Genomic DNA, 144179 nt, shown 5'->3' on the forward strand with positions numbered 1-144179 from the left:
CTACAGAGAAGTCAGCGAGGCCAGATATCAGAGTCCCTTGATTAGGGACCAATTTCCTAAAGAAACACCCAGAATGCCAAGAAGTAGAGAAAAAATGGTGAAGGATGAAGAGCCATTTGGAGGAAAATTTAAAGCAAGGGACAGAAGGGCTTCTCCTCCTGCAATTTCCCTAACCCTTGAAAATATAATTTGATGTTTGCGCTTTGCAGGGCTCTAGTGCAGTGATTTTCACACTTGGATGCATCTCTTAGGGTTTCTGATTTAGCGTGCTGGGGAGAGCCGAGAACGTGCATTTCTAACGACTTCCCAGGTGATGCTGACACTGTTATCTGGGGATCTGAGTTTGAGAATCGCATGTTGAAGGTAGTCTTCAAGTATCAAAGGTTAGAGCAGCTGGATTTATCCAGATTTTTCTTGACCAGAATTCAAAAGTTGTAAGTGTAGAATTTAGCTTATGTCAAATTACATACAGATTGATAAGAACATTCCAAAATGACATGTGTGGAGGGGTTTTCATTTTATGCTCATAGAAGTAGAGACCCAGGTAGTGTTTGGTGTAAGGTATGCAAAAGTTGGATTACAATCCTGTTGCTTCCAGGGTATGTGTACTGCAAAATTGTCAGTCAGTCTGTTTATCTGGTCTGTAGGATAGGAATCGGGCACCAATCTTTACCGCATTTTCTTGCGATTAGTCTTACGAGGTTGCCTGGAACTGAGTAGGTCATTGCAACACAGTGGCTGTTTTCATCATTTTACTCCCATCGATTTTACCATAATGTCAGTTTTTTAGGTAATGTTTCATTGAGATCACTTATGTTCCTGACCATTTGATGGTGGTATTTTTAAAGTAAAGAAGGGTTTAGAGGAGGGGAGTTTGGCATCAAAATGTCCAACATCAAAGCATTACTTATCATAAGAAATCTAAGAGTTTCTTTTGGAGAGTAAGACTGGGAAGAATGGGAGAGGTTGCTCTTTTTCTTTTTTTTGCCTTAAGCTTCATACCCTTTTGCACTGGTGCAAAGTTTTAAACAACATGAATGTATTGCTTTCATGATAAAACATTTAAATTCACCTGTGAATTACGTGGCATATCCCCACGTGACAGATGAGGCAGCTAAGATCCAGAGGAGTGATGTGCTCAGGGCCAAACTGCTTAGAAAGGGACAGTAAAAAACAGCCAGTGCAATAACATGGCGCTGTGACGATCAGCAGTGACTGCTTAGAAATAGAATGGAAGGGTTACATTAGGACGTTGGAGATTTGCTGGGTTTTAGACAGACGGATTCCTCCCACTCTCTTCTTCAAAATGTAGCCATTCCAGTTACTTTGCCTTTACATATCAATTTTAGAATAACCTTGTTTATATCTACAAAAACCTTGGTTTTATTGTATAATGGTGTATATTTTAGCTTCTAAATATTACAACTTGCATAATGGTCTAGATGTGTTAGACATTATAAGTATTATAGATGGTTGAACAAAACTGTTTCACATTTAAAATTAGAATTCAGAACTTATAAAAGTTTTTTCATGAAAAATGTCTTTTTAAATGTAATAAAATATATACATTTTTTAAACAGCATACTATAAGAAACTTCTTAAGAAGTTCAAACATTATCAGAAAAAAAAAGGCCCACTCAGTTGCAAACGGCTTAAAAGAAAACTCTAAAATCGCACCCTAAATATGACCACCAGTGTGTACACTATAATGGTGTATTAAAAACTATAAAATGATTTTCTGAAGAATAGCTAGAAAAAATTAAAACAAGAATAGATTTGATAAACCTAGATAGTTGATATTTTTTAAAAAATGTATAAATCTTAAATTACTGGCACCAAAATTTTAAAACGTTAACGATCTGTAACGTGATCATTTTCTCTAGGGCACATTTTCACACCTTTTTACTTGTATAAATACAACATCCTACTTGAGAACACAAATACTGTTTTCTCAGTACAATTTAAATAAAATTCCACAGTTGTTTTTGGTAACTGCTGGGATTCACCTTGAGTCATGAATTGTAGCACATTCTGCAGTCTTGCAAAATGGGTTCTGTTACATTTTCCATAACTATGAAAACCATGGAGAAATCTTTCTTCTAAGAACAGCTGCTATAATAATCTATCTTCAGATATTCCAATGCAGCCAATTTCTGAGAAATTTCTTAAGGTGTCTATATATAGTCAGCCACCACATTCTTTAGGCAGAACAAAGAGGTTATTTCATGACTGGTCAAGGATGACTTCTGCAATGTGTATATCAGTGACAAATGTACATAGTAACTGACCAAGATGCCTTCTTTACAGGATGCAGTTCATGTATAACCTTAATCCATGTGAGGTTTTATGCTTAAGAAATGCTGTGCTTTCCACCTATGACTACTGGCGGTGCATATTCTGCAAAACCGTCTATCAGAACAGGCCATCCATGTTCCTTCTTCATCGAACATAGACATATCATCTGCAGTCTTATTTCTAAGATTTAGCAAAAGGTTCCAAGTGGCCCTTAGAGTTGATCTTGTGGGAGAGTCCAATAAAAATGTCTTCCAAAGATCTAAAAATGTAACCATTCCAAGATAGGATAGAGTTGCAGTATTTCTGAATCTCAACCTTTTTTTGCCCAGGGTTCTTAGCAAAGGTAAAGAAAAATGATAAAGTCTTTGAAGTTTATTGTGCCCTTAAACTCTTGTTCTAATCTTGGCAAAAGAGCTGAACTATGATGCCAGCCCTGTCATAGGCTCTTCCAATTCCAAAACACCACCCTTTTTATTGTTTTGCTAAATTCACATTGAGAAGCTGCCCTGATTTTTCACACTTATGACACACTGTTACTAATAGGGCCTAGCTTTACATCATCACAAAACAGTTGAATTATTTTCACCTGGGGGTTGGGGGGTGTTATTGTGCTTGTTATACAGTCTTCTAGCTTTTTCTCGTCTACTGGGCCTCTTGTGGATTCTTTGTAGAATGAGTATGGGTTTTGGAAGTTGTTGTCTGTTAGTTTTCACTAATTCTCCGTTAAATAGTATCACATGTAGTAGTTATTTCACCAGCCTGAATACATGCCATGACAGGAGGGCCTTGTTTTTCTAAAACTTGAAGCTTATGCTCACTTGGCACTTCTGTGGGTCTGTAGCTGAGGAGTCCTCAGCTGGAGTCCTCCTTGCTGTGGAGTCCTCCTTGCTGTGGCTGGTCTGCAGGTCCAGGCCACTAACTGTTTCATTTTAAATCAATGTCAGAAATCCACTGTCCTAGCTGCCCCTCCACATACAGTAGTTTTCTAACGGTCTCTTAATTTGGGTTATGCAGATAAGCAGTTGTTTTTCTTAATACTTTTCCACCAACAGGTGGCACTAATAATTCCCCTTACTTTAATAGCACCCCAGCAGAAAACCTTACATGGCATTTAGAACGTATCTTTCGTACTTTTTAGTAGAAACATAGCTGATTTTAAGAGGGTCTCAGGCAAAATACATCCAGCATTTCTGATCAAGTCTTTAGCAATTGCCTTTCTCTTGAATTACCAGCTCATAAATCTAGTCTCTTCTTTATTTCTAGTCTAAACATCTTGACTGGTCTTCAACAAAACAAGATGAATAGAAAACATGAAAATACAAAATCCATTTGTTGAGGCCCCTTTCCAAGGGGAAAAGGACAACATAAATGTTGATTGCCTGGGCTGGAGACGAGAACTCAGTTTTGAACAAATGTACTAAATAGTTACTGCAGAGTATTCCATGCCGAGTACTGCTCTATGTATTCCCTGTGAGGCAATGTGCAGAGCTCTGAGACCTAGATCCTATCCTCATAAGCGTATGCTTTCACTCTGAGATAAGACAAGCATACAAAATAAATGTGACATCTGTAATAATTTCCAATGTACAGTAAATGCATAGGATGTTATCAGAGGAGCGAGTCAAATACTATGAAAGTTTGAAGGAGGTAAAGAATCATTCAATCAATCAATCAATATTTATTGAACATCCCCTATGTCAGTGTTCTTGGCACAGAGAATACAATGTTAGTCATGGACATGGAAGATTTCTGTGACAATGAAAGGAGTGGTGATAGTCGCCAGGACTCATTGAGTGTTTACCTTGTGCCAGGCACTGTGATAAGCACTTCACCATGGATCATCTCATTAGTCATCACATCCGCCATTCGAGATGGGTGCAGTTATCCCCATTTTAGAGACAGGAACACACAGGCACAGAAAGCCTAAGCAACTAGTGGTGTTAGTGGTTTGCTGAAGTGTGGCATATTCATTTTCCTGTTCTCAAAAGAAAAAAAACCACCAAACGAGCTAGAACTTGTTTGTCAGAAGCCAGCAAAACAGAACACCAGTGTTTGCCTCCCTGTGAAGAGTGCAGAGAGGCAAAGCTCACTCAGTGTGGGTGACAAGCACCTGGGTGCCCCAGGTCTTCTGGGGTCAGGCCTTCTTTTGTTGCATCATTCAGGCGAGGGTTCTGTGAAAGGAAACCCTTGTTTGCTCCCACAACTCTCTTTGCATCACGTGCTCAGAGGACCTGCACTGCTCACAAGGCAAGCATGAGGCTCCTTGAGACAGGCCGACTTCTACCGAAGTCTGTCTGTCACTGTTGGTTGTTTGGGCACGTGATACTCTGGCCTCAGTTTCTTCATGTGCAAAATGGGGGCGATGGTACGTACCTCATGGGGTCTTGGAAGGATTAAATAAGATGGCGTAAAGTGCTTGGTGGCAACAGCAGTAGGTAGCATTTCCCTGTGCTATCTGCTAGCGAAGTGCCTGGTAAATAAGTTCTTAAGTAGTGGAGCAATTTATGTTTACTGTTACTATTATTATGACTTAGCACATCTAGTCCTTTCTATTGCTTTGTGGTCCCCACGCTGTGGAAATCACCGCTTTCCTTCCCTTTCTCCAGCCAGGCTCAAAGCCCTTCATTTCCAGATGTTTCCCTGTTCTCTCTCTTCTCCTCATGCTGAGCCCTAAATCATCAATTTTACCATCTCCCGACACCAAACCATCATGCCCCTACACTAATTTGCAAATATTTCAAATCCAACTGGTTCTAGGGCAGCGTTCTCTCAAAAAAGAAAAGTTTTCCCGTGCTCAAACTTTTAGCTGTTAGGTAAGAAATAAAAGAAAGTTTATCTAATTTATTCTTACGCCTTGTGCATTTAGAGTGTGATCTTGAATGTTACCAGGTGACCGGGGGGATGAATGCCAAAACTACTGGGTCTTCCAGAGTCAAATGATGGTGTAATTTTGCAAAATGGAGGAAATATGTATTTTTGAATGGGATTTAAAAACCTATTACTCACTTCCCTTTCCTTCCTGCAGAGAGTACTGAGAACATTAAGGAGCAGTTTATGATTGACTCAGCATTGCTCACTGGAATGTTAGTCATTAAGGGTGCTCTAAAAGTGGTGCCTTTGTGGACTGTTTTGATGGCTATGGCCAGCCACTAGCAGCCATGTGCAAGTGAGATCCGGGAAAGCAGACCCGGACACTGACGGGAATGGTGCCACATTCAAAGTGCACAGTTCCTTTGGGACAATCTGATCATTGACATTTGGTGACATTAAGAAATTCATTGTTCATGATTTTAGGTGTGATAATTGTAGCTATAGTTTAAAAAATAATTCTTATCTTTGAAACATATATATTGAAGTTTGAATAAATGAAATGATAACGATGCTTGAGTTTTGCTTCAAAACAATCTATTAATAGTTCAGAATGAGGAGGGTAAGTGAGGGATACAGTAGACTGACCATAATCCAGTAATTGTTAAAGCTGGGGGACAGGTACATGTGGTTCCTTATATTCTTCTCTCTATTTTTGTTTGAAATTTTGCACAATAAAAAAGATGTTTTTGGTTCACGGTCCTGAGTGAGGATCGAGAGGCCCATCCCTGAGTAGGAGTTTTAGTGCACAAACTGGGTATTCGAGTCGTTTAGGTCACGCAGAAATCCTAGGTGGGTGTTCCATGGTGTCCGGGAGTGACTGTGTCACATGTGGGTGAACACGCAGATGAATATTGAATGAGTAAATGAACATGAAAAAGTCCAAATTCCTGATCCTGCTCTTCTTGTCTTTTCAGTGGAGCCCAGGGGGAATATGCTGGGCTGGCCACTATCCGAGCTTACTTAGAAGGGAAAGGAGAGACACACAGAACGGTGAGTATGGACAGGTGGTGCCTACTCACCACCTGGTGGCAGCAGGTCCAGCTCCCAGGGCCACTTTGTTCTGTGGGACACTTCCTCCAAGCTTTCTTGGAAGTAGCTGAAGGAACATATAGCCAAGAAACAAATTTCCGTGAACTGGCCATTGCGATCCTTGCCTCTAAGACACTATTGGACCATTCGTAGGGAAAACATTCAGAGATAAAAGGCTTTTGGTCAAACCCACTCTGTGAAAACCAGCCAGTTGGCTGTGGAACTGCTCACCCAGGCGAGAAGAGGGAGGAAGGGGCAGGCAGGTTGCCAAGCCTCCTCCCTTTGGCTCAGCCCTGGCCCTAAGCCTGGACAACGGGCAGAGACTGAGCTTTAATTCTTCTGTAACTCCTACTGTGCCTGAGCACAGTTCTGGTTATATGTATACTCCAAAAATATTTGTTGAATCAACAAATGCCCTATTAAATGACTGTCAGTACTAAGCAACAAAAGAAGACATGGAACAGAGATCATGTTCTGCTTGATCATGGTTCTGCTTCATTGTTTGCTTTGGGTACGAGAGTCTGGCCTTGGATCCGAACTGCTCTGGGGGCCTGTGGGGACGCGCAGGTGCTAACGGGCTCTACGGGACCCCACTCGGGATTCCCAGAGGCAGTGCCGTTAGCATTTGATCTGACACAGGCTTCAAATTGTGGCTGAAGCTCGTCTGTGTTCTTGGGGCCCTCATGTTGTTGAGGACCAACAGTAAGCTAGAACTTCCGCTGAGCTTGGAGGTGGGGTTCTTGGAGCCGTGGGCAGAGTCAGGAGCAGGACACAAGCAGCTGCCCATCCCAGGAGACTTAGAGAAAAGGATGCTGGGGGGTCTGGCTGCCTGAGTAAGTAGGGTGTGGTAAGTGGCAGCCCGATCTTAGTCCATTCTTGGTTTTATTAAAATTGGGATTGTTTGCTGGAATTTACAATGAGAGAATGTAAAAATTATTTCACTTCCCTTTCAAAAAGGAAGGGGAGGAGTGGTGGGGAGAACATTTTCTCTCACATTCCCTCCCTTATTAATCCTAATTCCACTGATGTGTTTTCCCAGGCTTTTGTCCTGGTTGGGGAAGAGAATTGATTTTCAAAGACCTTTGAAACACAGGACGTTCACTACTTGAAAAAATTATTGGACACTGGCCACATACAAGGCACTGTCTGTGCCAGTGCAGAGAGACAGCCCCTGACATTCTGACTTGGTTATTTTTCACTTCCATTTATTTGTGGATTTGAATTCTTTAGCTTTCTAAGAAAGGATTAGTTTAGAACTATGTAATTGTCTTTTGGACCACAGAGCACTGTCAGCGATTCAGATGGGAAATGGTGACGCTCCAGATGTCCAGTGAAAGGTTAACAGATGACTGATATTAAAAGCTCCCTCCTGTTTTTCCTCCTTGGCCTCCATGTACTGAGGTCGCCCCTGGAACTCCTTATCATCATGCTCTCTAACCACGAGGTGTCTGGGGACCCTGGGAAGGGGTCCTTTCATCCTGTGTGGCCATCTCCACGTTGCTCCCCTCCCCATCTCACTCCCCACCTGCTTTATGGAGAGGCCCCGAGATCCACATTATAGAGCCCGTGGAAGGCCGGTCAGGAGCTAATAACAAAGGGCCAGCCAAAATGCAGGTTCCGTCCACTCTGCAATGCTTCCCACCCTCATTGTTTCTCAGTCCTCCAGTCTGACACCCAGAAGTATCTCAATGTTCAGCAGGTGGGGACCAAACCGGAAAGATGGAGGAGAAAAGAGGCGAGACCTTTTGATTGGGCCTGAGCAGCGTTCCTCTGTGACTCACAGATTCTTTCCAGCTCCTTTTCCTTCTTTGTGTTTTCCAGTCCTGCCTTTTTTCTCCATTCTCCTGTGTGTGACATTTCTTCTGGCACCATTGTCCACACTATTGTCACTGAAGTGTTGTGAGAGGCTGTTCTATTCTGAAGGACAGAGAGAAAGAGGAGCTGGACACTGCATTGTAGGGAGGGGAGAGGGTGGGAGAAGCAGGGAAGGCCCCCCAGTCACTGAGCTGGTAGGAATACAGAAATTGTAAGTTTGGAAATTTTAGTATCCTTCTAGATTAAAGATTTTAATTAAAGCTGATTTTTTTAATTAGAGAAGAAGAAAATGACATATTCAAATAATCAGGGAGGATTTTTCTGTATCAGAGAAGTCTGAGATGGCTGCTCTTGCACAATAGACTCTAATGGAGTCCAGTAAAATGCATCCTTTTTTGAAAACAAGTGTGGGGAAATCATGTGCTTCAGAACCACCTGGGTTCCTGATGGTTCTCTTGTTTCGAGCTGTTTTTGGAAGTTATTTTTACTTTGCTGTTACGTTTAGAGGCTCCTAAAATGCAACGGCCAAATTATTGATTTACTGGTTTAATTTGGAAGAATACAAATTTATTTAACAAATTCTTATGTAACAATTACCATGTGCCAGGCATGGTCCTAAACACTTTATAGTAACTCAGTTTGCTAGTCAAATATTAACTCAGGTTTGCTGCCAGCGACTGAGCTTCCTACACAAAGGGAAAATACTGACCAAAAAACACCTCCAGAAAACCTGTATTTTTTCTCCCGAACTGTCAGAGGCAAAATAATGGCCTTTGGTTGTTTGATTTTTACCAGCAGTAAGAAATCAATTTCTCTTGCAAAGGATTCCTCCTGAATCCTTCGAGGATGAGCAGAGTTAGGTCTATGCCAGGCACACTGGGGAGTTAGAAAAACACAGCTTCCCTAAATGGGCAATATGCGCCAAAGTAGGTTCATTTTGGATAAACTAAAGCATCAAATCTGGGTCCTGTTGTTTCCATATCCCTCACAATACCACAAATCTAAAGCATGGAAAAAGCAAAATTAAAAAAAAATAAAGTTTCTTAAATCTATGTAAAAACCAGAAATGTCTAACAGCAACATACAAACGAATCATTGACAAAACCATGGACTTTTCTTTCCACTATTTCTTATATCAGGATGTATATTAGTTTCCAGTGGCTGCTGTAACTAATTACTACAAACTCAGTGGCTTAAAATAATACATTTATTTTCTTGCTGTTAATGGAGGCCAAAAGTCTCCATTGGTTTCACTTGGCTAAAGTCAAGCTGTTAGCAGGGCTGGTTCATTCTGAAGGATCTACGAGAGAATCTGTTTTTTTGCCTTTCTTTCCCAATTTCTGGAGGCCTCCCACATTACGTGGCTTATGGTCTCTTCCTGCCGTCACTGCAACCTCTGGTTCAGTCATCCATCCACTTCTGTAGTCAGAGCTCCCTGTGCCTCCCTCTGATAAGAACACTTGTGAGTATATTTAGGGTCCAACCTATAATCTAGATTTCAAGATCCCATCTCAAGATCCTTAGCTTAATCACACCAGCAGAGTCCCTTTTCCATAAGGTAACATTCATAGGTTCTGGGGATTCAGATGTGGACATCTGCAGGGGCCCATTCGTCAGTGCATCACAGGATGTTTGACATTTTTAGCTTGAGTCTTTTTGTTTCAGCAGAACTTCCCTGGTTTGAATTCGTAACTCAGGCCTTTAACAAATATTTTATATTCATTTTTTGACATTCGCCTTTTCCTTCTGTCGCATCCAGCACGACAAGAGTTGTGGGAAGCGAGGAGGGCGGCATAAGGTTATAAAAGACAGTAGACGAGAGTAGTGTGCAAGCGGGGCCCCGGGACTGCAGCCTCAAGGACTGAGCCCCAAATCGGGCCAACACCAACGCATGGCTTTTATTAGTTAGGTGTGGAAGTAAAAGAAATAAAGTTTAGTCAATCTCAAGATCTATGAATCCCATACATTACAATAGGAAACTGATTTAAACCAATCACCCTTGCCAGCAGGCAGCTGAACCCTAAGTCTCAGGATAAGTACTTCCCCAAGGGACAAAACCTTTGTGCATATGAATAGATGGAGAGCACATCATTGAGTCACTTCCCTTGCAGGTTGTGGGAAGGAATGTAGCCACAGAGGCAGAAGCTCTCCTTAGCTGGGGAAGGTGGGGGACTGTGCCCACCTTTATTTACCCTGCGAGTTTCCCAGATGGTCCCCACATGGCTGTGTCTGGCTTGGGATGTCCCCCTCCCCCCGTGGGGAGTCGTACCCGTCTTTGACTAGCCAGCCATCTTTCTGGGCCCAAACAGGGAGACATGAGGTGCAAGCACAAAGGTGAAGCAAAGTCCCTGAAAGGATCCGTCTCACAGACTCTCCTTTCTTTAGGGGCAGGTACGAGGAGACAGACGGGTAGGCTGCTGCGTGGCTACGTCCTTCCTTGATCAATGTTCTACCCAGAAGGGATCCTTTTATCCAAAAATCTTTCGGTAGAATAAAAGTACCTTGTGAGAAAGGACAAATGACTCTAGCTTTGGTCCTGATAAATTAAAGAGAAAAAAACTCAATACAAATTGGAGGCATTTAAACAAGAAAAAGGATTTGAGAACAACACAGCATAACCACTGTGAGAGCAATACCATTCAAAAGAGGCACACACTTTGTCAGTGGAAGAGTGACAAAGTAATTTCATGTGTGTTTCTAGTTTACAGTCATGCATTTTTACTAAGTAGTCGACTTTTCTGTTTTTGAGGAAACAGCTGTAAGCTAAGTTTTTGCTTTGTAAGCCCATTTTGTAATGCTCATTCATTTGTCTTCAAGGGGTTGCAATATTGGTTCTGGGATTTAAAAAATAAAACCAAACAAGAGGGTGAGCATGTTTCTCCTTTTTGTTTTCTGTTAAGGAAAACTTTGTGATGTACTTTCCTGTAGTGGGGCATTATCAGATCTACCAGGGCATGTATATTCACTTGTGTTCACATGATTTTTGGGGAGGAAATGAAAATGATTTAAATCTGGGGATTCTAACCATGCACCCAACCATCCACTTTCCATAAGAATTCAATACATCTTTAAGCTCGAGCTTGTGAGACACTTTCTCTTGATCTCTTCAACTTGAAGCAACATGCCTTTATTCCAAGTTCCTACAGCACCTGTGGCTCTAGCCATTCATTTCTACGTATGCCAGTGTTGTGAACAAACGAGTCCTGTGAGCACAGGGCAGGGGTTGACTGGTTTTTATGCTTAGTTGTGGTTGTCATGGGAACTAAGGATTCACTGCACAGAATAAACATCCAATAAATGATGACATAATTGGTGTATTGGCACTGGGAGGCCTTGGAATTATGTTTACCATTATCATCTCTCTCCTGGATCTCCGCAGAGCCAAGCAAAGCACTGGCGCTGTGTTTTGGGCAATTGAGTCCTAGAGTTGAAGTTCCAATCTCATGTTAGTGTAAGATGCTTTCTGCATATTATAATTGAGACAAAGTTAGAATAAGCCCAAGGCTATTTTTGGTGTGCTGGGATAAGGCAGGAGAGTACTAATATTCTGAAAGTCTTTAAGGAACAATATTTGGGGATTCAAATGGAAACTCCTCTTTTGGATTTTGTTTTTGCCATACGGTAATAATGAAAGTATAGCAGATTTGAAGGCATCTTCAGTGGTCAGTTTCAATGAAGGATGTGGTGCCTAGTTTAATATTGGCTCCAAGAATGTTGTAGGTCTTTTCTGCCGTTATGAATAACCTGGTGATTATTTTTTCTCCTTCTTTTCTTCTTTCCTTTCATTCCATTCCTAAGGTTTGCCTCATTCCAAAATCAGCTCATGGAACTAATCCCGCAAGCGCCCACATGGCAGGCATGACGATTCAGCCTGTGGAGGTGGATAAATATGGAAATATTGACACAGTTCACCTCAAGGCCATGGTACCCGTCTTACGCTTAACAGATGGGCGAGGTCTGGGTTGGGAAGAGGTGGTGGGGATCAGCGACTGGATGGTTTAGATCAACATTATGTTCTTTTGCGCTCTAATTAAAAGACTGCAATTCCTCCAATGAATCAGTCTGGGGAAAATGGCATAAAATCAGAAAACCTAACCATCTCTATAAGAACAATGAAAAGCAACAGTCAGTTTTGGTCCAGAATAAAGCTGACCATAGTCTACTTTACCATTTCCTTCACCAACATGGAGAAGGCTCTTTAAATTGAAATCCCGTCCTCTAATTCATGCATGTGTAAGAAACTGAATGAATTATTCATAGTGGTAGTAAGGGTACTCCTTGCAGGACCTGCCTATTCCTTCTGCTCAACCTACCCCTCTTTTCCCCATTAATAATTAAACTGGCAGTCACAGTTTTTCTCAATCTTTGTGTTGGGAATTAAAACATAAATGTAGATTTTGCAAATGTCTGTGGCCATCCCAGCCATTACCTGCTGAATTTCTGTCAGCATTTCACCCCCTTTCCTGAAACACCAACCCCCACTCCCAACCTCCCAACCTCCAGGAAGAGGTTGCCTAGCAACCGTATCTGCTTTCCACTGGTGGACTGGAGGCTGCATCTTAAGAGGGAAGGAAATCAGTTGAATAGCAATGTGATTTTTGTCAGTGTTATTAGGCATGGAGTCTGAGAACTTCAAGTAACTGCTTTCAAAGTGAAGCTGACAATATACAACACCGCTCCTCTCTCCCATCCACCCCCACTCTTCCATCATCCTGCAAAGTTTGTAACAACACATATTTTGGGTCAGTAGTTGTAATTATTAAGTCTGCCTCATATAGAGTATGACCTTAAAATTTTTCTTTTTTTTAAATTTACACACAAGTCTGTTCAGACTTGCTGGCCAAAAAACCAGAAATGTGCCTTTTATATATGCTTGTATTCTGTCAAAAGGAAAAATGAGGGAGATTTTTAAAAACCGGAGCAGGAACACTCCTTGTGGGAATTCTAATTTCACCAGAATGGGAGGGAAAAGGAATAAGAATGGATATGGCTAGATGAGCAGAGAGAGATTAACTGTGAGAATAGAGATGTCTGAAACCAAAAAGATCTAGAATAATTGCTGAGATGACTTTAACCAAAGGAAAACCACGTTAGAGAGCTGAGCCCAAGATGTCCAGTCTTTTTGGTCTTGGCCATGGAGACCTAGCCTGAAGGGATCTTGTTATTTTTGGGGAATGACTAATGAAGGGAATACTGACTATGGATCTTATGTTGTTGTCATCATACTTTGAGACAATTTCAGAAGTGAAAAGACCAAGACTCCATGTTTCTGAAATCTTTACAATAAAAAGCAAGGGTTTGAGACCAAGAAAGAAACATTTCTTCCTTCGTCTCCCTCTGCCCTTTTCTATCCCACAGGTGGATAAACACAAGGAGAACCTGGCAGCAATCATGCTTACGTACCCATCCACCAATGGAGTGTTTGAAGAGAACATCAGCGACGTGTGTGACCTGATCCACCAACATGGAGGCCAGGTCTACCTAGATGGGGCAAATATGAATGCTCAGGTGGGCAACACAAGAGGGGCTCCCTGAGAAAACTGTTAAGTGAAAACAATTTTTTTCCTCTGGCTGCTTGACTGTTGCCTTAAAGCATGACATTGAATTCAGAACTGAGGCTGACTTCCCTTATTGCCAATTTCAAACAAAGTACCCCCATTTCACAGAGATTGCAGATCCTAGACGAGGTGGTGGGATATGCAAAGGAAGAGGCAAAAAGGTTGAAAGGAAGCAGAAAATGAAATGAATGTCTTTAGCTTGTCAGAGGGTATAATCCCTCTGGGGGGTGTTACATGCAAGAAGGTCACCTGACTGCCTTCCGGAGGGAATCCAGACTCAAGGTCTGGCCACTGGTGAATGTTGATCTCCCATGGCCTTGGACAAGCCATTAACCTAGCTCCGGCTTCAGCAGTGTGAAACAGCTGAAGAGCTCTTCCCTGGAGGGCCATCCTGACTTTGGGGTGTGGGGGATCCATGCAATGTGCACCTCTAAGGAAACGGGAAACGGGGGAGAGAGTCATTGGAGTAGAGGAGTGTCATCATCTCTTTCGGTCTTTTTAACGTCTTGGTCATTGTTATTTGTTTGTTTTACTATTTCTGACTCTTTCTGCTTTGCTTTGCTTCTGTCTGATTCCCTTTGTAAGGTAGCCTAGGGATTGTCTGTTGCTTCAATAGCATCAATGCATTCTTTATCTTTGGCCACATTCAAAGTCAGCCCTAAAGCCAGTGTGGCAGGGACGCCTGTTGAATGTTGTGCTTGGCATCAGGATGGTCTCAGGAAAAGTGTCAGCCTCCCTTCCTCTCCCTGGGCCTAGCATCCTCTTGGGCAGCCCGCCAGCCCCTTCTATCAAGTGTCTGGAGTGGCCCTCGGTAAAGTGCACAATACCCAAAGCCAACCGTGCAGGGGGGAGTAGAATTGCTGGGGTGAAAGTTGCCTGTTCCAAAAGCAAGGAGACCATCCTTTCTTGTGCTAGGGGCGCTTCCTCTCCTCCCTCCTGGGGTGGATAATTAGGATTGACTACATATTCCAATCTGTATTTTAGAATCTAAACCAGGCGGAAGGGTCGGTTGTTGTATGCACAGAAACCACAAGCCTTGCTGCCTGTAGAACAGCAGGCTTTGCCCGTGAATGCAGGCGGTGCTGAGGACGTGTCTGTGAACAGTCCGGCTTGCCTTTTTTCTCAGGGCAAAGGCTGCAGCACACAGCATGGCCTCCTCTCCAGGGCACCGTTTCCAGCTCTTGACGTTTGCTTCTTGTTCCTTCCCTGTGTGGCAGGTGGGAATTTGTCGTCCTGGAGACTTCGGGTCTGACGTGTCACACCTAAACCTTCATAAGACCTTCTGCATTCCCCATGGAGGAGGCGGCCCTGGGATGGGACCCATCGGAGTGTGAGTTCTGGGCTGCTGGTTTCAGGATGGCTGTGAAGACTGACAATGACAGAATGGCCCCAAACTCACTGTTCTTCCCATCAAGGTTTTGAAGTGCCAGGGGGTCTTTGGGGCCAGAAAGAGCAGTGAAGGGCTGCTTTTAGGGTATGCACTAGAAGAGGAGTGCTATCAGATCTTACTAAACACACTGAGTGTTCGATTGGCCACACTACGCTCCCATTCATGCACAGACAGGGCAGGTTTATGAACAGTAATGAAGAGTCAGCTTTCCCAGATCAGGATTGGAAGGAACACTAGCACCTGGAAGTGCCTCTCAGACTTGAACTCAGACTTCCAAGAAGCTGTTCCTTTTTTTGCCTTTCCTTTTAAAATCAGCTGACGGTCACATTGAAAGTGAATTATCTAACAACAACAAAAAGAACTCACAGTAGAAAAGTGGCTGCCAGGAGCTGCAGGGTAGGGGGGATAGAAGTTGGTAAAACGGTACAAACTTTCGGCTCTAAGATAAGTAAGGTCTGAGGGCCTAATGTATAACAGGGTGATGACAGTTGATAACACTATTATATAATTGAAATTTGCTAAGAGAGTAGAACTTAAATGTTCTTACACTCTCCCTCCAAATGAATTGGATGTAAGGTGTTGAACACTTTGCAGCCTGAATTCTTATTACATCTGAGGTAACTAAGGAGGAAACTAGAAATAATCGGATGAAGTCAGATTAAGACTAAAGGGATATCTTGTAGCTGTTAACTTTCTATACTGTGAAATTGAATCCTCTTATGAAAATGATGCTGAGCAGCCATTTCCTGAGCTTCAATCTTCCAAAAATGTGCTAAAAGGGCCAATTTTCAGGGTTGCTGAGATTCTGGCCCCCTGGCTTTTTTCCACTTTCCTTTTTGATTATTAGTTTTTGTAAGTGGAGGAGCCCCAGTGCCTCAGCAGAATGGTCTCCACGTGGTGGCCTCTGATGTGTAGCCCACGGGCTTCTTCTTAACAGCACCCTTCTGTATCCCCGAGACACCTGGGAAAGGGCGTGGGACGTGGAGCTGGGAGGTTGGGGTGTGGGGTTGGGATGTCCCCACATCCTGGTGAGCCCATGGTTCTGCATGCTATTCCATGGCTGCCTGCCTCTGCCAAATCCTCCGCCACAGTTCTTGGGTGAGCCAGTGGGGACGTTGATGGCCGGTGAGCCATGCTTCCAGCAAAGGAGGAAGGAAGCAATACTTCCTGAACATCTGCCTCTTAGCAGGTGTCAGGCCCCTTCCACTGTCAGAGTTCCTGTACTAGGAATAGAGCTTCCAGAGAGGGCCCAGCCCTTGCTTCTGTGGTTGGATTGGATCTTTTTTTCATCTTCTGAATTTGTACTTGAAAAAATACAGGAAGAAGCACCTTGCCCCTTTCCTGCCCAACCACCCTATGATTTCAGTAAAGCCAGATGCGGACGCCCGGCCTGTGGGCCCTGTCAGCGCAGCCCCGTGGGGCTCCAGTTCCATCTTGCCCATTTCATGGGCTTATATTAAGGTGAGGACTGTGAATGTGTGTTAGGTAGGTAGGGGATTGATGTCGGTGTGTGTGTGGGTGGTGGTGGTGGTGGTGGTGAGGGGACTGCCGACCTCCTTCTTAACATAAAAATGAAAAACAAAATCCACGATCTGAGATGCAGTGAAGATTGCTCATGACTTGGGTGGAAGAAACTGTCCTACAGAGATCAGCTAAAATTCTTTTCATCTCGTCTTCATGATGTTATTTCCTTTGGGTTCTCATCGTGGGTTTAACATCAGAGAAATGGACATACCAGATATATTTTTCCAGACAAAGTTTAATTCTCTGAGTCATATGGATGTTCTGGCCACATCCTTTGGTTTTCTGTAAGATCCGTATGACCCCTAGCAAGTGAAAAACAGTGCTCGTAATAATTGTTACACTTGGTTGAGATCCTGGGATAAATTTTAGGAAGACATCTCACTTCACTTTATATTTCTTGGGAGCCTGGAGAAGTAGCAGAAATTTGCTTAAGTGATGGTTTCCCAAGGTTCTTTGCCTTTTATGGCCTGTAGAACTGTACTCTCGGAGGTAATTAGACTTTGTCAGGGAACAGACTTCCTTCCTTTGAGTTTCTCCAAAAAACGTTAGGGCCAGAGCTTGTACAGCTCTGTTCAAACTGGCCTGCCAGTCTCCTGGGCTGACAAGACTGCATTGGATAGGAACACTTGTTCAGCCTGTAATTAAAGTAGCCTTCCCAAACTGGCTCCCCTCCTTAAAGGAAGAGGGAAACAAAACCCCAAAACTCAGCTATGCAAATCATTCTGGACAACTCTGGAGCTGGCTGTTATTCTTGAACAGCGTGGCATTTATGATTCTTAAAGAAAACTTTCTGGGAAGCTGGAACAACAATTCTGTACCTCAGAGACTAAAACCTTCTTAAAATGATACTCGAGTTGTTTTGCAAATAGTAACAACAAAAACAATCATAATAAAGGTCTGCTTCTTTGCAAACAGAATCTAATTCCCAGCTTCCTTTCAGTCCCATAAGCCCAGGTTATTTGTTATGGGCATATTTGGGGTGGAGATGATTTCCCATATACAGAAAATAAATGCCCCAAGGCTGGTTTGGGCACATGCCAGGAACACTAGACAGAGCCTTGGTTTTAAAATGAAATAAAGTAGGATTTAAGCTACTCCTTTGACTTTGGGCTCTCTCTTTATTTCAGGCTGTTGTTACCTATCACCTGGACTCTAGAACTACCTCTTCTCTCTGTGCTTCATATTCCATCTTGGACACTTCTTAAGGGCCTGCTAGATTCTCCCAAAGGACCCCCAGTCCTCTCCTTGCTTCCCTTGCTTCTCACTAGCCTACATAGAATCCTTAGGGGATTCTTCCAAAATGCACATGCCTAGGTCCCACCCCAGAGGGAATCAAATTCAGCATATGTGGGATAGGTCTTGGGCCATCAGAGCTGCCCGGTAACTCTGATACACAAATTGGGAGCCAGTGGCTAGCAAAGGTTTGAGGATTGCAAGAGGTCGTGCCAACTCAGCAGGCTCTGCAGTAACCCCCAGACTTCAGCCACGGGCCTTCCCTTCCACAACTTGGTATTCTTCTCACCTGGAGTGCCTTCCCCTTTCTCTTTGTCTATCCAAATTCCATCCATTTTTAAGTTTCCGCTCAGGTTCTCTTATTCTAGGAAGCCTTTTTTGACTTGTCTGTCAGAATGTCCCCTTTACTTTGGACTTTGGTGTCCCTGTTGTTTCATTTCATGCTTTCTCATGTGTATTAGTTATGTATTTAATACATATTAAACCTCCATCACACATGTTGTATTCTGGGAAGGAAATAGACAATACTAATTGGTGCAATCTTGACTTCAAGCTCTTTGCTGGTGATGATGTTCACCCCATATAATCACAGGGATTTACGAACCCCCAGAAAGGGTAAGATTGAATTTGGCAGCTGTTAAACATAAATGACCTTGACTATGGACAGTTGGAAGACAAACCACACAATGATTCTGAGGGGATTTTGGTCAAGATCCCATGGGATTCTTGGCAATTATCAAGATATCTCAAATTCACAGTAAACAAAAACTCCCCCAAATGAGTATAACCTAAAAACAATTTTTTCCTTTTTAGATTACACAATAGCCAACAGTCAGTTTTGCCCTGCTATAAGTTTTGTTAGTAAAATAAGCAATGCAAAATTATTGTTCAAAGGAGAAAACCAAAAATCATTTCAGGTTTAGACAGGACCAACAGATGTCCTTGTTAGGATTTTCCATTCACCTGTAATTTATAGAGTGATGGTAGGCTGACTTCCTTTGTAAGGGGATTTCTCTGGGGGTGTCTTTGGTTAGTGTCCATTGGATTTACCTGTTCCATGGTTGATGGCTCTTTTTCCCTCTGTTGCAGATGATGGGAGGCAAGGGCCTGAAACAGGCCACGGAAATTGCTATACTAAATGCCAACTACATGGCCAAGCGATTAGAAAAACACTACAGAGTCCTTTTCCGGGGTGCAAGAGGCAAGTATTAACTTTAGTCTACCATCACTTTGTGTGTTTTTTTTGGCTAAACCACATTTGACCTAGTATGTGTTGTTTTCTGAAGTGGGTGGGAAACTTGTATTTCTTAGCATGTACCAGAGAAAAGCATAGAGTTATTGGAAATAACTTCAATTTAATGAAAAATTCAGGGGTGTCAGTATTTGCAAGGCTCTCGATGAACTTAGTCTACACAGCCCAGGTCAACAAGGAGCCCACAGCACTGAGAGATGTACACATAAATACCACAAACTCAGTACATCACAAAGTGCTATGGGAATGCCCCCAAAGAGTGGAGTAATTCAAGACTGGGCAGAGGCATGATGGATTATTTGGGAGAGCCTCATGGGAGAAGGCGTTTGAGATGAGCCTGAACGGAAGAGTACCAGAAGCCCAGTAAACAGAGCTACAGAAGGAAGCCAGGGAAAAAGGCGTTGTCTGGGTCACGAGACTGTTGGGTGGATGGAAGGATGGAATAGGAAGAGAGGGAGCAAATGAGGATGAGGTTGGAGAGGTAGCACACGGCCTTGAAGGTCTTGGAAGGCTCTGGACTTTACCCTTGAGCCAGAGGTTTTTGAGCAGAGGAAAGACAGGATTAAGAGAATGTGAAAATCATTAAGACAGTTGCAGGGGGTGAACATGCTAATAAGTAGAATCCATAGGACTTAGTTACCGGCAAGTTGAGTGTGAAGAGAAATTTTAGATAAGCCTCTTCGGCTTATACTAGAGGGAATAATCGATGGAGCAACAAAGTCACCCCAGAAGTGATGGGAGTGGAGGAAGCCAGGTAGCTATGCAGAGATATGCAGAGATAGGCACAGAATCTGAGAGCGGACTCTTGGAAATGGTGAAAACCAAGGAAAGAATCTTGAAAAATCAGAGCAAAACCCCTCAAGCAGATAGCTACATTAAAAGGGCAGCTGGTGAGGGGGACTCCATTCCTGAGGTAGCTTTAGCGCCCCTGCAGCATTGTCACAGCGCCTGTCTCAGAAACCCCCTGCTTGGCCTTCCTGCCTTGCTCGGGCCCGCCTCCTCCCCGAAGCCTTCCGCTCTGGTCCTAGAGGACTGCTTCCTCTTGGCTCCCTCCGCACTGAGGATTTCTCCATCAACTCAGAACTCCTGCAGGGTGGGGCCTGTGCCCACGACAACTCTCTTGCTCCCATACTTGGTTGGCATCATGTCTGGCACAGCATGGGACCAACCAACGGCTGTGCCTGTTGTGCTAAACAGGGAGACAGACCCAAGAGCGCGTGTGATACGAGTCTCAGAAAGCACCTCTGCCTTTTAACAGTTAGGAAGTCACCTTTGAAAGCCGTTAGGGCAAAAACGTGAAGCAGATGCCAGATGAAAACAGGCTGAGAATTGCACTGAGGTTGGGGATGGGAAGGGTGAAGCTTTCACTGTTTGTGGGAGTTTGGTATTGAAGGTGGGGGAGCTGCTTCAAATAAGGTGCAGTTTTGTTTTGTTTTTAAATAAGAAAGTGACATGATTTGAAGCTGCCAGGGAAAAGGCTATGAAGAGGGGAGAGTGAAGTGACTATAATAGACACGGAACAAAGGCACCCTGGAGGTGATGGGAGAGGCTGGCGCTAAGCTCCAAGTAGGTTGCAGTGCTGGGTGTGGGCAGCACTGGGTGTGGGTGCACAATCCCGAGCCCCTGGAGGTGAGAGGCAGCAGTCAGTAAGCAGCGCCCCCAGACCTCGGGCCACAGGAAGCAGGCCCCTCTTCAGCTCTCGGTTTCTCTGGCCCATCATTTACATCTGTGATCTTTCATTTAAAGGCTGGTCTTGCCTTATAAATATGTATCCAAAGCGGGTGGTTCTGGAGTTTGAAAACAGAAAAAACTAAATAACCTGAAGCTCTGGATAGAAATGCTCCCCATAGAGTCGGAAAGAAAGTTGTGGGCAATATGTCTGTAAGCAACACAAGAAAATGCTTCTGACGTGGGTATTAAAGAAGCTACAAGAGCTACTAATTAATTCAAACATTGCTCCTGCGCTATGAAATGGATCCTGCTTATGTACTGGCCTTCAGGATTAGCTTATGTATTTGTTTTGTCGTTATAGAAGTAATGTATAGATGTTCCACAGGGAAATTTTGGAAAATAAAAAATTACGAGGAAGGAAATGTAAATGATCCATGGTTCCTTCAAGCAGACATAACCACTATTAATACTGTGCTGTATTCCTTCTCGTCTTAGATAGTTGAGATCATTTTACACAGTTTGTATCCTGTTTTTTAACTCTATCTTATATTGTGATCATTTCCCCATGTGTCGTTAAATGTCCTTTGAAAGTGGCTACATCAATTCTATTGTATGGATGTACCCTGATTTAAGCAATTCTGTAGGGTTCCCCCCACCCCCAGTTGTTTACATTTGTAACAATGTTGCAACAAATATCCTTTACTTAGATTAAAAACAACAACAACAAATCCCTGGTTAGAGTCCTAGAAGAGAAATTATTACCTTAGAGGAGATGAATTCATTTCAGCTTGTGATACATACGACCTACTAGTTCCCCCAGGGACTTCAGATCGATTTGCTTCCCACTGTTAGCACCTGCCAGTGACCCACACCAGGGCCTAGAGGGCATGAAGAAGCGACACACAAAAAACAAAATATCTTGGCCAATTTGATGAGTGACAAATGATCCTTGTGCTTTAATTTACAAGGTTGATGGTTTTTTCCTAATTTTTAATATTTTTATATTTGAAACCTTCCTTTGGAGTATCTTGATTTCACAACTTCATTGAGATAGAATTCGTATGCCATACAACTTGCCCACTTAAAATGTACAATTCAGTGATTTTCAGTATGTGCACAGAGCTGTGTGATGCAAACGTAAGTTTTTTAAAGCAAGAAAGAACCAGTGTGATCCAGTGTGATACGTGGGGAGGGTGGCGGCCCTCCAGGAGAGAGGAGAGTGAGCGAGACGGTTTCTCAGGTGCCCCCTACATGCTTGGCATTTAAGTGGCTGCTTTTGGGCAGAGTCGTCCCAGCCCGAGGGGATTTGCAGCACAAAAAAATAGATGAAATTTCCATTTGTTTTGACATTTTACCCCAGAATGAAATAATGAATCCTATTCTCATCCCCAGCAGAAATCGATTGGTGATTACCCAATCCCGAAGTTCATGAAACCGAAAATTGTCTTATGTTTGGTCTGGTAAACACACTCATACAATTTCAGGCTTAGTAATTTAGGGCCTAGAAAAGAATTATCACTGTACCTCCCGAGGGCACAACAGAAATGTTTTTAAACACACTGTATTCCAAAATGTCTAATGGCAATATTTGAAGACCGTTATTCATCTTAATCCTATTTACTAGCTCTAAATAAGACTTTGGAATTACTTTGGATGACTATGAGGCAATAATTTTAATGAACTCCAGGCTTCGCTTTATGAACCATTTCTTTGAGAGATTTGAAAATACCAGCTAAACTGTTGAGGCTTACGGTTTTGCTAAGCAAGGAAGGGAAAGGCAAGAATTGAGATGGGGGAGCAGCAGTCAGATTTATTCTGCTAGGATGAGGAAAGAAATGAATTACCTTAGGTAAGATGATATATTTTTAAAAGAGGAATTTAAAAAATTCACAGATGTTTACTCTTATGGGAGGCTAAGCTCACTTTTTGGTCTAAATGAAGTTCCTGTCAGTGGACTAGACAACTTTGTTAGTATCCCAATGTTTTATTTATGTTTGAAATTCTTAAATGCCTATTTCTTTCTGATCTTGGACCAACCGAACTCTGTTTGGAAATTCCTGTGAAGAGGTTTCTCGGTGGCCTTTGTGGGCGGACATGGGCCTCAGGCCGGCCGTCACATCCCCGGCTGGGCAGTGACCCTCGCGGACATGGGCCTCAGGCCGGCCGTCACATCCCCGGCTGGGCAGTGACCCTCCTGAGGCCAGGGGCCTGCCTGCCCTGTTCTCATTCCCAGGAAAACAGGCAGTTTTGATTGTTAGTTGTGGTCCCTGGATTGCAACTGAAAAGCTTGTCTGAGCGTTCATTGCCCATCCAAGCTTTATAGTGTAATTATCCGGTGAGGTCCATTTATTTCTAGGCAGTCATTCTGAGGGTGTGGGATCAGTAAGGCCCAGTCTCAGCTCCCAAGAGGGGTTTAGAGAAGTCTTATTTTTCTCTGGCATGTTCCCATGTCATCTTCAGCCTCGGAAGATCATTAACATTTGGGGTGCTGGGAGGGGGATGTTCTAAGCTTAGAGCCAAGCTTTTCCATGTTCCTACCCCTCCTCTCCTTGCTCCTTTGAGTTGGTATCTTTGCAGGCTCTGTTATAGTCATGGTTAGGCCCAGCGAAAACACCTACTAAGTGAACATTAAAACTTGCGCTGATCAGTGTATACAGTTTCTACTTCAGATTGCCCTGACTCACCAGATGCCATGGAATGTTCATAGATCTTTTCGCCTTAAGAACTGCAAACAAAGATGAACATCTTGGGATCTGGATTTTAAAAACTACCAAGTTTTTTTCACCCCTTTCAGGACTCAAGGGGGGCGGTGGGGAGAGAGAGGCAGAGAGAGAGAGAGGCTGAAATTCTACTCGTTTCCATTTGAAGGCATTAGAATATGGATTTGTAAAATAACATCTGAACCTCATTTTGAAAATGGAGCTCTTCCCAAACCACTTGGCTGCGGTGGGGGCCCCTGAGATGAAGTCTTGGTGTTAGCAGCACTGGCCTTGGCTTGGTGGGGCCTTTCAGCTATTACTGTACCTCTGCTTGGAAGACTCTCCTCTGCTTCCTCCAGCAAGAGCGACTCCCTCTCCTCTTCCCCTCCTCCCAACTGTGTCCTTCAGAGCCATGAGCTTCATTCGCCTTCTTCCTTGTGTCATTGTCACTGTGCTGGTGCTGGGGTGGCTGCCAGAGGCTCAGAGAAGAAAAGTCCAAGGTTGGGCTCCCCACATGGGGTAGCATAGTAGGGCATTTAGGATTCCTGGACTTAATAGTTGACGAGGATTTAAATAATCTCACGATTTCCCCCCTGAACATTCCCACTGGTCATCCCTTTTGGCACTTGTTTTTCTGAGTTTACCTATGAGTACAACTTTTGACTTTTGAATCACTCTCCTCACAACTCACAAGTTTAATCCGTCATCATTAGAGATCGTGTTTTAAAAACATACAGTGACAGTATATTCAACGTCTCAGGCTCTCATTCTTATATTTTCAAACAAAACCAATCCTGTCACATGTGTGCGTTCCATACGAAGCACAGCAGTTCATGCACTAAGCAGGATGGTTAATAACTGTGGCCATTCTGCGCAGGCTTGAGCACTTGTCTGCTCCAAGTATCTATAAGTAGATTCATCGTTTGCTGAGTCAGGAAAGCAGGTCAAGGTACATTATTGTCTCATGTGTGGATACTCCTCGAAGAGAATGCATCAGTTATGAGGCCATGGAATTTGGGAAGCCCCCAGGAGGGTTCTATTTATTAAAATGCTGACTGACTTGGTGGTCTATTATTGACAATGGATGGATGGTCATCAGCTCATTCTGGGGCGGTGGCAGCCTGGGCGTAGACAAGGAATCAGTTTATAAACTACAACAAAGTGAACTGGCCCCACAGAGACTTTGGCTTCATCAGCTCCTTGCCACTTGTGTGCTGTTTGACAGCCCCTATTTCTAATTCTCGGTGTGAAACCCAAACTTCAGATACCCCTTTGAAGAATCACGTGAAATTCTGAATGTGTCCTATGGATATGTTTAGTAAATATGCACTTCATGCAGAAGACACAGTTGTGGGATGTTGGGGGCAGAATCCTGAAAAGGGTGTCAGTGCATCCTTAGCTTTAAAAATATTTTGTATAAAAGGATCAGTCCTGTGATAAACGTTGTATGTAGACTTTAGGTCCTCAGTATTAGAAATAATCTCTTCCCCAGCAGTACATTGGCACCAAAGCCCCACATCCCATTAGCTTGCTGGCTCATGAGTGTGCTGCACACTAAGGATCAGATACATTTGCCTGACATGTTAAAATTTTTTGTGTGAAATCTTTGTTTCCGACTATAAACTTACCAAGTGCCCATGTATTTTAATATGCATTAAAAAGCTGGTATTTGCTCATTTGTTTGGGTAAAACAATAAGCTGATGCTAATGTTGAAATGAAACAATTTTCCTGAACAGGTTATGTGGCTCATGAATTTATTTTGGATACAAGACCCTTCAAAAAGTCTGCAAATATTGAGGCTGTGGATGTGGCCAAGAGGCTTCAGGATTACGGTGAGTGGCCTCATGGGAGCAACACCTTGTAGGGGACCTCGGGCTTTTGACATTCATGCAGCCGCCCTTGCTGGCTGTGGACTACTTCCTGGTGGCACAAAGCGAATGTGCAGGTACCATAGGACACTGATCCAATGGGGAGTCCAGGGTTCTCGGCAACCTTCAAAGTGATAGAGACAAACTCAAACTCTCCCTTGAAAGATATTAAGTCATGCATCTTGAATCTATGCAGCCAAGAAAAGAAGTCTGTATAGTTAAAATTAAAAATCCCAAAGAAAATAATTGTTGCCCTGTGCCCATGTTTCTGGTAAAATCTTACTCCTATCCCATTCCTGATAAACAGAGAAGTCCATGAAGAGGTAAGTTGGAGTAACGGGGAAGGAAGTGGAGCAAGTACCCTGTAGAAGTATTAGAAATGAACGGCATTTTAGTTTTATAACCATCTCAGTCATGGCATGGCTGTTTCAGCTGCTTCTAGAGCTGAAGAAGTAGGCGCATGTTGTTTTCACAAAGGTGCAATTTTCTTTGAAGGATTTTAAGAGACACGGGCCCTTTGTGTGTTAGTGGATGTTCATTCAGCACAACCCTTATTAAAATACATTTTCTGACATTACTGTGTTTCCCCGAAAATAAGACCTAGCCGGACAATCAGCTCTAATACATCTTTTGGAGCAAAAACTAATATAAGACCCGGTCTTATTTTACTATAATTGACTTTACTATAAGACTGGGTCTTATATAAAGCCGGGTCTTATATTAATTCTTACTCCAAAAGACGCATTAGAGCTGATTGTCCAGTTAGGTCTTATTTTCGGGGAAACAGTATTAATAATATCAAAGACCATTCAATTCTCAGAAAGGCTAAATTGGGGAGACAACATTCACTGCCTTTTCAATGGATGTGGAGTCCTATGTGAATTTTAGTGATAATTTGTGATTGCTTGTAGTAAGTGAAAACTTTAATAATTGAATAGTTTTACGACTGTGACTCATTCTCCCTGAACGAATGATCTTATTATGTAAAGTTACATTGATAATAAATAGGACAGCCAGAGAAAGGTGTCATTAATGAAAGTAGCAATGACCTCCTCAAAATCTTTGTTCCTGTAACCTGACTCAACCTCCCAGCTAATGGCTGAGGTGGCAGATTCAGGATAAGGCTTTCCTTCTACAATGCATTATCTGCCTCACACATCTGACTGCAGCAGTATTTGCAGTTAGAGAGACGAAGGGCTGAGGGAGGCGGTAGTTGAAGTTACCGCCCAGCATTTCCAAGTCCTTTGTTATCTCCAACCTTGACATTATTTTGATGTTTGATAGAGTGATTGCCACACTTGCCCTAAGCCCACAGTTGTCCAAGAGCCTAGCACATAGTAGGGGAATCCATGTATGTAGTAAGAGAGAATGAATGAATGAATGAATGAATGGCTAAGTAAAAAAACAACAATGAAAAGGACAACATAGATTCTGGACCTTAATGACACCTACTGAAGTGGAATTTCCAGGGGAAAGGCCTAGTAATCTGTATATTTAACAAGCGTCCCATGGATGCGTCTTATCAGACAAGTGTGGGACATACTGCCTGAGGACAGAGGTTTCCAAACTTAACTAATGATTGGAATCACCTGGGGAGTTTTTAACACTCAGGTTTCTGAGCCTGATGTGAGACTTTCTGAATCTGGCTCGAGATCCACGAATTTGTGTTTCTAGACAACTCAGATGGTTCCAGATATGGAAACCACTACAGCAGAATATATTGGGCTGAATTTGTTTCAGATTTAACGAGACCAGCTTTTGTTTAAAAAAAAAATCCCTTTCTGATTTGGGTGACAGTTTTATACATTTGTGAAATCTCATTAAATCGTACACTTAAGATTTGTGCATATGTATATATATATAATTTTTTAAAAATAAAATGGAGTATCATGATGTAGTGTTTTTTTCCACTTAATATTTTTGAATGTTGACCCAATTTAACAAATATAAATTTACACACTTTTGATGGTTACATATTTATTGTATGGATAACCTGTAAAAGTTGTTTAACTGATCGTGGATCAGTTGGATGCTGGGTTATTTCCTAAAATTTTCTTCCATAAACAGTGCTGAGATGAATCCTAAGATACATATATTAGCAAATTTATCTGATGGTTTCCTTAGGATAAATTATAAGATAGGGAGGATCTCTTCCAAATTGGGAGGTCAAAATGAGTGACACACGTCCCTGTGTCCCTTGCAGGATTTCATGCCCCTACCATGTCCTGGCCAGTGGCAGGGACTCTGATGATTGAGCCCACTGAGTCGGAGGACAAGGCAGAGCTGGATAGATTCTGCGACGCCATGATCAGCATTCGGCAGGAAATCGCCGACATTGAGGAGGGCCGTATTGACCCGAGGGTTAACCCACTGAAGGTGCGTAGGCACTGGTATTTGATTCAAAATGTCCCCTAGAGCAGAAACTGGTGTCTGATCAGGGTGCTAGCTAACCCTGAACTCTCATTAGAAGATGATATTCTTGCCTAGAATAAGGCCATTCTTCTGAGACGATGATGCATTCATTCATTCCTTGGAAGTTTAAAGCTGCTTGAACATAGCAGTGGTTACTCAAGTATAATGTGGATATTTTCTGATGGGTTTTAACTTCGTGTAATTGTTTTGGGGTTGTGGGAACTCAACACCCTCCACATACCCAACTGGTTACCAAAGGAGGAAGCACAGGCTGCAGGGCTTGAGTTGAGGAAGTCTTAGCATTCTGTGTTTGTGTCCCTGTTTGATGTAGTCACTAGAGATGATTTACCTCACAAACTCGGGATAAAGGTAAGTACTTCTGTTAGACCCAGTCTGGTTCTTGGCCTGAATGTTTTACAATATTTATGGCTTATGTTGGAGAAAATTTTGTTAGGCATTATCCTGCCTCTCTTCCAGAACATGTTCATTTTTCTATCTGGTCAGAGCCCTAAGTTTCTTGTTAGGTCCAGACATTATTAAGCTGTGGGATCATGGCCTGAGAGCCGTGAAGGCCATGGTTGTGTTGTTATGGCCTTCGAGCTAGACAACCAGTCAAGCAAGTTCCCAAACATCCAGCTGCGGGTGGAGTAGGGGCCGATGGCTGGCAGAAGGCAGAGTGTGGCTTTCACAGGATAATGAAGGGATACAGTATGATTGTTTCTACTGTCCTTGTTATTTCTCTTTTCTCTGGATACTGCTGATTCTTGCAGGATTTAGGCTATTTTTCAAAATGGCAATAGACGTGTAAAGAACATAACACTGAGTTACAAAAGCAAGTGGAGAATAACACGCATACCTTGTTTCCCCGAAAATAAGACCTACCTGGACAATCAGCTCTAATGTGTCTTTTGGAGCAAAAATTAATATAAGATCCGGTCTTATTTTACTATAATTTTATTATAAAACAGGGTCTTATATTAATTTTTGCTCCAAAAAGATGCATTAGAGCTGATTGTCTGGCTAGTTTTTATTTTCGGGGAAACATGGTAGCATGATATAGGTTTAAAATTGTACCAAAAAATGCTACCTGCTGTTTATTAATATATGAAGTAACAGTATAAAAACATGGCGAGAATGGTGAACACCAAGTATAAGATAGTGTATTTCTGGGGAAGAGGGCGAGCAATGAGATGAAGAGGAAATATGCAGCCAGTTTCAAGTGTATCTGTAATTTTTTACCTTAAAAGGTTAAGCAAATATGACAAAATGTTGATTTATGGTGGTTGTAGATGTGCTTATGTTACCATAACTTTCTGATATTTGAAATATTTCACGATAAAAAATTTCCTACCAAAATTTCCTTCCCCCTAAATTGAATCAAAACAAAACAGCCGTTTCTGTCCATGGGCTTCCATCAGAAGCTCACTGGTTGAGGTGAAGTGTGGGCAAAGGCGGTGTTCTGCTCTGATCCCTCTCCCATCCCTGTCTGTCTCAGATGTCTCCTCACTCCCTGACCTGCGTCACATCCTCCCACTGGGATCGGCCATATTCCAGAGAGGTGGCAGCATTCCCACTCGTAAGTTCTCCTCTGAAGCTAACTGTACTAGTTGGCATAGTGTTTACGTGCGTATGAAGGGCCATCGCCGCCTACGCTGAGGGGTCCCAGTCTTGTAGTCTCCTTAGTGTAGTAACTATATATGGGACACCTTGTGAAATGTGGGTCATGATACAGGACACAGAGCACAGGAATCGGTTTTCAGAGCTCTGAAGTCAGAGTGTCACCACAGACCTGGGGATTGGCAGGGCGCACAGTGGAGGAAGACCCAGTCGAGCAGATGTTTTCTACCATCATCCAACAGGGAGATGGCCCCAAATGCAACCCTTCCTTTCTGATTCTTATATGAAGGAGAAGACACTCTGTAGTCTGTTTGATGGGATGGGGGGACAAGCATCAAAAGTTGGATTTTTGGGACAGTAATGAAGAGTTAGCTTTTAGCTTATACTTTTTGAGTATTTGTTGGGCTAGTGGTGTTAGGCTTTGACGGTATCACTGTAATCTCCTCTCCCAAGAGAAACCTTTCACAGTACCCCAGAATATTTCCATCTTTTGTCCTTTGCAGCCCTTTGTGAAACCAGAGAACAAATTCTGGCCAACCATTGCCCGGATTGATGACATCTACGGAGATCAGCACCTGGTTTGTACCTGCCCCCCCATGGAAGTTTATGAATCTCCATTTTCTGAACAGAAGAGGGCCTCTTCTTAATTCCCTCTGCCTGAGTTCCAGTGACTGATTTGGTGCCTCTCTGGAGTATTTGATAAGCAAGAAATATTTCATCTTCAACCCCAGACTCAAGTTGGGGTTTTATATACTGCGTATATTTTTGTAATCTCTGTCAAGGTAAATGTAAATACAGTTAGCATAGTGAGTGGAAGCTCGTCGTTGGAATACTGATTTGCTTCGGTGCTGTTTCCACATGTAGCAGTTGATGTTCAAGTTGCCTTGATTGGGAGCCATTTTTAGTTTTTTGCATAGAACACTTTGGGCGTGCTAGGAACTTTAACTTTCAGTGTAGCAAGTTTGCAGATGTTACAGAGGTGATACTAGAGATTTGATAGACGTATTTTTGTTCCAAATAAGTCCTTATGGACTGTGCCATCTGTGGGAAATCCCAGGGCAAATGTTTACATTTTATATACGCTACAGAAACCTTTTTCCTCTGACTGATTTGCTTAATCTGTAATAGCATTTCTGAGTGTTTCTCTTTTTACATGTGTGGGTTTCTTTTTTTTATCTGCAATTATTAGTACTCTAATAAAAGCATTTCAATTTGAAGAATGCCTTCCTGGTCCATTTTGTAATCTTACTCCCATGTACAGGTTCAGAGGGATTTGAAGGGTAAATGAGAACACCTAACCCAGTATCCACTGTTACATTATCAGTTTTGTCTTTGGCTAAAAAAACAGTAAGTCTTAGTGAATGTCACTTTGGCCCTTTTTGTTAGAACTGTTAGGCTGTGTGTAACTGAAACCCAGCTACAGAAGTTTAATCAAATAGTTTATCTTTTCTCATTTAACGGTAAATCCAACGGTGATAAGGTAAGCGCAAGTACTTCTTTAGTCTTTCTGTTCTTCCTCCCTCGGCATACAGGCTTCATTCTGTCTTGGGTGGCTGCTGCATATCCAGGCATCACATACTCATTCTAGATAGGAAAACGGGGAAAACACAAGACAAAAGGCAGATTCCATCCAAATTGGCTTCTTTTGAAATGCTTTCCGAGAGGTTCCACCCAGTAACTTCTGCTTACTTCTAACTGGCCAGAATTGGTTGAAGTTGCCACTCCTGGCTACAAGGGGTTATGGTGAGGTCTTTTAACCTAGGCATGTTACTGCCCCATAGAAAATCAGCAGTTTGTTAATCAAAGGGGAAAGAAAAGATTTCACGTAGGCGACTAACGTGCCTGCCACAAATAGCTTTCCCCTAGAAATAGCAAATGCTCCAGATATTCTTCCCTGAAGTTGCTGAGCACTTGCTCTAGCCCTGACTACTTCATTCCTTGCACGGCAGCTTACTCAGCTATTATTCAACCTGTTATACAGTCATCTGGACAAAAGTTCCAAGTCCCGTAACGGAATGCTCTGCAAACGGTCCACTTATTCTCACACTTGCAAAGAGTGTACAACAGTTTATTTTAGCCTAACTAAGCAGTAGCGAAGAGACGGGATCCATGGGTCCTTTTAGACATAATTAAATGATTAATATCTATTATTTCTCAAGTGTCAGGTGCTATTCTACGTGTTGTATTATTTCACTGGAGCCTCATAACATTCCCCTATTACACATGAGGGGGAGCTCATGTGTATGGAGAGCTGCCCCAGGTCACATAGCTGGTGAGGGAGAGCCAGAACTTGAACGCAGGCTGAACAGTTCCAGTCCCCACCAGTGAAAGCAGGCCACCACACTGCCATCATCACTGCAAACCTGAAGACGGCCCCTCCTGAGCTGGAAACCAGGCTCAACCCAGGCTGGACATGAGGGCATGAGTGGCCCCTTCTGTGGAAGGACAAATATGAAAACAAATCATTGAGGTGATTTTTCTTCTTTATCAGACTGTACAATGTTAGTGGTTGAGTATCAAATTTTTTCCACAGCGGGTCATCCATTGCTTGCCACTCAAATATATCAGAGACAAATGCAGGTGATTAAGAGCTGAAGTGAACTATTTGTCCTTCACTGTAAAGTCACAAAGTGTTTACTGACGCTTGTGTCGGACTTCCCCACCTCTGGGGCTCTGCCCGTGTGGAATTCTCCACCTGGAGCACTCTCCCCGCCAGTGCTGCTCTGCTGGCTCCTGCTTGTTCATCTTTCAGCGTCTCAAGGTCTTCCGCACACTCTGTGAAGCGGGCTGTTTTCTATCTTGGCACTTGGTTTGTTTTCCTGTACCTTTAGCACATTGGTAATTATTCTGTTGACTTGGTGTTTGTCTGCCGCACTAGACCAAGTTCCCCGAGAACAGGGACCATATCTCACGCATCCCTGGATTCCCAGAGTTGCGCCAGGGTCTTACTTGTAGTATGTGTTCAACAAACAGAAAGAAATATGAATGGATTGAGTACAGAAATGATCTTTGATTTCACAGAGGGACCCTGCCAGGGAAATCGGTATTTCCAATGCCTTTTGTGAGCAGTTCTGTTCAAGCCAAGTACCAAATGCCAGGCCTTGAAGACAGGGCTCCTGGACAGGCTTTGTGTAGGATGCTTCCTTTTTTTTAAAAAATTGTGGTAAAATACACATAACATTTACCACTTTAACTTTGTTTAATTCTACAGTTCAGTACTTTTGCAATGCTGTGCAGAATGTACCTTTTGAGCAGTTTGGAAGACGAGGGGTCTGAGGTAACATGCACACACTCCTGTGACTCGGGCAATGCCCCTCCTCCTCTCAGCCCTGGGACAGGCCACAGGCCACTCCTGAGGCAATCCTCGCCTTGCAGGCATGTGTGATCGAGGGCAAGTGCCCAGTCTAGAAACCCCTCGACACCTCTGTATACATACAGGGGCCATGTTTTAAGAATACCCAGAAAATAGGGAAAGGAAAAATAAGATGAAGAATAACAGCTGGGGTTGGGGAAAGGTGTGGGAATCAGAAATCATGAGGGGACTTTGAGCCTACAGTCAAGATCCTAAAGAATGAAAATAGGGTCCAGAGAAGAAGGGCTTTGAGGAAAAAGGGGGAAAGGTGCGTAGGACCTTGGGTCAGGCAGGGATAGAAGGATCTGTAATGAGGGAGGGAGGGCAAGAGCAGGATTGAAAGTAGGAGAAAGATGCAGGTCAGGAAGGAAAGGGAAGAGGTGGTGGTAAGGGCCTATGGTGGGAATGAGGAGAAGTCAAGGGTTAAGATGTGAACGTGGAAAAAAACATCAGCTGAATGATGGCAGAAGAAGGAAGTAAAGAGATGAGGGGGGAAGGCCAGCAGTAAGCAGAAGGTAGGAGAGGAACAATCGTGCAGGGGTAAAGGGAGCAACAGACCTGGGGTTCAAGTTCCCCAGTGAGAAAGCTGGGAGAAGCACCCGATGTTCAGAGCAAAGTTGGTGAAGGCCTCTCAATCAAAGGGGAGACAGAGGACCCCATGATCCGGAAGGAAAGGTGTATGAGAGGGGAGGGCCCTGAGACAAAAGGAAGAGCAAGGAAGTCTTTTGGAAACTAGACTTTTTGGAAGTCTAGCAGCAAAATTGTTGATCTGAGGGGACCAAGTGGGAGGCAAGAGCGCAAATATCCCAGCGGTGGGAATGTCTGAAAGTTGAAAACAGTCCGTGACAGTGAAAGCCCTGGGAACAGGGCTGCAGGGCACACTTGCTCATGACTGGCTGTGCATATGGGCAGGTCCCCTGACGTGTGTCATCAACATGGACTGTGCCTGAGTATGACGTTTTTCTCCTAGCGCTGCCTTTCTCTTCTCCTTGTCGTACGTAGTTCTCATCGCTGGCTTCACTGAGTACGTGATTCCTCCCAGCCCCAAAGCCCCTTTTCTAGTCCTGCCAGTTCAGGGGTGCCTCCCAACTGATTTACCTTCCCAGGCTCTAACTCCCCGGCCTTCCTGCCCTACCTGTTGTTTGCTCATCTGGAGCTTTTCCCACCTCTCTGCCCCACCTCTCATACATACAACTCCCTGCAGATGGCGATAAGTTCCCGATAGTGAAGAAGTCACAGTCCCAGCTATCAGACCACCCATCCCAAAGTTTGTTTGGAAACGTAGTCAGTTTGGGACAGGGGGAGGTCACTTCACTGGTGCCTGGAATTGGAAAGGGTATTGGGCACTTTTCCCATAAAAGCAGTGCGACTAGATTATGGTTTCATAGGCTTCGCAGGCTAACCTGGGAAACTACCCACTTCCTCTATATCATTGTTCCCATGGGAACCATTTGTACAAATTTGTACAAAAAGATTATTTCATTTTCAACCTATATCAAGTCAAAGATCATGGCTGTCCTTCTTTTACAAATTAACTTCTGAAATGCCAATTGATGATTGCCTGTAATTCTTCTGAATTCAATACACTCCATGGAGGGTTGAAAAAAATCAACTACAAAACTTTCCAGGTGTCTGGACCTCTCTTATAGGGGTTAGGGTTTTCAAAACTGATGCCAGAGATACTTTAGTGTGCATTTGATCTGTTTGTTGCATTGTACTTTAACCTCCTAGTAAAAGGGTTTGTAAACTTTGGTTGTGACATTTTAAATTTCCTACAAAAGCACTTCTGAAGATCATTTGAAAAAACAAAAACGACCTGGTGAGACTCAGAAGATTTAAGTGTTTGAAGTAACAGCCAGACTCCCAGAAAACGGGGTGGAATCCAATGGCACCAGGAGAATGTCAGTCATTCTAAAAGAATGCAGACTTTCCTCGACCATGCTGCGACTGGGAACTTGATCCAAAAGTGCTACTCACTGCAGCAGAAGCAGCCAAAGGAGAATTAGATGCAAACACATTCTTTCTTAAAGTCTGGCATAAAGAATGGAAAAAAAAAAAAAAGATAACTCGCTTGTGTTCAAGACATTTTATCCAACGTGACTATATAGGAATATTAAAGTTCCCCAAAATAGGAGAACTAAATGTTTTTAACGGTTAAAAGAAGCTGCTTCAAATGAATTCCAACAGACAATGAGGAAAATACTTTCCATGGAAGGAGACAGCTGGGTAGGCTGTTAAATAAACTTGCAAATAGCAAAGGAGTGAGTGTAATATGTGGTGCCAGCCATTTTGGGAGGGGCGGGCGGGGGACTGGGGAGAGTTGGCACTATTTCTGTATTTTGTCAGAAAGAGCCCTTCGTCTGAGACAGTGTCTGCCTTTCAGAGAAGTGCTGTCAATCTGAAGTCTAACGCTACCAAGCATGAGGCAGTTCTGGGAGGAGAGGCTGAAAGGTGCCACAGGTAAGGAGGCTCAATACAATCCTTCAACAATTTCATTATTTCCCAGAAATTAATTGCATTTAAGAATGAATATGAAGGGAAATAAAAATAAGGCGAGATACTTGTCTTAATTAGGAAAGAAACTAAGGCACTGACCATTTTATAAATATTAATATGCTCTAAAACACAGGTATGTTAAAAGCTTAAGAATGACCCCAAAATAACAAAAGCTGACTAAATAACTGAGTAACTTTCAGTCCTGTGCAAGGGTGGGGGAAGATCAAATCCTCTTTAATATAAGAACGAGAAGAATTAAAACAAGGAATTAGTGCTGCCCTTTTATAATGAAAAACACAAAACAAAATGATAGGAATAAGTCTAAGTATTTCAGTATCATAATAAATGTAAAGAGACTAAATTTAGCTATTAAAGGCTGCCCCAAGACACAAATGAATGAAAAAAACAAGTTTAACATTTGAAATACTGTATTTTGTTTGTGAATACCTATACATGAACACATAAGTACAAAAAACTAAACTGAAAAGGCATCATGAAATTCTTGATAGTTTCTTGGGTGGTGAGGGAAATGGGAAAGGGAAAGTGACAAAAGCATGTCACCTTTGCTTGTAATATTTTGTTCCTTAATTTATGTAAGAACAAATTAGTATGTTAACAATGATCAATACTGGCGAGTCTGTATGCAAGGTATTTACTACAGTTTCTTTGTAATTTTTCATATTTTAAAAACAAACAAAACCCCCAATAGACACAGAGCATGGAATAGATGTTACTTCCTTCTCCTGGTTTGAGTGTGTTTTTTTTATAATCAAAAGGAAATGTCTTCTTTGTTGGGTTGTTGGACAGTTTTAATATCACTTAGTATAGTGTCTGACGCATAAGTACTTAATAAATGTTAGTTTCCTCTCAAATAGGGTTCCTTTATTACTAAAACTGTTTTAGTTTCTCGGTAGATAAAAGCCTATTTTGGGGATAATTCAAGTTCCACACGAGATGCAATAAGTATATTCTACCCTATTACTGCTGCTAAATACAGTAGTCTTCCCTTATCTGTGGGGGTATGTTTCAAGATCCCCAGTGGATGTCTGAAACTGCAGACAGTACTTACATATACTACGAGGTCGGACAATTACGTTTGTGAACTCATCCTAGAAAAAGTGCTACATAGCTTATTGCTGACTATCACTATGGCTACCTTCGAAGTACTCCCCTTGGGAAGCTAAGCACTGATGCCAGTGCCTAGTCCACCCTTCAAAGCAATTTTGGAACTCTTTTTCTGGAATGGCCATCAGAGCTGTCATCATATTACCCTGGATGTCCTGAATGTCATCAAAATGTCTTCCTTTCAGTATTTCCTTTATTTTCGGTTAAAGAAAGAAGTCATTGGGGGCCAGATCAGGTAAGTAGAGAGGGTGTTCCAATACAGTTACTTGTTTACTGGCTAAAAACTCCCTCACAGACAGTGCCGTGTGAGCTGGTGCATTGTCGTGATGCAAGAGCCATGAATTGTTGGCGAAAAATTCAAGTCGTCTAACTTTTTCACAGTCTTTTTCACAGCACTTCCAAATAGTAAACTTGGTTAACTATCCAGTTGGTACAAATCCATAATGAATAATCACTCTGGTATCAAAAAAGGTTAGCAACACTGTTGCAACAAGTTCACGAACTTAATTGTCAGACCCCGTATGGAGTCCTGGACAGACCCTCAAGCAGCCCATGCATGAAACTAACCATAATCAACACAGCAAACAGTCCACCAGTGGACTACTGTCCACGTTTCAGATTGATTTCTGGGTGGTATCCAACTAGCGACAGATGAGGATAGCACTACAAAGACTTTGAAAATTAAACTGACTGCACCACAAAAGTGGGCCAGAACATGTATTCGGAACCTAAACCTAAAAATGAACAGAAACTGTCCTATAAAATAGAAGATTTAAATAGGAACAAGATTCTCGTAATACTCAAAATGTCAAGGATCCAATGCAAAATTACTCATATCAAGAATCAACTTGAATAACAGATAATACAGAAGCCCCAAATGGAAATTTTAGAACTAAAATACACAGCAACAAAAAACAAACAAAAAACCCAAACAAAACTTATTAGATGGGCTTAATAGCAGAATATAGATGACAGAAGAAAGAATCAGTGAACCTGAAGACAGATCATTAAGCATTATCTAATCTGAATAGAGACTATATATATTGAATAAAAACGAACAGAATCTCAGAGACTTTGGGAGAATAACAAGAACTAACATTAATTTCATTGGAGTTCCAAAAGAAGAAAAAGTGCAGGATTGAATCATATTTGAAGAAGTAATGACTAGAAACTTTCTAAATTTGACAGAAGATATAATCTAGATTCAAGAAGTTTAGGAAAGCCAAAATAAGATGAATCCAAAGGAAGCCATGCTCAGATGCCTCATAATCAAATTTCTGAAAATTAAAGACAAAGAAAAAAGTCCTGAAAGAAGCTAGAGAAAAACAACACATTACTCACTGGGGTACACAGTATGAATAACAGCAGATGATTAGAAATCATGGAAGCTGAAGGCTTGACTGGGGAAGAATGCATTTCCATGCTCATTCTATGGCTGTTGCCTGGAGACATCAGTTTCTTGCCACATGAGCCTTTCCACAAAGTAGCACAACATGATTCCACAAACATGATAGCTGGCTTCTCTCAGAGTGAGCAAGATGGTTTCCACAAAACATGATAGCTGGCTTCTCTCAGAGCGAGCAAGAGAGGTTGTTGAAAGTATAAGACAGTATTTTTGTAACCTGACTTTGGAAGCAACATCCTATCACTTCTGCTGCATTCTATTCAACACAAGAGAATCAGTTAAGTCCTGCCCCACATTCAAGGGGAGGAGATTACAACAGAGGATGAAGACCAGGGGTGTGGGGATCACTGGAGACCATCTTAGAGGTTGCTTACCACACTATCAACCAATTTATCAATAGCTCATAGTCAACTGATTTGGATATTAAAGAATTTAGTTTAAAAATAGTGTTAGTTCTAGTTCCATATCATTAGAAGACCAACAAAAAATCCACTTCCTTGTCTAATGGTAGGCTGAGGAATTTAGGAAGGCTTCTATCCATCAGAATTGGCTAGGTCATGTTAACAATTCAAAAACCTTAGGAACTTAAAGATTTACTTCTCACTCTTGTTGCATATCCATCACAAATTGGCTGGGGACTCTGGTCACTCTCATTCTGGAACCCAGGCTGATATGAAAGCTCTACCTTGGTGTTACTGGTCTCCAAGGAAGGGGAAAGTAATTTCCAGAGGGCAACAAAATGCTGTGCCTAGAAGTGACACATAGCTTTTGTTACAAATAACTGGCCAACTAGTCACATGGCCCTAGCAAACCACAAGGAGGCGAGGATGTGCAATCCTGACACATGCACGTGAGAGCCAGAAATAGCTAGTGACTACAAATGACTAATACACTCTGGTCACTAAATATTCAACCCATTCTTGTCTCGTATGGAAACTAAACTCCCTCTAGAATGGTTACAATGAAAGGAAAGGACAAAATGAAGCGTTAGTAACAATGTGGGGAAACCAGAACTTGCATCGACTATTCACAAGAATATAAAATGATATAAACTACTTTGGTAACGCCTCTTCATTTTTCTTGAGTAAATAACAATTAATGAAATTGAAGTATATGGTAAGCACATATGTGATTTTGTAAGAAGTTGTCAAACTATTTCCCAAAGATTTACACACAACAGTTCACAGCAGCTTTATTTATAAGAACAAAATCCGGGAAACAACCCAAATATCATGAGCAGATGAATAGATAAACATATTGTGGGATATCCATATATAATGGATTATCAGCAATACGTTCAAATTTTGGCAGTGTCCATTCTGTTTTGTCTGTTACCTTTTTTCCCCACAGTCATGTTTAGTTTTAAGAATGTAAATCTCAAATTACTCTTCACACAGCATCTTGTTCTTCTTCCATGAGTGCAATGCAATTCATATTTGAGGATATAGTTGTAAAACTCTTATTCTTTCACTCATTTTTTTTTTAATAGTAGTTGTTTTGTCATCCATAGTTAGTTCTTGATTTCTTATGTCCAGCAACTGGTGTTTAATCATTTTTTTTTCTTCTGAGTAGTGTCTGATTATTTCAGGTTACTAAATATCAGTTCCTTCAGGGATTTAAAGGTCTAGTATGGGGACCAGGTAGCAGACAGTGGACAAGAATAGATCTTCCCAATGTGAGCTGTTGGCAAGTGGGCCATCAAACTCAATTCCCTCAAATTAGGTAGACAATCATGACCTGTGTCTTTCAAGCTGTTCTGAAGAAGAATGGGGAAAGGTATGGTCCCTAATAGGCAAAGAAAGAAATAGCTGACAGTGGGCAAGTCAGAGCAGATTTCTACACAGCTCTTATAAGTAGGATCTACACTGAAATCCAAAGCTTTGTTTTATAGGACCCCTTTCTGTTAACTGAATTGTCACTACAGGGTTGTGAGAAAGCTAAGGGTGTTTTAGATAGTCAGCTTTCGAAAGGTTACCTAATAGCCTTAAACATACCAGCATGCACATATTTGTTGGATGAACCATATTATTCAGACGTGAGTTCTAAAACTAGAGGCCCTGCCTACTCTAACTAGAAAAAAATTAAAGGAAAAAAATCCTACCATAGGAAGTGGCTGAGTATTTACTAGCAATCACAGTAACCTAGTAAATGTAACAGAATCCAGGGAAAAGCTCATCTTTCAAACTTAAGCCTAAGAGACAATCAGATACTATGTACCACCTGAAGGACAACCACACCATTTCTGAAGTCTTGGAAAAAAAATATATCAAATCTGAATATGGTCATGTTTGAATTCTAACTACTAGTTTACAGAATATAAAGAGAAACAGGTTAAACCATTCCCCGTCGTTGTAAGCAGAAAAATCTGTGTCTGAAAGACTCCAAAACAATTTCAACACACAAATTATAAAAGGTAAAGGAAAGAAAAAAGATAGAGGGGCTACATACAGGTTAAAATATACTTAAGATAGTAACAATAATGCGAGATCTCATTTGGATTCCTGATTCAAACTAACTAACTTAAAATATCCACGTATGACATATGAGACAAAAGGAATTTGAACATTTACTAGATACTCAATTACCATTAAATTTTTTTTTACATGTGTGACAAGGGTGTTGTTATGTTTTCTAAAAGTCTGTATCTTTCAGATACAAACTGAGATATTGATGTTAAAAAAAATGAAGTCTTTAAAAAAATTGCTTGGCTTTGGACCATACTTGATACTTCTACTTGAAAGTTGAACATGTTAAACTATAACCAGCCTTTTTTTCTAGTCTGTCATTATAGTAAAGTTAAGACAATAGATAATGTAACTGTGGGAATCATCACTTATTTTACTTATAAAAGTGGTAGAACCAAACCAGTTCAAGTAGCTGAAACTGGGAGATATTCCCTACTCTTCATGCAGATACGGCCAATGTAAGAGGGAATTACAACACCAGATGACACAATTTAATGATTCATTGTCAATCTAAGAAGGTCCTATTTAAATCTGATTCTTCAAAATAAAAATGATTCCAACATTTATAACCCTAAGTGACATATAGCTCCAATCAGTGCTGTAAATGTTTCCCTGAACATGATTTTTAATTTAATTGAATACAGGAAAAGCAATGAAACTAGTCTGGCTTATATTCAAATGTGAGAGTCTATATAGCCCAGAAGTAAAATTTGCCAGGTCTGCACTCAGATTGCCTAAATTTATAGCACAGTTCTGCTACTTCCTTGGCATATGAACTCTGGCAAGTTTCTTAACATTTCTATATCTTTAACATTCATCCATTAGATGGGGCTAATAGCACCTCCCTCTTAGGATTGATGCAGTATTAAACGGATACATATAAAAACATACAAATGACTAGTACAAAGCAAATACTCAATAAAGATTGGCTATATATATATGGCTCTGAATTCAGGGGTAGGAAAAATGGTTTGATCAAATTAAAACTTTTCTCTGGTGATAATATAACAATATAGTTTCAGAGACTAGAACTGCGTTTTAGAATATTCTTGCGTCTGTGAAATAAAAAGTAGCACTGACTATGCTAAATCTGAAAGTAAGATTGAGGTTGTTATAGATGAAAGAACAGTCACTAGGTTCTTATATTGAAAAATTTTCCCATTTAGTGGGGCGAGGGGGGAGGCGCGTCAGACCCAGGTTGAAATCTGTCCTTAGAGCTTAAGATTTCATAGTAGTTCTCATTACCAAAAATCAAGAGTAAAAAATTGTGCAAAATGTCTGTTTCAATAAAAATGTACAATGAAATACTCTGGAAATGATTGATTCTTAAAAATACATACTATAAGACAAATATAAAACAGTGAAGCAAGATGAGCTATTTTGCTGGTCATAAAATATTTATTAAGGTATACTTTAGGGAGTATAGTGAATATAAAATTTAGGATCACAATATGAAGCAATTTCAGTCCTCTCAAAAGTCAGCCCAGTCCGCAATGCTCTGCAGATGTAAAACCACTGGAAGGATTCACTAAAAGCAGTTTGACGAGTACAGAAGAGGCTTTTCATAAACATTTACAATGAGAGCATCTGAATACCTCTGTTTAAGTGCAAAACCACACCACATTACACTAATGCAACAACGCATTCATATTGTTCTCATTAGTCATTAGTAGTCAATTTGCATAAAACACCAGAAAAAAGCACAATGGAGCTCACAAAAATGGGCTAAAAAATGAACCTGTTCTTTGCAAAACATACATTGTAATGGAAGAAGACATTAAAAATGTATTATGCACACTACAGAAGCTGCGTTCATTCCAACAATCTCAAGTGTCACTTCCTTTTCTGTAAAATCAAATTATATGAACCAGGCACAACTAATATTTGGGAGGCAGTGTGTAGCTAAAATTTCATTTAACTAATTATTCAATGATTTAAAAAATCCCCATAAATCTTTTCTGTCCTGAGGTAGTTGCAAAATAAATCATAACTTGGATTATCAACTAGAGCTGTGGCTTTGACTTTTACTCATTACAACTAGTTGTTACTTACAGGAACTACCTTTTGATATTTAAAAGACAGCTGAGAAATGGGCCTCTTACCACACACACAAGATGATGGCTATGTAGGAAAGAGGATTAGCTGCTTCAGAACATGAGAATTATGGTCCACCGTTGCTTCCACCCCCACCCCCACCCCCACCATTTTAGATTCTTTATTGTCCAAAAAATCACCAGGAGCAACACAGTAGAAGTAGACAGATCATCGTCCTTTGCTGTAGCCAGGGAAGAAAAGGTCAAGTAGAGTCTGCAGAGTCTCATTGGGAATCATGATGTAATTCTGGCCAAGATCATGCCGACAAGCAGGGCAGGAGAAAACTTGAGCCTTAAAAGAGCGCTGTAAGCAATCCTAAGGCAAAACACAACAAAACGAAAAACCCAGAAAACACACCCAACTTCATCTGAGGGTAAAGCAACACAGAAAAGCACTCAACGACTTATGCTTTCAAATAGGAACCAGAAACTCACTGTTTGGCAGCAAGAAAAACATAAAAGATGAGTAACTGTAAAGGCCTGAATCTGTGCTATGAAAACTAGTCTACAGACATGGCTTTAGTGCCACGTCTAGCACATACTGTGAGACTTCAGGTAAATGACTTAACTTTTGTATGCTTTAATTTTCTCATCCAGTAAAACGAGGGTGTTAGATTATGGATGATTCCCACTAGCCTCATTTTCTAGGTGGGATTTTAATCCTGTGGTTTACTGATAAAGCACTAAAGAAAAACAGTTCAGGATTCCCCTGCTTAGAACTAAGTTATATATATTTTATTAAATCACTTAACATATGTGTCTTCAAAAAATAAATAAAGAAGTACTAAATATATTACAGAGTTAACTAACACTTATGTGGAAGGTTTGTTTCCATTTTACAAAAGAAACAAATTCAGAAGTTAGGTCAGGGCACATGATCACAAAGCAGTAAAGCAAGATTCCAACCTTGTATTTACTAAAAATCAAATTTTCCTTTCACACCACACTGATAACATATTCAACAACTCTGGGCATGCTACCAGATAGAATCTGTTTTAGATTCCACTAAGTGCATGAAACTATTGCAGTTTGCATTATACTACACGAAACATATAAAAACTAAAAGAGAAAACCTTACTTTCTCTTCTCCATTTCAACCCTTCCTCAACAATGCCAAACATGACAGAATATCTCAACTATACATATTTGAACTGCTATTACTATCGAATTAAAGTGTGCACTTATAACCAAGATTCAATTAAATGCTTCTGAACTGTCAAGATTCCATAACTATTCTGTTTTAGGAAAAATTCTTCTTCACATGCTGAAAACAGGTTTAAAGGTTAATGTGCCTTCTGGCCTAATAAGGGAAAATAACCAAAAAAAATTCTACTTACTTTACAGACATTGTGGAGGCAATCTGTTGTCACAGGCTGGTAAACTAGCTCCTGGCAGCAGACACACATAAAAGACTGTTCCAATTTTTTCAGAAAATTCTAGATGGTACCCAAAAGGAAGGAAAAAAAGGTTAGCATTTCGCATTACATAATATATTAATAAAATTCAAAGTGATTTTAAAAAGTGTCTAAGTAATATTTAATATGTTTTCTAATAAGAAAAAAATCAAGGAGTAACTGTAATGACTAACAAACATATAATAGAAACTGAAATAAAAACTCATTCTGTAAGATACACACATTAGTTTTTTAAATGATATCTTATTTACTTACTTACTTATTTCTTTCTTTCTTTCTTTATTTAATTATATTAAGGAGGGTGCAACTCACACGGGCCCATGTGGGGATCGAACCGGCAACCTTGGTTTTATCAGCACCACACTTTAACCAACTGAGCTAACCGGCCATCCCCATTACACATTAGTTTTAAGTATGACGATTGGGTTGAAAAGATTGCAAAGTCAAAAATATATGGCATTAAAAAGTAAATGTCCCTTTAAACCTCACATTCTAGAGATTATTATCCACCGTTAAAAAAAAAAAAATCACAGTTTATCTCAAGGTCATTACATATATTTTTCAAAAAGCTGCACGGCATTCCATTATATGAACATGCATTATTTATTCAATCTTTTGCTACAAATCATGAATATTTATTTTTTAAGCTTAAAAAAAAAGCAATGGGCAATAATACTCCGTAGTACCTAAGATCACAAAAAAAATCAATATATTTATTTTCCTAGGATTATCTTCTGTGATACTTTTGCCTCAATCCAAAAATCTCCTATTTTCCTGATGCTAACGTTTACTCAAATTGGGACTAAATTATAAAGGGTAAAGCCATCTAAAGCAAACATGATCAAATGGGTAGTCTATACTCTTCAGAACCATTACTGATTCCATTTTACCCAAGCTGTTTGTCCTATTAAACTAGAAAGATAAGTAGATTTTTGAACAGTCACAAGGATAACCCTTCATTCATTTATTTTTGGTAGTAGGGGAGTGTATTTTATGTTTTCTTTGTATTAATAGAAAAAGTAGAATTTATAAGAATTTCAAGTAAAAATAAAAAAATTAAAGATCTCAAAGTGTAAGACAAACACAGTATGATCTCACTTATCTGTGGAAACTAAACAGACCATCAAATAACCCATCCCAACCTCACAGATACAGAGAAGACATTGGTGGTTGAGGTGGGTGGGGATGGAGGGACAAAATGGGTAAAGGTGAAATCAAAAGTACAAACTTCCAGTTATAAAATAAGTAAATCCTGGTGATGTAATGTACAGCATGATGACTATAGTTACCACTGTATTGCATATTTGAAAGTTGCTAAGAGAGTAAATCTTAAAAGTTCTCATCACACAAAAACAATATTTTTGTAACTATGTATGGTGACGGATGTTAACTAGACTTATTGTAGTGATCATTTTGCAATATATACAAATATCGAATCATTATGTTGTATACCTAAAATGAACATAATGTAGTTTGTTAATTATACCTCAATTAGAGAAAAATCAAAGATCCCATTTCAAAGTTGTGTCTTGATACTAATTTATTTATAAACATGGATTATGAAAGTCAAGTGTATTATCAACAAAGTATTAATTAAAAGCAACACATTTAAAAAATGTACTAGTTGGGGGGAGAGGGATGTGGAAAAAAACTATAAATTTAGTATCAGGTACCCTATTCCTGACAATTCTTTTGTTGATGACTGATATTTCCCTGGTACCTCCACGGTGCCCTGTAATATGGTATTTTGAGTTGGTACAACATGCTAGGCACTCATCCACATAGTGGTGATAAAAAGGCAAACTCTCTGCTCTCCTGAAACTTTATATTCCTTTAGGAGAGGAGATGGAAAAAAAATATATCAATTTCAGATAGTAATGACTGAGGAAACAAAGTAAATTAAAGCAACAGAGCAAAGAGTGGCTGTTTTAGGAAGCGTAGTCTGGGAAGGCCTCCCTGAGGAGTGTAATACTGTTGCAGAAACTTACAGGATATGGAGTGAGCCAAATGAAGATGTAGAGAAAAGAATTCCAGTGAGAGAAATAGTACGTGTAAAGGCCAGCAGTGGGAATGAGTTGAGTGTGTTAAAAAACACAGAGATCACTGTAGCCAAAGCAGTTCTGGCCTGACAATAGCAGGAGGAAACTACAGAGGCAGACAGGGATGACAGGTCGGGTAGAATCTTGGGAAGGCATTTGGACAAAAATGCAAATATTACATGTGTATATTTATTTGAAAGTCACCACTGGCCAACACCTGATTCTTCTGGCTGAATAAATGTGTTCCTGGTTTATGTGAAGAGAATGGGCATGAAACCCGCCCAGAGCAATAACAGTACATAAATATCCAGGGTAATCACTTGCAGCAACATCCCATCATCCGACCCAGGCACGTTAAGATCCTGCCACCAGCAGACAGGATTTTTTTTGGTCTTTTTTTTTCTGGTTTGATAATTGTCAATTGGTGACTTGATTTCATATGAAAGTTGCATTGAAAGAAGAGGTTGAAAGGTAGAAAAGTCAAGTATATGGATTGGTACATCCTTGCCAAATCTGACAGGATTCAACCATTTTGATAATTTTTTTATTGCTAAACAGGCTATACATATAAAAAGCCTCACATGAAGCCCAGTACACGTCCGATGCAGGCAAGAGATGTGCAAAAGAACTTGTGTGTGTACTCCGGTGGCCTTTTCTTCACTCCTATCTGTTACTTCATCCTCTGCCCACCAACAGCTACAACTCCCCCGAGTTATCACTAACCAGCTGTATCCTCTCCAACCAAATAATGTAAGACCATGATCAACAACTGCTTGCTGTCTCTTACTTGCTCTAAGTGAAAATGAGTCTGACCTACCAGAGTCAGACTCTCCTTCTGCCTGGACCTCTTGACTAAAAATCATGTTAACACTTCTCACAAAGTTAAATCACTTTACTTTTATCTTTCAAACGTGTAAACCTCATTCTACCAAGGATAACCCAACAGATCACATTTTTAGGCAAAGGAAGTGATGACTCCAATATAAAACCAAAGGCTATTTGATAAACCTTACCCATTTCTAAAAGTTTAAAAATTATATCAGGAAGGTTCTTCCTTAATATCATAATGATGACTAGTTCTCAAACAAGAAGCAACACAAAAACTCTATGAGAGTTCCCTTTAAATACAGATAGATAGAAAGCACATATAGATATTCACTAACCCCATTTCAGACACACGAGAAGTTCCGGCTAATGTAGAGAAAAAGAAAAGGAACAGAAGAAATTACTAAAAGATGACAAGATGGAATTTCACGAAAGGACACTACAGCTCACCCACAACAGCGGCACCTCGTAATACTTTGGAAGCAAAGAAAACAGAAGAGTAACTATATTACACATGACAAGGGGTGAATGTCTAATAAAACAAGATTCAAATACATAAGCAACATTTAAGACAATAAAAGCAAGTGAGCAAGGAATGAATAGACCATCCATATTTGAAACCTCTAGCTTTGGGGATCTGATAAGAAAGCTTCGTTTGCAAAATACAGCTTAATACAAAATCCACACATCTGTTAACTTTGTAATTCCTTTTCACTTTGAAATTTTACGATTACCAAAAAATGGAAAAAAATCCAAAACATATGAAATATTTAAATAAATCAATGCTGGTTTATTTCCCCTTAGGTGAACACGTAGGCATTGAAAATTGTGCTAAATTGCTTAAGACTTATGCTATCAGGTAACTTTGAAGTATAACAACTTTCCTGATGAGTTTCTGATTAAGTTGAGTGTGTTCCACAACTAAAAATTCTTCCCAAGAACAGTACCTCAACATAAATTACTAAATTCAGGCACAGAGAGGTCAAAAACCAACATCTAAGAGGTCTAAAATACATTTAATATTTAAAAACTGCCTCAGATTGTTTCTGAAAGCTGGCAGCACTGCATGAGGTTAGATAAAAGGATAGTTTTGACTGACTTGTGAAAATGATACTTCATAGAGAAATTATTTTTCCTCATTTATTAATATCAGAACATTATTTTTAAAAATCTTATAACTAGGTATAGTGACACATACTTAGTAGATTTATTGTGGTGATCAATTCCACAAGGCATATAAATGTCTAATCACTATGTTGTACATACATCTGAAACTAATACAATAATTTAAAAAATAAATGAAAGAGCATGTAATTACTATACAAATAATAAAAAAAATCTTTACATACTGGTCCTTCCACAAGAGATGCAAGCACTTCATCCCACAGCTTCTGGTTTTGATGATCTTCTCTGATTAGATGTTGTTGTTGAGAGGTTAGTTGGAAAGCCTCAACTGGTTCTGCTGAATCTGATGCTTTGAACACTTTGGAGGCACTTGGACAATCATCTAGATTTATATAAAATATGTCAGCAGACTTACAAGTGGTTCTAAGCAGAACTATGAAACAAAAGAGTTAACTGGCACCAGCAATGTTTAGCATGTAGATAACCTGCATAAAGCAGCATCTAACTTCCCTTGGAGTTATATTTGCTGCTGTTTGGGTTCCAACACTATGAAAATTCCAAAAAAAAAAAAAAAAAGCTCCCCTCCCACCAAAACACCCCTTCACTTTGCTTTTAATTTCTTATGAATTTCTCAATTTATTCTCTTAATTTTTCTCTCTTAGAAACTACACGTTATTAGGATTTCTTTTTTGTAACCATTACGTACCATCATCTGGAGTCGGCCTTTTTGAGGCCCCACTGGCCTGCTTCTTTGACTGTCCTTTAGTCTTCTTCCCTTCCTTATCTGAAGGGTAACCTACTGGATACTGATGGGGGGGAAAAAGTACAATGTACACTTAAGCTTCACAGAGAAGGGGAGTTCTAGATCCTGGTGAGAAATTTTAAAAGGGGAGTGAGGAGGAGTCTAGACTTTCCCTGAACTGAGTTTCTACAAAGGAAACAGACATTTAAAGAAACAAAATTCAAAGGACAGAAGGCTATTAAAATCCCAAATTCAGTGTAAAACCATGTAGTTTTGATTGTTACGATATTCTGTTTTATAATACAATGATCTTAGTTTCAGACCTCAAACCGGAAAGATAAGTTTTCAGGAATTGTGACTAGGTGGCTTGAAAATTTTGAGGAAGAAAAGGAAAGTGGAATTAGATACGAAGATAAGTGGACATCAACCACAGAGCACAACAGATGGTACTCATGTAGATGGAATTACACTAAATTGTGGAGCCAATCTAAAAAAACAAAACAAAAAACCCACCAAAACATTAAGGGTCAAATTTATTATCTCTCAAAATTAGGGGGTAAAATAAAAGCTTTTAGAAGACGTAAAGCCACTAAATTACTGAATTCTTTATCAGCCAAAGGTTACACTTTAAGGAATAAATGCTACCTATTATTCTTGTGTTTTACTGGTTGCCCCCCCCTTTTTTTTTAACATGCTTTGCGGTAACACTCATGTTTTAAAGTTCAATATATGTTTCAGGTCTCATCAATGATACATTAACTTACTATAGTAGATGGGCTTACATGCTTCTGCTCAGTTTCATATCTAAACTATCTAGAACATTCTCTGATGAACAGATTTGAAAAAAATCTTTCAAAAATGGGTTTAACAATGGGTTTTTTAAAAACATCAGTTACAAAAAGAATTATAGTTGATCCTTGAAAAACACGGGTTTGAACTGTGTGGTCCACTTACATGTGAATTTTTTTCAATAAATATATTGAAAAAATTTTTGGAGATTTCCTTATTACGACGAAGCAATATCTGTTACACTAGGCTACCATAAGGCAATCATATTGCTGCTTCTTCGTTGTCAATGAATAAATCATTACACCTAAAAATATTTTTTCACATTATCTTTTCATTTTTCATGCCTAATGTTAGTGCCACATATAACATCTACGGTGTTTTATATCATAAGACAATATTGATGCAGGTGTTGACAGATGATTCATCCTATAAACAGATTAATGTAAACTTACAGTATCAATACAGTACAGTACTGTAAATGTATTTACTCTTAGATTTTCTTAATATTTTCTTTTCTCTAGTTTATTGTAAGAATACAGTATATAATACATACAACATACAAAATATGTGCAATTGACTATTTATGTTATCAGTAAGGCTCCGGTCAACAATAGGTTATTAGTTAAGTTTTTGCTGAGTCAAAAGTTATACGTGGATTTTCTTTTTTCTTTTTTAAATGAAAGTTCATGGGGGTGGGGGGGTGTAACAACATGTGGATTTTTTGACTGCACTGGGGTGAACATCCCTAAACCCCTGCATTGTTCAAGGGTCAACTGTATTTTGGCAGTTATTTTAGCAGCTGATGGGTCTCATTTAAACAATCAGTTCTTACGAGTTTAAAGAGAAAACAACAACGGAAACAGACTTGCACTAGAAGACACACACTCACCTGCCTGGGTGGTCAGACACTTGCCCACAGTTCAGCCCCTACACATGCAGTGTGGGCAGAGCCAGGGGAAATGACAAAGCTGGTAGTCTTTACAGGAAGCACAACAATGGGGAATGATGACGGAGAAACTCAAACCATGCTCTGAAGTCAGTGTCAGGGACAGAGTCCGAGGTGGACAGGAGTGGAGGGGGAATGCAGCCATACCATCCACCATGCACACAAAACCAGCAAAGTCTTATATGGGTTAACAGCTAAGCATGGGCAAAAGGGGAAAAAAAAAAGGCACAGCACTCAAGGTGGTGACAGGACAGGGAAGCAGCTTTGAGGGGGAAGAGAGAAAAGGGGTGAGGAAAAGTGAGAAGGGTAGGAAGCAGACCACTCTTATAAGCCACCTCCCCCCCTACCCCTACCGGAGACACACCCCCTATGCCCTCTAGGATAAACTTCCCTTTTCAAGGCCTCCTATACCTAAATTTTATGTATCCTTTCCCCTTCAAGTCATTTCCAAATTGAATTGGAAATATTTTGCTTTTCACTGACTTTTCCCAAGCCCAATTCTTGGTCTTAGGGTGGTTTGACACCTAGAATGCTACCATTTTACTTCTTTTCCTTCTGTATACGTGCATGATTTCATTCCTCACCCCTTACAGTCCACTCATCAATTGCTGTGGGTTATATCTAGTGTTAATAGTACAGTCATGTTGATAGTACAGAGGTGTATGTTTTTATGAATATACAAGTATCCTAGACAAATGTAATCTAACCTGTAAACGTAGGCATAATCTCCTTGACCGTTCTATTCCTTCTGAGGTCCAAGGAGCAGGTTCAACATCATCTCTTCTTAAAAGATAGCGCCAAACCAAGAATCCATGGCTTGATGAAATCTCTGGCCAGTATTTCACCACCTAAATCATAATATTTCAGTACTAGTTTGAGATTTAAAGTTTAAACTTAGTCATAATGCCATCATATTAGTGGTTTAAACTTGCCAAAACTCAATAATATTTGCTTTGCTGTAACAGTAAATTAAGAATATTCACTAAAATATTATTTTGACCTTATTTCCTATTAAGATACTTCCCATATAAGTATAGATTTCTATAAATTTGAAATACTAACAAGATTATGCTCACTAACTAACAGAATTTTTCATAATAGTAGATAAAAAGTGGTGGCAGTAGATGCCTGTTTTTTAAACAAAGAACACAACCTATTTTAACAATTATAATGTGCTCTGCTTTGAAAATTGACTACAATTAAAATCACTTTGAAAGATATATAAGAATTGAAATCTACAATGGCCAAGTCATTTGAATGGTTTTATCACAGAGAACAAACATACTTACAAAAAGCTTGATCGAAAATATAACACTGCCCTTACAGACTTAAAATTAGCCTTAAAAGTATCAAAGTTAAGATCTCACTGTGTGCATCTGCTGTATTTCCAGAAAAAGTGGAAATATCAACTAAGATGGTCTAATGTTTCCTCCAGCCCACCCACAACAGAGTAGTTCCCTGTGGTAACCCTGTCCTGAAAGCCCAGGAAGAATGACTAACAAGAGGTCATGCCAGATAGAGCACCTTATAAATGCCATCATATCTGTTGCCTTCTTCGGGAGCATATTTGCTGATCTTCCTCCCTTTAAAACTGCGTATCACTCTGACTGGCTTACCAGCTCTCCAATTCCGAGACTCTGCTCCAATTTTATCATCCAATGGAGCATCACAGTTTAGGGCCAATGCCCTAAAAAAATAAAACAAAGTCTTTATACCAAGTAACCTTTCCTCAAGTATATAATCGCATCATTAGCTCAATTAAAAGGTGAATTATGCCTTACCTGATGGTTAAGATTCTATGATTCTTTCCATATTATTCCAGATAATAGGATTATGCTTTCCCCCACCAGCAGAGAAGACAAATCAGTTTTCTGATGTCACCCCCAAGCCAGGGGATTGGTTCTCAGATAGCCTGTAGGGTTCTTCTGAAAGTAATAACATCTGTGCCACGTATAATAGAAAACAACTAGAAATACATGGAATTTTCTTTAAATAACGTTCGTTGAGGGAAGGGAGAAAGTTGGAAAACTAAAGCAAGTGATTGTTGTATAATAGTTAATTTTTTGATAAGGGAGCAAGGTAAATTGCTGGAATAATGTAGAAAGAAATCCAGAAAAATAAATTTGTCAGCAAGGTACAAATGACCTTTCTAGGTCCACTTTCCACATTCCAGACAACAGAGATTCCTTAACGTTTAGAAGACATAAAGAACAAGTTCAATATGAGAATATCCTTTAAAGGCCTCCAGTAAAAAGATAAGTTTAAATAAAACTGAAGCATTCAAATGTCTCTGCTAAACCATGACAATAAAGATTTTTGGCTGCTTGAGATCACTACATTTTACTGATGACACAGGAATAAGGAGGAACACTGAGCTGGAAGCAGCACCTGATTTAGCTGAAGCTTCCTTAATATGTGTACTCACTTAGTAGGAATTAATCAGTAAGGTTATTAGATGTTAGAAGACCTTTCTTGGGAGAACTTAGTCCTGCCAAAAAAAAAAACACCAAACTAGAATCTATTTAAAATTAGTGTTTTTCCTCTAAGTCACCTACTTCCTATCTTAAGTGAAAAGAAACCACTGAGAACATGTAAGGTCAAAAATACACACACACACACACACACACACACACACACACGCGTGCGCGCCAACATACCCCCAATCTGGTGAAATCAGATAGGATATAAAATACTTGTTCAAGGTGTAACTGTTTTTATAAGCAGGCTCAAATTAAAAATATAGACCTTCAGGCTAAATGAATAATCTACTAAAATATCTTGATCACAGTTATATTGTTTAAGTAAGTAAATTCAAGAAAGTGTTTCTTTAAAAAAACTTGTATAAACGTGGTCAAAGAGTTAAAGCTTACCAAGTTATCTTTTTTTTATCTCAAAGGGAGATGCGCACAAATTCTGAGAGGCAGTAGGAAATACAGTCATCAACTCTAGGGCTAGTAGTACATCTTATTTACGGAATACCAATTGAGCTATCCATACCTCACCTTCTTAAAGAGAAAGAATAAGGGCAAATACTATCTTCATGTTAATGAGTGGAATGCTGTGGTGCTCACAGGTACCTTCAGTCATAATGTCTGCCACCACTAACTGGCATTAACTCACTTCTAGCTTCATATAAGTATTCAGGCTGTCCAAGTATGTGAAGAGTCCAAGAGGATGAAACTAGCCAAAACAACTCTTCCATCACTCCCCCCACAGTTCAGTCGGTTGCCTCGAACTACCCTGATACAGGAGTGCCAGGTTACCCTGCTGCCCTCTTCAGTTTCATAAAGTGGAAGAGCTGAGAAGAAATAAGAACAAACTTCTCAAAAGCAAGAAGCAGGTGTCAAACTACCTCTTAGCAGAGAAGCAAAAATGAATTGGATCATATACTAGTCAGGAAAGAGTATACTGTAGGTCAGAACTAAGGGCCTTTCACTTCAGTTTTTGTGTTTAGCAAACAAAGAGGTAGGTACCTTTGCCCAAGAGGTCTTTATAATCAATCACAAGGCATACTCACAGCTTAATGTATAAATTACCTGAATGGATGTTAGAGTCTCTATGATACGTCAATCCTAAATTGTTTTGAGTTAATACATTCTTACTACTGTTCAATTATCTTCTAACAAGATTATAACATATAGTAAATGGTATACTTATTAGATTCTTCAAAAGATTGAAAAGAATCTACCATGTACAAGTGCAGGTAATTATAAAAGAAGTTTCATTTAAGCAAAATAATCTATTATTATTAAAGGAAAAAATATAATTTTCAGATTTGACAACTTGAAAAAGCCTTTTGCAAATTCAGTATACATTTTCATTGACAAAAACACATCAAAATATTTCTAACTCCTTTTAAGAACATTTCTCCTAAAGAACTGCTATCTTGCTAGAAAAAGACTAGCTAGGGACTGGACTCCTGCCTCAGGAATGTTTTCACCAGCAAATCTGACCTGTCTCCTCTGCTGGTTCAGTAAAATAATCCTACTGTCAGAAATAATATAGAAGGAAGACATAAAAACAGATTCTGTATAACTTGGTATGCAACAAAATTTTGTAACCATACTGGCATATTCGTTACCTCACATGGCAATCAGAAATTAAGGGCATACTAATTAAAACCAAGTGATAATAGACTCAAGAAAGCGAAAAATATTGACTTGTACTCAACAACCCACAAAACATCCTTATTAGAATACAAAAAATTCCAACTTTATGAAATGATCATAAAATTATCAGTATAACAAATTATAATGCGGTCATTGTTACTGATGGTTTGAGTTACTTAATTTATTATTGATATTAGCATGCATTTATGAAATAAAACATATTCATCACATTTTCTGTTCCCAGGGAAGCTGGAATGCCATTAATACTTTTATGGAAAAAAGGTCAACACAAGGTGGCTCTTTTGTAATGCCTTATAAGCATTTAGTTAGAAAAGGTCACTTTTGTAACTAAATAAACATTCTCTAACATTTGAAGACATCTTGTTATAAATCCTAAAAATTCCTCGAGTGTAATTCTGTTCAAGTTATCTGATGTTTCACTTATGGGCATAAATGTGGCTGCCAAACATAAGCCTGTTTCACATTAATGAGTCTCCTCTAAAAAGAAGTTTGTCACTTTAAAAGATAAATCCATGCTGTGTAGAACATAACTTTGACCAATGGGGTAGTAGATAAGCCACCTTGTCCTCAATTTCACTTAAATTATATAGGCTTCTTTCTTTCAAAGGTTTCAACATGTTTTCAAATGCAAAGCACATGTATTAAAACTGGGAATTACATCATTTTAAAAATAATAATTTGAAAAAATAAGTTAGGATGCTACAATTATATAATCAGGTAATGGGATTTTAATTTTAGATCTTTTACTTTCAATTTAAGATTCTCCTCTACAGTCTAAGTTATAAATTACAGTCCTCTAATCAAGCATTTATACAAAGCCCAAACTCGATATAGTCTTTACAAACTCTAACAATAAAGAGTACCTGTTCATGTTTGTTAATGTTTGATCAGCCGATGGTGCACCAATTCTTTTATTACCAGCAAGGTTTTTACCACCACTCCCAGTGTATGTGAATTCATCACCTCGGTCCTGCAGGAGAAGATTTTTCTCATTAAGATACTTAAACCCAAGTATAATTTCATCAATTTTTGTTTCAGAGTCAGAATACTTGGTTAGGATGTTATGAATTGACATGTTCTCTTAAGGCATCTACCAAAATAAGACAAAATTCAAATGCAATCTTGTGTGTAATAATATACTTTCAAGTTATAACACTTGATCTAAAGATTTCACTTTAAAATTATATAGCTTCCAGCACCTCCAAAAGTGGCTATTCTCATGTGAACATATATAATCAATTAATCTATAGAATGTTACAAAATAAAATCTTATGATTTGGGAATATTGTTTCATTTAATGTAGTGTTATTAAAATAAACATCAATACTATATTAATAAATACTCCAAAACTGATTTCCCGATAGCAATCTATACCATAACCAAGTTTGCTGCTAAATTTAAAATTTAAAATCCTAACAGCATGGCAAGTTCCCCACATTTCACTCAAATTATATTCAAGTTAAATAATCACCTATCACTAATTGTATAGTGTCTACTAAATGTAAAAAATAAAAAAATGGCAAAAGACGGTACGTACACTAGCTTCACAAATATTTCTGTAGTAGCTATAAAATTATATTAGTATTAACTCTCTACCTCAAAATAAATTGATAGTAGTTAACTATCAGTATACAAATTAATTCTATTAAAACTATCTAAATAGAGGTTCTTTGATGCAAGATTCTTTTAATTAATTAGTTCAATTATTTTGCATCTTGTTTCTCCTTTGGCTTAAAAGTCATAGCTAAAATCTCATGGTTTTAAAAGTCTGTCCAAAGACCTTGAATTCACTTTTTGTTAATCCAATGTTGAGGTCTGCATTTTAAAGATTAGGCATTAAGGAATTTCATCTTTAGTATATATTCCATTTGAAGAAATTCTAATAAATAAGTATATCTAGAACACTCCAGAACACTTCTTAAATTGATCAGAAATAGTCTTCCAAATGGTATCTGGATTGACTTCACAATCTTCATATTCATAACCCTGTCAACTTTTAAAGTTATAATTGTGGTAGTGATAGAAAGGAAAAAGTGGTGGGAACTTGGACAGCCTAAGAGGGGCAACCTAGGCTAAACAGTGTTTAAAACAGAAGAACAAAAACATTTCTGATTATTCTTCAAGCGGCAAATAATCAACTAAAAATAGTTAAAATTCTATGTTATTAACTCATCTATATTTTAATCTTTACACCAATAAAATTATCATTGGGAGGAAAAATTGCCAGACTGTAAGAACTCAGTCAATATTGTATCAGGCTATTTTTCCTAAGGAAAATAATCAGCCTAAACTTGTTGCATTTTCTAATCCAGGCTCTCCTAAATTGTACCCATAAGGCAGGAGCTTAAACGAGATCGCTGCCTGGGAAAAGTGTACATAAAGAAGTCATCAGTTGCTCCAAAATGACTCAATTTCCCATGATTTTCCAATCTCTACTCTTCTTAGAAGCTGTAAAACAGCTGCCTAACACAATAAGCTGGGTGCTCCTGCTCCTGCCATCACCCTTATCAAGCAAAAGACCTTTACCCCAATCTTCTCACCCCACAAAACACTATCAGATATACATCGTAAAGCAAAATTAAAATCATTCAACTTTTCCCAGACACCTTGAATGATTCCTTAATTCATGGCTGCCTAGAAAATAGCCTCAATTTTTGCCAGTTTCTCTCAGAATACCTCTTATATGCCCACAAAACTGGGTACTAGCACTAATACTGTGAATATCTAACACACACTTACTGTGTGTGTATGAAAGTTAGGCTAAGCATTTTACATATTTTAATTCATTTAATCCTCACATCAACCCTAGGACATAGGTATTGTAAGCCCTATTTTATAGATGAGGCAGAGGAGTTCAGTAACTTGCCTAAGGTCCACAGCTATAAGAGATGGCACCGGGACACAAACCCAAACAGCTTGGCTCCAGAGTCTGTTTCTGATCACTGAGCAAACTACTTCGCAGGACAACTGTAAGAGGCAGATCATCTTGGGGAGTCCTCATTTCTCAGGTGAGGTCACCAAACATGAGACACTAAACTAGCATTTGATTAATTCTGAAGTTACGAGACTAAAATGTTAACTACTTTATCAGCAGGTATTCAATAGTTTCATGTCCATTCATCCAAACAGAACAAAGATCATTGGCTCCATGAATGTTATACCAAATTAAAGGTTTCAGAACAATTTTTTTCTTGAATGTGAAAAGCTGATTATTCAGGTTTCCTCCACCTATTTCTGTAGATTTGACTTGCCTACAATAAAAGATCAAAAGATTGAAAATGCTTACAAAATATAACATATTCAGATACATCTTAGTTGGCAATCTAAGCCTATGTGTTTTAGTCCTAAAATATTCTTTACATTACTTAATACTTAGAATTAACTGCTTGAGATATGTAATTAACAGCTCATCAGCACTTTTCTCCACAAATATTTTTTTTTTTCAATTAAAGCTTATTGGGGTGACAATTGTTAGTAAAGTTACATAGATTTCAGGTGTACAATTCTGTATTACATCATAAATCACATTGTGTGTTCACTACCCACAGTTAGTCCTCCTTCCATCACCATATATTTGATCCCCTTTACCCTCATCTACCACCCTCTTACCCCCAACCACAAATGTTTAATGTTTGGCTAGTAACTATATTCAAAAGATGGGGGAAAAAGGAAGTAACACCCATCCCACTTCAACTTGGGACTCATTGTTAGCTTTACAATTACATGTTTATATATTTCATATACTAAGATCAGCTTTTGAGCCAGACCACAGAATTGTCTGAATCCTTGTTATATGCCCAGAACTACATAAATTACCTCATTTAATATCAATGACTTTCTCATATAAAATTATGATAATATTTTTTCTATTTTACACATGGGGAAACTGAGGTTTAGTGGAGTTAAATAATTTGACTAAGGTCTCACACACAAATGTCAGAGCCCAGATCCAAAACAACTAGTTGGTTGCTAAAAACAAGTTAGAGACTCCACTTTTAGTTTGTTTTGTTATAGACCTGTAAAAGAAGTTCTAAGTGCTGACTGTAACAAGTATATAATATTCTTCGTATTCCTGAAAAATACTTAAGGGTATAGTTTCAAAATACGCATGTCAACTACTATACAACCTAGCAATTGTACTTTTGGGCATTTATACCAGAGATATGGAGATTTGTGTTTACAAAACCTTGTACACAAATGTTCATTGCAGCTTTATTTATAATAGACAAAAATGGGAAATAACCCAGATGTTCTTCCATGGGTGAATAAACAAACTGCAGTACACCTATGTCATGGACTACTACTCAGCAATAAAAAGGAATAAACTACTGATACAAGCCATAATTTGAGAATTATGCTGAGTGAAAAAAGTCAGTCCCAAAGGTTACATACCGTGTTTCCCCCAAAATAAGACTGGGTCTTATATTAAGTTTTGCTCCAAAAGATGCATTAGGGCTTATGTTCAGTGGAAGTTATCCTGAAAAATCATGCTAGGGCTTATTTTCCTGTTAGGTCTTATTTTCGGGGAAACACAGTACTATATGATTCCACTTATAAAGAATTTTGAAGTGACAAAATTTTAGAAATAAAGAACAGATTAGTAGATGTCAGGGGTTAAGGAGGGGTTGGGGGAGTAGATACAGGCCTGGCTATAATAGGGTTACAGGAGGAGGGATCCTGGTAAGGGAAATGTTCAGTGTCCCAAATGTATCAATGTCAGTATCATGGCTGGGATACTATACCACAGTTTTGCAAAATATGACCATTGAGGGAAACTGGGTAAAGGGCACCAAGATCTCTATAGTATTTCTAATGTTACATCAATCTACAATTATCCCCAAAATAGTAAGTTTAATTTTGTTTAAGTGAGCACTGTAGAGAATGTATTTTCATTGCAAAAATCAGTTACCACATGTATATATAAATCAAACCAATACACACAAAAATTAAAGACTGCCAAATGATTTACCTTGTGACTTTTATAAAACTGACCACTTCAACATAAAAGTCATGCTAAAAAGAGATAGGATTTGATACACCCTAGACAAAACTTCTGTATTTTCCTGAATGATCAAGACGGATTCTAAAAAACAAGGTTGTATTATGACTTACTACTTCATCTGCAAATCCACCAGCCAGGACAAGAGAATAAGCCCCATCATTACTTCGACCATGAATTCCACCAACATGGGGCCTATGCACACCTGCTTCGCTCACCTATAAAACAGATAAAGTCTCAAAATACCTTTGAACAGTTAGTTCAGTTACAATTACAAAACACTTTCACATATATTGTTGGACCCTAAAAGCCTCCTACTAAGAACTGCATGTCACCCAGAGTTCTACCTTCTGCTCACTGACATTACTTCGCCCCAGCTATATAGCTCTTAGTTTTAAGCTGATGATGCTTAAAACTGTTCAGGTCTAACATTCTGGATTTCAAAATAACTTTTATGTAATCATCAAATTATGTCTATTGGTATTTCCAGCTCCACTCGGGTCAAAAAGAATTTACTCAGTGTTCCAGATCTCTTCCCGTATTTCTCATCTTTGATTATGGCACTGTTCCCTAGCCAACTCAGAAAGGGAACAGTCATTGTAGCCTCAATCTTTCCCTTTGTTCTTCAAACCCATTTGTTCATAAATACTGCTGATATGATGTCCCAAATCTCTCAAATCCATCGTTTTCTCCTTCCACTGCAATAATCTAGGTTTGACTCATTATGTTTAAAAGACCTTTCTTCACTTCACTGCCTCCAGTTTTGTTCCTTCAAATCCATTCTACCTATTACAAACAGAATGATCCTTCTAAAAACAAATCTGCTATTAATTTTCTACTGCTTAAAATATATTAAATGGACTTATATCAAGCCCAAGTATTACACACTGTCCTCTCTCAATCTGGCTCCCACCTTATCTCCTTATCTCCAACTTCTCCTTTATGGAGTCTCTATGTTTGAACCCAAACTACTCAATGTTACTTATCTCCAGCTTCTCCTTTATGGAGTCTCTGTGTTTGAACCCAAACTACTCAATGTTACTTATCTCCAGCTTCTCCTTTATGGAGTCTCTATGTTTGAACCCAAACTACTCAATGTTACCCAAACATGCTACCCATTTTCTTAGTTTACTCATGCTATTCTGCTACATCAATGGCCTACTATTTTTCCCATATACCTTCAATTTGAAATAAGTGTCACTTCTTTGTGTACATTAAACTCCTTGAGAGAAGTATTTTAATTCATCTGCTTAACATACAATTGTTCTTAGCAGAGAAAAAGGAGCTGAAACCCAAGCCTGCATCTGGGCTAGAGAAAGAGGCACATGAGAAGCCCATGAGAAGCTGATAAGGGCAACAGAACCCGGATTTAGGCCTTGGAAGCACCAGGTACTTCAGAGGTTGATTCCCAATCTCACCAACCCTGATAAAAATAAATCTGTTCTAAATCTTCACGTTTTCTAAGTAGCAAATCCACTCTTCCAGTTGCTCAGGCAAACAACCTCAAAATCACCTTAGACTATACTAATGGGGCTTTTAGAGTTCAGTAATGAATTAGTGACAGGTATACACACACACACAAAAGAGGCAAACAACAAAGAAAGAAGACAATTAAAAACAAAGTGTATTTTTAATTGTATTTATATTTTATTGTATTTGTTTATAATATTTTGCTGTATTTATAGATCAAAAGTCTTAACAAGACAAACATTGAGTACTGATTTAGCCAAAATTATTTATAACCATTGCAAGGGCGGGAGGACAGTGTGTCTTAAACTAAATCTTCATCTTCCATAGAAGAAAATAAATATATAAAGACAAAAGCAGAATAATCAGGTCTTTCAGAAATGAGGTAAATCCAGAAGAAATTACTAAAATGTTAAAGTGGTTATCTCTGAGAAACAGAAAATGGGGACCAAAAAGGGTGGGTTTTTTAAATATAAGTCACATATTAGTATTTAACTTTTCAAGTTATGTATATGTATTACACTATTTTAATTTTAAAATGTTATCAATGGTCTAAACACCAGGACCACTCTATTCTTTTTAAACTAAAGTTCAAAATCCTGAGTGTCTCTAACTGGAAACGGCTCTACCTTTTTTTTTTCCACATTAAGTTTTTCATAATGATACAATTACCCTTCCAAAGAAGAAATCAGGAATAAATACAACAGAGACTTCTTCAAGGGGAAAACAGAAGTAATTTTATTTTTGGATTATCTGGCAGTTTCTCTGACCAGTATCAAAACAATCATTCAGGAGGATAAGCCCCAAAGAAAACACTTTGAGCTTTCTTAGAGTTCAACGACATTAAGTGAGAACTTACCGCATGACTTCAAGAAAAACATTAAGTATTTCAAACATTAAATTCTTGGCAAGAAAAATTCTTTAGAAAGCTTAACAATAATGTTAACTACCATAACTGTAACAGAAGAGTAAAACAAAGGCATAGCTGATATGTTAATTCCATAATGCATGGTCCTTTGTTCATTAAGCTATGAAGAAGAATCTACCCATCCTACAGAAAATCTTTCATTCTTACAACTGAATGCCATGTTATACTAGATAGTTCATTTACAATCAATACACAGTGATATTTGTTACAATTTGATCTATACTCAATTTTACCCTTTTAACTAAGCCAATTTAAAACATACCTGAACTCTAAATCTCCAAGTTGATCCAACAGGAATCCCAGGAATAGGTCCATAATGATTAGAAGGAACAATGGTACATTCTCTAGTTCGACCAACACAAGCCATTCCCTACAAGTCACAGAACAAGCTGTTTGAGAAATCAGTTATGTTAAAATTTTAATTCCCATAAAATGTGAATAAAAACCCGACTAGTTAGATGATTAACAATATATAACAATTTACACGATTAAAACAATTATAACATAAATTAATTTATATCAATAAACAATAGTTACTGTATTATATACTTACTATATTAAATATAGTATTTCTGATACTTAAAGTATCATTTATACCATTTCTACAATTGTTATTCAAACATTGCATTAGAGTTATTATGAACATTATAACTAGGAAGGAAAGGAGACTTTCTTCTTTACCCTGCCCCAGTCTCTCCGGCTTTCTGTACTAGCTGATGGCATCTTTGCTTTCTTTTTACTCATCTTCAGTCTTTCACCAGCCTTAACAACTTCATTGGAATCAGTTTTACAGGAAGGACAATACCTTTAAAAGAAAAAAAGAACTTTGATAATACTATATTAAAGCCAATAACAGAATAATGGCCTTTCTAGGTTAGAACGAGTTTTAAGATGTTATAATTAGTATATATTATAGAGCTTCAGCTGGTATTTAAGTATTAAACTCTTCAAAATAGTTACACGGCTAGGTTTGTCAAAACAAACAAAAAAAACTTGTCTTTCCTTTAGAGAACTGGAAAGATTTTAGCATCGCAAATTCTCAAATTCAGTTCAAAAGCCAGATACGCAGAGCCATCCCAATCAAATGGCATCATTATTTCTGATCTCATCACTAATCCTGAGAATGGAAATTATTCACTTGAAGTTCTTATCATTAAAACAAAAGTAGCAAGAATAGATGAGTTGAGACTGAACTATGCAACTGATAAATCTCCCCATCTAAGTTGGTTATTATAATTCTCAAAGTGAAAAATGTGTACTCTAAGTATTCAAATATGTTTTATTAGCCTTATCACTAGCTCAATTTTAATTCCCTATACTTGTTTGTCCGTTAGCCTATTTGTAGTTGGTCACCTACTATAACTTATACAGGCATACCTGGGAGATATCTCAAGCATGCTTTCAGACCATCACAACAAAATGAGTGTCACAATGAAGTAAGTCATAACCTTTTTGCTGGTGAAGGGCCTTGCCTTCAATTTGTAAAAAAAAAAAAAAAAAAAAAAAAAAAAAAAAAAAAAATCTATGAAGTATAATAAAATGAGATATGCCTGTACATCATCATAAGCTGCCTTAAATCATTTCTAAAAAGCAAAGTATAAGTATGTTTATAGAACGAAATGGGCTATTATCGTGTCCCCAAGGAATGGAAACTAGGGGAATATCCCAACAAAGATCAGCTGGCCGCTCCCCCCATTAGTCTTAAATTCCTTTTGTCCATATTTTCCATTTTACAGGCCCATTCCATATGGCCTGTAGAGGAAAGAAGAAGACACGTATACCCAACTAGTTAATTTTAACTGCCCAATTATGAGATATTTTTTGTTTAGTGCTATGGGATAGAAAACTGTAAATAATTCAGTACCTGATTCTGAGAAAATTAGTTAGGCAGTGAAATACAGACACAAATTCAAGGTAAAATTATGTATAAGAAAGCAATAAACACTATCAAGTGAAACCTCTCCTAATCAGGAAATCAGGAAGGCTTCCAAAAGTTAATTGGTTAAGAATATATTTTACCTGATGTGCTAACCTTTAAAACTAAAATTTTATCAAAGAGCTTATGGTTGTTAAATAGGTATGATCTCTGTTTGATGAGAAAATAAGTTCAAAGGTTAAATATCCAGACAACATGATTTGGAGAAGTAAGAAAGATTTAAGGTTAAGGAATTCCAGGTGAAGGACCTCAGTATGAATGTAGACATGTTCCATAGAGTAATCTGAGACAGTCTTCTAATTACATGATCCTAAAGTCATCCCTGGAATTCATTCCTTCATCAGGTTTGTTCAGAACCTCTTATGTGACAGGCACTATTTTGATGCTGGGAATAAAGGTTTGTGATCAAAATGTTTGTACACAGTAGTTAAGGAAAACTAACACATATAAAGGAACTACATCAGACTTATGGAGGTGGGAAGAGTGATCACAGCTATGTTTTTAGATAGTTAAAGCTTCTGAAGTGGTATTCCAGTGGGAACAAGAGGAATCAGTCATATGAAGAAGTGAGGGAAGGCATTCCAGGCAGAGACACGAAGTGGAACGGTTTTGAGAAAAGGAAGAAGTGTGTGTTATGAAGAACATAAAGATGGGCAGAGCTGAAGTTTAGTAAATAAAACGGATAGTGATAAGTGATGAGGTATGCACAGGCCAGGTCATAGATGGCAAGGGCTGAGATTTTATTCTAAGTACAATAGCAAGACATTAGGGGGTTTTCAACAGGTGAGTAACCTGATTCAGGACTCAGTAAGATCATTTTGCTGCTATGGGAGAAAGGAAGCTGGTAGACAATGTGAAAGAAAGGAGACTAATTAGGCATTTATTACAGCAACTCAGGGAAGAGATGGTGGTTTAGTCTGGGCAGGGGGCTAAGGTGAGAGAAAGATTATGGAGAACTGACAAGCCATGCTCATATATTACTGGATGGAGAGTATGTAAGGCAGGTGGTAAACAGGGACTCAAAGATGAAGGTATTATAGACTGAAGATTAGGAGAGGAGCAGGATTTTAGGGGGTGTTAGTAGAATCAAGACCACCATTCAGATTAATTTTGTGATGCCATGCAAGTAAAGTGAATAAAGGTTAGGGGAGATTAGATCTTGAGGTATAAGTTCAGAACCATTAGCTTGGTATTTAGTCTCATGATGAGATGAGGTCATCTAGAGAACATGCATGAAGACAGAAAACAAGTGAATAGTGCTTTGGGAAACTTTGAAATCTTGTAGGTGAGAGAAAACCAACAAGACACTAAGAAAGAAAGGTCAATGAAGTAGGAGAAATTAGATCATATGATATCATGCAATTTATAAAAACAGAGTTAGCAGCTGAGCAGTACAGTAAGAAGAGGACTGAAAAGTCACCATTGAGTTTGCAACATGGGATCCTGTCTGTGAGCCTGACATAAGCAGACATAGCAGAGTAGTGGGAATGAAAGTCAGACTGGAGTGCTAAGGTATGACTGGGAGGAGAGGAAATGGAAATAGTCAGCAGAAATAGCTCTTGAGAAGCTTTGCCTTGAAGGGAGCAGAGAGATAGAATAGGCAACTGGTGGGAAAAATGGGATCAAGGGAGTGTGTGTGTGTGTGTGTGTGTGTACACATACGTACGTATACGCACGCCCACACACATTTTGAAAACAGAAATTCTAGAACACTAATGAGAACAACCCAGTTATGGCACTTTGGGAGAGGAATTCACTGCAGGAGTGAAAAATGAAAAGGAACTGTGAGAGCAGGTAGAAGGGCTTGCATTGTAGAGAAGTAGGAACATATCACTCATAGAAATAAAAAAAAAGAATGAGTCTTCAGAGGAAGTGATGGTAAAATTCAGGGAGTTACCATGGGTGGGTAGTGATAGGGGATGAAAGGAAGAAGTTGTACCCCTTCCTTTTTCTATCATTCCTGCAGTGTTGTAATATAATAAAACCCTCCCAAGCTGTGTGTGTGTTGGGGTGGGTAGGGGGAAAAGGCACACAAAGGAATGGAGAACAATCTATTGTTTACAGTATCTGCTACCCTACTGTGACGCTAGTGTTTCTGAGTATGTCATCCTTCCAACTTGAACACCTTCCATGCTACCATATGATCTATAGTTTAAAAAGAAAAAAACAACTTAATATGTTAAAAAGTTCATTATAACTTCGACTGGGCACATTTTCCTCAGTCTCCTTTCTAATCATTTCTTTTCGTAGCTAACACTACTCAATAGAGGAAATATAGATTCTGTTAAGTATATCTGACCTTAATGCCTGGTTCTAGTTATTAACCTTATGGCATTAAATACAATAATCCATATAAAGCACTTTGTTAGTATCTAGCATATAGAGAACACTTAATAATTATTAAGTACTATTATCTAACATAATAGGTGCATGTAAAATAACTGGGGATAAAGGGAACCATCCACAAAGGCTTCCCAGATAGTCATATTTAAGTGAAAACCTAAAGAATAAATATCATCCTGAAGTCAAGCAAAGAGGAAAATGTTTCCAAAAAGAAAATGTGTCAAGTGTAAAAGCCAAAGAAGAGAAAGAACATGATTTTTGAAAGAGATGAAAGATATTTAATCTGGCTAGAGCATAGAAAATTTGGGGAAATGGAAGAGGAAAGGGATAACAAATGTAGCTGGAGAAATCAACTAAAAAATATTGTGCAGGGTCCTGTAAGGCAACATAATGCCTCTAAACCAAATGAGTAACACAATCAGATTTGCATTTTTGAAAGAACATAGACTCTGTGTGAGAAGCGACTGGAGGGATTAAATACGGAGCTAGAGACTGGTTCAGAAGCTGTTGTAAAGATCGAATAAAGGTTTCCATGCTAAATAACTACTAGCTCTACAATGATAAGCACTTCAACGTACATTACGTATCTTCAGAAATCTATTTTTAGTGGTTCAAATACCTATTTCACACTCAGTTTTTAACACAGTAACAACAAAACCCCGGAAAATCATACCAGTACTCCTCTTCGGGGACCTTATCCAAAGGTGGATTCAGGCAGTAAATGTGATAGGCCATGTTACATTCGTCACAAAGAAGCTGCATGCTGGGTTCCTGTTTTCCACCACATACACGACAGGAGCAAGAATGGCAGTTCTTATCTGGGTCTCCGCCACAAAAGTCACATTCAGGGTCATTTTTCCCTAATTAAGAACAAAAGTATAGCAAGCCCCGTCTTAAAATCATTTTTATAGCTATGAATCGTATAAAGAAAAACTTACAAAAATGGCATACAGATTTTTTAATGAAGAAAAGGGAACCATAAGGAATAATCAAGTATCGGATTTTAGGAATAAACACCAGAGCTTCATTCTAGGCTTATGAATCAAATGTTCAGGGAGGGGCCCAGGCAGGTGCCAGTAATAAATCTAATTACCCTCAACCACGAGGACATTGTACTTTAGCCTTAGAAGTCTGCATTGACTAGATTCACGGCTCCCCAAATCAGCACCAAGATACCCACAGACAATGCAGTGAACTCACTGGGAAACCATATCTTAAAATTATGCAGGAAATGCAACACCATATTGAATAAAGTTGTTTGGACCTACCTATTTAATAAATGGAACTATTAAGTACCATCTTTTCTGCAGATCCAAACCTTTCCTTGGCTGAACTAGGAGGGAGAGGGCTGTGAGGAGTTAGCAGGCCCATTTCAGTTCCCATACAAGCTGTGCCCCCAACGTTCGCTTTATTAAGACAGAAGTAGCATTTCCAACTCAGTTGATTTTTATCTTACCTGTCAATTAGTTAAGGACTCTGGCAAATAGGAGGTACCATTTATTGCCCCCTCCTCATCTAAATCCAAACACCTTTAAACAAAGTGTTCCCTTTAAAATTTAGGTATGTACAAAACAAAGTCTTACAGTAATGTTCTAAACACCAAAAGTTAAACTTAAATGTCAATCAAAAGAGGAACAGTTGGATAAATTTTATGAAAAAACACAGAGGTAGCCAGGTATATTAAATTAAAAAACGAAATAGAATAACATTTTTAAACAAAATTGTTTAAATACACAAAGATAAATTATATAGCTAGAGGAAGATGTCTAGAATGACATACATTGTTAGAGTGATTGATTACCTCCTGGGAGTTCTATATTATTTGAATGTATATAGTTCTATACTATGAATTTCTTACAAATGTACACATTTGTGAGGAAATTTGCCATATCGTGGCTGATCTAGCAATATAAGGAAAATGGGGAAAAATCTGACAAATGAGAGGAGGAAGAAGGAAAAGGCTATCGATTTTAGTACTAACTTTCTGATTGATGATTGCCTATTCTTACTAAGCAAGATTACAATTTTGTTTCACTTCTACTAAAGTAGCTGTAATGTGACAACATGTAAGTAATGGAAATATAATAGCTAAAATGCCAAAGGCATGTTTTACTATAATGTGGTTAAGCATTAGAGAACAAAAAGATATATGCAGGTATACTGAGTGAGAGAAAACAGAAAAACACAAGAATAACCTAGTCAATCTTGGTTTTCTACTGTGTTTACTGAGAAAGACTAAGTCACATTAAATAGGTTTACTCATCAAGTTATCTTTATTTCTAAGACATAACCATACAAGTAGTCATACAGAATGTGCCTTAAAGTTCTTAATTCAAATCTAGCTATATTAACATTGCAGCCTCAAAAAACTGGAATGGCCTAGACTGGTAATGTGGAAGTCTATCGATCTGTTCAAGTTCTTGTCTTGTAATCTTGCACAACTGTGGTAAGAAGAGGTTAGGCAGGACTCAATTCGTCTTGAGTATTTCTTTTCCAGCATATACCAGACATTGACATGTAGCCTAAACTTAATGGACTGCTCACCATAAAAACTTGAGAATTAAGAAAGTATGAGACACTATAAACTATTTGGAAAGACTGCAAGTGAATCATGAATGAAAAAACCCAGAATCTAGTCCCACCTCTGTCACCAAGTAGCTGTATGATATTAAGCAACTAAAATATGTACAATGAAGAGGTAGGGCTATATTCTAAGGATTATATAAACCTCATTTACCACCTCCCAGAAGTTTAAGGATCAATCGGCACTATTATTCTCAGGCTCTACTAGTATAACAAGTCTTATTATTAAAAATTAATTTTGGATGGCCACAAAATCACTGAAGTGGGATTTTTATGTTATAGTGGGAAACTATAATAGAGGAAACAGCAAGAAAAATGGCAACAAAATGCCAACATGAGAAAACATTTCTTTGAAAACAAATTTTATCATCTGAGAAAACTCCATTAGACTGAAAAGGATCTTAGATCAAAACTTCTGTCTTGAAAATAAATTTGTATAGTCTACAGTTTTACACTGCCTCAAAAGTTATTCCCTGGCCAATTAAAATGACAATCATGTACAACATATGTAGTCTAAGCCCACAAAAAACAAAATCATACTTAAAAACTTTCCATCTGCCAATGAAAGAGGATGGGCTCCAGGTTTCTCGATCTTGAAGATTTCATTTACGAATGTTATCTGGCAGTCATTTAATTTTCCTTCAGAACCCCTATTTAAAAAAAAAAAGAAAGAAAGGTTAACTTCTGCCAGCAAAATCTTATGCAAATAATAATTAAAAGTCAATTTAGAAACTCACTGAACTGTTTACAAATTGTGATTTATACCGTGTTTCCCCGAAAATAAGACCTAGCCAATCAGCTCTAATGCGTCTTTTGGAGCAAAAATTAATATAAGACCCAGTCTTATTTTACTATAATATAAGACCGGGTCTTTAATTATAATATAATTATACTATGCTATAATAAACTATACTATACCATACTATACTAATAATATAATACCAGGTCTTATTTTGGTCGGGGAAATACAGTAATTATTCCAATTACTCTGAGTTATTGTTTCCAGTAGGGAAAAAAATACACCACTAATTAGGTAATATTCGATGTTATTAATAATCATTAATTATTAATAATAATTCGAAGTTATTAATAATTAGTACAGTAATTATTCCAATTACTCTGAGTTATTGTTTCCAATAGGGAAAAAATACAATAGTAATTAATTAATATTCGAAGTTAAGTGTAATTTAGTGTAGTATTAGGAAAAATATTTAGAGACATCACTTAGATTACGTGGTAAGAAGATAGCTACTTTGTAAATTTAAGTTAAAGACTAGAAAGAATGATACTTTCAACTATAATAAAAAAATTAAACACATTTCCAATAAATATACTAAATTTCTAGGTAAAAAAATGAAACCATTAAAAAGAAAAACCTGTTTGCATGTGTTTCTTCTAAGTCTCCTGCTATGACTATGGCTATGTACATTTCCCCTTTTAATGTCAACTTTTGCTTTATATTTTTGAAGCTATATTATTTGGTACATACAGATTTAGGATTCTTAAACCTTTTTATGAAATGTCTCTATTTCTACTAATGAATTCTGCTTCAAAAGTATACCTTTTGTGGTCAGCATTTGCTTGATGGCTTTACATCCTTTCATCTTCTCTTTTAAAATTGTTAATGTCAAATACACAAATGCAGAAAACTCCATAGACAAATATATAGTTTAACAAAATATAAGGTACATATCCTTGTAATCACCAACCATGACAGGAGATAGAACTGCCAACTACTGGGCCAACCTGGTGGCTCAGGCAGTTGGAGCTCCGTGCTCCTAACACCAAAGGCTGCCGGTTTGATTCCCACATGGGCCAGTGGGCTCTCAACCACAAGGTTGCCGGTTCGACTCCCACAATGGATGGTGGGCTGTGCCCCCTGCAACTAACAACGGCAACTGGACCTGGAGCTGAACTGCGCCCTCCACAACTAAGACTGAAAGGACAACAACTTGACTTGGAAAAAGTCCTGGAAGAACGCATTGTTCCCCAATAAAGTCCTGTTCCCTTTCCCCAATAAAATCTTTAAAAAAACCAAAAAAAAGAACTGCCAACTACTTCAGTCCTTGACATGCTCCCACCCAAGAGTTACATTTACCTTAATTTTCTTCCATCTTAACACCTGTCTGCCTCCCTAAGCATATGATGTAGTTTTGCCCATGTTTTTCAGGAATAAGACAGGGATGCCCACTCTCACCGCTGTTATTCAACATAGTGTTGGAAGTCCTAGCCAGAGCAATCAGGCAAGAAAAAGATATAAAAGGCATCCAAATTGGGAACGAAGAAGTCAAACTGTCACTTTTTGCACATGACATAATTCTTTATATAGAAAACCCTAAAGACTCCACCAAAAAACTGTTAGAAACAATAAACAAATACAATATAGAGGCAGAATACAAAATCAATGTACAAAAATCCATTGTATTCTTATATACTAACGAGGAAATTTCAGAAAAAGAAATGAAAAAAAACCAATTCCATTTCCAATTGCAACAAAAAGAATACCTAGGAATAAACGTAACAAACGGTGTAAAGGACCTTTACACTGAAAACTGAAGACATTATTACAAGAAATCGAAGATGAAACAAAGAAATGGAAAGATACTCTGAGTTCGTGAATTGGAAGAATCAACATAACTGAAATGGCCACATTACCCAAAGCAATATACAAATCTAACGCAATCCTCATCAAAATTCTAATGGCATTTTTAAAATACGTGAAACAAACAGAAATCATCAGATTTGTAAGGAATCAAGAAGACCCGGACTAGCCAAAGCAATCCTAAGAAGAACAAGACTAGATGTATCACACTCCCCTGACTTCAATTTATATTACAAAACGACAATAATCAAAACAGTATGGTATTGCAGAAAAACAGACACACAGACCAATGAAATAGAATTGAAAACTCAGAAATAAACCCACATATATATAGGCAGGTAATTTTTGACAAAGGAGCCAAAAAACATACAAGGGAGAAAATAAAGCCCTTTAATAAATGGTGCTGGAAAAACTGGAAAGCCACATGGAAAAGAAATAAACTAGGAATTCTATCTGTCACCACCTACCAAAATTATCTCAAAATGGATCAGAGACCTCAATATAAGACTTGAAACAATAAAATACATAGAAAACATAGGCACTAAACTTACGGACCTTGAGTTCAGAGAGGATTTTATAAATTTGACCTCAAAGGCAAGGGAAATAAAAGCAAAAATAAATGAATGGGACTATATCAAACTAGAAAGCTTCTGTACAGCAAAAGAAACCGTCCACAAAACAGAGGCAACCAAGTGAATGGGAGAAGATATTTGCAAACAATGCCTCCGTTAAGGGGCTAACATCCAAAATATATAAAGAATTTGTATAACTCAACAACAAAAAAACAAATAATCCAATTAAAAAATGGGCAGAGGACCTGAACAGATACTTCTCTCAAGAAGACATACAAATGGCCAACAGACATATGAAAAACTGTTAGACTTCACTAGCTATTAGGGAAATGCAAATTAAAACCACAATGAGATACCACGTCACAGCTGTTAGAATGGCTATCATCAACAAGACAAGGAGTAACAAGTGCTGGAGAGGTTGTGGAGAAAAAGGAACCCTCATATTCTGCTGGTGGGAATGCAAACTGGTACAGTCACTATTGAAAACAGTATGAAGGCTCCTCAAAAAATTAATAGTTACCAAACAACCCAGCCATCCCTCTTCTGGGTATTTGCCCCAAAAATCTGAAAACATTTATCTGTAAAGTTCATTGCAGCATTAGTCACAGTGGCCAAGACATGGAAACAATCAAAGTGTCCTTCGATAGATGACTAGAGAAAGAAGATGTGGTACATGTATGCAGTGGAGTATTACTCAGCTACAAGATGAAGCACTGCCATTTGTGACAACATGGATGGATCTTGAGATTATCATGCTAAGTGGAATAAGTCAGACAAAAAAAGTCAAGAACCATGTGATTTCACTCATATGTGGGATATTAAACTGAAAGCAACAAATGAACAAGACAAAGACTCATAGACACAGACAACAGTTTAGTGGTTACCAGAGGGTAAGGGGATAGACGGATAGAAGAGGGTAAAGGGCATCAAATATATGGTTATGGAAGGAGAACTACCTGCCTCTGGGCGGTGAACAGACAATGCAATATATAAATGATGTATTGTAGATTTATACACTTGAAACCTATATAATTTTACCAACCAATGTTACCCCAATGAATACATAAAAATAAAAGAATGCTCTAATCTATAAATTCCCGTACTATCGCTTTCTTCATTGCACTTTGTTGAACTACAACAAAGTGTTTGTAATTCATTTGTTCTATAGAGTTCCCCATAGTCTTGATTTTGATATTTGCATTCCCCAAACATACTTTAAATAGTGTTTCTGGTGTTTGTATTTCCAGTAAATTGATAGTTGGATTCATAGTAGAAGTAAAAAATCCTTGGCCCACTGCCTGTTTTTGTAAATAAAATTTTACTGGAACAAGCTATGCCTACTTGTTTATGTATTCTTCATGGCTGGCTTCCTGCTACAATGGCAGAGTTGAGTAGTTTTGACAGAGACCATCTGGCCACTGAAGGTTAAACTATTTAGTATTCTGGCCTTTTACAAAAAAATTTTGTCAAACCTTGCTATAAATGCTTAATCAAATCCAGGTTCATTTTTTGGTAAAACTATTTATAGGTCTATTTCCATCAGGAAGCATCTAGTTATTTAGTGGTCTTTTCCTATGATGACAGCAGCCACAGATGCTCAATGCCTAGATTCACCAGGGATTAGAAAATGTTGATATTCCAGTTCTATCATTTCCTTCTCATTTATTTACTGGAATAATTCCATAAAGAGAAACTTGACTTCATGAACTATTTGCTGAGTCGGTGGTATAGCTCATTTAACAAATATAGATTAAATGCTTTCTTTAGCAGTTTTTAAAAGTAATAGTTCCTTTAACATCCTACATAGGGGACCAATGATTTTCTATATTACTAGGAATTCACATATTTGAGGTGTTTCAATCCACTGTAGTTATTTATTTTCCTTATCAATGTTCAAATTGTCTCATCTTTGGCCATTGGGATCATCCAGTTGACTCCCAAATTTTTCTGACAAGACTTAGCACTTTGTGGGCTTCCTTGTTATCCATAAGACAAGATATTCCAAGTTTACCTTGTACATTTTCTTCCCCCAGCCTGGAGTCCTATCTCCAAGGAAGCTTGGTTTCTTTTAGGTGGACATGGTATTTCAAAACCACAACCTAGCACTAGAAAAGCTTATTGCAACTGGACTGCTCACTGTTTCTAGGCTTTTTCAGTGGACAGAACTAGAATTGAAACATGCACATTAACACATTGCAGCAAATACCTCATGAGTTCATATAAATACTTTCTGAAAATTCAGGACTAAAAGGTAAATTTACTTTTTAAAAAACAATCATGTATCTGTTTCTCCTTTTTTCCCCAATCAGAAATTCCTAGTTCTCAAAGACACCAGTGATGCCAAAATTAGAAAGCTACAAATACTTCTTTGTTTTATCTCACATTACACACATTTCTCACCAGTTGTCATTATGATTGCTGAAAATACTTTAAAATTTCTCCATATATTTCTCCCATATCTTAGTTATATTTACAGCATCAGGTCATATAACCATTACGTATTATACTTTCTCCTTTATATATCTCCTTTAGCCTTAGTTCTAAAGGTAGCAATATTTTTAATGTTTACAATTACTCTTTGTTAAATTCTCTTCGATCATCTCGATGGTCTGAATCTAGTTCTTTAAACAATCCCCCAGGCAAGGTTCAGGAGTCCAATGCCTCTCCTAGTTCTTCCAAGTTTATGAGTGTGGTCTCCAGCCTTTATATTGAAGGCCAGTTGGGCTAGACTTCAAATCCTTGGCTCACCTTTGCTTGACTGATGCATGTCTTTTTGGGATGCTTTCCTTGTAAGGGTGTTATCCTAGTTCCTTCTTTTTTATTTTTCTTCTAATTTTGTATGGAATTTGACATCAATGCTTTTCTTTCTCTTGTTTTCGTAAAACTGATTTGCTGAAAACTTTAGATGGTATAATTTTACTTAGCTTTGCTAGTTCACAGCCAGAGAGTTCCACAGAGAGTTCACATTTTTTGTTGCTTTCTGAAGAAGCATTCAATACTATGGCAATTAATCTGATTGGATAGAAATCAGATCAGTAGTTGTCTGGGGCCCAAGCTGAGTGTGGTGGTGGTGGTCCCACCACCACCTATGTTCCTATGGGCCCCCCACACTTTAATGGGGGCCCACAGGAACTTTTGGGGATGATGAAAATGTTCTATATCTGGATTATGGGTAGATAACTTGTCAATATTCACTTGATATGTACTACATATTAATGGATTAAATTATGCTTCAAAACTTATTTTTCTTAAAAAGACACTATGGAAACTTACTTTCTGAAATCTCCTGTCTTTGTTCACCTCCCCTGTTTTTAACTGGACCCTTTTCCACTTTACTGTCCCTGTCTTACTCAATTTGGATTGCATTCACAGTAGTTTCTTCTTAGCATGGGGCTTTGTCCTGAATTGGAGCTTTAGCTGACTGATTTTGAGAGTTCATAGGGTTCTAATCCCTTTAGACCTCACTGCAAACTGCGTGTACTCATCCAAACTGGGGTGCCTATCCCTTCTAGCTTCATCTGTTGTATGTATTACATAACAAATCACCGTAAAACTAGCATCATTACAGTTTCTGTGGATCAGAAATTTAGAAGGAGCTTAACTAGGTAATTCTGGCTCAAGATCTTTCACGAGATTTCGGTCAAGCTGCTGGCCAGGGCTACATTCTCATCTCAAGGTTCAACAGGGGAAAGACTGACATGACAGGCTGTCTGAATTCTTACAACACAGCAGCTGGCTTCCCTCAGAGGAAGTGCTATCCGAGAGAGCCCCAAATGGAAGTGTCAGTGTTGTTATAACCAAATCTCAGAAGTGGTATACAATCACTTCTGCCATATTCTGGTGGCCACACAGAGCAACCCTCGTAAAATATGAGAGGGAACTATGAGTACCAGGAAGCAGGAATTACTGGAGATCATTCTGAAAGGTGGCCACCATAGCTGCTATTCTTAAAACAGCTTGCTGAGCTAATTGATTATTTTGTAGTTACTTGGTCCATCATATACCCTGTAGTACCCTCTTCTTCCTCGTGCACAGACACTGACACCACTAAGGTCTTGTAGCTGTCAGTTGTTTATCCCACCAGCTATTTTGGTGTTTGTGGGGAACACCAGGTCACTGTAAACAGTTGCAGATGTTGCCCAAGAGTTTTGGATATTTTAGTCGCTCTAGACGTTTTCATAAGGACATCTAGGGAAATTAAAAATCTATGCTGTTGTCATCTTAGAATCCGTCCATTCTTGTATTTTCACCTTCTGTGACTTCATATTTAATTAAGGAGTCTTTCTTACAAGCAGTATATGGGTTTTGTTTTTTGTTTCAATCTAGTCTGTTGATCTTTTATCTTTCATTGTAACATTTAGTTCAAATACAGTTAATATAATGACTGATATATTTGGGTGTCTATCATTTTACTATGTTTTCTATTTTTATCCACCTTTTTGTGTTACTTTTAATTGCCTTCTTTTGGATTATTCTAATATTTATTATTCCATTTCTACTCTCTTCACTTGCAAACATTTTATTTTTAGTGGTTCTTAGGGGTTGCATCATGCAAACCTCACAAATCAAACTATTTTAAGCTTACTTTCTCTGCTTCACTGACAATGCCAGAATCTCACATCTTCACTTACCAACCCCAAGTTTCGCATGGTTGTCATGTGTTTTATTCTACACATACTTTAAACTTCACTATTATTGTTTTGAATAATCTATTTGTACTTACTCATATAGTTACCATTCCTGTTCTTAATTCCTTCCTGTATTTCCATGTTTTGATCTGAGATCTCCTTCCTTTTGCTTAAAGAACTCCCTTTAAGTATTTTTCTTAGTGCAGGTCTGTTGGTGTTGAATTCTCTCATATTTGCTTTAACAATGTCTTTAATTTGGCTTCATTTTTGTAGGATATTTTCATTAGAACTGTATTTCTAAGTTGAGAATTTTTTATCAGTGTTTTCAGATGCCATTCCATTGTTTTCTAGTTTACATTATGTCTGATGAAAAATCACTCATCTTCCCTTCGTTTTAATCTTGAGTTTTCAACAGCCTTATGCCACTGTGTTTTCTTTACATTTATCCTGCTTAGGGCTCACAAAATTTCTTCAATCTAGGCAGATATCTTTTATCAATTTGGAAAATTCTAGCTACTACATTTCAAATATTGTTTTCATCATACTTTCTCTTTTTGGGAACTGTAAATAAATCCAGCACATACCTTTTCACTAAGTCCCATATGTCTGTCTATTCTGTGTTGTTTTCAATGTTGCAGTTTAAAATATTTTCATTGACTTGCCTTTTAGTTCACTAATACTATCTTCTACTGTATCTTACCTGCTGTTAAGCCAATCTAATGAGATGTTAGTTTCAGATACTATATTATTTAGTTCTTGAATCTCCATGATTATATTATAGATTCCAATTTTCAGTTGAAATTCTCCATCTTTTCATTATAACAAAGACTGTACACACTAAAGGATGAGGCTACCCAATAAACTATGACAGTAAATTAAAATTTAGATAAAATAAACACTCCTAGGAAATCTGAATAGTCCTATGATCATTACAGAAATTGAATCAATCAAAAAATTTTCCCACAAAGAAAACTCAGCGACAGAGGACTTTACTGACAAGTTCTACCAAACATTCAAGAAAAGAACACAAATCTACCATAAGCTAGAAAAATAATATTCCACCAAATTAATCTATAAAACCAGCATAATTTGTGAAGCACAGCTAGACAAGAAACTTTAACATGCACATTTTACTCAACACACATTCAAAATCTTATACAAAATATCATCAAATCAAACCCAGGAAAGCATATCCACAAAATACCTATATCAAACATTAACGGACTTTTTTTAAAATTAATTATTGACTACTCATACAATAAACTCTATTCAGAAGAATTGGACTAAAAAGATGGTGATAATATTTTCCCAAGTGTAAAAGGGTAGTTGTGAAACAATGCATAGAACTATATCACTTGAGGGAAGTATCTAAAAGTTTTTTTTAAAAGATTAATGATGAAAATACCTAAATGATTTGGTATTTTGATGATTTTACCTTTTGAATTTTCTTCATTAAGCTTGTCAAATTCTGCAGGTTGAAGAAAATTACTATAAAGGAAAATTTCAGATAGTCTTACGAGTCCAGTAAATAGCTGGTTACGCAGACATTCACAGCTATTACATCAACACAGATCCTCATAGCAACCTGGCCATTGAAATGTTCTTGTATATTATTTGGCTTAATCTATAAGAATCCTGTGAGGTAAGCAAGGACTTCTCTTATAGAACACTCAGTTATCTCCAACATCCTTTCAAATATACCTCTAGCATTAAAGTAGCTATGGAGATTTAAGGGCCATTCTTAATAAAAAAATTCTCAAGAATGTAAAAAAATTTTTTTTCCATCTTTCATAGATTCCTGTTTTTAAACTAAGGAACGTGTGCTTAATATCTAAAAATTACATCCCTTGATTAATTCAGTAATTAAATGGCATCCATGAAGAGACTCTTACCCCAAGAAAATGTTCGCACGAAGTTCTTTTTTGGTCCTGGAGATTGTCTTCAATGCAGTAATTTCTGCATCAAACCAAAATCCTCTATTACTAGGACTTTCTACATTGTAGTTAACCATTACCACATCACCAATATTTAGTTCATTCCATTTCAAAGTGGTTCTAGCTCGTGGTCGAAGATCCTTCACATTTATTTCTACAGTACCACTTTCTGGGTATCTGAGGAGAGAGAAAGAGAACAATCATAGAACACTGCTTAGGATAACTGCTAAAGAAGACTACAATTACGTGTAACATATATAAAAACTTAATATTATTCTAATGGCACTTATTTATTCATGACTTTAACTGCCAGAATAAATAATTCTTGATAATATCTTAGTGAACTATTCTTTGCTAGCTTGGGAGGGGGTGGCTATAGGGGTGGGAGTACAGTTAAGTAAAAGAAACACAAGTGGTTTTTTTTTCCACATTGTCTTAACTCAAGTTTAAGAATTAGTTTTTAAAAATTATTTTTTATTATTCAATTACAGTTGACATTCCGTATTATTTTATATTAGTTTCGGGTGTACAGCATAGTGGTTAGACATTTATATAATTTACGAAGCGAACCCCCCCCCCCAACTAGTCTAGTACCCACCTGGCACTATACATAGTTATTACAATATTAAGAATTACTTTAATAGGAGTAGATGCTAAGCTCTTCCTGAATTTGGAACCACTTCCAGCTCTGCAAGCTCTTCCTGAATTTGGAACCACTTCCAGCTCTGCCATTTGCTTTTTAATACTAAGAACATGAACCCAGTACGTTTCAATAGACTCAGTTTTTCCAGTTAGAAAAATAAAAGTCTAGTTCTTACATGCAGCCAGCTCCCTAGTAATGGCAAACAAAAACAGAAACAAAGAAACTCCAGAATTTTTTATCTATCAGAAAGTAGAACCATGTAAAAGAATTCTAACAGAACCTTGATTTTCTGTTTGTAAAGGTAAACTTAAACCTACATCTGACCTGAACTTAAAGCTTCCAATTTTAGGCCTAATTTCTAGTATCAGCAGACAAAGGACTGCAATGTAACAGTCCACAATGGTTTCTATAAAATTAAGACCTGTCACCTTTATGTATTGCTTGGTATTAGCAGGACAAAGAAATGAATAACATCTGGTCTGTGCTCTTGGAAAGCTCAATCTATTGGGGCAGACTAAACTACCACAGCAGAGGTTCTCAAAGTGTGGTCCCCAGACCAGCAATCAGCATCATCTGGGAACATATTAGAAATGCAAACTCATGGGCTCTACTTCAGATCTACTGAGTCAGAAACGCTGGGAATGAGGCCCAGCAATCTATCTTCACAAATCCTCTCAGAAATTCCAAAGCATGTTCAAGTTTGATAACCTATTATGCTATCGGAACACAATAATGAAATATCATAGCCCAGTGTGACAGCATTAATAAGGTAATAGAAACTAAGGGAAGAGACCACCAACCCTTAACCTACTTAGTGGCCTGCTCAAAATGTAAGTCCGCCTGAAGGTGGAAACAGCTCTAGCAGCTAGCCTTGGTTCTTCTGAATCAAACAAGAACTACCGTGTTTCCCTGAAAATAAGACCTAGCCTGACCATCAGCTCTAATGCGTCTTTTGGAGCAAAAATTAATATAAGACTCTTTAATTTTTGCTCCAAAAGACACATTAGAGCTGATGGTCCGGCTAGGCCTTATTTTCGGGGAAACACGGTATGCAAGCCTAAAACTCGCACAGAAATCTAATTCATTTAGAATAAATGGATTAATCCTTGTTGGGATCTTCAGTTAATTAACTCATTAATCAAGTCACTTCAATTTTTAGTTAATTGAAAATCTCAGGATTAGCAAGGGGTCCATGTTATCCTCTCAGTGCCCTAATTCCCTTCTACCATAAACCTTCCAAATAACTATGCAACCTTTCAGACAGCAAATGGTGAGGGGGTGGGTTTAACCCTAAAAAAAAAAAAAAAAAAAAAAAAAAAAAAAAAAAAGCCATTCTGTCTTCACATAGCTTTGACATAGGGAACAGAAGACACTTAATACTGGATCAAAATAAGCTTTGGAACTCATCCTATGCCCTTTCTTCATAGAAATGAAGAAACAGGTTTCTTCATTTCCATGAAGAAATCCACACACTGTCTCAAACGAAAGACCTAATACTTCACAGTCTAAGTGTCCCTGCCATCCTCAATCTTCTCTCCAAAACAAAAACATTTTAAATAAATTCCTTCAACTTACGTGACAAGATTTTCAATCTTATCATCCTGGTGTCTTCACTCAAAACATGTTCTATTTTTCAGCCTGCCTGGGTTTAAATTCTCTTTTTAGCTTCTTACTACTGTGTATCCTTGGAAAAGTTACTAAACCTCTCCGTGACTGTCTCTCATGTGTAAACTATACCTAATGGTAAATAACTGTATCTCATATGGTTGTTCTGTGAACTAAAATGAGTAGACTTGTAAAGTGCTTAAAACAGTAGATGATGGCTTGGTAAGTAAATGCCAGTTGCTGATATTTTGTTATTATCACAGAAATAATCCTAAAGAAAATCTAACAAGTACAAAGTCATGTCTATGGTTCTACTCTTTTCCCATTTCAATTCCATTTTTAATGGTCAAACCTAAATTTACAGGTCCTTTTCATGTTGTTTTACATTGGCCTGTCAGAAAATAACCTATAAAACAAAAAAGTTAATATAGATCTTTTAGGGTTTTTCTAATTCTAAAGTTGTGAATTTGTTCCTGCCTCAATATTCTTAAGGCCACATGATAGATGGCTATTCTTTTAGAAAAGATTCCTTCCTCAACTGTAATGTGAAAATTATATTTTGATGTCCTATTATCATGTATTTCTGTATACTTAATACAGTGAAAAAACATATTTCAACGGCAAAATATTCTACATTTATTTGCCTACGTTTGCCAAAATTAGACACCAAGAATGGAAATATTTTGAACAAAGTAGAATACTTAAAGTTTTAAAATTATATATACAATCATGTTTATTGGAGATAAGGCAAAATAAATCATTCCATACATTAGAGCAAGGGAATGTAAGCTCTGTTTTCCCTGGAACTAAATTTTAGCAATTTAGAACACAATTATATTGTACGATTATATTTAGTAGATTTCAGAACAGAATTATATTGTAGAGAATATGTACATATATTCTGTATGTGTATAGTAATTCTGTAAATGATAAGTCATGAAAATAAAACATTGTTCTCATTCTAGCCAAAGAGATGTTAAGTCAATTGCTATGTAAAAAAACATGGAAGGGGCACATAAACCACACTTACTAAAGTCACATATCCAACTACATTTCTAACACAGATATCTCAGAAGACCTGAAATTCAAAGTATCCAAGATGGAATTCCCCCATCACATAATCTGCTGATGCTCAATATTCTCTAGAGGAAACTTTGCATACTCCCAGAAACTTACGAGTTATCACCAATTCCTCATAATATCCCCACCCAGTTACTAAGTCCTTTTTATACTATACAGGTAACATTTCTTTAATGTAACTATACCCCGTTAAATGAAGACCTGCATTTCTCTGATTCTACTGTTAAGGCCCAACACATCTCCCTGTTCTTAGGATCATACCTTACAGTACGTATCATACTTTTGCCAAAGATTCTAAACCACAGATGTACCTAAAATATTTTGTGAAGTTCGATAATGGTATGTTCATAGGCTATGGGAAAACACGTATTCGCGTACATTACTAATGGGACTAAAAGTGGTACTGTACCCTTGTAGAGAGGAATTAGGCAACAGCTAGAAAAATTGCGCATATATTTACCTTCTAATTCAGGAATTCCACTTCTAGGAATACACCCAAACATTAATAACAAAATCCCCATGAAAAGACACTACACAAGGCTGTTCATAACTGCACTATCTGTAACATAACTAGAAACAACCAATGTCCACAACAGGAAACCACTTAAAATAACAATAATACAATTATATAATGGAATATTGTGCTTGTATAAAAAAGGAATATGATTATCTGCTACGGAGTGATATATATGGGTAGATATGTTAACTGAAAAAAAGCAATATGCAAGTAACATTTACAATGTGCTTTTTACCTAATGTGTACGGAAATAGAAATATTGAGTATACTGTATTTTGCCGTGTATAATGCACTCCCATGTGTAATACACACCACGTTTTTTCAGGGAAATAGAATTAGTACTACCCATGTGTAATGCACATCCTTATTTTTCCCTAACAAATTTGGGTAAAAGTGTACACATTATACACAGCAAAATATGGTACATATACACTTGCATATGTACACATACAAATATATGTGAGTATATCTATAATTATACACACACCATTATATTTTGAAACAGAAAGGTAAACCAAAACTAATAAATATGGTTACTATTAACAAATAGGGTAGGAGGAACCAGGATGGACAGAATTTCTTTTAATGTACCTTGATTTGGAGATTTATCTGTAGAATGGAGATTTACCTATAGAATCATGTAGTGTTTCATATAATTATAAAACATAATTAACAAAATGTGACAAATCCCTAAAAATTAAAAGCAGAATGAAACAAAAGTACACAACTGATGGCTTAACTATACAGACAGGAAATATTGCAAGTGACTTGAAAATACACTAAATTAACTATATATTCCCAATGGAGTTATTTCCTTAGGACATAAAGTAAACAAAACAAAAACCCCACTTTTCAGTAATCATATTGTTTGCAATATTAGTACTGCTCATCTAAAACCACCATGAGTAGGATAAAGCAACTCAATGGTATTATTAGGAACAATGATTTTCAAGATAAGGTAAAAAAAAGTAAAATATTAAATTATAACTGTTTAACTCCATATTTAATTGGACATAACAACATAAACCTATGGTGTATTTAAGTATTTCCTAGCTGTATCCAATGAGAAGATCTAGAAACACAATCAAACAAGTATCAATGAGCAGCCCAGACTATGTGTTCTAAGTAGCGTCTCTAACTAAAAAGTACTAGGGTTCCTTGAAGAAATGGCTGAATCCAAACCTGGGCAGGAAGTAGAAAAATAGCTTGGGACATCCTTTTGCACTTGAATGCAAAGCAGCTCTTAAAAACCATTATGTCATGTTCAACTTGAGTTTTCACAGGCCAGAGATGGCACAATTTCTGAGTTAGATTACAAGTGTTAAAATCTAACAGTTCATAAGGATATTTAAAAGTAAAAACCTCACTGGCCAACCTTTGGAGGATGCTAGGAAACTTAATCACTCTGAACACCGAAAAAGTTCAAGAATGAATCGTTTATCTGACCTTTCATATATGAACCAACTGGTTATTTGTGGAAGAATAATAGTTAATCAATGAAGACAATGAGGTATCACCATTTTTGCAAAACTTAATGAAAACAGTGGACCTATGTAAAGATTAATGGCTGCTAAAACCATTAAAAGCTGGTAGCAAATTTCGCAAGAGATGGATTGGGCCAACAACTCCTGAAAGCTTACCACAAAAGAGAAGCAGGCATTTTGTGCCTTCCAATGCCATACAATTGGTAAGTAAACACTATCTCTCAACTAGTCTTATTAAATAATATAATCTGCATCCAATCAAACCTCTAGATATAAGTATAAACTTTCAGAAAACTAACATTAACAGAGGAACATTTTAATACCATTGCAGGAATGTAATTAGTGAAGTCCAGACGATAGGAAAATTGAATAAACTGTCACTTGCCTTGTACAAATAAATAGCAAGGGGAAAAAAAAAAAGTAGGGGGAATCTGTAGGTTGCGACTTAACCTATGAACTAAATGTAATGGATGGATCTTGTTTTTGATCCTTATTTGAACCACCTAAGTATGTTTTTTAAAAAGACAATTAAGAAAGTCTGAACATTAAAAAATTAGCAGCAGACAGCTGGCTCACTTCTCTAGTTTACCAATACATATTCTAGAATATATAAAAAAAAAAAAAGAAAGAAAAGAAAGTGAACATTAACTGGCTATTTGATATTAAGGAATCATTATGAATTTCATGTTAATTTTTTTTTTTTTAATGTGTTAGTGTCCCCACGCCTATCCTCAGGTTCAGTGATTTGCTAGGAGAACTTACAGGACTCATTTTCACAGGACAGCATGTAGTTGGTCCCATGCCTACAATTTACTATAGTGACAGGATACAAAGCAAAATCAATCAGCAAAGGAAAAAGACATACGAGGTGAAGTCCAGAGGAAACTAGGTGCAAACTCAAAGAATCCTCCCAGTGGAGTCACACAAAACATGCTTAATTCCTCCAGCAACAAATTATAACAACATATGTAAATATTATCTACTACAGATGTAAAGAACACCCAAGATTTCTATCAGGGGCTGGTTACATAAGCACTCGCTGCCTAGCACATACCAAAATTCCAGACTCCCAGAAGCAGGTGTTCAGCATAAACCATACTGTTTACAAGAACAGTTTAGGCACAGTGAGCCATTCTTGTCAGGGAATGATGCAAATCCTCCTAAAAGAGGAGTTCCCAAACACCAGCCAAAGGTCAACCACACAGACAGACCTTTTAAAACATAGCAGTTTCAGGTCTAACATGTTAGCTCTTTTCTACACTTGAAGAAGTATCCTTTTAGATCTTTTGTTAGTTGAACGCTCTGAGAAGATGTCAAGATGAAGATGAGCCTATGAAAGACAGGGAGAGAAAGACAGGACTCGGTAGCAAAAGCCCTTAGACTGCAATGCTGTCACTTTGAAAGGAAAGAAAAGATTGGGCATGAAAAACATGACAAAGCATGATGAAGTCTGACCAAGTCTTGGTGAGTCCACTGGTGAGCTTTGGTGCAGACGGACCACAGGGTACATTGGGCAGAAATCGCCAGGCCCTAGAACTGCTGCCATACCTAGTCACTGGCTGCACGGTGGGATGCCAGGAAGAGTGTGTGGCCTTGTCTCAAACACTGGCAGATCTTAAAAGTGCTGTGACTAAAAGTTGTCAGCTAACTGCATTCACTTCTTGCAGCTGGTCAGCAAGTTCTTGAATGGAGTTCTGAGCAGTGCACCCAACATAACTGCTAAGGCCATTTCTGGTTGAAATGGTACACGGTTTGGGACTGGCTTCAAAATAATCCGGTGGTGCTTGGGGATGCTGCTATAGATTAAACAAGATTGGCCAGGGGTTCACAATGGCTGAAGCTAGATGATGGGTTCACCATACCGTTCTCTGCATAAATTTAAAGATTTTTACAAAAATAAAATGCTTTGTAGTTCAAGTTAAAATCCAAACAAAAGGCTCTTTTTACTTTTTGAAGTTTTCCTGTATGTGTATAAAATTCAAAAAGTTAACAATCACAGCTTGTAACTAGGACAAGCAGCCTCCTGCCCCGGCCTACTACACTCCTGGCTCGTTTCCTAGATGCAATCATTTTCAACGCTTAGCTATTTCTCTTATTTACGGCCGTATTTTTAAGACTTTGTGTTTTACTTTAAACTTTAAACCCATCCCTCCGTACAGTTCATTTGCCTCTATCCTCCTCTCCCTCGTAATTGCTAACACAAGGCACGGCTCTAAGTGTTCAACAACTCTAAGTAGAGGGAGCTGCTATTCTATCCCTATTATACAGATGAGGCACAGAAGCAAAATGAGTTGTTTAGACAGCTGTAAGCAGAGGCATGATTCAAACTGATCATCTGGCTCTAGACCCACACTCTTATACTGACCCAACTTTTTCTTGCTTTTAAACACTTTATACAAACCAAAATGCTTGTGAAAACCAGTCTTATTTCACATTTTTTACATGTTGACTAAATATTCACAGCTAAATAATAAAGTATGCTTTAATTGTCTTCTTCCACAGTTTTGTTTTCCATAGAGTACTTAGTGCTTTTTAGTTCCGATTTGCTCAGTTTTCTATGTACCTAGTAGTATTATCTCCATTCTGCCAGTTGTAAAACTCCTGTGTTCAGACATTTCAGGAACTCATCTTTTGGACTCATGACATCTCTTTAGAGACCTCTGTCCTACCCTAACCTGAACAGCTTGCTCTGTAGGCCCAGACGTGTTTCACAGCTGTCATGCTGGGATCTCCTTTCATTACATCCTATGTTGAATCCCAGTTCCTAAATACTATTCCCTCCTCTTTCTTGGTTTAAATCTTGAGTAGGGTGCGAGTGGTTTAAATGCTCTTTCATATAAATTAACCAATCTGCTTGTTCTCAGTTTTATTCCATGTGCCTACCTCCACGGTACGTGGTGAGTCCAAGGCCTGCGCCTCCCAAAGATTCAATGCCATTTCACTTGCTTGTTGGCTTCACATCTTGAGGTTTCAGCTTTCTCTGGCCTGCGACGTTAGGTGTCATCTACCCATTAGTTTCTTACCTTTCAAAATTTTGTTGTTTTCTCTTCTGTCTTTTATTTCTATCCCATTTTTTTGTCCTTGGGAGTTTATGCATTTATTCTTTTACTGTCTTCTAGGAGCGTTTAAGAAGTGGAAACAAACATCCAACTTAATCTGCCATGTTTAACTGGAAATCTTCGTTCACCTTTAGTTTTATCTTACTACTCACCGTATACCTCCTACTCTCCAGCCATACGAACCTCCCCTCAGGTAACCCCTCATCTCCTACAACTTTATCCTTGGCATCCTGTTCTCCTTCAGGAATACAGAAGTATCTCTTCTATCTTGTACACTCAGAGCTCTAGGCACTCTAAAAGGAAAGTGTGCATATTTCTACCACAGTACTTACACTGTAAAACACCCAGTTTTCATTAAGGAGCACCTGTGTTCAAACTTTAGTGTGTTTAGAATATACCAGGCCGACAAATATTTGGAAACAACCAACTCATTAAATAGAAAAGTCTGCTTTTAAATAACTAAAGCTCTTCATCAACTATAATAAACTGTGACCACTGTATTTCAAAAAGATCCCCTTGATTTTGCTGTGTCTCCTCTTCTTCCTTGAGAAACCTTGATCTAGACAGTTTCAGATGTATGGGACCACAGAATTCTATGCAAAACTAATAAGAAAAGGCTTTTTAATGTTCTTGGTGTTCTTAAAAATGAAAAACGTGTAGTCAGCTGAACTGCTAATTATAACAGTACTCAAGAGAAAGTCTTTTCAAATATAGGGAATTCCCAACACAGCATTTCCCCCCTCCCATGAGGGTTAATGTATGGTTGAAGATAACCAGTGCAAGCTGGTCCAAGCAGCTGATTTCTTTCAGCATTTGCACTGAAGAAAATTGTGCAGGAGACTGTATGAAACATTTTGGAAGTGTTGGAAGCCTGAACAACTTCTAAAACAGGGCTCAAGATATCCTGAAAGACTGAAGCACAGAAAGGTGGGGATGTATGAAGGCCAATTTTATCTACACTGTGCTGAGAGCAAAGCTAATACCTATGGAAGAATGAAAATAGGGTCTTTTTTTCTTGTATTACATGACCTCTTGTTCTTAGAACCTGAAGTCAAGGTATTATTCTAATACAGGTATAAGATAAATTATTCTAGTTAGCTATTTTGCATCCCTGAGAGTTTAGAACCACTTTGGTGTTATAAAGTCTGTATTATCAAATAATCCTTACATATCCCTAATCTTAAGTTTTCCCAGTAACACTTTTATTGCTTCAAATACTCTTTGGATGTCTTTTAGAGCTATCCTTCAAAGGAGTGGTTTTTGGTTATCCTTAACTATGTAACATCTTAGCCTAAACTCACTTTGTTTTCAACTGACAAAACAAACATTAAGTCTGGAGAATTAAATTTCATGGAAATTGATTAAGCACTATTTAAAAAGATAGGTTTATTATAAAATAGTAGAACTACATACATTTTCTTAGGTGGCTTGTAAGCTAATAATTTTAGAAGACTAAAACTGTATTAAGCAAAGCACTATCAACTGAAACCTTCTTTTAAAACATGGCTTCCTGGCACTAATATACTTAAATAAGGACACCATTCATCTGGAGGCATGTTCTAGTTTAGCAAATCTTTAATGACATACCACATGCAAAAAGAAAGCATTTCTTAATCTAATAGATAACATCACTAAGTTTCACACCTTAAATGTAAAGCTTACTCACAGACAACTTACTTAAAACTGCTTTCAGTAGCTTTACATATTACATGGAAATAAATCTCATTTGTAGAACACATTAACAATGGTGGATAACTGTTTTGATAATGGTGAAAATAATATTAGGTTAAAAAATACCTATGCCAAAGATAAATCTGTATTATTTAAGAGTACTTACCAAAATAACCTGGCTTTATTAATAAATACATGAAAACCAGAAAGTCTGATTCTATTATTACTGGGTACTTTTCAAGATTATTAGGAAAAAAGAATGTGAGTCTGGCAAATATTTACAGACGAAGAAATTAAGGCTGAAAGAATTCCAACTAAACAAAAAACTTACCAATAAACCAAAGACCTAGAATTCAAACCAAATTCTGATTCTAATGCCTGAACAAAAAGAGAACCACTGCTGTGAATACTTAACAGGCCCCTGGGGTACCTGTTTGAAAAGCAGATTCCTGGGCCCTACCTCAGACCCACCCCATGTAGGAAGTGGGGGTGGGGTTTGGTGTCCCTCAGGAACCTGCATTTTAAACACCTTACCTGGTTGAATCTGGAGTGTTGCTGATCATCTTTTTGAGAAACACTGACGTAAAGAGATGACGTATAAATTTGAAAAGGCGAAATCATCTGTTACGTGTAAAGTCATTTTTCTAAGTACCAAGTGATCTTATAACACAATAAGAGAGAAATGGTAAGGTCACAGACCTGTCTAACATCTTCCATCCTCCTTTTGATTGTTATCCATTCAGAACGCTGCCAAGTCATAGAAAGTTAGAGGAAATATGTCTTTGGTAGATAAGTATGTTAGTAACAACCAAGAAGCAAACTGGTCACTGCACCAGGGTTCTGGAACTAAGCCTTTCATTCCAGGTCCCTGTACTCAAGATCAACCTAACACTTTGGCTTGATTAAAAAAAAATCTCCTACTCCTTTTCTACCATTAAACCTAAAAATCATTACATTTTGATATTGCACAAAACATGTTTGGGACTCCTTTAGCAATAGATCTCTGTATCAATCTTCAAGAAAATCAGTTTTGTTATTTTATAGAAAAACTGCTCAAAATACCACTTGATTTTACTCAGAACCGGCTCCCTGACTTCTATTTGCAGTAGCCATAATTAAAGCTACTCTATAGCACGCATCAGAGGGTGAGAATAGCTTGAAAAATCTTAAAGAATGCTGTGAGCAACGACATTATCTTAAGACATTAGCTTTTAGTTACAGCCTAAGTTATCCTCCAAATCCTAAGTGATGTTATGACATTTCCATTTGATTTCAATACCGTGGTAGAGCCTTGATACTGTTTTAAAAGCAGTTTAACCTATTTGGTTTAAAAATCTTTCTAATACTAATGAGCTATGGATTCTCCCCACAGAAAAGCACACAGGCGTTTAAAGACAGGTAGAGAACCTGTGGTTAAAGTTATCAGTTCTGCAAAAGCATCATAACGAGAGACTTACAGAAAATTTCTAAATTATATTAACAATCCTATATGCTGTATATTAACATTTTATTTTAAAAGCACGCTTCTCTTAAAATGAGAGAGAGTATGATAGAGTGGTTGTAAGTATGTGCTTTTCTGAATCCAGATCTATCACTTACTTATTAGCTGTCCAACATTGAGCAAATTACTTAATCTCTCTAAATTCCAGTTATTCTTACTTTACACGTAAAAAGTATCTATTTCACTGAGTTTTTAATGAGGATTACATGCGGTAATCTAGGTAAGGTATTTGTACAGTACCTGGTACATAGTGTTATTTTAATATGAGAATTACTGGCTTAAACTACTATACTTTAAAAGGATACTTGGGAATAAATTACTAAAAAGTCAAAACAAAAGAATTTTTGTTTCTGAGGTAAACTGACAATTCTATTTTAGTGTGAACACATAGAGCATGGAAGATCATATAGCAATTTTTATGTCATTATGAAAACTCTTAGCAATCATTTACTCTTGTTTAAAGATTTCAATTTTGCTTAGCTACAGACAATAATTATTCATTCTTAAGCTAGGATTGAGAAATAAAATAACTTTCACTAACAAGAATAGTATTCCCAAATTCACCTTTTTAACTGACCTGTAGTACTAAAGGTACATGTTGAATCCTTAGAAACAAGAAGATATCGGGAGATTTTGAGATCTTGTTCCACACTAGGTCAAGTTCAGAAAGCTTGTCTTACAATGACTGACTGGTATACTCAAGAGCCTAATTAAACAGAAGAACCAGGACTAGATCTCAGAACAAAAATTCAACTATTACAGAGTATTTTCTCCCATTCAAGAAGTTTACCAACAGATCATAATCGATAAATTCCCCACAAACACATTATGGACATTACTTTCTATGCAAAGTTAATACAGATAAAAACTGCACAGTGGAAAATAGTCCCTCATTTATAGTTACATACAGATCACTTAGCTTGAATGAAATATAATTTCTTTTAGAAAGACTTAATTCTAATAATTTTGTCTACAGGGCAACAAAATGGAAAAAGTCAGCAAGTCATAAACCCCTAGACATGCAGTAAAATAAGGATGAACACTCAGATTCATCAGGTCTTCGGCCTTTAATAAAATATATTTACTATATTTAGTTAAACTGTCATTATCAACCCTTTTTCCCCTGTTGCTCTAGTAGCAAGTACCTGATAACAATTGATAAGGCTGGGCCAAAAGCCATCTATTAATGAGGGGTTCTCAAACTCGAGTGTGTGTCACAATCACCCCGATGACTGATTAAAACACAGATTCCTGGGCCACCCCAGAGATTGAATTCATTATGTCTGGAGTGAGCCCAAGAATGTGCATTTCTAATAAGTGATGCTGATGTTGATATTCCTGGCCAAAGACTACACTTGCGCACCACTGGTCTGAGTTAGTGGTTCCCTGCATATTAGAAGCGCAGGGAAACTTTTGAAAACACCAATGCCTAGCGGTCCCTCAGACCAATCATACGAGAAGTTCTTGGAGTAGGTCCCAGGCACTGGTATTTTTTAAAGCTTCCTAGACAAGTAATGTGTAGCCAGGGTTGAGAACCACTAGTCTAGTTAACTAAAATGAATCTAAACCAAATCCACTGAGAAATGATGTTTCTTAGGACGAAAGGATTTTAGCCTTTATCTGCTGATAAAGCAGCCAAAGTGATAACTAAAGATTAAATTCAATAGAGTGGCCGCAGTTGCTTACATACCGTGTTTCCCTAAAAATAAGACCTATCCGGACAAACAGCTCTAATGCATCATTTGGAGCAAAAATTAATATAAGACCCCGTCTTTTTTTACTATAAGACGGGGTCTTATAAAATAAGACACATTAGAGCTGATGGTCCGCCTAGGTCTTATTTTCAGGGAAACAGGGTAACTAGGGTTTAATTCAACAGAAGTTTATGTTTGTTGCCTCCTTGAAATCCCAAAGTCTAAAACAAGTCTTTAGAAGTCATACAAAAAGGTTGACCTTTGAAGGCAATAGAAGTGTAAGCTACTACCAATTCCATACATACCATGTTTAGGCTGAGAGGCAATATTGCATATTATTGCCAGACTATAGACTCTGGAGTCAGATCATGTAATAGGTGTGACCTTTCGCAACTTAAAGATAATTAAGTCTTGGTCTCTTCATATGGTAGTTAATGTAACTAATATTATATTTATGCTAAAGATTACATGAGCATCCATATAAAAAGTTAGCTCAGAGTTTGGCACACAAATCTAAACCACTGTAAGCTATGCCACAGACATATTAGCCTACTAGAAATACGAAGAAAATGATTGTCCTTTTCCAAGACTACTACACTTCCCTTCAGTTAACATCATGTGTCTTCGTCACAATGGTTCAGGGTCTCTACAAGATCACAGTCACAGCTTTGTGAATTTAGATGTTCAAGGCCCTCAAAATTTTAAACTCTAAGTACCTTAACTGTAGAGAGGATAATTTATGGGAATAAACACAACTTGTAGAAAGCTATGGAGTATACAGTACAAGGTTACTATGAGATAAGGTAAAATTCAATGTTCCCTCCCTTTATTTGACCACTTAACCACTGCACGATTTATAATTGCCTATATTACCCTGACATTTGCTCATTGCTGAATCCCCTTTCCCTTTTTTTTTCTGTCCAAAATACCACTAAAAATAGAGGTTTCGACAACGCACAGTCTCTCCCCTGTAATGATGGCTTTCGGAGGAAAAAAAGGCAGCTCTCACATCCAAGTTGTGTATGCTTGCTAATAGGGTGCTTTTAAAAATCTTAAGGAGTATTTAAGAATCGTTTAGAATCTAAATCTCTGAAGTCTAAATTTAATATCCCTACTGCCAACTCTTTCTCCCCAAGTACTTACTAGGCTGGCTAAGTTCTAAAAATACAACACCTTTGCTAAGAAAAAGGTGACAACAGATGAGTAGTACAACATAGCAATCAGGAAGAAAACACCACAAATATCTACTTTGTACCAGGCACTTTGATGTTAACTCCATGTTTGTTTTATACTATTTGCATAAGATGTGAATCAAAGGCAACAAGCCTAACCTAGGCCTTATGACTGACAAACTACAAAATCTTCACAAGATGCCCTCACAAATTTAGTCTATGTTCATTGGAATCTACAGAAAAGGGACCCTTACAAACAGTAAAATTCAACTTTGAAACATTTCAAACCAATCTCTTAACATAACCTGCTTTTTATGAACTTAACAATGTTTGTATCTGTAATTCTGAGGAAAAACAAAGAAACATTAGGAAATAAACGATGTCCACTACTGGATCTTATTTGGCCTTCTGGAGGTTAAGAAACCCCTCTACCTATTACGTACTATAAATCTGTAATACCTATCATTCCTCAGAGAAAAAGTCTGTTTTTAACTCTGCTCTGGCTAGAGGGGGTTGAAGATGCAAGAGCCTATGTAACTATTTCTTGTTCTGAACCAGCAATTGTTTTAACAAAGTTCATTTCAATGAGAATTCATCTAGCCTATTAGAAGCGTAAGGTCACTATAAAAATAGCTTTTAACCAGTGCTATTTTAAACTAACAAACACTGCATATCCCAAAAGAATTCTTCATGCAGGTTTCCTGGGGTCCCACGTATGATACCTCCCTGTCTTGGCTAAATGACAGCTTGCTCAAATTGTACTGCTATACTCAGAGGTTTGGAGATATGATTATTAATGAAGATTAATTTTCAATTTACTTTCAATTTATTTTCAAAGATTACTTTCAATTTACTGTAGGTAGGAAAAAAATGAAGTTAGTTTATTGAGGAAAATAAAAATACTTAATCAGTGTCATAAATGACATGCGATATAGCCTATAAATACTTAAAGCTTATTTACTAAGCTAAAGTACGAAAACGTTACCTGAGAAATACTGTCTTGGAAGTAAAAATTGTACAGAAGTTAGAGGTCATCAAATCCAACCAGTCTAACTTCATAAATTCTCTTTGCAATGTAACGTCTCTACTGATTTTCCCAGTCTATGGTTGAAGATGGCCAATGCTTGTTTATTGGCTACTTTTCAGGGCAGACCTTTCTCTATCTTTAGAGATGTGGCTGGTAAGAAGTTTACATTGTCCTGAAACTTCTATGTTTTACAGAACTTCCTTCTAGACAGAGCCTTTAAAATGTGAAAGCTAGCATGATACAAGTTTTTTCAAGCTAAATATCTAGTTCCTTCAGCTACTCTTGATGGTTTTATCCTTCAGCTACTCTTGATGGTTTTACATTTTTACATTTTGGGTTCTACTCTGTAGACACGCCAGGTCGTGCTGGTATTGTTCTTAAAGCACAGAGGATAGAAAACAATATTTTAAGTAGGGAACCAGCCCAGTACAACAGCAGCACCACTGGCCTTGTTCTAGATATCTTACTTCTAAAAAACATCCTTACGATATAGCTATTTGATAGCCACATTCTATTGAATCATTTGGAGCTGACTACTCAATAAAAATTTCCATTTCTACTGTGTAAGCCACACACTCCAAAAGCTCTCTCCAATGCATCATCCATCCAAGTAAGAACTTGTTTAATAATTTACTGAAATCAACATGTACTTTACCATAGTTTTTAACTTACTTTTCTAATTACCATGAAGAATTAAACTTTAACAAGATTTGTTATCACATCCATGCTGGGGGCTTACGCTAGTCTTTTGTTATTTGGTACTCTTATCTAGAAGCTCATCTATTTATCGTATACTCAATTTTACATAGTCCTTTTCTCTTTTTAAAGATGTGAATGACATTTATCTACCGCTAAGCTTCTGTTACCTTTTATTTCTCAAAGAAAGTTCAGCTTTCATATCTTTAAGTTGCCAGCACTGAAATATTTAATTCGGTCATGTAAAATTATTTAAGAAAGATAATTTTAGTCTTCTCACACATGTTGGATTTACTAGCATTCATTCTAATCAAGACAAATTTCTCTTTTATCAAAAAACAAAAAAAGCCAAACACAAAGGAACTGTGATTTTGTGCTCTAATATTATATCAGGCCTATCCCTTGGAAGGTTTTACTCCCAACTAAAAGCCCCTAAAACTATAAAAATTGAATAAACCTTAGTTCATTTCGTGTTTAAAGCTCCTTACCCTATTTCTATGCTGTGCCATGTACAGTATTTTCTGCCAAACAATAACTCTTTTATTGACCAGTATAAAATCAGGTCCCAGATAGCAGTTTTCCTAGTTGTTTCTTCCATTCTCCGAGAAATAAAACTCAAAGTAAATCAAGAATTCTCATTGCTGACAGCAGATATACAGATAGCAAAAGTCGCCCCCAACTACAGTATCTTCCCTCTTTGCCATGGCAGTAAGAAACCCAGAGACTGATTATTATCAACACATCGATTTAACGCTAGTGTCAGTCATGGCCAATCCCAGATCTTAACACTCATTCTAGTTGTTGGTTCTAAAAACCAGGATGGTGCAAGTTAGTCACAACAATTTAAGAAGTATCAAAAAAGTAAAGATTAAAGGCATCTACTTTTGACCCTTTCCAAGTATCCTGAAAATCTGAGTTGACACCAAAATCTTTTATACCACTTTGCAGTAGGATAAAAAAAAAACACACCACAACCGCTTTAGGATCTTGAATTCTTCCACTCAGTAAAGTTTTGGCAGCATATCTTCCATTCATTTTGAAGTATCACTTGAGTGAGGACTAAAGTTCATTTAGTGTGTTGAATAAATACTAAGTCTGCCCCAATAGTAACTTGTATAGTGAGATTTTGAAAACAGGTAAAGAAAATGATAATTCATTATTAGAATCAAGTTCTTAATACAACGAACCACTTAGAAGCCAGAGATGACTGAGCATTAAGGAGCCCTTATCGTATTACAACTGCTAAACAAACGAACAAAACAAACAAACAAATAAATGGTAATAGACTGAACGGACCCCTAAACGATTTCTTCAGAAAGACTAGTATTTGAAAACACTCTTGAAATAGAAGGCTTTGCTTCTACAAACAAACACACGAATGAAGTCCTCAATAGCACGAGCACTTACTCATCATACTCGATATGATAAATAACGTCTTCATCAGCAGCAACAGAATCTGAATTAGATGTAGAGGGTACATTGTCCAATTTATTTGTGTTCTCTTTGGAATTATGATTTACATTTCCATTAGTCCTTTTACAAGAACTGCCATTCTTCAGTGGAGTTTTGCCACGTGAATGTCCATCAGAAGCTCTAGTAACACTATGTATACGTGCTTCAAACCAAGCACCAAGGCCGACATCTCTGGCATCCACCAATTCATTTACCTAAAAAAAGTTGAAAATTAGTTAATGAAGCTTAATTTCATCTATTACTTCAAAAACCTCACTATAACTCAAGTTATCTTTATGGTTGTGGTTAACAATATTTCCAGCCACTCACGCTTAATTTCAAAGATTACATCAAAACTATTCTATTTGAATTGTACCGTCAAACCTGTTATTTACTAGTATGAAAATTAACTTTCCTCCAAATTTCCTCTAGTGAAATAGAGGATATCTACGTTAGACTTTTAAAAATATAATTCTTATGTACTCAAGAGTGTTCTTGCAAGTCGTTCAATAAGAATGTCACTAACAAAAGACCAGGACTTTAAAGTGTTATGACTGTTATTAATTTGTTCCATTAATTTCTTCAGAATCCTAAAGAGAATTTACACAATCAGTCCAACCAGAAAACAGTAAAGCATTAAAAAGAAAATGAAACTCAAAAATAAAGGAATTATGCAAACATACAAAGGGAAGAATCTAGTGAACCCATCTATACAAAATGGGGTAAGTTCTACCACCAATTAGTAACTCACTAGCAAATGCATTATTAAGTACCTCAAAGAACAAAGCTGAACTATGAAAAGAACAGAGCTATTAGATGCAAAACAGATGTAGTGCAGTCTAGTGGATGATCCAGAACTAAACCGTGCAATCTAACAAAAGGAAAACGGAGTGTACAGGAGTTATAACATAGAAGCTGGTTTATTAAAAAAATAAAAATAAAAATCCTCTCCTAAAAAAATCTGAGGAAATTAGTCTAAAGGTCAAGACCTTTACTTAGACAAGGTTCCTTTACTTAACTCTCAACAACCTTAATAATTAATAATTCCTATTTTACAAGTTAAGGAAACAAAGGCTGACAAGTTGCTCCAAGTGAAAGCTAATGAAATGAAATGTAAAGCCAGAATCTGAAGACATCTTGACCTTGAAGTTTATGTTCTTGCCACTATATCATGAAGCTTGGTGACAAGATGACAAGATAGTTAAATAGGCTCTTCAAAGGCTAAGTGAACAAACTTAGAAATAAGGTATCAAAAACATAAAAAGGTTTAAAACCACCAAGCTAATAAAGGTAGAGGAAATACAGACAAAACCAAAAATTATTAACTATCAGTAGCAGAAGAGGTATAATATTCTACCAAAGGAGCTACATGTAATGAACATTATAGCAATGAAACATCTTGAAAGACATAAAAGGTTTAATGTAACGTAAGAATGAAGAGTCTACGTGAAAAGGAAAAGACCTAAGGGCCAACAAGGCTAGACATAACAAAGAATCAGAGATGGAACATGGTATACTCATACATTTCATAAATTAACTCTGTCCATTAAATGGACACAGGCTCTTCCATAATAATCATTGACAAGTTTAGAAACTTCTAGTTTCCTAGAGGCATACCAGCTAAAACCAAAAGCAATCAGTATTAAGGTCTACCATACTTCGGAGAATAAACTGAGGCTCCTACTACTCTTTCACAGCAAATCAAAATGTAAGAGGTTTCATATAGCACAACAAAATTATTCTAGTAGAAAATGGAGTATATGGTTGATACTAAAACAGTAACAGCAAAAATACATTTAGCAATATAAACCTTATTATGGAACAGTAAGAGGTGTAAATGAAATACTTAATTTGCATATAAGAAACCAGCAAGCCGATCTAGTGTCTGAATACCTTAGTATTTGGCAATACAATTAGAGTTAACAGCAACCTAAGTCAGTCTAAAAATACTGCCATTGCTTAAACATTACACATAAAAGAGAACTTACCAGATCATAAACGTATGGCATTCTTTGATTAACCCTAGATTTATAACTGGAAACAAGTTATAAAGTACAAATTTTCCTATTACGTATAATTAACCACTCATGATAAAGCACATAAACTGCGGGAAAAAAGTTTTTAAATTCAAAAGTAAAGTTTCTGCACATTACATGTACATACTAAGTTAGGCAAAATTTGAATGGGTCAAACTGCATGTAAGAGGTTAAAGCTCTTTTGTATACTTGGGTTTTGAAGATGGTTCTTAAACTTGTATGATTAAACTTGTATGAAGAGAATACTTAAACTTGTATGATTAATATGAAAACAGAGGACATTTCTGCAATTAAGAACTGAAATATATGCCCTAAGCCACAGAACATACACCACCAAGAGTGAACCCTAATGTAAACGATGGACTTTGGGTGACGCTGTGTCTATGTAGGTACCTCAAGTCTAACAAATGTACCCCCTGATGGGGATGAGGCTAGTGAGGGAGGCTATGCATGTGTACGGGTACTCAATTTTGCTGTGAACCTAGAACTGTTCTAAAAAGTAAAGTCTATTTAAAAAAAAAAAAGGAACTGAAAATTAGTCATAAAAGAGCAATAAAAAAAGCACAGGATGGCAAGAGGAAAATAGAATGTGTGTGTTGGGGGGTGGCGGGGGGATTGTCTCACTGCACCCACAGACTTTCATTTATGGAGGTGACTGACAACATGGAGAGGCTAATGTCACATGAAGAATTACTTACATTTCCCAAGAGAAGGGGGCACTCCATGAAGGACCAAAAAGGGGAAGCATCACGTTTGGTCAGAACTCAGAAGAAGCAAGGGGAAAGCAGGGCCCAGAGACTATTGCGTTTTCCCCGTAAAAGGCAAGGCAGGGCAAGGGAAACAGTTTCTATTTGGCTAATCTGAATAACAGTGGCAGGCTCTGGGCTCTAAGGGTGGTCTCTTGTCGTCTGGTACCTGACCCTGGGAGGTTAGAGCATAGGAATACTGGTTGGTATGTAAGTTAGATGAATGAGCTGGCTGGGGTTGTGGACTCCGGATTCGTTGGTTTGTATATGAAAGGCAGGCTCACTAACAAGCTGTTTATTGTCTCTTCCTAGCTAGCCCTGAAAGAGGGAGTCTATCCTCAGGCAGCAAGCCCCACCACCCCAAAGATGACAAAACATCATAAAAGACAAAAAAACATGCTTAATGCGTGAGGGTGTTTAAACTGAAAATTCATAAGTTGAAATAAAAAACCCAATCACATAAATCTAAGCTTAAGAGCTGGATTTATTCATGTCAAAATATAGCTACATTTAAGGAGTCTTCCATGTCCAAGGATTTGACATACACAGCGAGGGTGTATGTCAAAAAAAAATGTATACACATTTTCCAGAAAGGAAAAAACTGTATTAAAATTGTAATACTCAATATGCACCAATAACAAGACGAATACAAATCATGTGTATACATTTTTTTTGGCACTGCAGTATATACATACATATACTTATCTATAAAAACCCTTAAGTATGGAATGCAAGGAGAAATCATTAAAAACAAAACAATACCAACAGCAAATATTTGTGGATGTACTATATGCCGGGTATACTTCTAAACACTTTATATACTCTGTGGAAAACACACCAGCTCTGCAGATAAACTTAGGTTTATGGCCTTGTCTATCACCTACTAGGTGTAAACTTGAACGAGTTACTTAACCTGTCAGCTTCTTTACAAAATAACATACTTTGTCGTGTATTAAGAGATCAGGTGACAAAATCCTTATGAAGTGTCAACCTTGCTAGCATATAGTAGGCATACATGAAATAACTGTCTCTTTCCATTAGGTATCAATAAGTTTAATGCTAAGACTCATTAAAACTCAGAGTATGGTCTCATTACCATACTCTGCATAGTAAACTATTAGCAGTTTACTGTTATGTACATTACCTGCTTTAAAAATTACAATACAAAGTCACTCTTATTTTCCAATGAAGCTCAGAAGTGAAATACACTTGCCCTCAGGAGATAACACAGCTGAAAGTAGGAGCTAAGCTGATAAAGGTTTCTCCAACTCTGAACATGATTCTCTCCTTATACCATTTTCTTCAGAGAATTACAAATCAAAATGCAATATGGTTCCATTTCCATGAAGTTCACAAAGAAGAAAAATCAGGATGTACATACAGGTTAAAGGTTCTTAAGAGGTTGTTAAAGGGTAATAATAGGATAAAGTTAATAAAAAACAAAGAAATGATGAGCATAGAAGTTTGGGTAGGTAGGTACAACTAGGGAGAAGGGAGTTATAATCATAATTAAGAGAGAGCACATGGTAAGTTCCTGGGGGTACTGCTTTTCTGTCTCAATTTGGGTGGTATTTACAGATATCGACTTCGTAATATTTCTTTAAACTCTATTCTTTTTTGTATTGTCTATTAAGTTTTATAATCAAAAAAGTTAAATATCAGAGTTGCACTGTAGACAAAAGACAGGAATTACTAAAATATCCATGATTTTTTACTTTGTAATCATTACTAATTTTCATCTTTCCTTTATCTCCTACAATAAGAAAACATGTAAGTTTAACAGCGCCACACACAGAGCCGGATCCTAAAGCTCACTATCATCATTCTAAACAGGTATTACTTAGGCAAGGATGATAGTCATTTCAAAGTAGAATCTTACATGAGTCATATAAAACTCTATATCCAAAAACAAGAATTAAAAATAAATTCAGGTTTCAAAAGTCCACCTTGTTTCAGAAAATAAATTACTTCCTAGAGTACTTTATTTTACTGGTTCACTTTGTGTTATACAATGGGAAAGCATCTGCACAATCTTCCACAGGCTCTCCAAATGTGGTAGTGATATTTGGTTCCTTACGACATATGAAAAGATATCTGAAACTGACTAAATGTTGCTAAAAGTTATCAAATTTGGCAAAGAAAGGATACTGGATAAATTCAGATTACACTTTCATTTAAATGCATTAAGTTTAAATATTTACCTAGGTCAGTTCTGAGTAAGCTAATTTGAAAATTTACTTTTTGTATCTGCTTATGAGGTCCAAAGAAAATTTTATGCAAAAGAGAGGAAAAGCCCCAAAATTTGCTCATCCATAAAGAAATTTTAATTATAGAAAGCTCTATGTCTAAAAGGAAAAGTTTTACAAAAAGTGACATACGTAAGAATTCAAGATAAAGGCAAAAAACAAAAACAAACAAAAACCTTCCCATTTTTTAATTGTTCCAGAAACAACTTAATGGAATTTTGATATACTTCCTATTAAAAGACTTGCACTAAGGAAAACAGGCAAAATTCAAAGCAAATTCAAAACAAATCAATTAAAAAGTAGCAGCTTCTAGATTTAAAAAAAAAATTAAAAACTAATAAAATAAAATAAAAAAGTAGCAGCTTCTAGGTGTTTTCAGGTTAGCCAAAAAGAATATCTAATAATGTTCCATGAAGGCAGTGGGCAATATCATTTGCTTACCCCTAATTCTAGTATCTAGTACAAACATATACTAGAGTCAAATATTCATTCAATGAATAAATTATCCAGAAATAAGCACTTCTATATGAAAAAAAGTTACCAGTCAAAATTTCAAATAACTATGACAATTACTGAACTTCATCAAAATAGGAAATAAATCTGTGTTAGATACTTCAGCCTTCAGGTTAAATGCACCTTTGATTAAACATGTTTTTACAAAAACTGCAGCCTTTGGAGAATTTAAGTGCCAGGTTCCAAATGTGTTTCTAAATGAAGACAGACAATGCCAAATTTGTACATCTCAGAATCAGCTGAATTGGAATTTGAAACCAAGTCTGATGACATCACTGAAGTCCTGAACATCTATGCTACTTATTAATATGAAATGTACGAGATGTGAAAAAGACAAAAGTTAGGTACTAGAAGGAGTTGACAGCTAAAGCACTAACATTGAAAATAAAAAGCAAAGATGTGGTGAGGGAAGCAGTTTCTCAGGATGCTCTTCTGAATTAGATCGAAGGGAGGGGACATGGCAGGACCTGTGCTAAACAGAAAGAATGTAAACCGACCAGAACTGTTTAACCTTGATGAAGCTCAGACCTGCAGATACATAAATTGACCTTCCCATGAAAACAAATTCATACCTTTACTGTCCAAATCAAGTCAAAAGTAGCAGCCTCTAAACTGTTGCTCTTAACTAAAAAGTTAAAAACAATGTAAGATTAATATAAATGCAGATGGTTACATAAATATTTATGGACATACAGATATACAGGAGTCAGTACATGTATATATTTCCTTGCTCTGTCAGCTGAGGGCCCTAAAAGCAATGACACCCCAGTAGCAAGGAACACACCTACAGTCCAGCTTGGTTTCTAATACCATTCTCCAATTAAAGGAACCAAGGCTCCTTGGAGAAATGGTCAATTCCAGAACTGGAGCAGGAAATATACACGATGAGCCTGGAGCTCCTTCTAGTGCCAGAAAGTTTTAACAAAAAACAAACAACAATAAACCCCACAATAATGAGGGTTACGTCGAAGGGACACAGGAAAAAAAAATATCCATACTGATGAAAATAAATGACTGAATAAATAAATGTAGAAGAGACAAAGTCTCCCACCTACGAGAATTCCCAATAATTTTTGTAGACAACCTGACCTCAAGAAAGTGAAGTACTTAACTCCCCACTCAAGTGTAGGCTGCAAATTGGGTCTTCATCTCAAAGAATACAGTATGGGAAAGGGTCTAGGGAGTAAAAGGGAGTAACTTCGCAGTGAAGAAACCTGACAAACACTACCTCAGCCAGGTGACTATGGTTCACATCAACAGTGATAAGTTACTAAGTTATAATTAGCAAATAGAATGTTGACAGTATGTGCCCCTAGACATATGATGAAAACTGAATTTTACCTCTGTAATCTTCCTCCCCAAAATACATAAATCCAGTCTAATGATGAGGAAAACAAATGAATCCTAACCAGACATTTTACAAAACACCTGACCAGTACACCTCAAAATTGTCAAGGTCATCAAAAACAATGAAAGTCTGAGAAACTGTCACAGCCCAGAGACGCCAAACAGATGTGACAATTATTTAGTATAACACTAATGTAAAAGTAATGTAGTATCCTAGGAGGGATTCCGAACAGAAAGAGAAAATTAGATAAAAGCTAAGGCGACACTGTTTATTAGTTGTAACAAATGTATCATTCTAATATAAGATGTTAACAACAGGGCAGGTGTAGGATGGTGTACATGCAAACTCTATAGTATCTTCCGAATTATACTATAAATCTAAAACTGTTTGAAAATATGTAACAAGTTTATTTTAAAAGTAACAATGTGAAAAAGTATCAACTTAGAAAGCACTGGTAAATGAAAGAGGGATGAAATCAATAAATGGGTGATGCAGACAACACTATGGCAAGTGGGCTTTCAATATTAACAGTTCTGTCTGAATTGTGAGAACTACATAAAGCACTATTTTAAGTTATATAAGTCTTGCCCGTATCATTTAAGTTTATTTCCAGACTGTTTTGTTTTGTTATTGCAATTTTCTCTTTTACTAAATGATCGTAGCAAGGAAAGCTACTGAATTTAAATAGCCACTCTACTGATTGCTCATAATACTGTTTATTTTCTCAGCTTTTCCAAATAACTTTGCCTTCTCCAATATTTACACTTTGTTGTTCTCCTGCCTATCTGTATTATCTAGTAAGATGTTGAATAACAACAGCATTAACCGACCAGCTTCTTTGGCTGCCATCTTTAATGGGAATGCTTCTGGCTTTTCCCCACCATTAAGCATGATGCTGGGTGTGTGGTTTAAAAATATTCCTCTTACCAGATTTTTTTTTAAAAAAATCAGGAATGGATTCAAATTTGTATTTAGATGTAGAAAACATTTTAGATCAGATCATTTTTCTTTGGATTAATATGAATTATATTAAAACACTTTCTAATAATAAACTATCCTGCTTCCTTCCTGACAAACCATACTTGGTAAAGTATTGCGTTCTTTTAATATATAGTCATAATTTTATTTGCTAAATGCAACTTAGGTTTTACATCAATATGTATTGATGGTGGTGTGCTTTTTGTCATGTTTTGGTACCAGTGTTATACTAAATTTATAAAGCAATAGGAGGCTTTCCTTTTTTTATGTTGTAGATCAATTTAGGTAACATCGTAACTATTCTTTATAGGTTTAAAGCAATTCACCAGCTCTTTGCTAGTTTTCTTGATTCTATATTTATGGATCTGTTTGCATTTTTCCACAGATCCAAAATCATTTCTATTTGCATCTTCTTAAATAATTCATTCCATCTACCAATTTTTAATTTTTAACCTTGAAAATGCTCTCTAAAATTGAGTATGGGTCCCAATTTATCCCAACCGATAAAAGCTAAGAAAAAAACAGTTATAAAGATAGGAAACGATGAAGCAAAACCGTCATTCAATTATTTCCACAAATTTTATTAGAATAGAATTTGAAAAGGTTGCTGGATACAGAGGTCAATAAATAACTCAATTGAATTTCTATATATTAGCAAACAAATTGAAATTTTAAAAGATAATCATTTATAACAGCATCAAAAACAAAGCTAATAGAAATAAATCAAGATATGTAAAGAGACAAGTAATTAAGATGTCAAAAATCTAGATTAATGGAGATGACTATCACGTCCATGAATGAAGGACTACATATTGTAAAGATGTCAGTTCTCCACGCTGACCTACGGATACAACCCCCCCCCCATCAAAATCCCACCAGATTATTTATCTGTAGAGTTTTGACAAGCTAATTCTAAAACTATTACATGCAAATGTTAAAACCCAAAAACCAAGACACCCTTGAAGGGAACTAAGGAATATGGGAGATGGAGGAAAAGGAGATATCAAAACAGCGCTACAGTACTTATAACAGGATGGGCACTGGGAGAGACAGACCAATGGAACCAAGCAGAGAGCAGTTTGGCAGTATCCTGTGAGTGAACAACCAGCACTTCTATTTCTAGGTAAAAAAAAAACTCCCCGAGAAATTCTTGAACACGTGCACCAAGACACACATAGAAGGTTCAAAGCAGAACTGTTTACAACAGCAGAAAATGGAAACAGCCCAAATATTTAATAATCGTAGATTAAATATATTGTGGCATGTTAATAAAATGGAGTAACATTGAAGTGAAAAACGAAATACAACTCTACGCATGAGACTCTCTCAAAGTTGAGAAAAAGTAGAATTCCAAAATCCAAATATAGATTGGATTCCAATCTATCCAAATATAGATTGGATTCCAATCTATAGGCAAAATCCAAATATAGATTGGATTGGATTCCAAATATAGGCAGAACAAAACATACTGTTTAGCGATACATACATTAATAATACTACATACATTTAGTAACACTAAAGGAAAACAAGAAAATGATCCTTAGAAGTTACAACTAGTAATTTACTTCTTAGGGAGAGAGAGGGAGATATGTACTGGTAGGTGCACACAGGCTTTAAAAGGGAACAGGCATCATTCTACTTAACACTGGTGGAATTACACAGGTATTTGTTTTACTATTCTTTAAACTGTACATGTACATTGTACACATCCACCTATGTATTGTATAATTTTTAAAAGACTACTTTTCAAAGTATTAACAGCCCAAACTTTACTTTCAAATGGCAATCATGTATTATGAAAGAGAACAGACATCTGCATTCTCACAACTGAAATATTCGAAGAAGACAACTTACCTTATATAGTCCAATGCCAGGATCAATAAGAAAATCACGAGTTGATGTAGACGGCTGACTGGAAGGTCCCCCTCTTGGGGTTTTCTTCCCTTTAGGTGGATTATTAGAACAGGGTTTGGCCTGTACATCAGTCTGTTTAGATGTGCTAGGAAGATCAGGGTCTGGGCGAACTAGTAGCTGAATTATATCATTCAGTCCAACATCATAATCAAATAAAGTATATCCATTTTCCAACTAGAAAGAAAAAGGCAGAAAAAGATTAAAATGTTTCTCTCAAAGCATGATCTTTCTAAATCTTTAGTTACCCAAAAGCCCTAGCCAAATTAAAATTCACAGCATTGCAATCAGTGATCTTGAAATTATTCCTATTATTTTATGGTCTCTGATGTCAGCATCTACTCAGGACTTCAGTAAATTAAGAATAATTCCATATTACATATTAGGTAAAGGGTACACTGATAGCCGCTGAAATTAAAAATGTATCATGGCTGGTTAGCTCAGTTGGTTAGAGGACGGTGCTAATAATACCAAAGTAGGTTCGATCCCCACATGGGCCACTGTGAGCTGCGCCCTCCTTAAAAAAAAAAAAAAAATGTATCATTCCTGTAGTGACTTCGTCATGTAGGTAGAAAAACTCTAGATTTCTCACCAAGTTTTATTTCAGTGAATAGTAACTAAATCCACTGCAAGAAAGATGTGAATTTTGAAAATGAGTTGTTTTATGACCTGTGTTTATAGAGATTAAGTTAACCATTTTATTTTTCTGAAGATTGTCAATAATTTAAAAAAGAAATCAAGCAGGAAAAAACCAATTCAAGCAGGAGTAGTTATAATTCTTCCTTATGCTATTCCACTTGCCTAAAGTTCACTAATTTTATCCATTTGTAAAGGTTATCAAGTTGGATCATGAACAGTCTTCCAAGATGAATAGTGAATAAATTAATTATCTTGTAACTTATCCATATTTTGGCAAGGTCTCTGTAATACACTGAATTGTGTCAATCCACCCCCAACCCTTCCTCCCCCCAATATTTGATGTCCTAATCCCAGGTATCTCAGAATGTGACATTTGGAAACAGGGTCTTTACAGAGGGAATCAAGTTAAACCTAGGTCACCTGGGTGGACCCTAATCCACTGTGATTGGCATTCTTATAAAAAGTTAAAAATTTGGATCGAGACAGACACACAGAGGGAAGATGTAAAGGCACACAGGTAAGAGACAGGAGTGATGCATTTATAAGCAAGGAACACCAAAGATTGCTAGTAAACACTAGAAGCTAAAAGAAACAAGGAAGGATTCTTTCCTAGAATTGTCAGAGAGAACACCGCCCTGCTGATACCTTGATTTCAGACTTATAGCCTCCAGAGACAATAAATTTCTGTTTTAAGCCACCTAGGCTTTGATACTTTGTTACGGAAGCCCTAGGAAACTAAGTCTCCATTTTGTTTCTTTATAAAATTCAGTTGACTATTTCACTATGATACAATACGAAAACTAAACTCCTTCAATACCAAAAACTATCATTTCCCCAGAAACATTACCAATTTAATTGTTCCTTTTCCCCTCATTGTATGTAACACCTGTCAACACCTACAACTCTCTACCACAGTAAGACCATGAGAAGTCAACCAAAGGGAAAGAATTAACGTCTACCCTTGAATGATACACTTACTAATGTACTATAAGTTAATTTTAATTCAAGTGGTCCAAGAACACATCTAGACAATCCTGCACATTACAGGTGTTCACAATTGTTAAACAGAACAAGGAATCAAGAAATTCACAAAGTAGATACTATCTCACAGGCTAGTTAATATGCTGATTCCAAATAAGTCAAAGGAGTCTCCCAAAATTCAGCAAGCAGATAAGCTCTTACAAGGATGACAATGTTAATATTGCTTACCTTATTAAAAAAACAAACAAGAACTCCCTCTAATCCTGAACTCCTGGGGGGAAAAAAACAACTCAAGGAACAAAAAAAAACCCTATACATTTACACTTTCATTTTGACATTCTCCAAGAGCGCTCCACCCTATCCAAGACAGAAGGCACTAATTCAGGAACAACTGAAAAAGCACAACTTGATTAAACATACAACTGTTGCATATTATGACAAGTATAAAACAATGGGATTGTCTAAAGTAGAAAATAAACTCTAACAGCCTAGGCCACGCAAATTAAATGGTAGAGCATTCCCCAAAATGAAGATAGCTGTTAAGGTAGTGAAACAATTGGAAATCTAAAGTGTTTCCATAAACATTTTTCCATGGAACTTTAAGGCACAAGAGTCAGAGGGACCTCGGGGCATTCTTATACTCAACCCCTTTGATTAGTTTCTATCAAGTGATCAATCAGAGTAAATACAAGCTGCTTCAAGGGGTACTTGGTTTGAAGGAAAAGCAATGTCTGAGAGAAAGTCAGAAACACTAAGCATTATCAAGAAGTTAAGCTAAGAAGTTAAGCTCGCATTAACATGTAACCACTTTTCCTCCAATTATTCATGCTTACTATGATGGCCACTTTTACCCAGATTATCCACTTCCATCCCTAATTCATAGGTACCCATCCAGTTTTCCAAAAACAGTTATTATCCATTGCATAGCGAGTTCCACACAGCTAACTCACTGTGAAGAGTTGTGAAGAATGTTGGAATGATTTGTTACTTGAAAAGTACTAAAGCTCTCCCAAATCTAATGAAAGTACAGACTGAAAGTTAGTTGTCGCTTAAATTATGCTCTGAGTGGGGAGAAAGGGATTGACTCACTCAGAAATTAAAACATCTATGAGTTTCAGGCAAGTAACCAAAATCCATTAATGTCTCATAGCAGAAAATGTTTTGAGAATTTATCCTAGAAGATGGGGCTGCAGGATCCATAATACTAGAGAGGCTACAATGGTCCTACAATTTTGTTTTGCCAGACTGCACTCTTGAATTTTTATTGGGTTGAATGAAGAAATTCTGGGTAACAGGAAGAACTGTAACAGTGATGCGAGGGAAAACTAGGAAGCAAACACCAAGTGAGAAGGCAGTGGGGAAGTCACTCCCAAGAAGCTAGTGGTAAGCATGTAGGTGGCGGGCATTAAGTTAGTAACTTTCATGTATCTTTCACATTGCCCAAGCACGTGTGCAGCATAACATATATAAAACGTAACTCTTTCTCCCTCTCCTCTTTAAGTAGGGCAACACTTTTACTTTGTATCCTTTTTTTTTTACTTTGTATCCTGGACTTAGTCCAGAGGCAAAAGGCAACTATTCCCTTTTCATTCTGCTCTGGTTCATGCCTTACATCCACCATCAATTCTAAGGTTATCTCTACGTGGTAAAAGGGAAAGAATGAAATGAGGGAAGAGAACCCTTCTAAAGTAGGAAATGCTCTGGATTCTCCAAAGATTTGGAAACCCACCAATATTACTTTCTTGAAAAAACCCAGTCCCCAGGGTGCATCAAATGCAACACCCCAGAGAAAACTATCCAAATGAGGTTACCCTCCTCTACCCAGAATTTATAGCCCTAATTGCTGCTCTCCATTTTGACCCTCAAAAGTGGAGTCAATTACACTGCTTCTCAAATTTAATTTGCATACAGATCACCTGGGGACCTTGTTAAAACAGATTCTACTTCAGTAGGTCTGGTGTGAGGCTCCCAGGTGAAGCTAATGCTGCTGGTCCTACTGATCCAGGGACCACACTTTGAATAGTAAGAAACTAATAGGAGACTTGACTAGCCTTCAACTTTCATTTTCAAACTCTGTTGTTCATCAGAATCTCCTGTGGGGTCTTGTTAAATTCAACTACTTGCAATTCTGGGGTGAGTTGAGCATCTATACTAAACATCCACAGGTGATTCTCATATACACAGAAGATTAAAAGCAGCAGACCTAACGTACAAAGGGGGGGAGGAGGAAAGGTTACCATTTACATCATAGATACTGTAAGTTTATTTTTATTTCTGACATTTTTCACTATGTGGCAGTAAAGCACCTTGAGGAAAGGGTGCCTTTTTCTAATAAGCATGAAGGAGGCAACTGACAGGATAGGGGCAGTCCTGTTGACCCCAATCCAGTAGTTGCCTGGTTTGGACACACTACCCTGTCCACCAGCTGTGGACTCCAAAGAGGAAAGGATAATGGAGATAATAATCACCCCCATGGCTACTTTGAAGCTTATAAAGAAACAAACGCAGCTGGAGCAGTGTCTTCCATCTCTGTCTCCAACTCAATGGAGCACCAAACGTCCATTCCTCATCCCTATTGGTTAATCACTGGGCTGAAGAAATCAAACAAGTAATTAACTGTCTTGGGGGAAGAAGTACAAATGATTGTCATCCTCAACAATTTTCCCCTGAATGTGGAACCAGCTTCCTGGTTTACTGGAAGTTTACTTCTTTGCCCTGAATTTAACCCAATCCCTACCTTTCCCTCAAGACATCCACGTGCATCCTTTCTTTTAGCATATTTGATAACTAGACTTTAGGGGTGTTGCCCGGGAATACATCTTCATACTTCATTTCTATCACTGGTGCTGAAGCCATCAAAGTATGCCAGAAATTCATATACTATCACTGTCCCTCGCAAGAAAATAAAATTCAGAAGACCTGATTACATGCTTTTCACCTCTGACCAAAATACAGAAAAGTATCAGCCCCTGGTGGCACAGCAATCTAAGTCTACATAGTGTTTAATACACATACAATTCTTTCCAAAGCAAAGTTTACCAAAAAAATTGAAACACCTGTTTTTATTACCAGTCAAACACTAAAGGATCAAGAGAAACTGGCTGCAAGCACATATCAAAGATGCCGTCACACTGATTTAAAAACAATTAAAACACCCCCAGGCTCACTCTTGTCTCAGAGTGTAATCATGTAACTCTGAAATTTCTGGGCAGTTTTAGACGGGTATGCATTATCAAAGGTAGAAAAAGATTCCTTTCCAATCCTTTGTGGCTGTAGGAAAACGACTACTACCAAATCAAAGAGAGCTACATTTATTTCAAACCACATGATTGGTGCCAAATTGTGGTCTATCAACTGGAGGATGCCAACTTTTTTTTGGTGGATTAACACTTAAAAAAAAAAAAAAAAAAGACCAGAAAAATCGGATGAGTCTGGGTCTCTAGGTGTAGACCACGAGAGACCTATGAAATAGGAAAACTCTTCACTGGGCCAGTCCAGGCCATACCAAACTACTACCAGAGACGTCCCCAGACGCCTTCACCATCAAAAACACCTTCAGCCTTCAAATACGCGCCGCGGGCTCGCTCGAGTTGCTGTATTAAACACTTGGGTGAAGGGACTGTTAGAAGGTGAGAAGAAGAGCAGACCCGTCTTTTACACTCCTTTCCCTCCTGGGGATAACCCCTCTCCGGCCGACACTAGGCGATGTAAACACGGCCCCGCGTTACATCGATAGCTCCTTCAGTCCAGGTCTCTACTCCCCCCCCCCAAGACAGATTCCGATTCTAGAAGCGGAGATGAGGGCAGGGAGCCCTAAGGTCTGGACACTGCGAACCCTCCGTGTGTACCAATCCTCCCCACAGGGAGGAGCAGACAGACAGAGTCCGGGTCCCGGCGCCCAGCACCAGCACTACGTACGTGTCTGCCCCGCTCCTCCGTGGGAGCGGGCGGCGCGGGAGCGAGCAGAGCTGTGAGCCGGGGCCGCCGGCCCTGCCCACCCGCGCCGCGCCGCGCCGCGGCCTCCACAGCCCGCTGCCCTCCCCGCCCCGCTGCCCCCATTGAGCGCGGGAAGCAAGGCACCCAGGGCCCCGGCGGGCCGCGCCTGCGATTGCTGCCCCGCTGGGAAAGCGGCCACTCCGTGCTCTGGGCGCCCCCGCCGACACCTGCACCCGAGGCTGGCGGGGACCCCGGGGCGCCCCCCTCGGCGGGCCGCCCACCCGACGTGGAACCAGGTGCGCTCCGCACCCAGCCTCCGGGCCTGCCCAGCCCACGCGCCCTGCAGGCGCGCCGCGGCCCTCGCCCCGAGCTTCCCGAGGGATGCGGTGGGCGCGTCTCACCTGTTTGCCCCGGTAGAAGAGGCGTTGGCACTCGGGCCGCACGTCGAACAGCGCCCACACCCGCTCGCGCAGCTCCTCAATCGTGGCTTTGCGAGACACGTCCTCAATGGTGCGCGTCTGGGAGCCGTCGATGGTGCGAACCTGGATCCACATCGTGGCGCCGGGAGAGGGGGCCGGCTCCGCTTTGTCTCCCCCTGTGCTCCGGACGCCGCGCCCCGCCCGGCCCGCGCCGCTTCCCCGGGGGCTCCGGCTCTCCGCGGCCGGCGGGCGAGTGCGCGCACAAGCGAGGGAGACCGACCAGACGCCGGGCCGGAGAGGCGGCCGCAACTCCTAGACCGCGCACCCGCCCAGCCGAGCAGAGGAGGGAAGGAAACCGGAACTAGTCGCAGGCGCCGCCGCCGCTGCAGCCCCCACCCCACAAATAGGAAGAAGCCTTGTCTGCGCGGCGCGGAGTGTTTACTTATAGAGCTCTAGCTCCCACATGGAGGTCACGGCGCGAACCCGGATCTCGCGAGATCCACGCCGGGCTCCGCCTTAAAGAGGAAGCGGCCCGGGAAGTGGCTGTCGACCAGAGGGAACTGAAATGGGCGGGGCGGAGGGGCGGGGCTGCCCAGAGCCGTTAGTCGCTACTCCGCCGGCACCTGAGGACTGGACACTTCCTCCAGCCTTCGGGTTTGGAGCGGTCACGAGGGCTCCTACACTGGATGCCGTTTTGGTCCTGCCATCAGGACCCGGGGGGCGAGCGACACCTCAGGCCTTAGCGGACCCGGTTCTGTGGTCTCACAAACACCAAATAAGAAACTCTGACGTCCACTTGTGTGATCATGGAAAGCGGGTCCGGGCGGGCGCGGTCTACATTTCTCGAGGAAGCACAGAAGGAAATGAGCCCGCTCCCCCGCGCTCCCTGGGACACCGTCCGTCGCGCGGCCTGGTGGGGCCGGCCGCCCTGGAAAGGCTCCGGGGACCCTTGTGCTTCGCGAACTCCTTTCCCGCGCGTCCCCACCCCTTCCTTCGCGCGGGAAGTTTCCTGGGCTTTCCCGCCGCGGGGCGGAGGCGGCGGCCCCAGTCCCGAAGGCCGCGGGGTTCTCCTGGGATCGCCCGCCCGGGCCCGCCGCGCTTACACGCCGACCTCTGGCCGCGGTGGTGCGGGCGCCGCCACCCTGAGGGCTGCTCGTCAGAACCGGACGTTTCCGTTTGTGGATCTCTTGTGTTAGTGGTTTTGGACTGCGGGATTGCGGAGTCAGGGGAAACACTTGTAAAAGATGCAAAACTACACACCTCTGAAGGAAGAACTCCAGAGATCCTGCTAGGAATACGTTCTCAGAAATAGGCCCAACGCAGCATTACCTAACGGAGCTTATTTAAAATGAAAATACGTCTTCCTAAGTAGGAAGCGAGAATATGAACGTAGAAAATGTACATAGGTATACAACTTGGACTTTATCTTTGCCAAAATCCATCACTTGAATATTGAGACCGGTGCTAATTATTTCCATAAATGTAGAGAAACGTTGTAATGACCGATTAAAGTAATCACAAGTACAGAGAAGGCCATAAACAAACATGGACAGCACAAGAGGGACAGGAGTAGATCTGCATATTTTTGGTCTTTGCTCTTGCTTGAAAATTTTACATTCGCGTATATCCTCTATAGTTCATCTTGTCTGCTCCTGATTTAAGTGAAGCAAATATTGACTATTCATTACATGTGTAAATGTGATGATAGAGCTATCGTATAAAGCATCCTTATAACCTGCCCTACTAAGAAGTGGCTATTTGCCCTTGTAAGGATATGCTGTGCCCTTGTAGAGGCCTATTAAAAAATTATTTTAATTCTCTGTTCACAATGAATTTGCAATTTAGTTCAGATAAGATTTAGGAAAAAATAAAAATATTAAAGAATAGTTTAGTACTGGTCAGTCTACTGTTGGTTAAAACAGCAATCAGAGATGAGAGAAGGGGGACTAGAATGATCTGGGAGTTTATGGATAAGTGTACAACTTGACCTGAATTCAATGGCATATTGTAATGGGGATAGCATTTAAATGTTCGTTCATGGGTTGAGATAGATCTCAACTGTAATCCCAGTTTTGCTGTTTACTGAAATTGTGATCTTGGACAAATTATTTGCTTCGATTTCCTCAATGTAAAATGGTGCTTATAACATATAATGAATGTAAAGCTTGAGCATAGTGTACTATGGTAGCTTATCCCTTGTTGGTACACAATTATTTTTGTGCTATTATTATGGAGAGGATTTAGATAAACAGAGAATGCCCAAACAGGAGAGAGTGCTTAAGCAAAGACAGAAGGTAGGCATTTCTACAGGTCAGAAGAGATTTCTTATCAGAAGAAGGTTGACTAAATAGAAAGGGCAGAGTATGAAGATTGGCATTCAAAGAAGTAGATTTTGCGGGCCCCAAGAAGAAACTAAGAAATCCACTGATGTGATTAAATACCCTGTTTCCCCAAAAATAAGACCTAGCCGGACAATCAGTTCTAATGAGTCTTTCTGAGCAAAAATTAATAAAGACCCGGTATATTATATTATATTATATTATATTATATTATATTATATTATATTATATTATAACCAGTATTATACTAAAGACCCAGTCTTATAGTAAAATAAGACCTGGTCTTATATTAAGTTTTGCTCCAAAAGACGCATTAGAGCTTATGGTCCGGCTAGATCTTATTTTCGTGGAAATGCGGTATGCATTTGGAAAGACAGGAATAGAAGCAATCTGGAAGGATACCTTCGGGGAAAAGTAGGGGACTGGGAGAGGCAGGAGAGATGTCAGAAAGCATCGCGAAGAGGCAATTTTATCAGTTTTGGTGAAATTTGTGGCAATAGGTAAGAAAAAAAAGGGTATATTCCAGAGTATTATAGAAAATCAGGCCTATCAGACTTGTAGAATGTGTGGATGTGAGGGATGAGGAAAATGGAATGTTGAGAATAATTCCCAAGTTTCTAGTTTGGGGGACTTAAATGAATGGCTTAGGTAGACGGTGATGCTCTTAACTGAACTAGAAGAGGAAGAAAGTTGGGAAACTGCATTTGATTTCCGTTTGAGATGTATTACATTTGAAATGCATCTAAAATATACCTTGATGGAGATATCTAACTGACAGTGTATAAAAATAAATGAAGCGAAATAGAAAAGTTGTGAAAGAGGAACTAGTCAAGACCTCCTGTACTCACTCTCCAGAGGCAATTTATCCTTCTCAATGCAGTGGGTCTTTAAGGGAGAACCCTTTGCAGGAGAGGCAGGAAACCACTGTCAAAATTAGGTATCTGCAAGGACTGTATAGGATCTGTGTTATTTTAGTCAATATAGATCCCAAAGGATTGGCAGGCCAGAGTTTAGAGATGTGGGACTCAGAAAAGGCATATTTGTCCTGTACAGACCAAATTAATTTCATCTGGAGACATAAGCTCATATGTGTAGTAAGTTATTTAAGATATAAATAAGTAATTGTAAATAGTGATTCTATATCTAACAAAATACATCCTTCTGTGTTTCTATATACAGTACATATTGTACTAAGGTTTTATCTCTTTCCATACAATGCTGTTGCTGTCTCCTTAGGAAGTTTCCCAGTTGTAAAAACAAGATAGAACTTCTCTGACAAAAACCACAATATCAGACAGTTTTGACAAACCATGCCTTGTTACCAGATGTGTAGCTGAAACAACTTGGATGTGAACAACGAAAGAAAAAATAAATTACTTACATGGATGAAGAGCAAATACTAAAGTTTAGGCCAGTCATGATTCAGTATTTGTCCAAGTCAAAAGAGGCAAAATAGAAAGACAAAAGATTGATTGTAGAATTAATTATTCTAGAATCTTAATATACCCGGAATATCTCCATTTTCTCAACTAATGTCCCAAAGTCAAGAACTTTTATATATATTTAAAAAATGAATCTCCGTTGGCTCTCTGAAGCTATGATTACCACCTTTTCATCCACACCTCTATGCTCTTCCTTTTGCTCCTCCAGAGCCATTCTCTACCTGCTCTCCTAAGGGCAGGAGTGCACCGATGGGGTCCGTGCTCTCAGCCTTTGGCCAGTGATGACGAAGCACGGACAGGAAACTGCAGGATGGGAAGAGAGTGAGGTCAGTATATTTATTCCCTGGGCTTTCTCCCGGAAAGTTTACCTGGGGCTGTCTGTTGCCTTCCTGGGAAGTTACCACACCTCTTCAAATGGCCTGTTCTCCATGACTCACTCTTCCATGTTCTGGGAACCTCTTCCTCCTCTTGTTGCTTTGGATATAGGAATTGTAACAGCTTTATCTTCCTAGATCATGCATATTCCTTCAGTTCCCTATACCTTGGCCGATACCCTTTTAATTGGTCCCTTGACGTGGGGGAAAGAAGAAATATTGAACTACCTTAACTGGAGGTTTCCTGTTATAATTTCTATGCTTTTTTTAAAAAAATTACATATTATAAGCAAACTAGAATTTCCATTGACTGAAAAACACTTCATATTGGGGCTCACTACTTAAACTAGCCATATTTTAAAGCATGTGTTTTCTTTTTAGTAGAATCACTGATTTCTATTGTGGAAATCTTTAGAGATTTTAGAGATCATTCTGGTCTAACCTTTTCTTTAAATGAGAAAATGATTGGACAAGGACATGTAATCAATGAGTAACAGTGTCGGAGCGTAACTCCCTGTTATCCTTCCAGGGTTCTTTACCCTTCAGCTCTCCCTCTTTTGTTTCTCTAGAGGCTTCTCCATTCATTTGTTCCAGAGAATAATCCTTATCCTTCCTGCGGTGAGTACCTCTGGTTTTTTGGAATACCTGATGGCTCAGGTAGGACTGGGGCCTGGGATTCTCACTAAAGGCTTTCAATCCATTCCTGTTTTCAGTTGCATGCCTTCTTCTGTCTTCTGAGATTAGTTCTTCCTATTGCTGAACCTTTCTAAGGATCTTTGGATCAATTCAGCTCATTTCCCCAGGAAGGCAGTTAGGATTCAAATTCCTAATGATGGGATCAACTTAAGGCTTCAACTTCAACTTGCTCTGCAAAATAAATTTTAGAATTTTAAAATAACAGTCATCACTTTCCTATCCCTCACAGTTTCTGTGGGACAGGAATTTTGAAATGACTCAATTGTAAAGCCTGAGTCTGGCTCAGAATCTGTCATTCCACTGCAGTCAGATGCAGTTAAAACAGAAAGAATGGGCACTAAGGCAGTTGGGAACTAGCTGGGAATCTCTCCCCAAGAAGTCTCAGGACTTCTCTACATGGTGTCTCTCTGTGGACTACTTTGGGCTTTCTCACAGCAGGGCTGCCTGAGAGCAGTCAGGCTACATAGAGGGTGATTGAAGACTTAAAGGTGAGAATTCCACTGAACAAGTGTAGCTGTGTCACTTTTTATGGCCTAATTTGAAAGTCACATCGTGTCACTTCTGCCATATTCTTTTGACCAAAATGTTGACAAAAGCCCACTCAGTTTCAGGAGGAGAGAATAGAAACCCCACCTCATGATGGGAGGAGTGTCAAAGTCACATTGTAAGAAATGCATATGAGATGGAAGATATTGTTGTACCATTTTGGGGAAATAGAATCTGCAGCACAACTACTCCATCTAATTTTTTCAATGCATTTTTTTATGACCAAAGAGTTCTTAAATTAAGAAATATACCAGTCATACAAAAAAGGTATAGTGAATAATATGATAAACACTATTTTATTCGCCACCTTGCTTTAAAAATAAAACATTTCAGATAGTTAAAACCCGTCTTTGCTTACATTTCTCTTTCTTGCCTTTTTCCAAAGAGATAAACTTGTCCTACATTGGACATTTGTTATTGTCATGCCTGTCTTTGTACTTTTAATACGTGTACAATACATGTACATGTATCTCTAAATAGTAAATTTGGGGTCTTTTTAAGCTTTACATAACATGATTCTTTATAACATTGAAAGCTATTTTTTAAACTTAATGTTATTTTTCTGAGATTTATTTATGTTGATATGTAGCTTAATACTAACTTAAAAGCTCAGATGGTTAAATATGTTAGGTTTTTGTGGTCAGACCATCTCTGTTGCAACTACTCATTCTGCAGTTGAAGTACAGAAGTAGCTCTACTTGGTATGTAAATGAATGGGTGTATCTATATTCTATTATTGTTGTTATTATTATTATTGTTATTATTGGGGAACAGTGTGTTTTTCCAAGATGTCAAGTCATTGTTTTCAACCTAGTTGTGGAGGGCACAGGTCACTGGCCCATGTGGGACTTCAATCGGTGAGTTTGGTGTTATGAGCAATGCACTCCAACCACTGAGCCAATCGGTCACCCACCGGCGGCTCAGCTCCAACCTCAAGCTCTTGTTTTCAATCTAGTTGTGGAGGATGCAGTTCATTGGCCCATGTGGGAATCGAACCGGCAACCTTGTTGTTAAGAGCTCACTCTCTAACCAACTGAGCCATCTGAGCACTGCACCTGTCCCCCGCCCCCAATCCCTTTCATTTTGCTCCTCTGCCTTAAGAAATCTTGAGAAACACTGATTTAGGAGTAAAACTGACAGATTTGCTAGATTTTGATTTGTGGAAAGCTTCGTTGGACTCCAGTTTTCATCTTTTATTCTTGGGTAAGGGTCACTAAGCTCCCGCCTTTAGTCCCCTCTAGATACCGTCTTTTGAACTCGGCCGGGCCCTTTTTTACTTTGCCTTCTCAGCCTAGAAAACTTCGACTCATATCTCAAGATTTCCCTCACGTGCCACTTTTTGCAGGATGTCTTTCCTGACACCTCGCAGGTGAAGGGAATGCTTTCCCATACAGTATTCCCATACTTAGTCCATATCTCTAACATTTAACTTAGAGCTATAATTATTTGTTTGCATGACTGTCTTCTCCATTAAATGTTTGATTCCCTAGGGGCCAGGGATGCATTCTATTTATCTTTGTTTCCAACACAAAACTCAGAGCTTGGTACCTAGATATACTTAATAACTTGTTGAAAAATGGAAGGAAGGGAGGCAGAGAGGGAGGAACTAGAGTGTTTTCAGATGTCTACTTGGAACAAGAAACAAATTTGTATAATCCACAGGCCTCTAAAAGTGGAGATAATTCTCTGTTCATCATTCTATACCACCTTACCTTAGAGCATTTCCTCATGCCCTCCTACCTCCTTTTTGAAAGGAGGCAGATAAATTATGTCTTCTTTTATACAGATAACCATAATTTTTGCATAGAAAACACTTTGTTGTGCATTTTCTTATAATCTAAACTCACAGGTTCTAAGAGGTTGAACATACTCAAAACTATTACTATTTATGAAGAAGGATAAGAAAATTGAGGTAATTAAAAATAGATCTTTTTTCTAGACTAGTGTAGAGGGAAAAATACAGTGTCTCAATCTGTTGACTTTAAACAAACAGCCAGATATTTCTCCAAAAAATTGGTATATTTGAGAAAAACAAAGAATTGCAATTCAGGGCATGCAGTCTAATGATGAACCACACACAAGTCCAAAGAACAAAGGAGAGGAACAATCTTTTATAGAGGAAAGGGGGAGTTCAGAGAGGCTGTTGTAAACAGAGTCCATTGGAGGAAACTGGGAGTTTGAAGTGTAGTGGCTTTTCCTTGGCTGAATTGTAACAGTCTTTCCTTGGTTGAAAGTGGTTGCTGGGTGAGGATAAGATTCTCATTCTTCATGCTGGAGTAGTGGAGTAGAAAAACATCTTGCTGCGGTGGAACGTTTAGTCTCTTCCTGTTTGGGATAGTTGACAGTGAATGATAGGGCATGAAAGCTCCCCCTACAGGCCCTCCAAACTTAAATGAGGTTTCTATTTATTAATTTCCCAATCTCACAAATATATTTAGCTTGCTATTAAGATTATTGCCTATGAAGAGAAAAGTTTATTGACATTAAAATACTTTCTATAGAAAGGTCTTTCCCCCAGTTTTCCGGTTGAAAACACATGTTGACATTACTTTGCTGATTTGCATAAGCAAGAAATCCTGTATAACTTATCTATATTCATTTAGTAATTAGTTTGTTTAATGTAGATTTAATGAAGGTGTGTAGCATAATGGAAAGAACATGGGCTCTAGAGTCAGATAGACCTGAATTTAAATCTGGGATCTGATAATTACCAGCAAGACCTGAATTTAAATCTGGGATCTGATAATTACCAGCATTATGGCTTTGGGCAATTTATTTAATTTCTCTGAGCCTTGATTTTTGTATCTGAAATGGGTATAATACCTCTCACAGTATCATAAGAACCAAATGAGACAAAGTTTCATTGCATAGGCACTCAATAATGGTTACTTTCCTCTGTTTTTGTTACAATACCTGAGTGCATTCAGTCAATAGAATTTATTCTGGTTTTCAAATGATTCTATTGGTGATTTGAGACAATAAAGAATTTGGAAGGGGAAACGTTGTCATTTTACAAAGCATCTTATGGCTTTGGGTTTATGAGTTGTAGGCAGTTCTTTCCTATGGGATCCAGTCAACTCAAGATGGAGATAAATTATAAAATCCTAACTTCTGCTTGGCAAATTTACATACCTAAATTATTTTGATGTTTTATTAGTTCAACAAGCAAATCATGTTTTTAAGGCAGTTTAAACAACTTTCTGTCCTTTTATGAAATCCCAGATTTCCAAAACTCAAAAAGATCACCTGTCAGCCTTCTCTCTGCCCACTCCCAGACCCCAACGTTAAAACCTAAAACTTTGTAAAGCCAAAAAAGAAAAAAAATCACCATGCAATTGCAAAAAACATTTACAACATAATAGTCTCATTTTCTCTCTGGTACCTGAAATGCTATTTACACAATGAAAATAAACCAAATACATCTAATGTGCTCCTTCCAAAATTGTACTATTAAAATTGCATTTTATAAAATTTCTATACAGTGAGGAAATTTTGTTATCCCTTCTAGAATATTGAAAGAGAATTTTCTACAATATTTAGCCCACATATTTTCTTTTACAAACTCCTAGGAAGATTTTTTTTATCATGAGCATTAATGTAATTTATAGACTACAAAGAATTTTAGCCAAAGATTACATTAGACTGGAAATTAGAAGGGACTGCTTTGGACAAATTGTAGCTTTTCTTGGCTATTAATTTCCTATCTGTAAATTGAGATGAGCAGGAAAGGTGGTACAGGTATACCTTAGAGATATTACTAGTTCAGTTCCAGACCACCAGAATAAAGCGAGTCATAATCTTTTTGCTGGTGGAGGGTCTTGCCTTCACTTTATAAAAAACACAACATCTGTGAAGTACAATAAAAGCACAATAAAATGAGGTATGGCTGTATTGGATTAGAGTAAACCACTAGCTGGTGATGCAGTGATTGAGAGTTAGCGTTAGAGTCAACTGTGTGAGGCAAACCTCAGTTTCCTTAATTATAATCTATTAGGTGCCTAACAGATTTGTGGTAAGAATTAATGAGATATCACATGTAATTACTTAATATACCATTTGGTGTATGTTGACTGCCATATCAGCAGCAGCTATTGGCAGGACTCAGAAGCAATGTATGTGTGAGTTTTTCATAATGATAATTAAGAATTCCTTCTCCTTCAGGTACTTGAGATATATGTCTTGTATTTGTTCGTTTTTGCTGCATAATAAGCCACCTCAAAACTTAAGAGGTTTAAAACAATAGCCATGTATTTAACTCATTGTTTTATATGTTAACAATGTGGGCTAGTGTCAGCTGAGCAGTTCTTCAGGTCTCTGGATGGTCTAGAACGGTCTGGGTGAGCTGTCCCTGCGCCATATGGATCTTGCTCACATGGTGAATGTACAGGTTCTAAGAGAGCCAGTGGAGCCTACAAGGCCTCTTGAGGCCGAGGCTTGGAATTGGCACAAATCACCTTGTTTTATTGACCAAAAACCACAAGTCTAACCCAAATTCAAGTAGAGGGAAAATCAACTCCCCTTAACAGGAGGAGTTGCACAGACTCATTGCAAAGAGGTAGAGAAGGAAATAATTATGAGCATTTTTTGAAATTAATCTAAAACACCAATTCCTATTAACTAGTTGTAATAGGTTACTCATTGGTAGCTTTATATGGCATTAGTAATTTTGTTACTATTTCTCATAATCTAATTTCTCAGTCTACCACATATTATTGCTGTATGTGTGCTTCACATATTTTCTGGTTTAGGCTGAATATTTTTGTTACATGACGATGCTGATAAACTTTGATCTACCTCAAACTTGTGATCCAGTATTATTTTATCTAATCCCAGCTAAGGCAAAATTATATACTTTCTTGAGTCACCCCTCAGAATATATTACAGTGCAATCCGAAAGTCATTGGGAATTATTTTTTTGTTTGTTTTAATACATAGTAATAAAAATTGCTTTTAAGAGTATCACATTAAAATTTAGTTTCTTAAAACTTATCACAAATCCCAGTAGAATGGACTAAAGATAAAAAGACTGATAATATTGAGTGTTAGCAAGAATATAGAGCAACAGGGACTTTCATATGTTGCTGGTGGGAGTTCAAATTGATTCAATCAGAGTGGAAACCTGGGGAAGTTCTACATAACTACTACTCTAGGAGCAATTCCACTCACAGGTATAGATGCAATAGAAATTAGTGCATATGTCCAACAAAATATGTACAATAATGGTTATAGTTATAATAACTCCAAATTGGATACCACCTAAATGTCTATAAATAGGAGAATGGATGAACAAATTGTAGTATATTCATACAAAGGAATACTATACAGCAATAAAAAAGAGTGACCTACTAATATATGCTACAAGATGAGTGAATCTCAAAATAATTATGTTGAGTAAATGAAGCCAAGCACAAAAAGCACGTACTGTATGAATCCCTTTATATAAAGTTCAAGAAGATGCAAATTTAATCCATAGTGTTAGAAGTCAAAACTTTGGGGAATGGAGAAATTGGTGGTGTTGACTGGGGAGAGCACAAAAGAAACTTCTGAGTGATAGTAATATTCTATATTGTGATCAGACAGTGGCCACAGGAGGGTTATATATGTAAAACTTCACTGAACTATACAATTATGATGTGTTCACTGTACTGTGTGTAAATTAAATATTTATGTAGAGGCGTGATCAAAAATATGGTGAATGTTTTAAAAAATATATTACAGTAAAAGACACATTGCCATTAACCCCTTTAAAACAACCCCTCTTACTTTGAACACACTTATCCCACCGTTCTTGCCACTTTCTGAAGCAGTTCTGGAAGTCCTCTTTTGTGAGTGTCTTTAGTTGTGCTCTCATGGCTGCCATGATGTCCTGAATCATTTTGACTTTAGGGAAGAGCCAGAAGTTACACAGTGTCAGATCCAGTGAATAAGGTGGATGAGGACACACCATAATATTTTTATTTGACAGAAATTGACATACCAGAAGCAAAGTATGACACGGAACCTTTCCATTGTGATCACAAAATAAGGTGAATGCTGCTGCCGAATGCCATCCAACGGAAAGGCAGAGATCTGCAATACAGGAAGCAGCTCATCAAACCTTAGTAACAGTGTGTGACAAGTTTCAACTTGTTTGGTGCGGTCAGTCGGGTGTGAGCTACAGTTGAGAGAAGGTGTGTTTTAAAGTGTGCAGTAAATCATCCTCCATCATGACAACGCTCCCTGTCACACATCACTTCTGGTATATGGCAATTTCTGTCAAATAAAAACATTACGGTGTGTCCTCATCCACGTATTCACTGGATCTGGCACCATTCGACTTTTGGCTCTTCCCCAAAATCAAAATGATTCAGGACATCAAGGCAGCCACGACAGTGCAACTAATGATACTCACAAAAGAGGACTTCCAGCACTGCTTCAGAAAGTGGCAAGAACGATGGGATAAGTGTGTTCTAAGTGAAGGGAGTATTTTGAGAGGGATTAATGGCAATGGGTCTTTTATTTTAATACACTTTTTTTTTATTTAAACATTCACTGTGCTGTTTGATCACATCTCGTATATCTATACTTACATGATTATACAGATATCCTTCTTAGGAAAAGTAGATTATTTAAATATCTACCTATTGGTGGTATAAATGAAAATGTAAATCCTATCCCCAGCCTCAGGGTTGATGTATACAGAAAAATTAAAAAGCTTTCTGCTCTTCCTTCTCCTTTTTCAGAGATTAATTAGGGAGAAAGTCCAGTGTAAGAATTTGATCTTGTTGAAAGTAAAGAAAAGCTAAATGTAAAAGATTCTGCAGGTTTCGCCATTAAGGATACTGATGAAAGGTTGGCTGTTTTATTTTTTTTTGGAAAGGTATGCTAGTGTGTGTACATGCACACACGTGTGTGAATACGTACACATGTGTATGAATATGCTCTCTGCACATGTGGTGCATATATGAGTATGTGTGCACATGAGTGTGTATGTGTACACATGTATGTTTCCTACTAGATTTTCATAGGAAGAGTGAGGAGGCATAGCTTTCCTCTAATTTAGCAAAGGTTTCTGAAAGGGTGTATTGCTTTGAGTCCCAAAATTTTGCTGACGAGCTCAAGTGCTATTATTGTACATTGAAATGCAGATTTGGGGAAATGTCAGCTTCAGATGAATTGCTCTAGGTAGAGCACAGAGCCCTGTATTAGGGAGTGGGATATTTCTAAAGCAGGGTCGGAATCTTGTGTGAAGGGAGAGGAGGAGCTCTATGGGGCAAAGTGAACTTTGAAGGAGGGCGGTAGAAACAAGTCTAGGAACTGTGGTGCTTGCCCAAGGGGACCCTTATTTCTGTTCCTTTGGACTTTTAGCATCCAGTTCTATGGTTTTTTTTTACATTGTAATTCACTCTCTCTTTCCCCCAATTCTTCAGAATAACATAGTACCCATTCTGCAGCCTTATGTTAGTGGTCTTGTGGGGACAGTGGGTAGGGAATTAAGGGACAAGTTGGTAAATGGAAGAGCAGCCTTACCACCTCACCTCTCCAAGGCCAATGTAACTGGAACCACAGTGTGTAGAGAAGGAATATGGTGATCCTAGAATTCAGAAGGCCATTAGGAGTGAAGTGAACCAAAGCCCACTGTAGTTGTGGTGGTTAGAAGCTATGTGGCAGCACAGAAGCTGCTGTAGCAAGGACAGATACAGGAGGGGATGGGACACCAACCCCCGCGGGGAGGCAGGGGTGGGAAAGGTGAGGGAGAGTGAGCAGACATTTGGCTCACAGTGTGGTTTAGGATCTTTGATGAGGAGACTAGAATGACACGTGAATCAGAAGACAGGAAAAAATGAGACCTGTTGGATTTTTCTCATTTGTTGAAATACTTCTTGTATATAATTTTTAAAAGGCAAAATAAAGGGCCAAAATGCATTTACATGTAGCTTCCTGATATCATGAGATTATGGGGACAAATTGAACCAAAGAAGAAATAATAATAATAAAAGTATAGTTATACTCAAAATATATTCCTTGAGGATTTCATTTATTCTGAATTATTCATAGATCAGTGGGGGGAAATCATGGATTAGAAATGAATGTGATTAAAATTGGTGTATACCTTCAGCAACTTTATCTGAAGTCAGCAAATATGCTAAATGAATTTTAATTGCCAAAAAGGTCAAAAGAAACTCAAGGAGTGTGAATGTAATTGAGGCAGGCACATGCCCTTGTCAGATTTTGTACAGTAGCTTTAGCAAAGCAATTCTCAAAATATTGCTGGAAGATTTTTATATGTTCCAGTCTTGGAATGTAAATAGAAATAGAATAGATGCCCCTCCATGTCTCCTTTGAAGCAGAAAGTCCAATCAGGTCAATTCTAGAGGTAGTGTGGTTCACAGAGGGTGTATGATTTCCCTGTGTCTTTTCTGGGTTCAGTCCCAATCCGTATACTTGTATAGTGATTAAAATGGTAACTCTGAATGAGGCCCAGTTTTGGAGCCGTCAGTTCACCATGGTGTAGTCATTAAAGTATCTAGACCTACGTGGTCATTCTATTTGCTACTGTTTACAAAACCAGTTTATAATTTTCTAGTAAATCATTGGCAAGATTCCCGAAGTGATTTATTTTTTTCTATTCTCATTGGTAGGCATTTATCTGTGGCTTAAAAATACTTGGTGATTTAAATACTTCAGATGTTGTATTAGTTTGCTAGGGTTTCCATAATAAAATACCATACACTGGGTGACTTAAACAAGAGAAATTTATTTTTTCACAGTTTGGAGACTAGAAGTCCAAGATCACGGTATTGGCAGGTTTGGATTCTCCTGAGGCCTCTTTCCTTGGCCTACAAGTGGCTGTGGGTGTGGCTGTGTCCTCACGTGATCTTTTCTCTGTGTGTATGTGCGTCTTTGGTGCCTCTCCCTCTTCTTGTAAGGATATTAGTTATATTGGATCAGAGTCTCACCCTTATGACCTATTTAACCTTAATTACCTCTTTAAAGGCCTTATTTCCAAATACAGTCACATTGGGGGTTAGGACTTGTTGACCTTAAAAATTAAAGTTATTTTACCAGAAAAAATTAACTTATTCAAGAATAGCAGAAAACTGCAACTCAGGACACACAAGCTATGGCAAAATCATAGGCAAGTCCAGAGAACAAATGAGAGGAATGGGGAAGTTGGAAGGAGCTATGTTAAACAGAGTCCGTTGGAGAAAACTGGAAGTTTGAAGTGTAGTGGCTTTTCATTCGCTGGGCTGCTGTTCAAGGGGAGGTGAAAATCTTCCTTCCTACTGCTGGGGTAGAATAGAAAACATTTACCTGTTGGACATGCAAGGCACCTCTCTTTTTGTTTGGGACAACTCTTCTGGCCATCCCGACTCCAATGTTTGTTGAAATCTCTTTTATTAATTTTTACAGACTTCAACATATGAATTTTGGGGAGGAGAACACAGTTCAGTCCATGGGATATTGCTCATGAACTTGAAATTCTACCATTACTCACTTTCCTTTTAAGATTACAATTTATTACTAATTATAAACAGCAAAATACCTCAAATAATAGGATAAATTACTATTAGAAAATGCCCTGGAAATAATTTTGAAATTTAAATTTTACTTCAGCAAGGTAGAACCTCAGATTGTTAAAAGCTAAATAAATTATAACCACATGTTAAATATTAATCTTAAAAAATTCAGTTATCTATAATGTTAGTAAGATCACTGACGAGTAAATAACAAAAAACAACTGCATAGAAAAATGACACTGAGAAAGAATACAATGATTGTATCTTTTTCACTTTGCAAATTAAAAAGTTGGCAAAATAAAGAAAAATCTCAGCGCTCTTTTCCCTTTTAGTGAATCATATTAATACTAAAATAGCCAAAGGAAAGAATTTTTCTTTCTAAATCTAGTTAAGAAGAAATGTTTTCCTTAAAATAACAAAGAACTCAAGATTTCATATTAATAAGTTCTAAAAATATGTAGTGAGAAAAGAAAGAACTTTGTATATACAACCCAAAGAGATAGAAGCTATATGTACATTTTGTATTAAGGAGTACAGGATAGGGAATAGAGTCACTGGTACAGTAACAGCTATATACGTACGATGTCAGAGGGGTAGCAGACTGGGGGGTGGTTATCACTGTGTGAGGGGTGTAAATGTTTAACTATTACATTGCTTTGTACACCTGAAATTAATAATAATAAAAAAGATAACAGTTCTATTCATTTTGGGAAAAGAGGAAAGAGTGTACTGAGGTGAATAATTTGGAAAGATGATTGTTGTTCTGATCTGACTCTCCTACTTTTTAAATAAGCATGGTGTGGATGCACAAGAATTAGGCTGTGGTTGCTCATTTCGTTTGTCTGCCAGTCTGGAGTTGCTCTTGAGTGCTGGCAAGTTTCGGTGTGCTCGTTCTCAGAGAAATTCTCCCTATTTTGAAAGTCCCAACCCTTCATTAAGGCTTAAAATATGACATTATGGTCACATAAAGTTATAGAAATAAAAGATATTTTTAATTGACTTCAAAATTCAAATTAGAAAAATTTATAATCTGTTTCTTTTCTCCAGCAGCTATAACCACAGATTTTATCCACTGTAAATATCTTGATTTTGAAAATACGGGTAAGATATTTTGTTGTTGCTGTGCAATGATGTTTTCTGAGAGAAAATAAATGTGTATATATACCTGTATGTCTCACTTTAATAGTTTCTAGAATGGCTTATGAAAATCAAAAGAGAAAGTCATTCCCCTTTCTCCCAGCCCCCCCCCCCACAGTGGTATATAAATGCACTTCAAAACCCTATAAAGCAATGATAAAAATCTATTGTAATATCCACAGAAACTCCATTACAATGACAAATTGCTTTCTAAAGATTCTGGTACCTTGCTTTTAGGAAAAAATTTAGAGAACAATGTGGTAATTCACATTGAGTTATACAAAGGTAAACATGTTTTTAGTCAAAAAAATCAGAATTGGTCTATTTTAAAGCAACAAAAATTATTATCTTTCTGAGTGCCAAACCGTTTTCATTTCACTTTATTATAATAATCTTTAATACCTAGGCAATATATATTCGTTGTAGAAAATAGAGATAAACAGACTGGGGAAAAATCACTTGAATTTCTACCATCTTTACAGAAAACCACTGTGAATTTTTTTAATACAAATACTTCTAGAGATTTTCTATGTATATATAATTTACAGTTAACACTGAACGGAATAGCCTGAACACTGTTCCCTTGTCACTATATACAGGGTTATTTTGATGTGTTTGATGGCTGCATATAATATTCAACTGAATGGATAATAGTTAACAAACCCCCATTGATGAACATTTGAGAAGCTTCTATAATAGTTTTGCTACTATAATCAATGCTGACATGAACACATACATACAGATTAATATCTATATGTCTATGTATTTATATATATATACCTATCTATCTTTACACACATAAATGATTATTTCCTTAGAATAAGTTCCTGCATGTATAATTACTGGATTAAAGAACATACATATTTTGATACATAGAAGCCCTCTTTACAAATGCTGGTAAATTAATCAAAATAGATGCTTAAAGAGAAGAATCATAAAATATTTTACATATACATATAAATTATATGAACATATAACTTAAGCATTTTATTTTAACTTAAAAATATAAATGTATATTCATTCACTAACTTAGATTACATTTTAAAATTTCTTTTTTAGGACAAAGGAATTTGTTGTTGAAAATGGAACCCTTGATTAAAGTTTTATGTAATCTTTCTTAGATAAATGACATCTATAATGAATTGTATAGAATTTTATAGTTTCTTTTTTGTTTAAAGGTGGAGCAAGAACTGAAAATAACTTATACTCCTCCTCCAATATTTTTGCTCCTACTTTGACATTTGTATGTGTGTGATGTACTTTTAGAATCTATCCAAAGCATTCAAATTAGTTTTCCCTGAAACAACTTTTTTAAAACATGATATTGATTAAATAACATAATTACAAAACAAGTACAATTGCTTTAAAAGCTTTTTTTTAAGAAACACTGACTTTTGGTAAGCAGATATTCAAAACGGCAAGAACAGATCAAACACTAGCCTATTGGTATCAAGGACTCAGCGGGGCCCAGCCAGCAGTGTGTTTTACAGAAGGAATAATGGCAGTTTATCTAATAACTTACTTAATCCTGGGTTGGTTGAGAGATTTTCTACTAAATTGCCTTCCAATAAAGTACCATTGACTTGCCCTCTTATCAGCAATGTATGCGAGTCCTCATTTCCTTTCACCCTAGTTCTCAAACTTCAGTGGCCAAAAGAATCACTTGGAGAGCTTGTTAAAAATGCAGATTCTTGACACACCATTCTAATAGATTCTGATTTGGGGCTCGTCCCAAAAATCTGTATAATGTCAACCAAGCATTTCTTAGGCGGGTGATCAGTCAAAATATTTAACTCAAGGATGAGATTCTATGATTCTCATTTGACCACATCTCATCTCATTTGGCCACAGAGAGTCTTCTAACAAAATTTGGTTAAGATAACAAAATAATCTATCTAGATCATTTCCCCTCTTTGATCCAATCTATTATTTCCCGAGAAATGACGTTTAGAAAAGAATTCTTTTGGTCTAGTTTTTCTATAATAGAGATTTTAATAATCTAATATTCAGATTTCTTTTTTAAAAAATTGAAGCTAGATCTTTGAAAAGTCCAAATGCAGTAGGGGGTAAAATCCTCTGAAGCACACCAGGCAGGTTTTTCATAGAGTTGGGTTAGAATTCAGAGATAATTCAGATTCTTGACTATATATGAAGCAATTTCCGAGGGGCAACCTCTCCTTAGTTTTTACACAAGTCACTTTGCTATTAAGCTGAATTTAAATAAACCTACAGCCAGGTAAATGAAGGAATCTGTTCTCTAAAAATTATGTGTCTACGTGTACGCCAATGTTCATTGCAGCTTTGTTTACGGTGGCCAAGACATGGAAACAACCAAAATGTCCTTCGATAGATGAATGGATAAAGAAGTTGTGGTACATATACACAATGGAATACTATTCGGCGTTAAGGAAAGATGATATAGGAACATTTGTGACAACATGGATGGATCTCGAGAGAATAATGCTAAGTGAAACAAGTCAGACAGAAAAAGCAGAGAACCCTATGATTTCACTGATATGTGGTATATAAACCAAAAAGAACAAGACAAACAAATGAGAAACAAAAACTCATAGACACAGACAATAATTTAGTGGTTACCAGAGGGTAAGGGGGTGGGGGGTGGGTGATGAGGGTAAAGGGGATCAAATATATGGTGATGGAAGGAGAACTGACTCTGGGTGGTGAACACACAATGGGATTTATAGACGATGTAATACAGAATTGTACACCTGAAATCTATGTAAATTTACTAACAATTGTCACCCCAATAAAATTAATTAAAAAAAAAAAAAGAAATAAAAAGGCAAGCCACAGACATAGAAAAAAAAAATTATGTGTCTAACAAGTCAGTGACACTAAAACCTGAATTTATACTAAGTAGGAGGCGATGCTCATTATCCCCTAAAAGATCAGCAGCAGCAGGAAAACACCCATTTCTTTTGGACAATAAAAAACCAGAGTTAATGTACTAACACCTGTAAAGGTTTAGGGGCTTAATCTTGACTAAACTGCAGTGTAGCCAACCAGTGTCTTGCAGAGGATAGTGGGGAGTGAGGGGGTATTTATCGGGTTTTCTTGCTGTTTTGTCAGTATTGAGGGCTTGGTACTCAGCTGCAAAGGAAGATGATTTTCTTACTGGGGTGATGTTTCTGAACTTTCCTTGCCAACTTGGGACCCTAGGACACTGAGTCAGCCTTGAGAGCCAATGGATGTCAGGAAGAGAATGCAGAGAGGTGAGGGCAAAGTTGAACTGAACACTGTCTGTTACTCTATGAAGTATAAGATCCAGTCTTATTTTGGGGGAAACACGGTAGGAGGCTGAACCAGGGATCTTATTTTAAGGTGCCTGAGGCTTCCATTTCTGAGTCAGGCAGGAACTGCTAAAGACCACAGCCTTCTCAGAGAAATGGGGGACTAAATATACATGAGCATCAGTCTGAAAATCCAGGGCTCCACTGAAGAGTATGTTTGGTGAGGGAATCACTCTTAGGAACAAAAAGTTAGTATCAGAGTATCTCTCAGTGAAGTTTAACAGATAAGGGAACTAACGTTTATTGAATTCTTTCTTATATTCATCTTCTCATTTAACATTATCATCATCCCCCAAAAAAGTTAAAAAATGGTTGAAGTAAAAGACAAAAGTATTGCAGTAAAAGGGACCAGTTTCAACAAGGCTTGCTTTTGTATCAACAGTATGAGTATGGGATGTTCTAAAGAATTGGCTGATGTCAGATAGTGATACGTATCAGATAGTCCTTAGTTCATGGATGTGTTCACAAAGACTCTTTCCTTAACCAAACACAGGCTCCTCTGAGCCATCTTTTCAACTAAGTCTCAGCGTTGGCCTATAAAGACTTCAGACTCTCAACACAAACAATGTCACTACCCCTTCCGTCCCCCCATACACACTAAGAGACTTGAACAAACTCTGGCATGGTTTCTAACCATGCTTAAGGCCACATACCTGGGAAGGTCAAGCATCCCTGAAGTTCCTGCCTAGGAAATCACCAGTCTGCCAAAATAATTTACTGCTTGTTTTAGTCAACACCTGTCTCAGTCTCTGTGGGAGGGCAGGAGCCTAACTTTGATAAGTACCAGTTAGTAAATTCAGAAGGTCTAATCACATTGACCAACATACCTACCTGCTTTTTCACTTCCATAACTCTGCTGAGCTCCCACTTATTCTCTCTTCCTACTCCCTCATTCTCACTTTAAGATGCCCAGTCACCTCTGCACAGATCAAAGATGAACTTCTCTTCCTTACTGCAGTAGTTGCACAGTAAATGTCTTTACTGCCCTTAACTAGTTTTCAGCTAGAACTTTAGTGTGAAAGTTCTCCTTGACAGTTTTCATACTAAGTTTGAGATTCCCACCCCCACCCGAGCCCCATACCAGACCTAGCTTATGTGCCTTCTGAGATCCATTCAACCCCACAGATTCTCAGCTATTTATTACAGTACCTCTAGCACTTTGTCTATTCCATCTGGAACCAGTGGATGTTCAGAGGGAATGTGGAAGGGCAGGGGCATCAATACTGTATGGGACAAACTTGACTGAAGAGAGATAGGAAACAAGAAGGAATCAGCAGATAAATTGCCCACCCTCCTTCTCCCCAACAGATGATTTCAAGACATAGTGTCTTCATATGGCATTTCTAGAGAGGTCCCATGAAACTGAGCAATTAATTCATTGTGTGTCTTAGGAAACTATGGTCAGCTTAGTATTTGCCTTCTCTCCTTCCTGACTGACTTCTCTTTTTTCCTCACCCTGCTTCCCTCACATTGCACCCCCTAATAAAACATCAGCACCAAAGTTTTGCCTAAAGCTCTGTTTTTTAGGGAACTGAGGCTATATAAATTGGTTCCAGGATTAGCCCTAAGAAGCCAACTCTCGTGATGGAATTTTGGAGTGGATTGCCTACTTGACTATAGGCAATGGAGATCCCATTGCTGGTGATAAGTGGGTGATAACCCCTGACAGTGGGATCACAATTAGTGAAGTCTGGCCTGCAGTTAGGTGGGAGGAGATGTAAGGCAGAACACAAGGTATTGTGAGATCATTATGTATAAAATGATTATAAGACTTATTGCTGCTTTTGGTGTCAGTGAAGTCTTATAAAAAGAAAATGATAGACCCAGGGCTTCTAATTGCTAACTTAAGGAATCATCTGAAAACCAGAGGTATCAATGGCAGTCTTACCTCAGACTGGGTTGAAATGGGTTGAACCATTTGGTAGAATGGATAGACTGGGTAGAATGGGTTGAAAACCAGATCCAGATTCTAATTATAAGGACAGTAGAGATGTAAAGGAAATTAAATTTGTAGCTTCCATAAATATACTATAGTAAAACCAGGACCCAGATGGGGAAGAGGGCACAAAGACCTGCAATAAAGATATTTGAGTGGATAAACCTAAAAACCTTGAACTGAAAAATTCTCTGGAATATTCCTGGGCCAGTGGAATCCACCTGCTTCCTTTGCCAGAGGAAATCAACCTCTCTTTTCCTAGAGACTATGCAATGGCCTCACCCGAAGCAGGTGCCTAAAAAGATAATACTTGTTCTCAAAAGCTCCCTCCACCATACCTCATTGCCTCCGAGCCACTAACCTGGATCATATTTCAGCATAGCCTGAGAGGGAAGAAACAGTCCTTACTTAGAGTAGAAATAGACTACCTATCAAACAAAGGACAGGATCTGGCTATTATGCACCAAGGTAACAAGGGAATGGATTTTGGGGGAATATAAGGCTGGAAAGGGAAGAATTCACTGGGATGGGGGTATTCCCCATGATTCAGTGCTCTAGGACCTAGAGTTGGTCTAAACACACTGTCAGGTTTGCTCTTTAAAAGTTGGTCAGGACAATGGCCTAGAATATGTGAGGTGAAGTTGGCAGTCATGGCATATTGAGCAAAGAGGACATAGCCATCAGGGAAGCAGGAATGTTAGACTGGATTTACTACGTACGAGCTGAGAACCTATTATTGACGGTGTTTCCTGGAAGGACCCAGAGCTCGCTTCTACCTCTGACGCAATAGAAAATATACTAGTGCTGGGTACACCAGTTTCTTTAGGAAGCTTGGTGATGCTTGTTTTCTGTAGGCTATGCCTGCAGATGCGGCATGGAAATTAGATGATGATGGGATTCTAGAATGACAGAGGCCAGTGGCAGGACTTAATTCTCAGAGGCAAGATGGACATAATTACTACAATGGGCATCAAAATCAGAGTAGCAATTAGAGTGCTTTGGTCTATAAGGATCTAGGGTGATTATAGAGGCAAGATAAATGGAGAATTGACCAGAGTTTAGTTTGATTTATATAAAAGAAAATTGAGAGCTGGAAAGCGGACATCAGTGCTGTAATGAATAAAACGCAGTTTCTAGAACTAAACGAGTATATAAACCAGAGTTCATTGACTGAAGAGGGGACGGGTCCTTTTGAGGAAAAACCTGGAAATGCTACCATAGTATTGATATATTTATCATGTATAAATATGTCACATTTATTATGATAAATATGTTTCTGGTCCATCCCTAAGGAGACCTTTGGTCATTTATTAGAGCAACTGTGCCAGGGGAAAGGGCTATACACTGGCTTTTCAAATCTCTTAGATATGAGCTCTGAGCTGGCACTGGCACTGATTTTAGGAAACCCCAAATATCATCCTTGTCTTCTATAATAGGATGGGAGTTATGGTAGCCAGGTGATAAATGGATATTAGCTCAAATCCAATTGATAGTAGGACCAGTGAGTCAGCAGGCCTGCCCTGAAGTTATTCCCTTAGTCCTTGAATACATAAATGAATAGATATCAGCTGGAATAGATATCAGAAGTCTTACATGGGCTCCCTGCACTGTGTGGATTAAGAGCCATAATTTTCAGAAAGGCCAAATGGAAATACCAGCAAATGACACAGGCACAACTCCTCCGCCCACCCCCACACCATGGTCAAGAATGTAAATTAGAAACAGTGTCTTACCCCAGAAGGGATTGCAACAATTAGCACCATATCAGACTTGAAGGATGTGGGGGTGAGGGGGGAAGGGGAGGTTCCCATAGTATTCCCTTTTAATTATCTCTCTGTTTTCTCAAAACCAGATGGATGATGGTGCGTCACCATACCTCCAGTCTAGTGACAGTCCTGGTCATGGCTAGTGGGCAGAATATGGTTGTCTTTAAAGAAACACATAATTTATTCTCTGGCATTTGCCATGCAGTTATCAGTTTAATGAATGCTTTACTTTCAATCCTCACCAGTAGAGTATCAAAATCTGTTTTGCCTGACATGGCAGGAACAGCATGGAGTTAATGTCCTATGGTGCAATCTTTTACCAATGGGAAAGAAGAGATGGAAAAAAGCTGAAAGATAAATTGCTTGCCCTTCAAAGATTTCAAGATGCAGTAATTCCAAAATGCCTTTCTGGAGATATCCCACATTACCAAACAACTCATTAAGCCTCATTTAAAGGTATGACCAGCTCAGTAAATATACAAAAGACTCTATTACCTTTTTCTCCTTCCTTGCCTCACTTGCTTTTTCTTCTTATTCTTGCCTCCCTGGGATTGACGCTCCAATAAAGAATTAGCACAAAGTTATGCTTCATGTTTTCTAAGAAATCTGAGCTAAAAAAACGTCCTGCCATGCTCTCCATACCCAACACCAGGTGGCTGAATTTAGAAAGGGAAACATAAATCTGTAGGTAAGCAGGTATAAGTTCTGAAAGATAGCTGCTCCCTACTATTTCTATGAATAGTAATGGAGAAGATGAAATAAAAATCAAATAGATTGCTTTTAAAAGTCGACCACAGATTGCATTTAAAAATATTTGTGCGCAGCCGTTATGGAAGGCAGTGTGGAGGTTCCTCAAAAAATTACGAATTAGAATTACCATATGACCCAGCAATCCCTCTCCTGGGTATCTACCCCAAAAATCTGAAAACATTTATCCATAAAGACACGTGTGCTCCAATGTTCATTGCAGCTTTGTTTACGGTGGCCAAGACATGGAAACAACCAAAATGTCCTTCAATAGATGAATGGATAAAGAAGTTGTGGTATATATGCACAATGGAATACTATTCGGCGGTAAGAAAAGATGATATTGGAACATTTGTGACAACATGGATGGATCTTGAGAGTATAATGCTAAGTGAAATAAGTCAGACAGAAAAAGCAGAGAACCATATGATTTCACTGATATGTGGTATATAAACCAAAAACAACAAAAGAACAAGACAAACAAAAACTCATAGACACAGACAATAGTTTAGTGGTTACCAGAGGGTAAGGGGGGGGGTGGGGATGGAAGATGAGGGTAAGGGGGATCAAATATATGGTGATGGAAGGAGAACTGATTCTGGGTGGTATTACATAGATGATGTAATACAGAATTATACACCTGAAATCTATGTAATTTACTAACAAATGTCACCCCAATAAATTAAAAAGAAAAAAAAGAAAAAAATATTTGTGCAACAGAAATCTAAGTTCTATTTACCTCTGTAATAACCAGCTAGCTTTCTTAGACTATAAATTAACTCACTATTCCTTAAAAAAGTTAATATTGTTTGGAGCTATAGACCTTCTGAATAGCCATATATCGTCTGGTCATTTTTATCTACATTTATCATTTAGTTTATGTGAGCAAGCCAATGTCTACGAGCAACTCTTAAGATTGCGAGTACTGAATATTCTAATCTCTGCACCAGAATCCAAGTAGGATTGACATTCTGATTTGGAAAATATTTTTAGGAGACAGTGTTGACCATCAATGACAAAGGTTGTGTTGTAGCGTTAGTTCAGCAGTGGACTTGTGAAATGCTGGGTTTAATCCTCAAACCTCTGAGGCACTGAGTATGTTGGAAGATTAAGAGAAGGTTCCTGGATTTTCATAAAAAGAGGCAAAAACTAAACATGTCTTGGGGAAAGGAACTCTGAGGTTCCCTGCTTTCTGGTTTAACGAAGTCTTAACGCGTTGTATTTCAGGGCACATCAGAAGACATTGCTTTTAATTCAACATCCCCCCGCCCACGTTTATTTTCTTGGCAGATCTAAACAAACATGTTGAATAATTTTATTTCTTTATTCAGTAATTATGTTCTGTATCACTTTGTCCTATGATGTGCTGTGTAACAGAGTCTAGAGATGCACATACTAGTGGGGGTGGTCCCCTCAGGAGGACAGACCTGGGGAAGAAGTCCTTGCAAGCTCTAGGATCAGGCTTGAAGCTGTTTGGACAGAACCTTTTGTGGTCCCAGGAATCTCCAGTGTGGTGTAGAAGGGTGGGCAGTTCTGCGTCTTAGTAGGTATATTCCTTGGCCTGTGAACCTCATTCTATAGGGAGGGGAATGGATGAAGGAAAGGTAGATGGGACATAAAGTTCGGGACTCAGGGCAGGGCTTGGGTTTAGGAGTGGTACGGGAGCTTGACATGGTGAGGCTGGAAGGTGGTTAGCATGGGAGTCTGTGGTAATGAGATGAAATTGATGAACTAAGCCTTGAAGACCATGACAAGGAGTTTGCACTTTTATTTTATTGGTATGCTGGTTCGCCAGTCAGATTGCATTTAAGTCTGCAGAGCCTTCAGTGGGAGCTGACTTGGGCCTTGTCTGAAGCTTATCTGAAAGCTTTGGGCGGGAGACCTTCTGAAAGGAGGGGCTTGAGATTTTAGCTAGTGTGTGGTCAAGCAGAGGTCAAAGCAGACCAAAGTAGTTGGCTGGAGGCAAGGTGATATCACAGCCCTGAGAAAGGAGCTTTTCTATAATATGAGTTACTGAGTATGGGGACAGAGCCCCAGAGAGCAGTTTCCAGGCTCTCGGCCTCGCGTGGAGGGGTGCTGGCTCAGGTAGTAGATGGCCGTTGGCTGTGGCTAGTTAGCCAGTTGGCCGCTGACGTAGCTGCCGCGGCTGCGCTGCTTGGTGAGTCTAGGGGAGTCGGTCAGTTGACAGAAAAGCGGACAGCAGGTCGCAAGCCAGGTGAATCCAGCCTCCAATGAGACTATAGTGGTATGACTCCCCTATCTATGGCTCCGTGGGTGTTCCTTTTTGGCCTAGCCATATCCTGTGTTCTTATGTGGGGAGCAGGACCAGAGGCCCCGCAGACCAACCCTCACGACACTGAGGCACACATTATTGGCCTGAAACTGGAGACAGGGCCTGTTCCAACTCACTCAAACTGGGCAGGAGGCAGAAGACTGCATGCATGCTTTGGTATGAAGCTGACAAATCTTCCTGTCGTGCAGGGCGGCCTGCGGGGTCTCAGCTCCCACTCCCCACATAAGAACGCAGGACATGGTGAGGCCAAAAAGGAACACCCATGGAGCCATAGATAGGGGAGTCATACCACTATGGTCTCACTGGAGGCTGGGTTGGAGACACAGGAAGAAGGAGCCACACGACCCACAACCCGCCGTTCACTTGTCTCTGCCAACCAACCTCACTTGCTAACTGCAATCCACCTCTCTGCAATCCACAATCCACACTTAGCCCTTGCCAACCACCATCTTCTTGCCAGTCCCTATTTGCTGCTAGTGTAGCCACGGTAGTTATATTAGTGGCCAATGGCTCACTGGTTACAGCTGACAGCCAACAGCTGATGGCCATCCAATCACAGTTGATGGCCATTTACTACCCGAGTGAGCACCTTTCCATGTGAGGCCGAGAGCCTGGAAACTGCACTCCTGGCTCTGTCCCCACTCTGCCCATGTACCCTTTTATGTTTCATGGTGTCTTGGTTTCATGTACAGACACCTGAGGTTCTTTACAGGAGTGCCCTTGGACACCTTTCTTTGCTCCTTACCATCTTGTAAACTGAACCCCAGTTTGCCTGATTCTCAAGTCCTAGTTCAGTAATCCCAACCTCTGGCCTTTGGGTTATGTATTAACTCTTTGTCTTGCCCGCTTTGCAATGTCAGCTGATTTAACTGGCTCCTCTGACCTCCTGATGCCGCATGGCAAACAGTTCCAGTTCTGGCCACTGGGAATCTAACTTCCGCCCTAGCTACAACGCCTGCCTCCCAGCAAGAAGAAATGGAGCATTTGTTATGAACCTCTAGATTCAGAGCACCTGCTTGGTTGCCCTGGCAACAGGCAATGGCTCTGTTTTTCTTTAGTCCCTGGGCCTGGGGAATGTGACGCTACAGAAGGAAAATTCAGAGCCCTGAGGACAGTTCCTATGGGGTCCACCCAGTCAGTGGAGGTTGGAATGCAGATACAGACCCTGCTTTCACAGATATTGGGGTTAGCAACTGCTGTGGGCAGCTAAGCCCACGCATTTATTCAGAGAAATTTAGAGGCAATTCAGCAGAACTCTCTGAAATTAAGCAGCCATAATGATTCATGAATACCCAGAGCTTTGGTTGAGAATTGGAGGGTGGGGGGAGTGCTGGTGGGTACACACTGATTGTATTTCTAACATACTGCACTTTAGGAAAGATGGCAGATAATAGCTCTGCTCCTGAAGGCCAATAGCCATTTCCACAGGGAGAGCAACGAAAGTCCACCCACAGGGACTGATAGGACTCACCTGCCAGGAGGAAGGATTGACACCTCTACAGTTTTATGGTCTATCCTGCAGGAAATGAGGGGGAGCATCCAAACTTCCACCACAGTTTAGCCACAGCCTCAGGAGAAGATCATGCAATGAGCTGGCTCAGGTCCCTAGGCTTGCGCATCCCAGTATTAAGGCTCTGTACAAGGCTAAAGATGGGACTGGCACATACTGCCTCTCTCTCTTTCTCTCTCTCTCTCTCTCTCTGTCTGTCTCTCTGTCTCTGTCTCTCTCTCTCCCTCTCTCTCTCTGTAGCAGGACCACTCCCCAAGGTGCACACATGTGTGTGCTCACATGTGTACAAGTGTGCATGCCTGTTCCCTCTGCCAACTCCCCCAAGTAGGGCACCTATATCTCTACAACACATTATGCCTGTTTTTATGCCGATCGCATTATTTATATTCTAATCCTAAAAGATACTTGCTTGAAGACCATTTATGGCACAAAAAGTATAGATTAATTTTAAGGATTTATTACTGGCAGTAATACTCGCGATCACCTTTCTCTTGCAAATGCCCTTTTCCCTACAGAGGAAACCTTTGTGAATGTTTTGCCTATGATGCTTGCACTATAAAGATGCCCCTGGGCAATCCTTGGCAATAGTGACTAATGTTTAATAGTGACAGCAGGACTTCTACCATTTAGGAGGCAGCAGGCAGCTGAGAGCCTGGCTCTGAGTCAGATTTACCTGGATTCAAACATCCACTCTGCCATTTGCAAGCCGCAAAGACTTGGGCAAATCCCGTGATTTCTCTGCCTTAATTTCCTCATTTGTGAAATAGGAGTGTTAATTTCTTCCCTGAAGAGCTTCAGTGAGGATTATAGGAGATAATAGGTGTAAAATCCTTAGCACATAGCATGTGCTCAAATGCATGACACCAAGGTTGACAGGACTTGAGCACAGTCCTCATGCTGATGAATGCTCTTTAAATATTTGCAGGACATTTCTTGTATGTAAAAATGTTAATGATCAAATCATCATATAAAAAAGCCTGTTTTATCTCTTCCTGTTTTCAAATCATGTTTTTTGTTTTTTGCCCTGGGGGGATGGGGAGGACTTGCAGTGTGGAAATATTTCCATGTACTAGAAGTTGATTGCATTGTTTTGTTAAGAGTCCCCCAAAAGGGTAAATATGATTTGGTGCCTAGCTTGCATGTAAACAATGAGCTATAGCTCACTTAGGAATGGCATTTTTTCAGAGTTAACTAGACTTTCAGTTTCACTGAGAAGACTGTATGAGTCATCCCTGCTCCATATATACAATTATATTAAAGCAGCTAAAATACAGTTTAATAATCTGAATTTAAATTAACTTAATTCTCTGAGTTTTGGTAAAGAAGTGCAGTTTTAGCAAATATGCTTTAGTAGTTTTGATGATCAAACTGCCCGAAAGGAGCTAAAATTAAACTTCGTCTGACTTTTACTTGTTCGCTTCTATTTCTAAGCAAGTGAGACACAGTATCTTTGCTTTGACTCTACAGGAATCAATGGATGTTTTGGTCAGTGACCTCAGAATCCTTTGAGACCTAGCCAGAAAGGGAACATATTTCCATATCTCTAGAATGATCAAAAGGCAATATAAGAAAGCTCTCAAGCAAAAAGGACACACAATCTTTCCTTGTCCTCTGAACCTAACATTTGAGAGTTGCAGTCCCCATATCAGAATGGCAGAATTCCAGTGGTTCATTTGTAGAAGTGAGTTATATGGAAATCAGAATGCATTCTTCATAGAAATCATATTATGCATGGTGGTTAGCTATGTTTAACCCATAATGCTCTGAAGTACAGATGCAACAGAACTATAGGATTTTGCCACTTGATGAACAATATTTTTATGGGGAGATGTGTTCAGGGGTCCAACTAAGGATGCCAAGAATGGCATCTTCCCTCTTCCTTCCTCCACTGCCCCCAAGGTGGAGGCTTTTGGAATTTGGGGACTGGGGGATGACGTGTTGTGAGAAGCTAAGAACTCTTTCTTGTTCATCTTCAGAGTAGCTCCTGGCATATTTCCTTTCTTTTCATCCACTAACCCCCAAAACTGATCCTCTTCCTTCTCCCTCCACTGCCATAATCTCATCCTTCTGAGAAGGATTTCTCTCTTCTCATTTTGTATTAAAACAAGGAGTTCCCTCTGCTTGCCTGGTCCTGAAGTGAATACACAGACTTTGTCAGATACTTTATGGAATTAACAACAAAATCTTCCTGATTCCTTTCTCAGTATTGCAAGTAAGTTCTACAAGGTAAAGTCAAAACCCTAGTTAGCAGTAAGTCTTTTTCTACTTAAGAAACTGGTGCGAGGTTTACCCATATTTCATGGAGAATCATAGATTAAGGCTTTAATGATACACATTTCATAAAGAGATGTGACTGGTGGAAGTTTAGGGGTGAAAAGCATGACAATAGAGTTTGTGTGGCACAAAACCAGGTGAAATGACTGTGTGAGCAGCACCCCCTAATGTTGAGAAGAAGCTGTGAGTTGGATGAGATAGCTGTAAGAAGTGGTGCTTTACAGTTTCTCTCTATTCCTTTGCTCTAAACCACCACTATAGGAGCAGGAGCCCCCAGATGCTGGGTTCAAGTGCTCAGAGACTGATGAGGAAAGTGCTTAAGGTAATTCAAGAAGCAGCATCCTGGAATGAAACCACAACTACAATGCCATCAAAAGGGAATAGTGAGAGAAGTGAAATCCAAATGGCAGGCAAAGTGACAGTGGGGGAAGGTAGGCCAAATCAAGAGATTCCCAGGGGAGCCTGGAGAGACTCCAGGTACGGCATAGGGGAGCATTATGACCATTTTATTTTCTAGGACTCTCAAGCTCTAGGAGGGAAGGAAACTTTTTTTTTTTTGAATAGCTATCAAATGGGTAACAATTTTATTTGTATTTTTAAAAAATTTTTATTACAAAATATAGCTAATATACAGCATTATATCAGTTTCAGGTGTACACTGTAGTTGTTCAACATTTGTATACTTAAAGAAGTGATCACCATGATAAGTCCAGCAACCATCTCACACCATACTATGCTATCACAATATTACTGACTATATCCCCCATGCTGTACATTATATCCCCATAACTTAGTTGTTTTATACCTGGAGATTTGAACCTCTTATTCCCCTTCACCGTTTCCTCCATTCTTAATTTTTCAATTACAATTCAAATCCAATATTATTTTATATTAATTTCAAGTGTACAGCATAGTAGTTAGACATTTACATAATTTAAGAAGTGATTCCCCCTGACTAATACCCACCTGGCACTATACGTAGTTATTGCTGTAATATTGACTATATTCCCTATGCTTTACTTTACATCTCCATGACTATTTTGTAACTACCGATTTCTACTTAATCCCTTCATTTTTTTCACCCTGTCCCCCAAACCCCTCTCCAATAAATCTAGTATCCATTCGACACTATACACAGTTATTACAATATTATTCACTGTATTCCTGTGCTGTACTCTATATCCCCATAATTACTTCGTAACAACCAATTTGTACTTCTTAATCCCTTACCTTTTATCACCCATATCCTCAAACCCACACCCATCTGGAAACCATAAAAATGTTCTCTATCTATTAGTTTGTTTCTGTTTTGTTTATTTTGTTCTTTAGATTCCACATGTAAGCGAAATCATATTGCATCTATCTTTCTCTGTCTGACACTCCATTCAACCCAATACCCTCAGGTCCATCCATGCCTCTGCAGGGGGCAAGAACCCATTCCCTTCCCTGGCTGAGCAATATTTCATTGTATATATGTACCACCTCCTCTTTATCCATTCTTCCATCAGTAGACATCCAGTCTGCCGCCACATCTTGGCCATTATAAACAATGCTGCAATGAATTATATGGGTATACATGTCCCCTCGAAGTAGTGTTCTGGATTTCTTCAGACAAATACCCAGAAGTGGGATTATTTGGTCCTTTTTTGTCTCTTGTTATAGCCTTTGTTTTAAAGTCTATTTTGTCTGGTGTAAGTATAGCTTCCCCAGCTTTTTTCTTTTTTTTCATTTTCATGAAATATTTTTCCATCCCTTTACTTTCCATCTGTATGTGTCTTTCAATCTGATGTGACTCACTTGTAGGAAGCGTATTAGGATTCGTTTTCTTATGCATTCAGCCCTCCTATGTCTTTTGATTGGAACATTTAATCCATTTATATTGAGGGTAATTATTGATATATAGCTATTGCTACTTTATTATTCATAATTTTGATTTCTTTTTTTTTTAAATCTGTCTTAAAGAAGTCCCTGTAAGATTCCTTGTAATACTGGTTTGGTGGTGATAAATTCCTTTAGTTTTTTCTTGTCTGGGAAGCTCTTTGTCCTTTGATTTTAAAAGATGGTCTTACTGGGTAATGTAATCTTGGTTGTAAGTCCTTGCTTTTCATCATGTTGAATATTTTGTGACAATCCATTGTAGCCTGCAAAGTTTCTGTTGAGAAATCAGCTGACAATCTTATGGGGGCTCCCTTGTAAGTTACTAGTTGCCTTTCTCTTGCTCCTTCTAGGATTATATCTTTGTCTTTAATCTTCACCATTTTAGTTATAGCATGTTTTGGTGTGGGCCTGTTTGGGTTCATCTTGTTTGGGACTCTCTGTGCTTCTTGGGCTTGTATGTCTATTTCCTTCACCAGGTTAGGAAAGTTTTCAGTTCTTCAAATAGGTTTTCAACCCTTAGCTTTCTCTTTTTTCCTTCTGGTACTCCTATGATGCAAATCTTGTTATGCTTGATGTTGTTGTCCCAGAGGTCTCTTAATCTACCCTCATTTTTTGGGGGAGGGATTCTGCTTTTTTAATTTTTTTAATTTGTTTTTGCTGTTCCAATTGAGTGTTTTCTGCTACCTTGCCTTCTAAATCGCTGATTTGATCCTTATTCATCTAGTCTGCTGGTGTCTATGGCCATACAACCCTGAACGTGCCCAATCTCATCTCATGTAGTCTGCCGGTGATTCCTTCTAGTGCATTCTTTATTATTGTATTCTTCACTTCTGACTGGTTCTTTTTTATGGTTTCTATGTCCTTTTGTATGCTTGCATCTCTTTGTTGAAGTTCTCATTAAG

At 38.3% G+C, this 144179-nt stretch overlaps 2 protein-coding genes across 6 annotated transcripts in view; one reads left to right on the top strand and one right to left on the bottom strand.

Annotated features, from left to right (window-relative positions):
- The window catches only part of GLDC (glycine decarboxylase), a 68110-nt gene extending 37652 nt beyond the window's left edge, over window positions 1-30458 (top strand). Inside the window, exons 16-25 of one of the 3 annotated variants that reach the window (XM_081066752.1) lie at window positions 6081-6156; window positions 11809-11934; window positions 13369-13518; window positions 14786-14898; window positions 16278-16419; window positions 18805-18916; window positions 25075-25170; window positions 27410-27582; window positions 29114-29194; window positions 29739-30458. In XM_081066752.1, coding sequence (XP_080922878.1) covers window positions 6081-6156; window positions 11809-11934; window positions 13369-13518; window positions 14786-14898; window positions 16278-16419; window positions 18805-18916; window positions 25075-25170; window positions 27410-27582; window positions 29114-29194; window positions 29739-29882 — 1213 coding nt within the window. In that variant the 3' untranslated portion in view covers window positions 29883-30458. The remainder of the gene's footprint in view (window positions 1-6080; window positions 6157-11808; window positions 11935-13368; window positions 13519-14785; window positions 14899-16277; window positions 16420-18804; window positions 18917-25074; window positions 25171-27409; window positions 27583-29113; window positions 29195-29738) is intronic. The other 2 variants (XM_081066754.1, XM_081066753.1) reach the window with 2 other exon arrangements.
- A 10994-nt stretch (window positions 30459-41452) lies between these two features.
- On the bottom strand, window positions 41453-112041 carry UHRF2 (ubiquitin like with PHD and ring finger domains 2). Of its 3 annotated transcripts, XM_081066756.1 has the most exons (16): window positions 111511-112041; window positions 105497-105730; window positions 95731-95990; window positions 78133-78351; window positions 68979-69088; window positions 66529-66715; window positions 62258-62381; window positions 61839-61946; window positions 59295-59399; window positions 55046-55152; window positions 51577-51739; window positions 50760-50900; window positions 48282-48381; window positions 47800-47957; window positions 43509-43607; window positions 41453-42487 (listed from the first exon to the last, which is right to left on the bottom strand). In XM_081066756.1, the coding sequence occupies exons 1-16, from the start codon at window positions 111661-111663 to the stop codon at window positions 42341-42343; spliced, it is 2415 nt and encodes an 804-aa protein (XP_080922882.1). In that variant the 5' UTR covers window positions 111664-112041; the 3' UTR covers window positions 41453-42340. The 3 variants fall into 3 exon arrangements, with proteins under 3 accessions (XP_080922882.1, XP_080922883.1, XP_080922884.1); XM_081066757.1 differs by lacking the exon at window positions 59295-59399; XM_081066758.1 differs by lacking the exons at window positions 41453-42487; window positions 43509-43607; window positions 47800-47957; window positions 48282-48381 and adding an exon at window positions 50117-50314.
- Window positions 112042-144179: the final 32138 nt, after the last annotated feature.

This window comes from Rhinolophus hipposideros (assembly GCF_964194185.1).
Source record: "Rhinolophus hipposideros genome assembly, chromosome: 11".
Taxonomy (NCBI): Eukaryota; Metazoa; Chordata; class Mammalia; order Chiroptera; family Rhinolophidae; genus Rhinolophus; species Rhinolophus hipposideros.

Coding starts and splice junctions, on each gene's coding strand:
- UHRF2 (XM_081066756.1), bottom strand. CDS start 111,663: ATGTGGATCCAGGTTCGCACCATCGACGGCTCCCAGACGCGCACCATT. Junction 61,947..62,257: donor GCCGGAGAGACTGGGGCAGG/GTAAAGAAGAAA, acceptor TGTGACTTGTAG/GGAATGGCTTGTGTTGGTCG. Junction 59,400..61,838: donor CTTGGAGATTTAGAGTTCAG/GTATGTTTTAAA, acceptor TCTGTTTTATAG/GTGAGCGAAGCAGGTGTGCA.